Below are 140,764 nucleotides of genomic sequence, written 5' to 3'. Positions count from 1 at the left end.
TTTAACTTACACAAAGTCCATATTCTTTTATTTTATTATGACGTTTGCTTGCTTGTATTCTACCCTGGGCACATTTTAAGCATTGCGTTTAGTTTAATTGTTGTTGAGTACGTTTTATAAATATACCAAAGGAGTTGAGTTTGTGCAAATTCGTACTGTATGTCTGTTGTTTTTCCTGGCGTTAGGCATTAAAGCAGGGGTGGGGAACCACTGGACTTTACGGTGTATACAGCCAATTAGACAAATTAAAAATACAAAAATAAAATAAATGACAGAAAAAAAAATGTGGGGTGGTCAGTCCTAATGCTCGACAAGTCAAGATCACAGATAATACAACACACTTGCAGCTACCGAGTGCCATCATGTGTCACTTTTCCACTACATGGTCCCAGCTCGCGTCGCCTGGGCACGGCACAGCATGGACTTGTTTGGTTGGTTTTCCATTAGTACCTCCTCAACGTGGGCAGAGCCATCACTGCACGGCTGCATGAAACTACCGTGACTTTGTTGCTTTTGATGTACTGAATTGTCGAATCAGTTAATTATAAAGAATCGTAGTCATGCAATACTTCCTGCATGACTGGGGCACAGTCTCTGTCGCTAATTGACGCTAATACACCAGACTCCTCTTTTAAATATTGAGATTTTAGACATTACCATGCTAAATGTTGGCGATTAACGCACATTTTCAGGAAGTCTTTTTTTACCAATCTACAGTTCGGCATTGTTCGGTTTGATTCTTGTGTCCGACGTCTTGCTCCCGACGTCACACATAGTGTCGGCTCAACTCGCTTGGAACCTTGCCAGAGCAGGTACTAAAAAAGGTACGAGGTACTATCGCTAATGAAAAAGCAAAATAACCGTGCCATGCTGAGGTGACGCGAGTCGTGCAAGTGGAAAAGCGCCAATAGTGACTGTCAAGAAAAGCAAAAAAACATGAAATGCTTGTTTGTCAACATTACACGATTAAAGAATACAGAAGCTGAAACCTCAGTGAGAAGGAGAATTTGTGAAGGTGAAGTAACATTGTGCAAGGTGAGCAAAGTGTGTGCATTTACTGTATTAAACTCTGCAAGAACAAAAGCCTGCCGTGACATCTGAATGCTGGTGTGTTTGCAAAACTCCTTCAGGCGTTTGGCGAGAGGTTTCAGTACATGAGAATAAACAAACAAAAAAAAAAACATATCTGTTAAGGTGTTTAATTTAGAACCAGCTGTTGTGCCTGAAAAAGCAAACACAAGCTCTTGGAAAGTGTCAGTTTCTGATAGCAGTATCATCATCATCATTTGACATCAGATGGCTCACCAAAAAAAAACAAGCAGCCTCCGGCCATCGTATTAGGGAGGTTAATGTGATGCAAAGTGTTGAATGAGTTAAGTTTAGTATGGCTGTTAAAGGATGCTATGAAAATTTAAATGATCCTTGATAGAGGAAAAAAAAGGTAAAAAAAAAAAGGTTTCCAACCCCTTGGACTAAAGCATTGATTTTCTGTCCCCTGAAACAGATTAACAATGTGCATAGATTCATATTCAAAAAGAACAAAAACACATTAAGTGTGATGTATTCAGACCATTTTTTTTTACAGGGAAAACATTTTGTGAGGAAACATACAGGTTTTAGTTCAACTGTGCTGATTATTGGATATTTGGTCATGTTGTGATATTAAGGTAGACTTTAAGATGCATCTGTTTGACGGGTTACAAAATACAATTTCTTCTCAGTAAAGACCTGAATATAAGTTTGTGCAATTGCAAAATGTTCATTAAAGGTGGTTCATTGCTATTTGTGCTTTAGATTTGTTTTTCCCTGACCACGTAGCGGGGTCACAATGTTGGTGGCTTGTGCATCTTTAACAAAATATTAGAATATGAGGCATTTTGGGATTTAATAAATAGTTTCTCTCTGTCAATCAGCATTTTCCTCCATGTTCCTTATAGTGCAATACATTTAGCTTCATTTTGAGATCACACCGATGTCAACACAAAGGTGTTGATTGATTTCAGTGGCTTGCTGTTTTATGATGGCTCATTGCATCTGAACGCTGCATGAATTTTCAATGTGTCACTGAACACGGGTCCAGCACATTACAGTAATACAAATGGGTTCTGAAGAGATGCCTTGTATTTGTGCCCAAGAACAAGTAGAAAAAAAGCTAATTCCATTTTTCTTTCAAGAGGTGATTCTTGGGAAACTGAGACTGCACACAAAACGTAACTTACCTAAGAAATGTATTTACACCTAAACTTTGATTAAAAGGTTCTGTCATAACAGTTTTTGATGCATGTCGCTTGAACACGCACACGTAACTCAAAATGACCAAGTGAAAAAGATTCAAGTTTCCATGAAGGAAGGTCTTTCTCTTGAAGAAGGCCTTTACCTTGATTGTAGACATTCCTTACCACAATTTGTACTCGTGCTCTGCTGCAGTCCTATTATGCAAATCCCTTTTACATTGTTGTCCTGTTTCTGTTTCCAATCTTTCACAGTAGTCAGTTCCTATGGCACTTTGCATTGTTCGGCATAATTATGCTTGGATAAAGTTATTGAACATTGAATGACCTCCACCCTGGGCCAGTGGATAGGGGTCATATTTCCGATTCTCTCCGGTACGACCTTTGATCCAGTGCCCTGTTGGGCTGTAAGCGTTCAAACTCGTGTCGGCTGTTCCGGTCTGGACTGAGATTCGCCAGCACCCTGCTCCCTCCACCTACATCCTCCTCCTCCTCATCGCGGCTAAGGAAGGCCAGCTCGTTTTCATAGCAGAAGGAATTAGAGCTGGGAACTAGGAACTTGTTTTCCACCATGTCCTTGGCACTGCAGCGGGGGGTGGACGGTACCTCGTATGTTTTGTGAAAGTGAGAATAATCCACCTTGTACAGGTTTTTCTCCTCAAACAAAACCGGCTCAAACCGATGACCCCAAAGGACCTCAGAGGCCAAGTAGGAGCTGCGAGCCTGTGTGGTCATGGCGGTCGCTTCAACCATGCCCTCCAAAATGACAACAATCTCAAAGTCTGCTGTTTCCAAGTCCTGTTTGCCGATCCCGAAAAGGGGGCTCTCCTCATCGATCTCATGGAGAATAGTGATAGGTGAAACCAAGAAAATCCTGTCCAAGCCTTTGTCAAAGCCCACATTAATGTCAATCTGATCTAGAGGAATATATTCCCCCTCGTCTGTGACCCGAGGCTTGATGAGCTGTGCCCTGACGTGGGCTTCAACGATGTGGCTTTTACGAAGATTGCCTATCCTCCACATGAGACACAGCTTTCCATCCCTCATGGCAATGACAGCGTTGTGGCTAAACAAAAGAGTTTGTGCTCGCTTCTTAGGCCTCGCCATCTTGGCCATGATGGCACCAATCATGAAGCAGTCAATGATGCACCCTACTATGGACTGGAAAACCACCATGAAGACAGCTACTGGGCACTCCTCGGTGACACAGCGGTAACCGTAACCTATCGTAGACTGTGTCTCGATGGAGAAAAGAAAGGCGGCCACAAATCCGTTGACTTGCAGAACACATGGAGTGAAGTTGTCGTCTCCTGCTGGGTTATCCAGATCACCGTGCAACAAAGCAATGACCCAAAAGGCTAACCCGAAGACCAGCCAGGAGACCACAAACACGAGGGTGAAGACTACCAGCATCCATCGCCAGCGAATGTCAACACACGTGGTGAAGATGTCAGCCATGTAGCGTTGCGACTTTTCGTCCATGTTGGTAAACTGCACATTGCACTGGCCGTTCTTTTTGACGAATCGATTGCGGCACTTGCGGCGTGTGTGGATCTTGCCATTACCAAAGCCGTTCATGCCATGCATGGTAGTGAGTCGGAGGCCGTCTTCCTCGGATGATACAATGCTGTAGCGGTTGGTTCTCCCCACACTCATGCTCCTGGCAGAGCCTCCAGCTGTAGGGAGAGAGCAGGAGGGCAGGCCTGGAGTCCAGGAGTGTGACTGTGGCCCTTCACCGCTCAATCACTGGTTAAACGGCATTTCAGTCAGAGTCAGACGGGGAGCTGGGTGGGGGGATTTGTTTTTTTGATCCAGTTCCTGTAGAGTGTATTAAGAGAAGAAAACAGTGTGAGCATCTTTTTGGTATAATTATATTAATACATATTATATTAATTACATAACAGTCAACATCACCAAAGATTTTACTTGTATTAGGAGGTCACATTGAGCTTTAAAAAGTGACAACTAGCCATTAGTCATCAATAAAAACAAACACCATAGATGAAGAAGAACATAGGATAAGGCAACAACTTTTATCAGTTAAATAAAGGTCTCAATTAGGAGGTAAATGGGCAAGTCTGTGGTCAATTTAACATAAAAATCCTTTGGGTACAGCTTTAGAATAAACCTTTTACATGTACTTCAGCTAAGAGGTTGCCGTCATGTTTCTACAGCAGCCCGAACAGTTGCGCTTTGCTGCAATCATCTGAAGCCCACATTAAGCCGGAGTGAGCAGAGGAGTCCTCTGTTGCATTCTGCCATCTCACCAGTAGATGGCACTAACTCTCACCACTTGTTTAGCAATGGAGCACTCGAAATTGACCGTAGATGTGAATGTCGGAGTGAATGGTTGTTCATCTCTGTGTGTGTTGGCCCTGCCATGGACATGGTCAGCTGGGACTGACATGGATGGACGAATGGTTGGATGGACCCTCGAAGCAACTGCAGCTAGCATTGGCTACTTCCTTTATCCTATGTTTAAAATGATTCGGATTGACAAGGATTTTAAGTTAAAGTTTGGAGATTGTCCCCGTGCCACACGTGTGCTGGGTCTGATCTTAGTGACCATTAATCAAAGTTTCCAGTTGCCGCCACACACAGAATAGAATTTTTTGGAAGACTTTGGTTATTTTAACAATGCGCTATTACAATCTATTGACAGTCTTATTACACTGCGTTTCATGCGTCTCTGTCCAGCAGAAGATTCATCTTTAATTTGAGACTCTTTATTTGTTTCACACTCCCTCTTTCCTCCTTCTTGCCCTCGCGACTCCAAAGCCAACTGGCCCTCACTGAAGTGTCCTCATGTCTTTTGATGTCAGCTGGGGTGAGTGATTAGCTGATCCACTTATTTTACATAGCATTTCCTGTGCTTTTGTCTTTCAAATTATCAAAGAAGGTTGGAAGTGGAGACAAATTAAGTCATCACCTACCAGATGGTTATTATTATGTAATGAAAAAGAAAAAAAAACGGGTCAGCGTGAGAGTCACTCATTGTATCTGGTTTGAAGTTTTATGAAATGAGGAGTTCTTTGTTCTTTGTTGGGTGTATCAGATTAGTATTTATTAGGTGTTTTACTGTAATCAGTCCCATTACGTATAGACGAGATGTGTCTATCTTTTCATTTTTGGTCCAAGTTTGCCAAGTTTGTGGGAATAATATTTCTTAACAGAGTACATGTGTGTGTGTTTGTTGGTTAAAAGTAAACATGTGTCTGCCACTGAATGCCCAGGCACACAATTCCAGATGCTCTATTTGACCCCATTCTGTACCGTTTACACTTTTATTCATTATGCCACGAAGAGGCAGTAAATGTATAGCGTCCTGCCGTGGTACACCATATATACATAATATAACTGCTTTTTAATGCAAATATCTAATCCGCCAGTGTTGCAATTTAACGAAGTAAAAATACTTCTGTACTTTATTTATATTTCTAGCAACTTTCTCTTTTACTTCACTACATTTCCTCTAACTATCTTTGTTGCTCGTTACCACCAAACAAAATCAGAAGAAGAGGAAGAGTTGGTAATGGTCTTGATTAGCTGCTTCACACTGTAGTTCTTGCCTTTGACCCATTCACATGCTTCAACATGGGGTTAAGTGTCTTGCTCAAGGACACATATAGACTAGCAAGACCAGGAATTTAACCCACGACCTTCCAGTTGAAAGACAACTCACTCTACCACTGAGCTACCATTGCCCAATCCTCACTTTTTCAATACTTTTACTTAAGTAAATATTATAAAAAAATGACTTCAACTTCTACCAAGGTCATTTCTGATCAGATACTTGTACTTTTACTCGAGCATCCCTACTTTATACATGACTGTAGCCAACCCCATGGAAGTAACTCATTGCATTTAGCCATGTAGACATAATTTGTCATGATATATATATGCTGAAGTTCAAAGTGAGTATCACAGTAGAGGAAGAGAGATGATTTACAAGACTCTTGAACTTGGCATGGTTGTTGGTGCCAGACGGGCTGCACTGTATGTCAGAAACTGTCGATCAATTGAGGTTTTCATGCACAACCATCTCTAGAGAATGGTCTGGCAAAGAGGAAATATTCAGTGAGTGACAGTTCTGTGGGCAACAGTAAACCAAACAACCGACCAATTTATGTAGAAGACCACAGTACCAACGTACAACACGTTCAACCTTGAAAGAAGCAGCAAAACAACACACCATGTGCCATCTTATGTGCCTAATAAAACGACAGGTGCTATGAGACGCTGACATATTTATGGCAATTAGACCTTGAGCATATACACATGGGTGTCAAAATGGTATCTGCTATATATTACTGCAGCCGTTAGTCTTGGCTGGGCAGCAGACAACCTGGCCACTGCGCTGGATGATGAGCGTCAGGGTCAAGGAGTTTTACCCACGGGAGCCCGACTGAGGCCCCTCTGGGCGCAGACAGCTTTTACCGCTTATCCACATCCATTCTGTGTCTGTCTGCCTGATTTGACATCTTGACAGTTCACTCATGTGTGCTTCCAAATCCCAGGTGCCCTGCCGTCTGCTACACATTCAGCCCTAATTCCCTCCTCACTCACACCATTTCAGGTGGAAGCTTTCCTAATCTGGAGCCAGATTACCTCATGCACAATCTTAAATTTGGCCCCCAGGGCACAACTTTATATCAATCAGGAAAAACATAATGTTTCACTTCTTAAATGTGCAAACAAATTTGCACGTTTAAAGATTAACCCTTTAACACTGAGCGTATAGCAGACGACACATTTGCGCAAGGGATTTTTGCAATACCATAATTACGCAACAGTTTGTGCTATTGGAAAAATCCAATGGTTTCTGCTGAGAAGTTGCACGTCAAAGCCAAAGCGTGGTTATTACGGTAATTATACTCGAGCCGGCGAATCAGCATCTTTGTCCAGTTAGTTTGGCCTGTTTTTAGACAATGAGACAAAGAGTCAAACGAATATTATAATATTTAAATATGTTTCATACAAAATCTGGTGTTTGTGTACAACTACAGTGTTTTTTTTCTAAATACAACTGTTTGCTATGCTCATTTTAAATTGTTAATACAGCATTTTAACATGCAGTAAACTGTAAATAACTACTTACTCACAGGACATTTTCTGGCCCTTTTATGGTTAAAATAAGCAAAAAAAAAAGTCCAGATGGACATTTTGAGGCTTAAAAGGCGTTAAAAGGTTAATGATAAAACATTAAGATTTTTAGACTCTCTCATTATGCAAAGTAATCAGATTGTCTTATCTTTTCTTGCACTTGAACTAATTAGGCTTTAGTGTTCAATTAAGAACAGTGTTTAGTTCCTTGGTTCATCCATGGAGCAGCTGTTTGACATATAGCACACTGTCTAGACTGTTTCATACAGTTGGCATGACTCTTGAGTCCGAGTATGAACTCCGCTACACACCGGAGGAGCTGCAGAAGATGCACAGACTCCATTTCGGACAGTAGTTGTGCAGTCGTAGGTGACTGAGTGAATTGGTCCAATTCAAATAAAAACCCTCCCGCTTCATTGGTTTCATTAGATACGTGTGTTAGAGTTTCATGAGAAAAATCTGATGATCTCTCTGACCGGTTGTGCATATTTGTTTTGAGTCTGCTAAAGTGCTCAAAGATGAATCATTGTTCACAGCTTTCTAACTTGGATTAACAGTAGCAACTGTAGTTGACAGCTGACAGATATAAATCTGAATTACCCTCAATTCAGTACCAGTAAATATTGGCATTTGTTACAGGTAGAGGACAATCAAATAACATTTTGATTATCCAATTCAAAATACATGATTAAAACTAACGTTTACCCCCCAAAATTATGTCTTTAAAACACAAGAATGAATAAAACACAACTTAATTTGAGTTTACTGTAATGGGTAAATGTGATAAGCTCCACTTCCAATCCCATGTTTTAAATTTCCACTGACATTTTTAAGGTGGTTCATTCCCAAAGGAGGCTGCACTAAATCACTTCCTTGAATAGCCTTTTGTGACCTTGATGGCTGTGTGTCGTCTTGGGGGATCAAGACCAACTTGTGTGTGTGTGTGTGTTGGGGGGGGGGCTGATAAGCCTGCAGATGATTAGGATGAATAGAACGAATAATTGGATGTGCAAAAAAATAATGGCGGGGGATTGGGAGAAACAATAAAGTGGAGTGGAAGAGGGCATGTCATCTCAAGACGAGCGCGCAGAAAACTGAGCTCAAGCACCGCGGACCCGGCAAACCTCCCAAGGCCATTGTGAAGGAAGAGTCCAGGCTCAGGTGTCGTTGTATTTTCCTATAGCTCACCATGCGTAACGCATCTCATCTCAAGTGACCTACAGGTATTTTCCTATAGAAAGCAACACCGCTTCACCACGCAGGGATGCATCCTGTAGATGCAGCAGTACATTAAAAGTAGGTTCCTGTTTTTTTTTTTTCTGTTCTTTCCTCCCATAGCATGTATGTAGGCCATCCCATGTGCTGAGATTACATCTCAGGTGGTTGTCGAGAGCAGTGGCAGACAGAAAGGGGTTCTGAGTCACCTTCTCGCAGCTGGTGCATGAACAGGAAGAGTTTAGAAGAAACTGCACCTGTAGCTTCTCCCTGCACCCTGCAAAAACACCCCAGTTCTTATAGACTGATCGTTAAGGCAGCTTCTCACTGGGCTCTTCTTGATCTTCACCTGTGCCGTTTTATAATCACTTAGACCCATTAAAAATGTCTGAAACACCCATAATACCTCTGTTAATCAAAGTGACACCTGTGGATCTTACATACAGGGATATTATGCACCTATGTGCTGGGTTTTTTGTAGGTTTTTACATCACCCTCGTGACCCCTTTTTGGTCAAATACAGTGAATCAAATTGGACGATTGTGCACAATATTCCCTCTCTTCATCTCTTCTCTCTCTCTTTTTTAACACTCACATTCTTGATATGCTTATATTATGTGAGGAGAACCTGAAGCAACACTTTCTCCAGTAGACCCTGCCAATATCAGTGTTATTATAAGTACAATTACTTGCTGCTCTTGCTTGTGTGATGTAACACTTGAGTCTGAGAGACTTTACCAGTCGATCATTACAATAGCTGCATGTATGAAGGGATAAAAAGCAGCATGAGTGTTTACATTGACAGGGTTTGTGATCCTACTGTCTAGGCCTCAATCTATCGATTGTAAAAGAAAAAGTGATGAAAATTCTCCGAACACTTTATTTCAAAGTGATGCTTTATTTTGCATTTGTTGGATTATATAACCCTCACAGGCTAAAATACAAAAGCAGTGATTTTCCACACAAATGACGTGTCATAAATCTATGATTTTCAGCATTTTGAGGTAATTGAAACAGAAATACCGAGATGCTGTATCGATAAATGTCACATTTATGCATCATTTTGTTTGTCTCTGTCTGCCTCTGTGCTACAATTCAGCTTCATTTGCGTATTTTACTGTACCTCTTCTTTATCTGGTTGCCATCATTCTGAGATTCTATAGGTAAGTTAATATAAGCTGTTAAACCCTGTGTGAGATTTTATCTGCATTTAATAAAAAGCATTTCATTATTTTACTTTTTTATGTACCTCTTGATAAACATTTGCACTAAATGAAAATGCATATGTTATATGAACGGAAACTCTCAAATTTAAAGTCTTAATTCAAACAAATGTATTAAACATTGATAACATTAGGTTGAATTCCAATACAATGACTGCACAGAAAGTAGACATTGTGACTCACAGCCACATTTATATCACTGCATACATGAAGTTATCTGACCTTCTCTTACCTGTTTTGGTTTGTCGACCTGTCCTTCACCAGGCTGCAGAAGTTACCGATCTCTTCTCTCCTGGTGTCCCTGTTAACCAGACTAAGGCATCCTCTGCATCTGCCACAGCAGCTGCTCCCTCTCTTTGGTTTCGCGCTACTCTAGAACTGGAGACATCCACTCTGTCATCTTCAGCACGAGGCACAGACCCCCTTTGAATTTCTTCATCCTGGCTTGATGGTGTCTCGCCTCTGTTGTCTGTTTCAGGAGCTCTTGAGAGGATGATGATGCGATGGCAGCGGCTGAAGAGCAGGGCTGGAGCAGAACCCGGGGCAACTGCTGCTGCTGCTGCTGCTGCTGCTGCTGCTGCTGCTGCTGCTGCTGCTGCTGCTCAGTCAGTGCCGGGTGAGCAAAAGCAGGTGTGAAAAGTGTTAAATGAGGACTCTCTCCCGGTGAAATGTTCAGGTTTTTCCACAGAAGGTAAAGTAAGTTAACTCGTCTCCCATCTCCTGAGGCAGTTACCTTCAGCTGGTCCTCTGCTCATCCTTCATCTTTACCAACTTGAAGTCTGTCCCTTGTGTTTCCCATAAAACATCACAACACTCTCTCTCTCGCCACCTATTAACTGAGCAGCTCTCTCTATGAATCTTTTGCAATCTGATCTAGGTGAACTGCTCTCTCTCTCTTCATCACACTCTTTCCCTCTGTCTATTTCTTGCTCCCTCCCTCCTGTGGTGTCACAGAAGCTGCCATTTGCAGCCTCTCTCTCCTTCCCTCCCCCTTTTCTCCTCCCCCCTCTCTCTCTCCCTCCCTCCCTCCCTCCCTCCCACATCATGGCACTACCAGTTGACAGCAACTTGATGCGCAGACGTATCATTGAGAGAAAACACAAGCAGACAATGCGCCATTGTGTCGAATCACTTGTTAATCAAAAGTGAATCGAGGCGACATTATGAGGATGACAATGACTTCCTGACACAATACCAACCAGACACAGTTTACTCCTCTTTTTCTCCATCACTTTATCTTGCAGAGAAATGGGTTGATTCACCTTTGCAAGACCAGGTGAGAATATCGACTGTTGCATGTTTCCAATGTGACTCACAATTTCTGTAATGAAACACTCTCCATGTGTAGTACAAGTATGGCAATCACTCCGTTTGTCTATTTTTGACACAGTACAGTAACAATTTTGTAATAAGGAAGAGCTATTGATAAACGTTACTCAAATACAAGTAACAAAATGAGGTTTTGCATCTCACCAGAAGTGCAAAAAGAATATATATATATATGCTATGTACAGAGTAATTTACACATAGACAGATTAATATGGAATTGTTGGGTATATATGGATGGATGGATTAATGGGATGCTATTTTGAGCTATAAATATAAATATATTGTACAGATTATAATATACAGATAAGGTGCAGTGAATATGCTATATTATATAGACATGGATAATAATGATAGCTTATTGAGGTGGTATGAACATTCTACATAATAAATAAAAATAAACGTGAGTAACATGATGACACCAATTGTAGCAGTGTGGTAAATAGGGGATGATATGACACCAATGTCATGACATGTTGTTTTAGCTTGGTAATGAGCTAACCATACTAACCATCAAGCTATTACTTGACTATAGAATTACTTTTTTACCATGATAGAACATGGCCATTATGAAATTAGTGCCATCCTATTCCACTATTGTTACTGAACTGCAATGTTAAGTGTTACCCACTGTCAAAGAGTTTTTGGAAAACATGGGTAACACCACAGGAAGAGCTGTTTTCACACGAGTATCAACAACGTGTCATAATTCCTAAAGAATTCTGCAGTGTCCTTGGTTTTTCACTGTGGCGTTTTTTTCCCCGTGTCACTGTTAAATAGAAATAGCTGTTAACGTTGACAGTCTCAAAGTGTGACGGTCCCCCCCTCCCCCCCTTCTTTTTTCTCGCGTCTTTTCAGAGAACCAGTCATCAGTCAAATGCAAAAAAGAGATGACAATTAGTAAAGGAGGAGGAGGCTGAACGAGTGAGAAGTTTCTAAAAACAGCCGTACATGGCTCAGCCCCAGCTTTATCACTAATGATTCATCAGTGCAGGAACCTTTTCTCTCTCTCTCTCTTTCCCTGTTTCTCTTTTTCCTCTCTCTGTGTGTGTGTGCCCCTATTCTTTCTCCCTCCGCCGCCTCTGATTTCAGACTTCTGAAGGTGATTTGCAATAGCCTGTGTGTGATCATCACCAGGCTATTGTGTTTGACCGAGGACGCCAACTAATGGAGTTCAAAGCGTGCATTCTTTTTTTTTTTTGGGTTCTGTGTCAGCAACAGGTACTGTAACAGTTCCTGCATAATGTAAGCCTTCGACGCATCATGCAAGAATAGCAGATCACAAAGTTCACACATTCACGCTCGCGGACTTCATTATGTAACTGCACTATAATCACAGGTGGAAGCTCACATGTCCCCTTTTTTCATGCGTGTGTCTAAATAAAAGGGATCTAAGTGGGATTCGCTACGGCTTCTATGGCGACACGCATGACACCGTTTTTCAATGTTTTCAGACCAAGATGAAGTGGTAGAAATGTGAAGCAAAGAGCCTCATGCAGAGAGAGAAAGAACAAGAGAAGGCGGAGGCTGTTGGTCAGCTCGAGGATTTGACAATACTAAGGCCAGGGCTGGCATGACTCACCAGAGACAAAAAACGCTTTGTGTAAATGAAACATTTTATTAGCATGTTTTGGGAATCACATTTGCAACCTTGATATTGACATTTGAGTTAGCATGTTCTCCCCCTGTGTGCATGGGTTTTCTCTCGGTTGCAATATGGGGATTAGGTAAATTGGACACTCTAAGTTGACCGTAGGTGTGAGAGTGGATGGTTGTTTGTCTCTATATGTGTCCCTGCGATGGATTTGGCGAGCTGTCCAGGGTGTGACCCCGCCTATCCTAGCCTCCCAGGACCCTCATGTGGAGGATAAAGTGGTAGAAAATGGATGGAAAGGTCCTCTGCAATTGTGTCAGACCTGACTATAGTAGCGTTTGTGCATATACACGTCAAACTCCATTTTTCTTTCCTACACTCTCAGAAATAAGGGTTCCAAAAATAAGGGTTCCAAAATAAGGGCTGAGGTTCTACCTGGAACCATTTGCTTCTGGAAAAACCCTTTCCCGAAAACAGGGTTTTTCAAGGGTTCTTGGTAACACCAACGGTTCCAGTAAGAACCATTTTGATCCAGAGAACCCTTTAAAACCCCTTTCCTGAATAAAGGATTTTAAAAGGGTTCTTGGTGGAACCCTCCAAAAGGGCTCCAGGTGGAACCTTTATAAAAGGTTCTACCTGGAGCCAAAAAGGGTTCTCCTATGTGGACAAGCCGAAGAACCATATATGTAGCACTTTTTTTTCTAAGAGTGTAGCGCAATGTCACTATTGCTTACTCCATCTGTCCATCAATCTCTTATAAATCATCATCCAGCTTAGGGTCAAGCTTTTTCCGCTGTGTTCTCATGTGAAGATTATCTAGATGTCACTAGGAAGCTGCGGCTAGAAGTTCCCAGAACTTTCCAGAGCGACTTTTGTTGTTCAGAAAAACGTCTGTGGTTTAAAAGCAGCTGCAGTGGAACTGAAATCACTGACTCGATCTTTGGAGAAAAGCCTGATGATGAAATGACGCTGTTCTGCTATTAAAACTGCAGCTGAGCAGTGAGTAGGAGATCCCTCTGTCCTGCCAGTCGTTGTTCAGCAGGGTGTAATTTGCATTAATAAGACGATCCCTAAGAATAAACTTTTCACAGTCTTTGTGATGATAGCGACTGTGGCGTTTCATCTTTCACTGCGATGATGATCACCTCGGGCCTGGATGGTGCACAGGAGCTCTGCTGACGTATCGCTGCTGACAGCTCAATCTCCCTCCATCATAATCAAGAAATATCATCGACGGCATTGAGTGAGATACATGGGAAATATGTTTTTGTTTTTTTTTATAGTGATTGTGATTCTTGAAGTTAATGAAGTCATGTGTATTTCCCCAGTTTGGGTGAAGAAAGATTTTGTTTGTGATATATGAGTGTATAGATTGGATGTGACTGGGGGAAAAAAAACACTATTACGTTTGATAAATTCATAAAGGTGTATTGAAAGGTCCAATGTGTGACATTTAGGATGGTTTATTGGCAGAAAATAAGTATTTTACCCATAGGTGTAAGTGTGTTATCACTTTTTTTTATTGTTGATACTGGAAGACTACTCCATCCTCTCTCAGAGAACCTTCCTCTCCCTCTTTACCTTCCTCATTTGTCTCAGACTAATTAGTCTTTATGTCATGTGGAAGCCCAGAGGAGCCCTGAACTGAACTTCCCCTTCCCTCCCTCGCTCGCTCCCAAACGTCACCATGAACCCTGGTCACATTATTCTCTCAGACGCTCGTCTGATGCAGCTATTTCAGGCTTTGGAACCATTCCTCATTTCGTTTTTGCCACTGTATACTGTATTTCGCCATTTAGCACGATTCCATGCACCAACAGTTACTCGATGAAACGATGTTAATCGATTACTGAAGTAAAACAAGTTTTTCTGAATTTTTAGCTTCTTAAATGTGAATATTTTCTAGTATATTTGCTCCATATAACAAAGAAATAATTAAAACTGACTCATTTGTTGAGAACATTGGCAGTAAACACCGATCAACAATTTTTATAAACATTTTATGCAATTAGAGCTGCAACTAATGATTATTTTTATAATAAGTTGATTATTTTCTCGATAATTTGATTGGTCATTTGGTCCATTAAGGACAGGTAATCAATTATTAATCAATTAGTACAAATGTCAGCTATTTTGATAATTGAGTTGATCAGATTGACCATTTAGTTCAGTTTAATAAAAAAAAAGTTTTTCAGATTTCAGCTTCTTAAATGTGAATATATTCTAGTTTCTTTGCTCCATGTAACAAAGAAATCATTAAAAATGTATAATTTTTGGTTTGTGGACAAAAAAACATTCGAGAAACAGGTTTGAGAAACACTGACCAAACGATTACTCGAATAAAAATAATTGACAATATGAATAATCGATTATGCAAATAAGCGTTAGTTGCAGCCCTAAAGTCGAGCTGCAATTATCTATACCAAAAGTATACAAGTGTATACTGCATGTACATATAAACACAATAATCAAAAACCTCTCATTTTTGACCGCCATTGTTATGCGTTTGTAATAAACTTGAAGCTAACTTTAATACTTTTAAAAACTTTCCACAATAGTTACCTTGGCCAAAACTCCAATCCGACCTTTTAACAGAACTTTCATTAGCTAATGGTCTGTGTGCTGCGATGCTGGGGGCGGCAGGTTGGTGTGCACAGTTCAACATGTCCTCACCTTGACAGCGTGCTGAAAAAGCTCCTGTCTGCTGCCTCTCCATCGATACTCTGGGGGTGGGAGAATTAATCGGCTCAGGATCCAGTATCCCTCGTAGCTGCTGACCCTGACCTCTGCCTTCACCCCGACGACGGGCTGTGATCAAACGCTCTCTCGCCGCTCGTTCTCGTCCTTTTACGTTCACCGAAAAGTACATTTACATTTCATACTATTTGGGAAAACAGGGTCAAGGTGCAGCGTCATAGTTTATTTTTAGCCCCTGACGTAGGTTATGATGTCGGGTGATGAGTGTTTCCATGAGTTTCTGCAGTGGATGGATGCATGTAAGAACTTTTATCTGCACTCTTGTTTTGGTCAAAAGAAACAACAGAGAAGAAGAACTTGCTTTGTTTATTTTATTTTATTTAACCTTTATTTAACCAGGTTGGTTACATTACATTACATTAAAAAACAATGAACAGCAGATACAATTAAAGTTACATAAAACACTTACACACAGACGAGGTAGGGTTTAATGGATTTAATGCTCATGAATTCAATGTGACGAGGGCTTGAATTTGAAGTTCAGATTGTAATTTGTTCCATGTATGAGGAGCCGAAAATCCAGTCTTGTATAAAGTACCTAAAATACTGCAGTAAAAGTACAAGTATCTTACCAGATGTATCTTATGTATCAAAAGTCATTTTCTGATATAAAATCTATTTTAGTTTTCAAAGTTAAAGTATTATTAAACTGAAAAAGCACTCAGAGAGTGCAGACCTCTGCCAAGGCAGATCAGCAGCCCACCCCCACCCCACATGGATCATTCCCAAAATTGAATCACTTGTTCCTGATCCCATTTCATCCAAATCCGTCCGTGACTTTTTGAGTTACGTTGCTAACTAACCGACAGATAGAGCTTTTCTAGTGTTGATGAGCTGCTTTACACTATAGTTTTTGCCATTGGCCCATTCACACGCTTCAACATGGGGTTAAGCGTCTTGTTCAAGGACACACATAGACTACCAGAGCCAGGACTTGAACCCACAACCTTCCAGTTAAAAGACAACTCGCGCTACCGTCGCACGAATGTTTGAATGGCAAAAACTATAGTGTAAAGCTCATCAACAGAACAACTGGAAAAGCTCTATATAAATATAGATGCATGGAGATCCACTGATATCCACTTAGTGCTCAATAATACAAGGATACACAAATGACGGCCAACTTCTTTTGAGAAATGGCGGCTGCTGGGACGTGAAAAGTATAAAAACTTGATGGATTGACATTGCATACAAACTTCATTCAACAGTGTCATTAGCTCACTGTCAATGTCAGATCGGGGACAGGCAGAGCAGTTAAGAGCTCCGTTTCCCCCTAATTCATTTGTTCCTTTTAACCTTGATGAGTCCAGCTCAGCTGTGATATAATTGGTCAGTTCCCGTGGATGTTTCCGCACACACCGGTCGCGTCATTGTGCTCGGGACAGGACGTCAGACGGGACTAAACGAAACCAGGTCAAGGCTCGGATCGCGTTCGTCATAAATCGTGGAGAGAGCAGAGCAAATGATGTGCCTCGTTGCCCAAATCTTAATTAAAGTCTTAACCTGTTCATGTGAAAGTTGAATATTTCATGAAGTTATTTTCAACTTCATTATAACGTGGTCATTTTTGAGCTATGTATTTGCATACAGGGGCGTGCGTGTGTGTGTGTGTGTGTGCACTGCACACCGGGCTATTTGTAGCAGGCCTAGCTCCCTGGGAACCCATCCTCCATCTGTCGATTCCTCACAGCCGAGCCCAGCGAAGCCCTAATTTTACCCTAAATTTACCAGCAGCTGACCCTTTTTTTTTTAAAGTGGCACCATAGACCCCGTTATTTCCAAGCAGCGCTCTGTAGTACTTCCTCACTGTCTGCTCTGTGTCTCTGTTTCTTTCTGAACCCTCTGTAAAAGCTCCTTCACACTCACAGTCACTGTCACACACCTACACGGGTTCATCTGTAATCTTGCTAAATTAGATACATGACAGAATCTACAGACTTGCACTAAGTGGCTGCGAGCTTTCAGGAGCCAAAGATTACATCACATATGATTATACACAGAAATGCCAGTGCCGTTCTGGAGGTTGAACAAAGGCTCGACAAAGTGTGTTGAAATATGACGAGTATGTGGAGATACTGGAGGGAAATAAAAAGGCCCTGTGGCCTCGGATAAATGAATTACCCAGTGCAGCATATGGTGGTTTTTGTGCAGGCATATGGTGGAATGCCACTTTTTAGTTGGGGGCCTTTTTGGAGAGAGCCGTGAGATAGTGTTTATAAAACTGAGCTACTATACTATCACTTACACGTGGTGGGTGCTGTTATAAAAGAGGACATGCCAGTATCATATTAATTTATTTATAAGGGGGGGTTTCGAATGTTACAAACCATCGCACTGAAAAGACAAAAAATAAGCAACTTGTTTTGGTCAAATTTTGGACCAAATAATTTTTCTCCAAAAAATTGTCAAATTTTGGACAACATAGTATAGTATGACGGTTTTGTCAAATTTTGGACCAAAACATTTTTCAAATTTTGGACCAAAATTTGACAAATTTTGGACCAAAACATTTTTCAAATTTTGGACCAAAACATTTTTCAAATTTTGGACCAAAACATTTTTCAAATTTTGGACCAAACATTTTTTCAAATTTTGGACCAAAACATTTTTCAAATTTTGGACCAAAACATTTTTCAAATTTTGGACCTAAAACATTTTTAAAATTTTGGACCAAAACATTTTTCAAATTTTGGACCAAAACATTTTCAAATTTTGGACGACACGGTTTAGTATGACGTTTTTGTCAAAATTTAGTCAAAAAATTGTGAGGAAGATACACGGCACATATTGCATTTATCACTATGTGTCATTAAATTAAATTATTTGGGAGTCTAGAAATTAGAGATAGACCGATTTTTTTTCTGGGTCGATACCGATTATTAGTAGTCTAGGAGGCCGATAACCGATATTTAGAGCCAATATTAATTTGCAGTAAAAGTGAAAATACTGCAGACAGAGGGGCACGGCTGCATCAGAGCTAAAAATATGATTTACATAATTTTTTCTATCTCAACCGAACAATGCCAAACTGTAGAAACGACTTTAAAATCCTGAAGACGTGCGTTAATCTCCAACATTTAGCAAAGGAAATATCTAAAATCTCAATATATAACAGAGGATTCTGGTGTATTTAGCCACAGCGCTGCTAAAAGCCTGCCATCGCTAGCAGCGACCCGCATCACAACAAGCCCTGCTGCTGTATATTCTGTGCTCCAGTCATGGTGGAAGTACTGAACAAATCTTTTTAATTAACTGATCCTAATGATTCAGTTTGAAGTCACTAGTTTGTGTGTTTGTGTCATGTAACAAAGTCACAACAGTTTCATGCAGCGGTGCAGTGATGACCCCGCCCACATTGAGGAGGTACTATATTGCAATGGAAAACCAACCAAACTGTGCAGAGTTGAGCTGAGGTGAGGAGAGGCGGTACTTATGTAGTGGGAAAAAAAAAAACATGCCATAAGTGTGATAGTATACATTGTTCAGTGGCAGTGTTGCGTGGCAGTGAGCTGATAGCATGGTGATAGCAGTGCTGTTGTGTCAGCTTTATTATCCACTAAGGCTTTACTCTAATTCACTGCATCCGATCCTGCAGCAAGGTATTCAATGGCTGTGCTCACTGGGCTCCAAAGGCCGAGCGTTTCAGCCATTGTTGTCGACAGAGGCTGGATTTAAAGGGATTGCTGGCGAAAGAGGAGGGTGTTCAGCAATTTTTAGCCTGCTAGGATTATTGACGTGGATGAACAGTGCTGCTGTAACTTCTATTTTTAATTGATAGTGAAATTCTGACTGACTGTTTGTACCCCGAGCGTCGCTGACCCCAAGATAATCCGGTGAGATTCACTTGTTGGCTGCGCTCAGAATGGAGCTTTTTGAGTTGCTGTCCCTCTTTAACACCTCTCACTGTGGGAGTGTGCATGGACCAGAAGTGAGAAATAGACTGAGGCTGTGTGAAATAATTAAAAGTCAGCCCTTATTTTAGCCGTGGGAATTACACGGCGCTGGGAGAGAGAGAGAGGGAGAGAGGGGGGGGAGGCAAATCCCCACAGTTTCATGTCACTCAATCATTTTGAACCAGAACTCATTTTAATCACATCTTGCAAATCAGACGAATCAGCGATTTGTCTGTTTTTGGCTCGTGTTAAAATTAGGTTTCTTAATATAATAACGACTGTGAAGCTCAGCTAATTCATAGTCATGTGGACGCTTCTGGTTGATGCTAATAAATATTAGCAACAGGGGGCGACTTCATTGGTTACAAAAAGAATGAGAATGTTTTGAATGAGCTAAATGACTAAAATAAGCCTGTTCTCACTAGATTTACAGCACGACTTAATGTTTCTATTGCTAGTTATGGGGCTTCTTTAATAGCACATGATGACAACTTGAAAACGTTTTATTATGAATGAAAATACAACCTTTCAAAATTAATACACATATGAAGCCAAAAGGATTATGTATGAAAGAAAATTACATAAAATAAGCACATTTTTCACTACAATTTTATTCTATTTTCTATTTTTTTTTTTCAGTTAACTAATTAAGTGTTTATTTAAATTTTATTGTTCGTTATTTCGTTAGTTTTCATTAACTATAACCAGTTTCAAAATGGGAGTTTACATTCTTATGGGTGACGTCACTACTGGATGTCACTTTAATGAAGTCTGTAAGATATAGAACTGATATAGTCACTACAATATGCACCAAGAAAAAGCCCGAATAAAACCTGAAAGTTTAATTTCAAAACCCAAACTTGTGTAAGCTTTCCTGCATCTGATCCTCTGGTATATTAAAAATCTAAAGCTCACAACATTATCCAAATCAGCAGTGACCACGGCTCATTACAGTAAAGAGACCTCCTGAGTGAGTCCTCGTGTCACCGTTAGGTTCAGAGCAGCAGCAGCAGTATGAAAGAAGAGGTGCAAACTGACAGCGAGCGGTCTTCTCTATTACACAGACGCATGGGGAGAAGCTTCTTATTAACCCCACAATGCAGACGTCGGTAAGAGCAGGAAAGAGCGCGAGAGAGAGAGAGATAACACCCTCTGAGGTCTCACCTGTAACTCTACCTCACCTTTTCTAAACTCTGTCATCCGGTCACACTTCGGACAAAGTGATGTCAAACTCTCACAACTCTCTAATAGCTGGTTTTTTTTGTTTTTTTTTATGAATTATAGGCCTTACATCGGTCATTAAGTCAGGGGTCACAGTGGATTTCAGTTTACATAATGTCAAAGTAGGGTTAGTTAGAGAGTCGTCTTCTTTCTTCTTCATTCTTTGCATTTTATTCCAAGTATGTTGTAGTGAAAACATCCCGAGTCCCCAAGTCTTCATAATTGATAAATTAGCCATAAAATGTGAGCAAATGTTTTCCCACAGATCAACATTTTTCCGTTTTAATGATTTCTTTGTAAAATAGAGCAAAGAAACCAGGAAATATTCATATTTAAGAAGCTAAAACATCATCATCATCATCAGCTTGCTTTATTTTTTTTATTTTACACTCTTAAACTGAATAATTGATAGTTGACTCTGTATTATTTCTACCAATCTTACTGCATCATACATCTGTTTTATCTGATGACACGTCTGTTTTTCCTGGAAAATAACTTTTATGTTTATATTTCTGTGTGAAGAAGTGTTTTAAAAAGCTGTATTTCATAAATCTACACTAAATATGAGAATTTAAGATACGTAGACTACTTTCTGCTACTTTTGGAACCTGCAAGAATGAAGCAATAATCTTTAAAAAAAAATGTTTTGGCTTTTAAATCCACAAAAGTTACACTGGCAAATGTATCCCATAGTCCTGCACACAATATGATGATGAAAACTAAAAAAAAAAAGAGTTTTTCTTTAAACCTCGGCTTTCACAAAAGAACACGAACTCTGTGTCAATATGCAAATGTCATCTCTGTGTGTAAAAGGTGTTAGCGAGCAGCAGTGAGCACGAGTATCTGTAGCGCTGCAGGACTGTTCAGTGTGTTGCATCAGCGCGCCGCGAGGCAATAACAGTGAGAGGACAGGAGGGGTCCCAAGTGGTTTTGCTTCATGCTCTCATTTTGTTTTATTTCTGGCTCATTTTTCCACACACACACAGGAGCTCGAGTGGCTGCGCCGAAAGCACTGCACGGTAACCTCGGCAGCCCGGTCATTAATGCATGACAGTTAGAGCCTGTGCTATCGTGAAGTGTCTGTCATTAGAGTTCACATATTTTTATCAGTTAAGCCGACTTAATAAGTGAGAGGAAACAGAGTGGAACGGTTCGGTTTGGTATAGTGTGTGTGTGTGTGTGTTTTTTTTTTTTGCATTTCCATTAGGAATAACACCAAAATAACCGTCCGCAACCATTTCTCAGTACCCTTTCCTTGGGGGTACCAAGGGAATGGTACGATCCGGTACGGCCCTGACCCTAACCCTACACCCTACCAGTCGGCTGATTGGACGACAGAGAAGCGTCACTCCCTTGCGACCAATGTTTCTTCAACGCCCGCAGTCTGTTCTCTTTGACATCTTGTTGCCACAAATTGACCATGCACCGGTACAACAGCACAGCGCACACCCAGTCTACCAAGAAAGGTTACTGTTAAACGCTAGCCTGACCGAGGGCTTTACCGCTCTAAACCGTACCGACCTGTACCATGATGGAAACACGTCTATGGAGGTTCAGCCTACACCTATGTCCACTGGGTAACATTTAGAAAGGGGGTTTATTGGCAGAAATTGAATATATTACGTTATTATGTTTGTTTGTTTTCGTGTCTATTTTTTTTTTCTATATATATATTTTAGCCTTAGACTAGCGATGGGAATCAGTTTTGGTCCGATAGCAAAAATAGTATAGTCAATAGTCAAAATCACTGAATTGGATATCGGACGGATAGAAATGTGAAATCTGTAAATAAATGAATGAAATAACTCAGCACAAATGTGTTGTTAACCGCTTCATATGTTCATAAATGCTCTAAAATGACTGTATCAGACTAATATCATTATCTGGTAGATACTCGATTTTGTGATACAGGTATTGGACACAAAAAAAGTGGTATCGTCCCTGGTCTAAGGTTTGTTTCCAACACACCTGATTCAAATCAATGGCTCCTTAGCAGGCTTCTGCGGTGCTTGCTAATGTGCTGATTTGAATCAGGTGTATTGGAGCAGGGAAGCATCTAAAACATGCAAGGGAGTGGGTTCCCGGGACCAGGATTGAGAAAGTAATGATATGTAGGCCTTGCTATAGGTAGACAGCCATCTTGTGCCGCCATGTAAGTGAAGCTTACCACGCAAACAAAGAAGAATGATGTCTTTTCTTTTGTGTCAAGGCCACAGTAGTTCAGGGTGGGGTGAATGGGAGTCATCCTCTGTTTGTTACAGTCTACAGTCTCACCATTGGATGGAACTCATTTCTACTCATACATACAGTGAAGCCTTTCCAAACACATCATTTCCTGTGCTGCATGTTGGGATTCTCCCAGCTTCCACACACTGTTAATAACAATTTCACAACGCACACTGATACTGAAACATGTCCAGCAAGAGCTATCTTAGCAGCCAGGAAACTGAGCGTTTAATCTTTCAGCGACTGGAAACAATCCTCTAATTACTGTAATTGGCCGGTAAGGAAGCTGGTGTGGTGGCAGCCACGGTGGCACCCTGATAACCGGTCTCTGACCGTCCACAGAGCGTCATCACCTCGGGCCTGCTCTATCGCTTCCAAACACTCTATCCTCCTGGATTGTGTTTCACCGGGTTTGGCTTTTCACCTCCACCCCCCGCTGACAACCTCACAGGGAGGGTGTCTGTGTTTCTGATGGATGGACAGTTCTCATCAAAAGCTTGATTCCATTACGTGGAGGAATGACATGTTGAATTATGTTTTTAGGATACATGTTGTATCCGTTAGAGGTAAATTTGTCTTCTTCTTTCATTGCCCTGTTGCTTTCCCCCCAAACATTTCAACTTTATTCACTTGACTGGATGATGGCAGCTCAGAGGTAGAGCAAGAACTTTCAACTGGAAGGTTGTAGGTTAAATTCCCTGCTGTGCGAGTTTAAATGCCGATGTGTACCTGGACAAGACACGTAACCTCACATTGCTCCTCACAGCTGTGCTGGCAGCATGTTGGTAAACCTGTAGAGTAAAAGCAGCTTTGAGTGGTCATCGAGACTAGAAAATACAAACCATTTGCCTGGGTATGGAATTAGATTTGTGTCAATAGCTTTTCACGAAGCAAGCAACACTTTTTAAGAAAGCTTTACCAATCGAGCAAAATCAAAATGCACACATTGCAAATAAAATATCGATTTAATCATTCGAAAATATTGTATTTTATTTGTCTAAAAATACACTTCTTGTTTGCAATGATCAGAAATTTGTCACTTGTTTTTTCGCGGTGGTTTTTTGTTTGCGATTCTTAATGATGGGCGTGGCCTTAGGAAGCTGCCTGCTGATTGGATACTGGGTTTTTGGAGCAACAGCTAAATGGACTGGAAGTAGTCACAGGGCTTGGAGTCGATGTCCGTCTAGAACTCGTTCCCCCAAGTTTTCCTCGTCGACCTCCGACAAAATAATTGTAAGTAGCTAATGTTTATAATCTGACAAATGTTAAATTCTTACAGTTATTTTGTAAGGGACTCCAAGCCTGTGTCTACTTCCGGTCAGCCAATCAGCAGGCAGCTTCCTAAGGCCCCATCCATGGTCAGAATATTAAACAAAAAACCACAGTGCAATTTTTTTTTTTTTTTTTTTTTTTAAATGATGGTTACTTCTTAAAACATGTTTTAGAATATTGTCACAAATCCTAATTCCATAGACCATGTTTGATTAGCTGAAATGCTAATATGACCATAGACGTGAAAACGTAGGAGGATGAAGCCTCGGCCTACAGTTCACTTATGGTTAACCTACATCTCTCAGAGAGTCTCTCAGAGAGTCTTTCTTGTGACTGGGTGTGAACCGGCGTGTTCAGAGAGTCAAGAGTGTGCAATTAAATGTTCTGGAGTGAGAGATTTTTCAGCTGAGAAAAGCCCAGAGTAGCACCGCTCGGCGAGCACAGAGTGTCTTTTGGCTGCATTGCATCATGATCTCTCGAGGCCTCTGTCTGTCGGTAATGATGATGCCTTTAACACATCTGTGATGGGTTTCCTTCAGCGTCGGTGTGAGTTTTTACTAAAATGAAAAAAACATCAGCTGCTCGTACTCTGAGAGACAAAGTGACCTTTGTGGTCGTTGTTTGTTTAGTAACTCACACCTGCTGTTTTTGAGTTGTAGGGGTGAATGATAGTCACTTTGCTATTTTGGTCCACACTAAAATATCCCTGGTGCTTAAAATATTTAAATGCAGACACTCTGCAGAGAATGAAGCCCATTATGATCTTGAAATGGTAGTATTATACTAATACCATCTTATTTCTTATGCAATTTCCGGAGCTTTGTAATAACAATGGAAATAGTGTGGCAATAAGGACATAATATTACAGTAATAATATGTTATTTCCATAGTAATATCCAGGTCATAGCATGGTAATTACAATAAATATAGATTATTCATCCTCCCTTATGTCCCGTACATTTTACATTGTTATTACTAAGCATATCAATGATATTACCACACTATTACCTCCCATTACAAAATTATTATTACTATGCTATTCAAGTGCTGTATGGTAATAGCTTTTTTTCCCCAATTAACTGCACAGAGAAAGTCACCTGTCAATTAGTTTTTTTTTTGTTTTTTTTTTTTAAATCCTCATACTTAGTACATTTATATTTATTTAAGGTAATTCATCTGTCTGTCTAGGTCCCGGCCTTTTCTACCGGGGAACATCGAATCATCTGCTGCATTAAGTTGATCTGCAGGAGTGGGACATCATCATCATCTCTGATCTCACGCGCATACGTTTATTCTTGCGCTCTGGCAATTATTACTTCAACACCGGTACCTTCGGTTACAATCGAGAACACGACGTCGACAGGGAGTTGGGAAGCCTCATACGACACTGTATTTTTTTCACCTTATAACCTTTAAGAAAGTCCATGATTATCTAAATCGTTGCTCTCAGGCTTGGTTTTGCATTATTTATTAGTGAATAGAAGAGTCACGTTGTCCTCTGTCTGACAGTAACTTTAATTTGTGTGTTCAATATAAGACAAATGCATACCTTTGTGCAGCTTTGTGCATTTGTTCTTGGAGAAAAAAACACAGAGTAATCTTTCTCTATATGTAAACAGCATGTGGCAGTCATTTCTGGTATTGAATGCGTTTTTTAAATTTGCAATGAATCATTTCACTTCATTGTGTATTTCCTTTTTTTGTCAAATCTAAAATGTGGGGTGTCACGTTGTGTTTGTTCACGTGTCGTCCCCCGAGGAATAATAAAGTGCTCTGTGCTTTTATGAAGAACCGTCCACCATCCAGCAAAGTAAGCGCTGCGCTGTCAAAGAGGTGACAGCTCCAAACTAACAGTAAACAGGACATTCAGTATTTTTGTTATATGCAAAGACAAAGAGACTTTATGTATATGGCTCCATTCAGGCAGAAAAAACAGTTAAAAGTAAAGAAATAATAAGGTTTAAAAGCCCTGGATTAAATGAGCTGGGAGTTTTAAAAGAGTCCAGATAATCAGGAAGCTTGTTCATAGACTGTATAAATCCCATTTTGAAGCCTCAGCATTTGTGATTTAACTGGCACTATGACTGTTTTAGCAAACCGGTAATTCACAGACACAGCTTAAATGTGCCATACTTTATTTTCTGTTTTCTTCTTAATGGAAGCATCATTTACAAAAACTGACATCATGTTCTATTGTGAGAAGTTCTTGTTTTCAAGTCGCCCCTTGGTGGCTAACTGTTACTTCTGTCCTATTTCCTGCAGAGAAACTAGGGCAAGTGTTGTGTCCCTTTATCTTCTTGCATTAAATTAAAGCTAAACAAATGTTACAGTATCACTCAGTGCATGTTAAAAGTCTGATTTTAGTCTGACTAAGACACAAATTTGGTTTTCTTAATGTCCTTTAAACACGTTAGTCCTACTAAAATCGAGCTAGTTTTAGTCGGACTAACATACCTGGATAATGCGATTACTGATTACACAATACAGCATACATTTCTGTGACATAAAGGTCAACAGGGAAACTGATTCCATATGCACTAGCTTACAGAGGGCTACAGCGCCACCTGCAGAGGCAAGTCAGCCCCAATAAATCGATTTTCTCTTCTACATGTATACTCTGCCATTTGTCCGATTGCCTGTCATAGTCGGACTATGGCCTTAGCTTGATTAAACTCTGTATATAAACACACTGAGAGGTCGTCTTGCATGTTGCAACAATGATGGAGTTAACTGAACCTTTAATGTCTCAGGTGGAACAGGGAACAGTAGCTGTAACAGCAGTGATGGAAGTGAGCAAAGACCTGCACAAAAGCATCATTTAACAACACGATCATTTTTTTTTTTTTTTTTTTTTTTTTTTTTTTAATTACAGATTGCCCACATTGGCCATCTGCTGCCTTGACGCCTGTTGTATTTTTATGGATGCCGGCTAATTTTGCCAACGGCAAAATGCTGTTTCAAGCAGACATACCAGGAAAAAAATGCATCGAATACTGTTGCTGTAATACTGATCATGTTTTTTGTTTTAGTGTGTGTGTGTGTGTGTGTGTGTGCGTGTGTGTCTGACGGGTAGAAAAGTTCAGTCCAATATCAAGGATAAAATCTAAAAAAGAAAACCATCTGCTCTGTACGTATAATCTCACCATGATAACACCGTTTATTAAGATTGACGGTTTATCATAGCATCAACTTTTCATTTTCTGAATTATTCAGGGTTAGAAGAATCCACGATGGCCTCACATCAGCTTAATCCTCCTCCACCTCCACTCCAACCTCTCTCTTTCCCTTTCAAATCAACCAATATAATCACATTACTCAACTAATTAAGTGCCTCTGAGGATATTTTTAGTATCTAGGTCAGCCGACTGTCCCTGTGACCTCTGTGGACCGGCTGTGAAGCCGTACGCTAATTACTCTTAAGAACTTTCCGCATGTTGATATCAGTTAATCTCTGGTGCTAAAGATATCTCTTCAGAGATTCAACATGCTGTATTTTCAGTTCATAAAAACCTTCCTTCTGAGGATGTTTGGCCACAATGATTGGTGAGTGAGAGAAAAACGCACAAATTAAAGACTCAGTTTTTATAATTAATTCATATAATTAATGAAGGACAGTCAATTAGCTTCAAAGTGAGCGTGTGAGTGAATTAGTGAATGACAAAACTATAATATCTTTTAAAGAATTGCTGTGTGAAGATGTGAAGAAACATGTGTTTTTGGTTTCTCATCAGTATTTAAAAGCAACATTAATCTGCAGATTCAACATACGGTCACTGCAGCGACAGAGGACTCTGATTGTGACTGAAAAGCAGAGATGTGTGTTATTAGTCTTCCTACTCATCATCATCGTGAGTGTTTTCTCCACCACGCTCTTTTTTTTTTTTTTTTTTTTTTGCCTCTACTCTCTTGTGCCGTGCAGTCACACTCAACAACCATGAATCATCCTGCCACTCTGAGCGCATTGTTTCTGACCAGGGTTACCTGCTGCTGCTGCATCAGCCCCACAGTCATTCTACGAGTTTGCACCTGTTGGCCCACTTTCTGTGAGGAACAACAAATGACAAATTAAATCTCTACGTAAAAAGAGACACACAAACACAGCGGTGGCGAAGTGAAAAGCGCTCTGCTTGTGTTGAGTAAAAAGCCGAGTAAATAATCCAGGATCCAGTTGAATACGTCGGTTGTGAGGTAGTGAATATACACTCACCAGCCACTTTATTATGTACAGCTGAGTGTTTATGCAAGTATCAGCCAATCACATCGCAGCAACTCAATACATTAATGGTGAGGAGGACCTGAAATCAAGCGTCTATATTTCGGGTTGCTGGTTCATTACTCATTGTTAATTGGACACAACATATAAGTAGTTATTTTACGAATATTTACTCCCCAAACCTGGCTGTCTCCATGACAACAGCAGTGTTTTTATTTGTATTTTTCAGACCAAACATTTTAGTTTAGGTTAACTATTTGAATCAGGTCTTTTTTTTTCTCTTTAGAATAAAAGCTCTAAACGATATATAACATATTTTTTTTTGTGAAGATAAGCAAGTTATTTACGTTGCTGACCTCTGACCTAGTGACATGCAGTGTTTCTGGTCCTTGGCTGTTATTGACCTACATTTATAGCTTTATAATATTGTTTATTTTAATGTCGTGTCCCCTCTATTTGTATTTTATAACGTGACTTTGTTGTCTTTGTGTTGCAATTTTCTGCGAAAGGTGCCATTTAAATAAAATTTGATTTGATTTGAGTAAGGTAATCGATACAAACAAGGTATAAAGAAGACACACAACAATGTGTCACTGCTGCTGCTTCATTAAGGCTGTCTTTTGTACTTAATAAAGTGACCTTTAAATGTCTTCAAGGACGTACTCAACCCCCACGAATTTCGTAAATGCCTATTTTTAGTCGATTTACGTACTTAAAATTAGACGAGCACATCGTTGCCTTGTCTCTCTCGTAACATCTCTCGGCATATGTAAGGGATGTGCAAAAGCTCACACCTCGAGACCTGTGATTATTAATTTTCACTTCTCACATGCTCATAGACACCTCAGAGGAGGAAGCGGGGACGAGGCTGAGCAGCGCAAGTACATTAACCAGTGTAGGAGAGCGTATACATGGATCTGTGGTTTCCATGTACCTGTTTTTATGCCTGATTGTGTAACAGTCAGTCATTACTCGCCGCGTGTGCCTGTCAGTCCTCCCCTTCCCCTGTGACACAGAACATTATCATGATGGAGACTCTTTATTCTCCGGAGGAGATTCCAGCTCTGGTTACCACATAAACCATGCAACGCTGGCCACCTGAAACCCAACACCTGCAGCCACCGACAAAACCCAGTCGTCGGATTCATTTGTCACTTTCACCACACGACTGTGTGCTCATACTGTCACGGCGCTCTCTCTCTCTCTCTCTCTCTCTCTCTCTCTCTCTCTCTCTCTCTCTCTCTCTCTCTCTGCAACACATGCAGCATGTTCTCTTTGCCTTAAGGTACAGTCTGATATCAACATACTGTAATTTCCCTGACAGCTGCAAACTGATGGTGTTGATCATGTGATAAATATGTTTCAACAAAAAAAGGAGGGGAAATACAGCTCACATGCAGAGGAACTGAACGTCATGTGACTTAGCAGTGTGATGTTAGGGAATTACAAATGTGCATTAAGCCTTTAACACCAGACGTTTGCACAAGCGCACTTTGCATCACCGTAACTACGCGACAGTTTGTGCTATCTGACAAATTCTGAAGATTTCTGAAAGCTAACGTTTGGTTTTTACGGTAATTTCAGCAGATGTTTTTGCACATTGAGAGACAAAAGGCTCAAAAATGTTCCTGTAAATATGTTCTATATACTGTTCAAATTTCTGATTTAATTTGCAAAATCTGTTGCTTATGTACAACTGCAGTGTTTTTCTTGAGTGTATTTTTAGCATGCTGTAAACGGTAAATAACTGCCAGATATTGAGAGTTATTCTGGAAAAATGGGCCAAAGCACTTAGTTACAGGATGTTTTACACTCTTAGAAATATAAGTGCTAAGTAGAACCATATACGGTTCTTCGGCTCCTCATAGGAGAACCCTTTTTGGCTCAAAAGGTTTCTACCTGGAGCCTCCTTTTGGAGGGTTCCACCAACAACCCTTTTAAAACCCTTTATTCAGGAAAGGGGTTTTAAAGGGTTCTCTGGATCAAAATGGTTCTTACTGGAACCATTAGTACCAAGAACCCTTGAAAACCCCTTTCTTCAGGAATGGGTTTTTCAGAAGCAAATGGTTCCAGGTAGAACATCAGCCCTTCCCTTTTGGAACCCTTATTTCTAAGAGTGTATGGTTAATTTTAGAAAATAATTTCATAAGAACATTTAGAGGGTCAGGTGTTAAAGGGTTGAATATGGAACAATACGCTTTTTTCACCATGTATGACGATTATTGGGTGCTGATTTATTGTGGTTATTGGGACATGTTGTCATCAATAATTCTGATTCCTCGAGACAATAATCCAGAAAGTCATGTTTCCCGATCACATATCAGTCTGTCATTTATCTCAATCGAATAATAGGACACTGATACATAACACGTTAGCGCATTTTCTTTTTGATTATTCTATGCTACATTTAGCTGCCTCTGCTAATAATAAAATAATGAAAATCAGGCCAAGTAGAAGAGAAAGGTTTATTTTAGCTTTGCCTACTCAAGTGTTCACTGAGCCAATGCTGGGAAGGAAAAAAATAAATAAAAATCTATAAAATGCTGGACCAAAATGAATCGAGCCTCTAAAAACAGGACACGGTACAAATGTGCGCCTTCATATAAGCAAATAAAACTGTTATGAAATGTCTTTTTTATAAGCCTGGATTTTCAGATAACACTAATGGAGAAAAAGAACTTTGAGTACTTTTTGAAGTCTTCTGCTACTTTTAGCTGTCGCGTGGCACTAATACTCTGTCATACAACCCTTGTGTTTTGTAGTGTGCAGCCAGTGGTCATGGTAGCGCTGCCTCCCCGCAGCTCACTTTCTGGCTGGCTCGCTGGCTCGTCTTTTTTTTTCCATTTTTGCCTGATGAGGCTGTCGCTGGCGATGCCTTTCAGCGAAGCCGTCTCCTCACTTGCACAGTGCCAAGTCTGAGGCACTCAGCCCTACCAGCCTCCTCCTCCTCCTCCTCCTGTCTCGCTTTATCTCCGTCTACTCCACCTACCCTGAACCCACATCCCACCCCCCTGAAGAGCAACAACAGCGAAGATGTAAACTAAGCTCGCACCAACACACCCTTCTCCATTATTCATCCGCTCCCCTTTAATGAGTTTTCCGTCCACCTTCATGTATCTACTGACAATTAAGAAAGAAACAATTATTATGTTTGATTACTTTAATATACTTTCGCTGCAGCGCGAGGTAAAAGTTGCAAGAATGAGCGCAGAGACGGAGAAAGTAAATGATCAGAAATGTTAAAATGAGGGTGCAAATTCAGCAGAAAAAGATGTCCTAAAAAAAAACACAACATGCAAGCTGCAGCACTGAAAGTGACTTCTCTTTCACATCCTCATTTATCTCTCAGAAATAGTTTGCTGTGTCATGTCCTGCAGGAAGTTGGCTCTGAAAAACATACACTAATTTGCTGATGAATCCTTCTTTTTTTAACAGGAGTGCTCTAAGCATGAGTGAAAGGGTTAGACACACACAGACTTTATGTTTGTTTACATACTGTGATCTTGAAAAGGACGGCGGCGGCAGCGGCGGGCTGAATATTTCATGGCTTCTTCGAGTTACCCAGGAACAGTCGCCCTGTGACCCAACACTGGAGTTGGACCCGAGCACATCCTGTCTTTGTTAAACACCTCTACACAGCGAGCGCTGGCTGGCTCACACATATGCGGCGGGCACATGACTCTGGTTAGCAGATCATTTAAAGCGCTCTCTCAGGCTTTGTGCTCACTCATACAGGTGTTCTTCCTCTGTGTGTGTGTGTGGGGGGGGTTGTTTATGAGTGGGGCGACAGCAGATCAGTGGTAGAGGGAGTCGTCTTTCAACTTGAAGGTGGTGGGTTTGACTCCCGGCTCTGCGCTAGGGCACTACGCCGATGTGCAAGAGCGTGTGAATGGGTCTAAAAGATTTAGTGATAGAAAAAAAATGGCAAGAACGGCAAAACTGTAGCGTAGAGCAGCTTTAAAGTGTTCATGAAGACTGAAAAGCATTATATATAGAGAGACCATTAAGCAGTTATGAAAACAACTGTTCTGGTTGTCCTGGTGAAGTCAGTCAGGAAGTAAGAATATTCTGAATAGTCACTATAAATATTTTCCTTAAGTCTTGTTTAAAGTAGGGGATGCTTGTATAAAAGTACAAGTATCTTACCAGAAAATGTCTTTGGTAGAAGTTTGAAGTCAATTTATTACAAATGTTACATTATCACTCTTAAAAGTCCGATTTTAGTCAGACTAAGACAATAATTTGGTTTTCTTAATGTCATGTTAACATGTTAGTCCTACTAAAATCGAGCTAGTCTTAGTCGGACTAAAATCACTGGATAATGCGATAATTCATAGTCTGATTACTCCTGCATGTATACGCTTAGTTGGACTTAATGAGATTTACTGTACTTACGTATCAGAAGTCATTTTCTGATATAAAATATATTTAAGTTTTAGAAGTAAAAGTATTAAAAAAGTGAGGCGTTAGGATTGAGCCAGCTTAGAAAAGCTCTATATAAATACAGACCAATACCAACTCTTTGTATTTTACAGTACAAGTACAGTAAAAAAAAAAAGTATTCTAAAACTTAAAGGCGCCATATGTAAGAATGTGGCCGAAAACGGTTACTACACTCAAATTCAAAATACAGAGGTCTTTTGAATTTGAGGTTTCGTTTTCTCCGCCATTGTAGCTCAGACGTAACTGGCAACCCGTGGTTGCTCGGCAGCTGAGACTCTACTGACTGCAATGATTGGTAGACGGCGGTAGGTGGCGCCACATGCCAAAACATGATTTCTGGTCCACAAAATATTTTTTTTAATGGGAATATTTTGGCTGTACTGTTGTTGTTGGTGAGTTCAGTTTGTTAAATTTTCATTATTCCTGAGTCTCTGTGACATATTAGGAGGATTTTATGGCCAGTTGCTTTAGATTTATTAAATAATGCACCTTTAAGTACATTGTCTATCAGAAAATGACATACTAATACTTAAGTACACTAAATCATATACTACAAGACTTTTACTTAAAAAAGTGACTTCAAACTTCTACCAATGTCATTTTCTGGTAAGAAACACACACACACACCTCGGGCCTCCTCCTCCTCCAAGTCTTTCCGAGGAGTTTCTCTGCAAACTGAGACAATGTGACACTTGTAGTCCAAACAAAAAAGCCAAGAGAAAGTGAGTGGGACGAGAGCTGGAGACGAGACGGCACGAAAAAGCAATTAACAGCTTAGTCATGAAAGAATATATTGTGTCAGTCCAAATGTAACACTTCTTTTTATTCTGCACTGGTGAACCTGAGGTGTCGCCTCACAGACCGTAGATGGAGAAATCTATTTGACAATGTCGTGAAATGTCTTCATTAGTAATGTTTACATGGCGGCTGCAGGAAAACAAATGTGAAACCAGTCATAATATGTGTAGGAGGAAAATGTATGTATTTAAATCCTGCTTGATTGCATTTTTAATTAATATATACTGTGACTGATGAGGATGATTAAGCCTGCACCAGTCTAATCAAGAGCTCACTATGATCTAAAGTCAAATGTGCCACACAGTGTTTGCATTTTACATTTAGAAGGGAATGGAAAATGATTATTCTCCGCAGTGGCGCATGTTGTCTTATTTCTCTTATCTGCGATTCGGCTGCTTTGTAAAGTGAAAACAAGCTTGATATTTATTTAATGACGACGGTTCAGGTGTTGTGTCGGGACAGCTGATAATGTGATCGGCATCAGAGCGTTAAGGCCAGTTAAACCAGGGTAACACGAGGAGCTGCATTTATAAACCTTTAATTACCATTATTGTGGCTGCTTATAGGAGCTCTTCATAAGAAATGTGTTTTATCAAGTCATAAAATATAGAGATTTTTGAAATTTCCTTGCTAAATGTTGGAGATTAGCACATGTTTTTTTAGGATATTTTAAGTCTTTTATCCGATCTACACTCTTAGAAATAAAAGTGCTAAGTAGAACCACATAAGGTTCTTCGGCTTGTCCTCATAGGAGAACCCCTTTTGGCTCCAGGTAGAACCTTTTTATAAAGGTTCCACCAAGAACCCTTTTAAAACCCTTTATTCGGGAAAAGGGTGTTTTAAAGGGTTCTCTGGATCAAAATGGTTCTTACTGGAACCATTAGTGTGACCAAGAACCTTTGAAAAACCCTTGCTTTTTCAGAAGCAAATGGTTCCAGGTAGAACCTCAGCCCTTGTAGAAGAACTCTTTCTAAGAGTGTACCTGCTCTGGCAAGGTTCCAAGCGAGCTGAGTCTATCTTAAAATGTCTGACAGTGTCATCACTGGAAGAGTCATGAGCGCGACGTCCGATGCAGGAATCAAACCGAACAATGCCAAACTGTACACTCTTAGAAATATGGGTTCCAAAAGGGTCCTTCTGCAAGGGCTGAGGTTCTACCTGGAACCATTTGCTTGGGTTTTTCAAGGGTTCTTGGTAACACTAATGGTTCCAGTAAGAACCATTTTGACCCAGAGAACCCTTTAAAGCCACTTTCCTGAATAAAGAGTTTTAAAAGGGTTCTTGGTAACACTAAGGGTTCCAGGTAGAACCTTTTTGGCCCAGAGAACCCTTTAAAACCTAAGTACCTGGTTTAAACACTGGTTGCATATCTTGCATATAACTCCTTTATTATTCTTTACCTTGTTATTTTCCTTGTTGTTTACTGCCCCCCACACTGTTTCTCGCGGCTCACTCCCAAACCCCCTAAATAATGCACACACATGTGGTTGAAGGGGCTCCATGATGGATCACTCTCCTCTTTTTGGAGCTGCAATATTCTTTTTGTGCTGAATCTTATTCATCATCACCGTAATAACACTCCTCTCTGGTGAATCTCTAAATATTTATATTTACACCAGACAACCTTTGGGAAGAAGCATTTTTTTTCCCCTCCCGTGATCCAGTTTTCGGTGTGTGTCGTCACAGCAAAAATGGGTCACATACCCTTGTTCAGGCTTTTATTTTGAAAGCATATACATGTACAGACATTGAAATCAGTGAGTTATCAGAGATAAACGTAGGGTTAATACATAAATATCCAACTATTTTAACAAATAATAAACTTTAAACAAGCGCTTTATGATAAGAAAGATAACCTTGAATTTCAACTGTGAAAATGTCCACTTGTAAACCACCTCATTGCTGCAAGAGGGAACAAAGTAGATCCGATGTAAACAATAATTACACTGTAGAGACACAGTATATAATAAGGTGATATAACCCACCAGATTCAAATGAGAATTATTTCTAAAATAGTTGCTATGAGAGATGTAATGTCCCCGGTGACCGTTTAAGCTTCAAACATGGACTAGAATAGATCTGTAGGACAAACGGTTACACTGTAAAACATTTTTTGTTGACTTTAAAGGAAACACCTGGCACAAAAGTTGCAAGCAAAGTCAAAAACATAGTTAACATGTTGTTGTATGGGAATTACAACAGCTTATTATTCCCATAAAACATCAGTAGAGTTGCCGGTAATTAGCTGTTATTGCCCAAAAATACAATACATATTTATACAATTTTTTTTATATATTTCTACTGTTGATCATTTTTATATATATATCATATATTTAAAGCTGTAGTATGTAACCTGTCAAAATACATCAAGGTCCATACATTCAAACTATTGTCAACTCTCTGTGTTTTTCTGTATAACAGTGTTTGGTTTTTGTGTCACCCAGTACGTTTACATGCACAGTTTAATCAAGCTAAGACCGTAGTCCGACTAAGACAGGCAATCGGACAACTTGCCGAGTCTGAGTATACATGCGGAGGAGAAAACCCATTCACACCATGTTTCGTACCGGCCAGGAAATTTCAATGCTTGCGCAGAACGCCAAGTCCGAATCCAGTCCGATTAAGCTTGTACCTGCAGGAGTAATCAGACTGTTAATCGCATTATCCGTGTATGTTAGTCCGACTAAAATTGGACTTTTAACATGCACCCTGACAAATTGATGAGTTTTACATCCCGACTGACTGAATGAGGAAGCAGAACAAGTTAGGTAAGTTAACTTCAGTTTGTTAAGGTATTATCCGTGGTTCTCTGAAGCATAATTACGGTAAAAGGATGAGGAAGAAATGTGATTTCAGGGACTTTGAACGTGGCATGGTTGTTTTTCAGTTTTTCAGAAACTAATGATCTAACCAGGATTTTTGCAGTTTACAGAGAATGGTCCAAAAAAGAAAAATATATCCAGCGAGTGGCAGTTCTCTGGCTAAAAATGCCTTCTTGATGCCAGAGGTCAAAGGTGAATAACCATTCATTACAACCAAGGTGTGCAGAAGCCCATTTGTGAGCGAACCTTGAAGCAGATTGGGCTACAGCAGCAGAAGCCACTGCGAGTGAGCACACCCTCACCAGATTAAGAGTGTGAAACTACACTGGCAGCGTTTGTGCAGTATACGTATAATAATAATAATACAATATGTGCACCTCATTCACAGCCTATGTGGTACATGCAGAAAACTCACACACTTTTGTGTGTGAGCTGGAAAGAGGTCAAGTGAATGAAATACCATCGCTGCATGAAATGACTCAGGAATCATTGTTGAGCATGAGTGCAGCCGAGTGAGTCATTGCTCAGCGTCGATGTAAAGACAGTCGTCGTCTGCTGCTGCTGCTCGTCTCCCATCAGTGGTCACTTTCAGTGAGGACACTCATCGATCGCTGGTGTGATGTGGTCTCCAGAGAGCAGCAAACAGCCCTCACTCCAGCCAAGTGTTATTTACTGAGCATCAGACAAATACGTGTCAGGGAATGTGTCACAGTCCACCAGGAAGAGGAACTGGAAATAAATGATCGTGGAACTCAAACTCAGGTTAAAAGTTGTTTTTGGTGTTTTTTTTGTGTGTTTAATGTCATCTGGGAGATTTTGTTACAGGCACTTCAAATGCTGAGTAAAGCCTGATGAACACACAGTCATGGTGCTGAACTCATTCAACTGCAGAGAGGAAGGCTTCAGTATTCAGTATGTAAGTGTGGTGTGACCCCTGGTGGATGAAGTCTGACAGTGCAGCTGGTTTCAAGGGGAAGAAATACTGTTATGTTACTGTTTTAAAGTAAATGAGTTTGTGTATTCACACACAGCCTGGGTTGTGTCACGGTGGATTTTAATCATTATTCCAGCCTTTAACTCAAGATCGTGTATGTTTTCAATAACACATTGACATTGTGATTCATTTGTTGTCTTATTTGTTCAAAGGATGTCAACATTAACATTTACATTACATTTCTGGCCACTATACTTTTGCAGCATATTACTTTTCACAGTCAGTTATTGTAAATTTAAAGCTGTTTACTAAAACTTTACTGAAACAGTAGTGATGGCATATATTTAGCAGTAAGCTCCCATATAACTACAGTATCTTACAGAATCTTTACCATAGTTGTGCCTTCTATTACTGTGTACGTGTTTCAATGTGTGTTTTTAAGATAGTTTTATGCTTTGTTCAATTTTAATTAAACTCCTGTTTATTGGTGGGTTTTGTGAGATGTGGGACACTTCAATAAATAAAGTGCATAAACTATATATAACAAACAAACCGTCCATATATCTGGTGGAAAAGCTAAATAATGAAAGAATTATGTATTCATAGCGAGTGACTTCATTTAACGAAGACAACTCATTCTCTGAAGATTAATTTATTTCTAACAAAACGTGCCCCGGAAAATAAATACAACTTTTACACCTTACATACATAGCATGTCAAACCACACGGACTGAGCCGTAACGGCGCTCCTTTTCTGTGATAAATGATGCTGATGAAGACGGACATTTTTTTCCTGAATGACAGGTATTCCTGCTTCACCGAGTGCTGGCAACTGTGACCGCGCTCTTGTTTCCTGTCCTCCGTAACCCGAGCTCTTCGCGAACACCGTTGAAACGTCATGAGCGTCAGGTCTCGTCCTTAGAGTGTAGGTAGATTGGCTTGGCCTGCTTCCTCAGGCGCTGCTGTGCCCGCAGCCTCCTGCCCTTCTGAGTCGCCAAGCCCAGTGGCGGTAAGTAGGTCTACAAAACACAACACAATCATTTAATTAGGTTTATTTTCCGAAAACACATGGAATAAAATAAAAGATGGACCTGAATAAATGTTAACTTACAGGCCTTGGATACGGGTTCCTGTAATGTAGACCTATGAAGACAATATTGCCAGGCATTATTACCAACATCTTTCATTTTAAAATGTACTATGTTTATGATCTAACAAAAAACACAACTGAGTGGTATTTGCACAAGCCATTTCACCAGGTTCACATTTGATTTAACTCAGGGGTGTCAAACATACGGCCCACGGGCCAGAACCAGCCCGCAGGATGAATTTGTTAAAATTTCACATTGTGTTTAGATTCTAATAACAATGTGAAATACTATATTTTTCACTTCCAGATACCTGTGACTATATGTTTGGGCCTCTGTAGATCCACTGTGATCTGTAGGTTTTAATGCACAAGTGTAAATGGTAAATTTAGGCATAATATTGTTGAAATTGCACTTATTTTTTCTTGTTTCCTGGTTATTATGCTATTATTTTACTGGTCAAATTGTGTTGTATGTGGCCCCTGAAACTGTTGATAGTAAAAACCCTGCTTGTGCTGATGGTTGTGCTTTCCGTGGCTTTTCTTTAGTCAGCAACACTGACAGTTAGGTCAGTGTTTACTGCTGTTAGTCAAGGTGAAACGATCATGAACTCACGCTGACACACACTCCGTCACATGATATTTCCTCATCAGCACCTGGCAGATGTTTCACTGCATTAAGCCCATCACAAAAAATGATAACCTGACATTCTCATTATGTGATTATAACAGTGCACCTTTTTTTAAATCCACACTCATTCCAGAGTTACGCAAGCACAACATACGCCATCTCTCCTCCACTCTTACCTATTTCTATCCTCGCCTCACATTCTTCCACACACCGTTTTATTGACTCCTGGTCTTTGAGCTGGAAAAAAAAAAGGCGCCCAGAATAAAGGATTAGTCATGCACTCTTCCATAAAAAAAATACTCTTCATTCTTTTGTGAGCGGCGTGTTGTCTGTGTTGTCGTTCACTCACACACACCTGCTGGTTTTGTCTGAACAGAGTGCGAGCCTCCTGACAAATGTATTTTCTCTCTGTCTCCGTCTCACTCGTAACTCCGCTGTGTGCCTGCCAGGTCCGGGCGATGCGGAACACCCGCATGTACAGCGACAGCACTGTCCTGCGCGTGGAGGCCGTCATCTGGGATTCAAATCTGAGGAAACGATGTTTGCGTCTAGACAAAAGAGGAAATTAAGCACAGTGACAATGCATTATTGGTTTCTTATGGTCACGTCCTTCTTCATTCTTAATAAATTTGGTTGCATTTTCAGATGGATTACATCTTTAAAGCAACACTATGCAACATTTAGCAAACACAATCGAGCACAAGGTAAAGGAGTTTTGCATTGAGTGAATGGGATTAACTTCTGAGATACTAAAATTCTAAATTAAGGCTCAATTAGGAGGTAGAAAAAATAATCAAGCTCTTTTTTTTTTTACATTACTTTTAAATCGGCATCAGCCAATTATTGCTAACTTATATGAATTTACACATTTTTGTTCTTAGAAACCTGATGACAAGTCATTCAAAATTTCATCAGGTAGTTTATGTGACAAATTGTATGTTTATTATTTAGTTTAAACATATAAAGTATTGTTTAAAGGCCTTAGATAATAATAAATAATTTTACAGCTTTGTAATCCACTAGATGTCCCTAAAACCAAACAAAGTCTTATCCAACAGACTGATGGCTGACTGTGAGTATGATATTTGTGGAGCTTACATGTAGTATTAAATGATATTATATATATTCCATTTGTCTATATAATAATAGATAGAAGAAGATAATATATTCAGTGCTATATGGAAAATGGAACCAATGTCCACCTCCAAAGTGATGCTGCTCTGTAAAGGATGTCCCTGTATGTGAGAATATGGGATTTTTTTTCCCAGAGGAGAAATGTGATGTTCAGGGATAATTTAAAACTAATTTTAATCTCTTATGCAGCAACGTGCGGTACGGCATGCACATTAACTACTGGCTATGTTTCATATCTCATCAGCATTATCTACATACACATAGGTAAGAAAGAATGTTACATATATACCGGCGAGAGAGCGCATTTGCTCACATGCACACATTTGGGAGGTGCCCTTTTAATGTTTTCCCCCCTGCCCTTCCAAATTCCTGTTCACGCCACTGTTAACAAAACCTTAGCTTTCAGACTGATGGCTGACAGGGAGAATAATATTTGTGGAGCTTGCATTATTGAACAGTTACATAACCGATGCGTTTGTGCATACTAGATATGTGTTTTTAACCAGTTTTACCTGTTTAAATCATGCTAGCTCTCCTTGAGCCTTCACCTCAGCCTATGCTGTCCCAGGGAACAGAGCTAAATCTGTCGCAGACATTAATTTTAATCACTTAACATTCATGTTATTCCAATTATTAAAATGCATGTGAGTGACATTGCTAAAATGAAACCTACCTACTGGGTCTGTAGACGACGTTAATTCACCAGGGGTTGCTTGCTAGGGCAGAAGGAGAACATGAACACACGGGTCGCCTGTTGATGACGTAAGCAGACGTAAAAAGAAATATAAATTCTTCTCTTTAAAAAAAAAAAAATCACATATAGAGTTTGCAATGGTTTTGCTATTTTTAGTTATCCGGCAAAAAATAAATACGATTTACTATTTATAGTTCAGTTAAAGCATGTGAGAAACATTTTTTTTTGTGTTTTGTTTTTTTCACCGTGTTAAATATGATCTCTGTGAAATGTCATCCAAAAAACACACGCTTTTGTAATAGTTTCTGTCATTATTTGTGCATGTGGGTGCGATGTGGTGCTCAACTGTGTTGAAATGAGAAGGTGTGTGTGTGTGTGTGTGTTGTTGCCACGGCGGAGATGAAGATCAGCTGTTAGAGGAAGTGATGCAGGAAAAATGCCTCTAATGTAGCTGCACTCAATGACTGGAAGGGGGAAGCACAAAGAAACTGGCTGCTGTGGTCCGGGAGGGTCTTTAAAACTCACTCCAAAGAGGGAACACAATTCAAAATGGATGCGAAGGCACATTCTGGTAACTATCACATTTTTTTTCCAACTTGTTCTTTTTCCAAACGCGGAAACGAATGTGGCGTTAATGTTGGAAGTTTTTCTGTCAGCTAACAGCTATTCAGCTAGCTATCTGAGTTAACGCGACGAGTTTGACTCAGTTCGCTTCTGCTCGTAAACGCTGCCCCTGCTCAACTAACTAACACATTCATTTGCACTGTCAGTCCTGTTGTGATGTGTAATTATTTCCACACAGTATAGTTTTCATAAAATGTTTTATTTACAAGAATGGCCGTGGTTTCCCCCCATGTCTTCACCGAAAGACCTAGCTTAGCCGATAGCTAACTTTAAGTTAAACGATCTGATGCTAGCTAGCTATGGCGACGTCGCCAGGGCCAAGCGGTTTACATCTAAGTGTCAGGACTAAATTTTCGGCTACAATTTAATTATAATCTGTGTTAGAGAATGGTTTAATTGTCATGTGTCACTTAGTGTCACATACAAGATTACAGGACACTTTAGTTGTCATGTGTGCCTGTATTATTGAGCTCTCTTGATCCTGTTTGTGCTTGCAAAAAATGAAAGAAAATCACAAGTTGATAAAATTGTAGTAGTCCAGTATCCAATATGTTGGTGCTGCAACTAACGATTATTTTCTTGATTAATCGAGTACTTGTTTTGTCCAGAAAATGTTAAACAGTGTTGAACAAACCTGGAAATGATGAGGTCTTCTTTTGTCTACAAACCACAATTATTTAGTTTTTGTTATGTTTTTGTTATGTGTGGTAAAAAAACAAACACACCTGAAAATATTCACATTTAAGCAGCTGGAAACTGAATAATTAATTTGCATGTCATTTTAACAATGATGCTCATGTTGTGCATGTATGTGTGGGCACAGGACTGGGAGTTACAAAAAAATACAGAAGCAATCGGTTTTTCATATCTGTCGATATTCATCGTTTTCATGATACTTTGCATTAAATCAATTTTTTTTTCTTCTTCTCCTGAGTTAACATTGATGTAGTCTCAAAGTGTTTGCCCATTGTATGTATGTATGTTTCAGTATTATGGGTGGGAATCACTGGGTAACTCGCAGATAGGATGCATGTTCCACGGTATTAATAATGTCACGATGATTCTATGATGATCAGTATAGTACAATACAATCATACAGCGATACATCGAGATATCTGTCTAACTGAAGAAAACAAAACAGCCGTGAAAAGCCACCTGAGTTTCGTGTTGCAGCGATATTTACTGTAGAGCGCCTTCATTTGTTAATTAAAATGTATTTTCGCCCCTGCCATATTGCACCAGATCGATATGTTGCCCCACAAAGCCCAATTTAGGAATGGAATGATAATGCTGTCATTTAGAAGGAAAAAAATCTTTTGTTTTGGATAATCAAGACAGAATAGGTTTGTATTGTCCTACACCTATTAATGACTGAGCTGAACTGATTTGTCAATGTGTCAATAATTTAAAGACATAAATACCAAACTGTTGACCAGACGTGCTAGCTTGTGATGTGAAGCAGTTAAAACAGTCGACCACAAACCATCACACTTCTGTCAGAGGTTGGTTAACTGAAGTTAGTTGGAATGCACCTGTGGGAGATATGCCCCAACATGTCCAGTGCACCGATCATCAGTCAAACATCCAATTTGCTTTGATACTCGCAAGATTTTTTTTATTATGGTGCCTGACGAGTGTGTACTGATTGTGCAATCAGTCATCACCACATAAAGTAAAAGCTGGTAGGTCTTAGTTGTGGTTTCAATGGAAAATCTTATGAGCTGTAATTCAGGAGAGGACCTTCAATAAAATAATCAGATATTTTAAACCAGAGATGTGAGGAAGTGCATAAGAAGTAAGGGAAATGACTGTACACCATGTGTTTTCAGTTCTAAAGTTGAGAGCAGATGTTGCAATTGTACATTAATTGAATAATCTTGTGCTGTACGTGTATCCTCAAGTTACATATTAATAGCATGCTGACTTAAAATAGTCCTGCAAGTGGGTGGATGAGAAGCTATCACTTTCTGCTTATGGTGACAAAATAATGTGTCTTTTCAGCACTGTGGATGTCAAGGACGCGGTGATGGAGCAGAGTAGAGAGACACTTTGATCTGTGGCCAGTGCCATCTGACACACCTTTTGTAAGTAACCTCCTCCTGACTTTATGACTTATCAACCACTTGATCAACTTGGGTGTTTTATGGCTGCTCCTGAAATCAGTGTATTAACACACAAGAACCTGTTTTGAGCGAACTGAACCTAAAACTGCACATTTTTCTTCAGTCTCTATGCTTTAAGGTTCCTATTTTTTTTAAAAAAAGAAGAAGTTTTGTCAATTACTTTTTTAATCTTTTTAGAACTTAATAACTCTACATGTTCTTTGTATTGTAAATCTGATCATTACAAATACAATTCTGCTAATTTTAACTGCCTGAAACTTAAGTGACAGTTTCTATCTTACCTATGTAAGCATATTATGTGTTATACATATTGACTGACTGTTTTTCCTTTCCCCTTTAGGGTTTTGAAATCTAGCACCACAAGACCTGGATTGTAGCAGATTTTGGCACAGGTATCATCATTTGCTGACCACAACCTTATGTTGTACTATAGTTCTACTTATATTCAAAACAGAAATGATTGTTGTCTGTAAAGAACATTGTTAAATTGGTCTTCACCTCAGGACTGGGGGCATGTTGAGACGACTCACCGGGCCAGAGCAGAGGTGTCTAGGTGGTTCGGAAGGGGACTGAAGGGGAGGAGGAAAGACGGACCAGGGAGGACGACATGGGCCAGTGTGTCACCAAGTGCAAGAATCCAACGTCCTCACTCGGCAGTAAGAGTGGAGACAAGGAGAGCAGCTCCAAGTCCCACCACAAGAAAGGCAGCAGTGGTGGTGGGGGTCATAAGGAAGAGCCCAACGCCCCATCGAGCAAAGCCACCAGCGAGCTGTCGAATGGCACCAAGGCCTTGGAAGTTACAGTGGAGACACCTGTCATTTCCTCAGTGATGGGGGAACCACGCAAGGAGGAGTATCTGGAGGGCGAGAAGCTGTCCCTGATGCGCATCGAGGAGCTTTTCTACTGCTACAAGGATGAACAGGAAGATGCCATCTTGGAGGAAGGCATGGAGAGGTTTTGCAATGACCTCTGTGTGGACCCCGCAGAGTTCCGTGTGCTTGTTCTAGCCTGGAAGTTTCAAGCAGCCACCATGTGCAAGTTTACAAGGTAAAGTAAAGTTGTCATGTGTCTGCAAACAGACTATTTCAGTCAAACGTATTAAAAGAGAAACATTTATTGTGTTTCGATGGCACAGTGTCCTTGGCTATTTACCTTTTTACACACCAGCCACAGTTTACACACAAGCTAGTAAAAATCTTTTATAGTGCTCAATTAAAGTACAGTGCAAACCGAGCCATTTGTGAAGTTGTTCAGTTTTACCACACCTCTAAAGTGTTATATCGTATCTTGTGTGATTCAACTTAATTATTTTGCTAATGCTTTCGATAAAGAGGTAATCAAAATATACAGCCGTTAAGTGTTTGTTGCAGTATGAAGAGTAAAATGAAAAGGGGTTGAAAGATGGCTCAGGAAAAATAAAAGGTAAAGTTAATTATGAAAATAATAGTCGAGGTAATGGACTTGTTGGCGATGTTCGGAACCGTTTGGCTGTCTACTTCTTTACAGTGTGGAGTGGTTTATTCATCCCACCTCAGACCTTTACTGTTGAGCTTTTCCTATACACACAGTTTCTCACTGTCAGGTAGGGGGCACAGAGGAAACATATCCTGCTTTACACTCGCACGCCGAGTGTACATGAATAGGGTTGCCTGCTGATCGGGTCGCTTGCCACTGCTCCCCCTCTCTGATTTTTTTTTTTAGCTCAGCAGTTTTCCATCCAGAGGCTTTGGACAATACCACCCTGTTTTTACCAACATGGTTCATTGTCGACTGATGCTTACTGAAGCTCGATTGTATTACATTCGTCTTTGAAAGCTTATATTGTTGTTGGGCTACATAAACACTCTCACTGTATGTATCTGCTTGGGTTGATGCCCACACCACTGAAGTGAAAATAGCGTTTGTCAGATTTGCATGGAAAGCATGAGAAGTTTGCATTTATACAGTACTGTGCAAAAGACTGTGGCCGCCATTAGATTTGTTGTTTTAGCATCGCCATAATGACCACACAGTATATTTATTTCTCAGTCACTTTATTGGAACGTATCAAGAAAATGGAAATAAGTATTTTGTGTGACCTACCCTTACACAATAGTACGACCTTGGCTCTGGAGTGGAACCCTGATTAATGTTCTTGATAAAATCTCTGTTTTTCCTGCTATTTACACCAGGTTTGTTCAAGACGTGCTTGAGCATTACATCCACAAGTTTAACTCACTGACAGCTTGTTTAACAATAAAGGCTGTGCCTTCCTTGTTAGTTCATGTTCGTAATGCGGTACTAGACACAGGCCCTGTTGTTTACATGAGATGACTTCACAGTGCTTTGTTTTGGCTTTCTGGAAAGATAAGTAGCTATTTAGCTGATTCTGCCTTTAAAACAGAACAGGCATCGAGCGCATGTTTATTTGCCCTTGTAGATTTGTCTGACATGTCCTCCCACTCACTCCCAATGATTTCCATCTGAACCTGATTGACCCCATCACAACCATTTAAAGGGTGGGGTTTGATATAATGATTGACAGATGAGTGGTAGGTATGTGGAGTATTGCTGAAGAATTTTTATTAGCAACCAATCGCTTTGTGTCTACCAAGTGGTACAGTTCATTTCATTTGCATTTCCACGGTCAAACGTCGAGAAGGGCGGACTTCTGTTGGGCACATTAGTCCAGCTCTTACAGGGTGGAGGTAGACGCACTGCAGTCTGTTGATTAGTTGACAGAAAACGGTAAATTAGAAGACCGTAAATACCCGTCAGGGTATCGCTGCTGATTTTAAAGTAATTAACAAAGTTGTCCAGTAGAGTGTGAGGTGAATACATCTGCTAACAGTGATGTTATGTTGTTTTGAGACGCCAATGGAGGACGTAGACAAACTAAACTGTCTTCTTGAGTTGACAGTTGCAACACCAAAGCCCCTGAGAAGAGTGTGTGGAGAAGTATTTCTAAGAACAAATTTGCAGACTCTGATATTGGCTTAGTCATGCAGTCATGCGGGACTATCACTACCATGGCCTGTGATTTTGATAAGATATGTGATTACTCTAGCAAGAAGAAAAAAACAAGGAATGCTGGGTGTCCTCCGTTGTTGCTGTTTGTTTACTGTGTCGCATTCTTATTCTCTGTGGAATTTATTGGCGAGCTACACTGTGTTGCACTGGTATGATGTCACGCTATATACGTAGATGATGTAGCTGCATAATTAACTATGGAATTTGTGCATCTGGCCAACACACCCCACGATGGAGACTCGAGTCAGATCAGGATGTACCATTCAAAACTGCATTGTGCCAAGCTGAACCGTACTGTACTGCTTGATAACCCTCTTTGTTTTTGTCTCCCATAATCTTGTTCCATTATCATTCTGACCTGTGGTTCTGTATTCTTTTGTTGCATTAGGAAGGAGTTTGTTGACGGCTGCAAGGCCATCCAGGCCGACAGCCTCAAAGGCATATACTCACGCTTCCCCTGCATGCTGGTGGACGCCCAGGGTGAGGAGAACTTCAAGGACTTGTACCGCTTTACCTTCCAGTTTGGCTTAGACGCGGAGGAGGGACAACGGTCTCTGCAGCGAGACATTGCCATTGCCCTGTGGCGCCTGGTTTTCACTCAGGACTCGCCTGCGATCCTGGAGCAGTGGCTGGACTTCTTATCGGAGAACCCCTCAAGTATTCGGGGTATCTCAAGGGACACATGGAACATGTTCCTCAACTTCACCCAGGCAATTGGGCCTGACCTGAGCAATTACAGCGAGGACGAGGCCTGGCCCAGCCTCTTCGACACCTTTGTGGAGTGGGAGTTGGAGCGTAGGAAAAGGGAGGATCAAGCACTGATGGCGAAGGAGGAGGAGGGGAGGTGTACTGACACAGAGTGTTCTCCGACAACAGACAGACTTGAAACAGAGGGAAGCCGCGGCTCACAGACGTGGGGGGGCCACTGACAAGAAAATAAGAGATATTTGTAAGAGAGGGAAGGAAATGACCTATAAGTGAACTGTACATCTGTGAATCATTGGATAAATATTAGTATTATCATTACAGCTGTTCATTTGCTCTCCTTTTCTTTTGGGTGGAGATTCCTGCTTTATAAGTTGTTGTTTTTTTCCTTGGTTTTTGAAAGGGCTCTATGAACTGTTTTGTTTTAAGCACTTCTTATATTTAAGTTATTGTTTTATTTTATTTTTTCCCCTCCTCCCATGTGTGTTTTTAGTAAATGGACGTGGTCCATTTTAACCCACACCAAGCTAACATTACCCAGCACAGTGAGTGAAGGCTTAGTTTCAAAAGCAGACGACGGAAAGCCATAAAATTTTCCCACAGACGGTTGTCATAGTCATTAATAAAAGAAAAAGGGACATTTGGGAATTCTGTTTAAAAATAATTTAGGCTACCAAAACAGGAGATTTGTCTTAACACGTGGTTACTGAAATTGTCTCGATTGGAGTCATTTAGTGAGATGTTGAATGTTTTTAACTTGCTGTGATTTGAGGATGAATTGCTGTCACTCGTATTGCCTTCACAGCCATTAGCCTTTTATAATATGGCAAATAGTATCAGAATGCAATGAGTGTTTTTACATAAAAAAAAAACAAACAAATGATTTACATCTGCATCCTATATTCATAAAAGTTGCTTACTCCATCTAAAATCTAAAGCAGATTTCCATAGTAACAGACCCACACTTTACTACTTCATGTGTTTTGAGTGTTCTAGAGTGCTACTAGTACAGTGAGTGGCTTGGTTTGTTAAAACAGCAACTGGCTGTGCTCCTGTTTTGAGCTCCATCATCTACCATATTGATGTCCACCCATTTTAAACACGCGGTTAATTGCAAACAACATACGGTGATGATTGGCTTATTTCCGATGTTGTTGAGCTCATTTTTTTGGGAAATCTGTACGACTGGTCTAAAGCTAGGTCTTGGTCATTTCTGGACACTAGACGATGCACAAACATGTTACATTTAGGATCATTACACTGGGCGCCACACAAAGCTTTGTATTGTTTAACTTTAGGAGTTCACAAATCGTCACATCCTTGAACTTCCCATACGGACAAAAAGGGAGTGTGCAACTCTTCACAATTAATTCTTGACTGCTGCTGCTGGTGATGGTTATAATGGAATGCACAAAAACCAATGGCATACTAAGTTGCTACACAGAGAGATTGATGTCAACCGCATTATTTCCATTTGTCCAAACTGTAAATTGAGCTTATGTATAGCCTAGGGTGTTATTGGATGAGTGAGTGAGTGTTAACTTGACATGCTAATCAAAAAAAAGTCTGCAATATGGGTCCAGTGTGATAAAAGAGGGTTGCCATAACCTGATCTGTTTGGTTTACATCTTCAATGGTTTTATTTCAGAACCCCCCCTGCCTCCCCTGTGTCTTTTTATATAAAATGTATTGATTTATAAGAATAAAAACAGTGTTGAACTTTTGACTGTCGACCATGAAGACGTGTGTGATTTCACTACACATGTCTTGTATTCTTCTGTTGCAGCTTTATGCAACTTGAGAATAACAAAATTACTGGATGAGATACATGTTGACTACAGATAGCATCGCGACAATATTCAGTGCTGTGTTGTGTTTATATTCTTTTGCATGTAGCCTATACTCCAATTAATGTGCATTTCATCTTGAAACCGCAAACTTCTATGGTTGAGTCACTTAATTCTATATTCACTTCTTCCTGGTGAAGATATTTCCTTGTATCTTCATGTCAGGCTGTTGCTAAATAACACGACTTGCATTCCAGGGCTGCAGGAGGAGTGTGTACTCTGTGTGGTTCAACAGCTCCAGGTTTTGTGCAGGCTTGTATGGATGTGTGTTTTTTTTACTTCCCAGATCTCTTTATTTCCTTGTGACTTCATGGCTGTTGACTCCACATGCTACCTTTATTTATTTCCTTGCAACTACATCGTCATTGCTAAATAACGTGACTTGTCTGCAGTGCTTCAGGAGAAAGTGTGCACTTTTGTGCAGACTTGCATGCATGGGTCTCCTTATTGCCTTGTAAATGTGTGTGAATTTACAACACATACTTCCTTGCCCAAAGTTGTGTGCAAGCTTGTATGGATGTGTTTGCAGGTGACCATGAGCGTGTACTTCTAAGATCACCTTATATACTTATGTTCATCCAGTGTTCCTGTGCATGACGTGACTTTATGTGATTTTACTTCACCTTATTTCCCTGTTACATGACTTGCATACCACTGTCTCCGGTGTGTGTGTGTGTGTGTGATTCAGCAGCTCCAGGTTTTCTGCAGGCTTGTGGCAGCAGCAGCATCAGCAGAAGACTTGTGGGCGTGGTTTACTCTGGTGCGGCTCTCTCCTATTGGTGGACGGCTATCTTGGTTACCAACCAACACAACACACTCGGCACATGATTAGAAACACACAAAACAAAGTCATTTGTTTTCACCGCAATGGATAGCGAATACACTCTTGACAGGGGGAGTAAGTATTTGCTTAATGTGGTATTAACATATTTAATGTTGTACGTACATATATAAAGCGTTAAAGCCGCTTTTGTATGTGTCATTGACATGCTAACTTGCTAGCCTGTCAGTTTGTTGTTAGCCTAGCATCAGCGATGCTTAGCCGAGCCGCTTGTGTCTTCAGCGCCGCTAACAAAACAGGCAATTAGTGCAATAAACAGCGGACCCGCAATGACACAGTGGGAAAAGACACAAAAACACATTTTACATGCTTCACAGTGTAAACGCTGTCAGGAGATGCTAACGTGTTAGCTCTGAATGCTATCCAAATTAAGATATCGAGCTTTTGACACTCGCTCGTGTTCAGTCGTGTTTTAAGCGACTCCTGTCGAAAACATCACGAAAAGAGAGAATATAAATTATATGTACGGTTATATGTATTTATTATGCTGAAGTGTCCAGCGGGTGGGGTGACATGTACTTAAACCGCATATTGTAAGGTAATTTGGGTGGCATGTATTCGTAGGGTCCTCGTCTGTGTTAAAATCATATCACATATTATCTTTTTTATAAAGGACAATCTGTTCTCTTCAAGATGGGATAGGATTTGTGTAAACAGCATCATCTGCAGCTACACGATGGATATCGAGGTAAGCAGAAAAAAACAACCTCTTATGTGCTCTGCTAGACCACATGCACTATTTCTTACTTTAATTCATATAACTGTGAAATACACACTGTAATGTCAAAGCAATCAGTGCAATATAAGGTTCATATTTTTCAATTAAAGTAGCTCTATTGGTATTAACAAAAATATGTTGTTGCTAAAACATGACATGCTTTTCAACAGTTAACTGTACCCTATATGCATAATGTGCCATGTTGTATATTAGGGCTTTTAATCTGTTAAGCAATTAATCCGTCAGGTTTTTTGTTATGTTTTTTTTTAAATGATTAATCGATGAGTTGTTTGGTTCGTAAAATGTCAGAAGATTACACGCATTTAGTATAATTTAGATGGTCTGTATTTACACAGCGCTCTTCTAGTCTTGATGAGCCATTCACCCATTCACTCACACTTTCATACAGCACATCTAGATGTCTTGCCCAAGGACACATCAGCATATAGGCTAGCGGAATCAAACCCACACCCTCCAAGTTGATAGATGACTGCTCTATCAGCCCTACTTTTTGTGTATGCATTAAATTTTATTTTACGATGGTGTTGTATAATCCCGCATGGGATGAGCCACAAGACACAGACATTAAAATTAACTGACTATACTAAACACCTCTCTCTATTTATTTAGCCTCTTTATATTTAACACTTTCCTATATTTCTTATAATTCCTGTTGTTTGTGGTGCATGCTTCCTATTTTACCGAGTCTGCTGCTCTAACACTGCATTTTTTCCCCCATTGCTGGACTAATGAAAGACGATCTTATTTCAAGTTCACACCATCTGTCATTTTACTGGAAGAAGTCACGCTGTTTCTTCATACTCTGCCACTAACGCCAAGTGTTCTCTAATTCCTCTTCCTTCACTTTTACTCCTCTGCTTCTCCTCTGCTCCTGACACTTGACAGATGCAGTAGCCTAGTTGACTTATAGACATCCTCAGTAAGGGCTTTGTGAATTCTCTGCTCGTCTTTGCATGATGATTTCATCCATAGTAGGGGTGGCATGAGTTGTTGACAGCTGTTGGCATGAGACACACTTCTCTTATCAAGCTTGTTACTGGCTGAGGCTCAGGACTAAAATCATAGGTTTGTGACATCACGCCCTGTAATAATTAGTGTGGAGAGGTATTTTATCTATCAGAATTATTCATTAAGGATCTTGGCCATACTGAGTCCATTGTTTTCCTTAAATTAATGAACGTTTTTCAGCATTTTTGTTGTGCTCACTATTCCACCACCACACCTCAGAGTCGATGACCACTTCTTAGTTAGGGTCTGACACACTGCATGTGCTGTATTGGTGTTTTATTGATTGGTTTAGCAAGTTGTTTGTCTACTGTTTGTGATTGTACTTGACTGTGACTGTGAATACCTGTGCTACAGTGAGGGGTATTGTGACAGTCTGTTTTCCTCTAACAGCTGATTGAGGGTTTTCTGACACTGCTGTGTGTGTGTGTGTGTGTGTGGGGGTGTGTGTGTGTGTGTGTGTGTGTGTGTGTGTGTGTGTGTGTGTGCTCTTGAAGGAGGATAAGGCGTGCCAAGGAGAGAAGCTTGCCTCTGCTGTAGATGACACTCTGGATGAATATTTAATCGCCCTCCAGCAGAAAAACAGGTGACGCGTGAGCATGGACGATTACGGAGAAACGGATTAGATTTCACAGAGAGGATACACAAGTGCACTGCTTCCCAAAAGGAGCACTGATTGGTTATTTACTTTGAGACATGAAAAGATTGATTTTTATTCTTATTTTAAGTAATACAGCAAAACGTCGATGTCCTTTGAGTTTGTGTTCATTTTAGAGATGTCACCCCTATTCTTTCTTTTACATCAGGATCCTAAAGCGCCTTAAAGTCAAAGACCCCAAGCAGATTGAGCTGGAAAGGCTCGAGCAAGGGTTTTCCATTTATCTGAATGGAGCCAATGCAGAAGCCAGCAGGAATCAGCCCAAGAGTTTCAGCCACAAGTCTGCTAGTGCCTCACCTGTGTGGACGACTGCACTGACGTCAGGTAGGTCATTCGAGGACAAAAATGACAGACTTATATAAGACTCTTTTTTTCATTTTGCCGTGCAGGGGGAAATACCGACCAACTAAAAGCTTCAGACTCGTGCTGCAACTCATGATTGTTTTTATAATTTATTAATTTGTTGATATCGTGATTAATCAATTAGTTGTTTTTGTTCATAAAATGTCAGCAAATCAAGTCCCCTTTAGCTATGGGCTGCCCAGTTGCTGATTATTTTAGTAATCTAATAATAATCAATGAATAGATTAGCTGTTGCAGCCCTACATCACACTTCCTTCTTGTTGTGTCTGGTGTATCCAGACCATATGGAATCCAGCTAATATCCACGACTCCTCAGCTTGTAGGGTTCGCATGGCGCGAACCTAGTTTGAGTCACAGCGAATAAATGATAGTGGTGGCTATAATCACAGCTGGCAGCCAGTGTTTCCGTCTTCCTCTTTGTGCAGTGGACCATCTGTACATGTGACTGTGTGTTCCCTCTCCTCTGAGGCAAGTCTGCTGCACACTGCTCATGTTCCTTTCTGTGCCTGTGTGACTCATCAGCAGATGTCTGTAGAAGTGCCCACCAGTTAACTGAAGATAGCCATAATCTGGAGCAAACCCAGAGGAAGAGGAGCCACACTGCTCCAGGAAAGGTCCAGAGGAAAGAATGGGTGCAGGTAGAGATTAAAAACCGATTTGTGCATTAATATTTTTGATAGTCGGCATATCTAATTGTTTTTCTTTTGTCATCCTTCCAGAATTCTGTAAAAGTTCGAACAGAGGAAGGGAAAAAATTGCTTATCTCTCCAGAAAAGTGCTACTCTGAAGATTTTGAGCCCAATGAAAGCATAGACATGGAGGTAAAGAGTAAATAATATAGCAGTGTCTACTAAGCCTGTGTGGGTGTTTATTTTAGGGGAGGGGCTATGTGTCAGAGGCAGCTGTCTGTACTATTTAGCATCTCTCCATCCCTTTTCTCTACTTCCCTGTCACCCAATCACTGTCTCTTTCACACAGAGCTCGGGTCCACGCTCTCCTCGTAGTCCACGCTCCCCCAGGGACACATGCAAGCTGACGCGCTCCTTCAGCTCCAGGTCTGAGAGCCAGGGAGGCCAAGCGAGCCAGGAGCACAATGAGAAGGTGCTTCTCAACCTCGAGGAAGTGAAGGTGAGATGAGGGGAATGTGCAAACTGTCTGCATCTGAATGCTGACACTGAACATAAAAATGCTGACCTTTTTTTTTTTTTTTAAACTAGGTTCTCCGTCGGAGCCTGGAGGTTAGTATGCGTCGCGGCGGCCGTGGCTCCGCAGGCGAGGAGTCGGAAGAAGAATGGATAGAGGAGCAGATCGAGAGGGAGGAGAGCACTGAGAGTCTGGATGAACTGGGAATGCCTCTCACATCCTCCAAGTCCTCATCTAAACCTCAGCCCAGTGGCTCCCAAAGCCATTTCGACTCGGCAAAGCTCATTGTTCTGGACTTTGGACCCTCGCCTATAGGTAGTCTTCAGCGTTCAGTTTTGTCTCCTCATCCAAATCTGCTTCATCAGCACTGTCCAATATTGTCAGTTAACAATTACTGAAAGGTACTGCTGTGTTTGTTATTATGTGCAACACAGACACATTCATCACTGTCAGTAATCGGTCTGGGTATTGATTAAAAATGTATGACACATTTTCAATATTGATATCTGGACTTTGATTTGATTTGACTACAAATTAAGGTAAAATTCTTTAGTTTTATCCAGGCTAGTCATCTTCTTGCAGTTGAACACAGAGCAACGTTCAGCTCTCCTATTCTGTGCATTTTAGATATTCTTGTCTTGACATACCCTCACTCATTAAAGAACTGCTTGCCTCTCAGAATACAACATGGACACATTCACATTCACACATGCACGTTAAGCTCTGTCTCTGGTCGGAGACAGCCAAAGATGCAACTTGTCAACTTTTTGTTCCAGGTCGTAAGATCGAACGCTCTCTGTCTGCAAAAAGGAAAGAAAACTCTGACGCCTTTATACCCACCAAGCCTATGTTAGTGAAGAGCAAGACGTTAGATAGGCCGCCTTCAGATGACAGCTGGGAAAGTCAGAGTGAGTATGACCTGAGAGTCATAGGATCAAATATTCAAGGTTTGATTGATGCATTGATGTTGCTCGGGCTAAAAAAACAAAAAACATACTTTTTGCTTTAGGGCCAAGAAGTCGTGTGGAAAGACCACTGTCATCAGTCAGAAAGGCGTCTTTTGAGGAGCGAGACCCTGAAGAGAAGGTGGACAGGGTTCACCAGGCCATCCAGAGAGAGAACAACCGCATGCAGAGTCCAGAGCTCTTTAGTCGCAACATGGTCTGCTTGCCCGACAGTGCACCTCTCACAATTTTGCCATTAATTCCACTTTTACCATTTGCTTTTATGGTGATCTATAGCATACATTTTTCTGATTGTTCTTTTCAGTATAATCCACTCTTAAATCGAATGTACTTTATGTGTTCTTGATTTTAAAACAACAATGTGGCTTATACATAAACCCCCTTTTTTTTCTTAAAAGCATTTTTATCTCTTAATCTTCTATTCTGCTTTTTCCCTCATTTAGGGCAGGACACACCAGATATTGAACCACAACATCCCTGACAAGAATGAGAACAATGTTACTTTGGCCATGCAGAAAATCACTCTTATGGGCCCCAGGTATGTTGATAAAATACACTAAAACACTCTTATGCTGTTCTTCATATATCGTTTTTCAGCCTAAATTGCAGTTTGAATCAATATAAATGTAATATAAATATGATGCAGCATAGCAAATGATTTGATGGCATTGTGTGGTACTGCTCCATCACATTTTAAATCTATTACACAGTCTTGAACTGAACCTTGACTTCACACTTGCAATAGCAGTCAGAGAAATAGCCCCAAATGTTTCCTCCCTCCTGTTAATACAGTACATTCTGTCCACTGAGTGGTAGAAGATTAAGATTAAGAACCCTTTAAGTCCCGCAAGGGGAAATTCAATTCTGCAGTGAGTTAGTGAACACACACAGCACACAGTGAGGTGTAGAACATGTAACCCAGCGCAGTGAGCTGCCATGCCAGTGAGCGGCGCTCGGGGAGCAGTGAGGGGGGTTTGCTGCGGACTGGTCGGGGATTGAACCGGCTACCTTCCTGTCTCGAGCTCGAAGCCCTAACCACTAAGCCACAGCTGCCCCCCAGGACACGTGATGGTTATTATAAATCACACAGTGGCAGAACAAACTACTGTCAGTGGCCTTTTTACCATTACGATGAAGGTCAGGGACAAGAGGCAGAGCAGCAGAGCTGAGGTTGTATGTCCTTCTTTTCAGCCAACAACAGAAGCTGCTCTCAGCCTTGGAGAAACTTGAAGGTGTACCCAGCTACAACATTGCTCAGAGCGTCAAAACAGACAATAGCAAGCACATGGTGAGTCACTAAGAGTGGCACACATTTCAGAATGAACAGTCCTGATACTCATTCACTCACTCATAATTTCATTTGCAGAGAAGGTCATCCTCCGCCGAGGTCACCCCCGCGTTGTATGTCACCATGGAGATCCTGTCAAACTGGGGGAACGTGCTGCATGTCGGCCTGACGGAGCTGCAGTTCTTCTGCCACAGGAACAAGAAGCTGTATGTGTCGCCGCACGACCTCGACATTAGGAACACGGACCACCCCGGGAATCTGGGAGCGCTTGTCAGTGGAAAGGTGAAGGTGAGGCTCTGCTGGTTTCTGCTTATGCAGAATAAATCTGTAAAGGAAATTATATCAATATATAATATATATATATTATGTGTTGTCTCATGCTCTTCTGCCACCTTATATATTACACATTTATATATATATACGTATATATAAATATTATACATACATATGTATGTATATATGTGTATATATATATAGTCTGTACTCAGTATATTTTATATTTCAACAGAATTTGCACAAGGATTTTCAACAGAATTTGTCATCTTTTATCATAATTCTCTTACATTTTTGTTGGATTAAAAAACAACTATTGAAAAATCCAACTTTATGCAGAAAGCACTTTAAAAACAACAACAGCTGAAACAACAGCTGATGTGTTGTACATCAGAGATAAATAAACAAAACATACAAATGTGTGACCTAATAGACCTAAGAACAATCAATAAAACAATAAAAATACTGTAGAAAAAAACCCCCCCACAAATAAACAGGTCATTTTGCACACGCACACCTGTCTGTTGTGTAAAGACGACACCTTGTCTGTTCTCTTGTTTTCACAGACCATCAAAGAGCGCCACATGTGGACGTGTCCTTTCCATCCTCCTGTTCAGCTCTACTTCATCGTCAGGAACACGGAGCATTCCCCAGACTTTGGAATATCCCGCATTAAAATCTGGAACTACAACAGAAGCCTCAACGTATGGGCCTTTTTATTATTCTACTGTGTTGTTCACATGTGTAAGCTATTCCATATCTGTTTATATATCTTCTGATTGATGCTCCTCTCCAGTTCAGAGATTTTATGTCAGCACATAAATCTGTCATGCTTTTGTGTTGTCTCCATCTCACACGGTGATGGCGTGGGTTACATCAGGGGTGTGGTTCTCTATAAGCAGCAGCAGCAGCGGCTGGCTGAGCTGCCGTTGAGTTGGGCCAAATGTAGAACAGTGAGAGATTAGTCCCAGAGGATTAGTGTTAGGGAGAAACGTGGACATCATTCTGCCTTTTCCGCGTCACTGCTGTACATAGAGGGGCAAAGATACACCATCAACCATCTGTCCATGTAACTAGAGCGCTCTACAATTACTTGCCGTCTTGAACCTGGAAGGTAAGAACCTATGAGTGGTAAATAGGTTTGATTATGATCTGCGTTTACAGTGATATTCTGGTTTCAGCCATTTCATCATGGCAGCCATGGCTTGGTATCTGTGTGTGTTAAAAGTAGATGTAGAGCTGCAACAAACAATTATTTTCGTAATCGAATCATTTGGTCCATAAAATGTGAGAAAATTAAAAAAAAAAACGCTCACAAACGTTGTTTGTCAAACCTGGCATTTGCCTTTTCTACAATCAAAAATGATTCAGTTGTAATGATTTCTTTGTTGTGTGGAGCAAAGAAACGAAGAAAATATTCACATTTAAGAAGCTAAAACGATCAAATTAGTTGACAGCTCTAAGTAGATGGATAGATCAAAAGTGTGTGTTTCTTTGTTATACCTTTTTGATTATTTTACTTTTAATAATGAATCATTCTATTAACAAAATATTGTTCTGTATCAAAAGCTAATAGGTGTTAAGATATTTTTCTGCACGCTTGTAAGCGTGGCTGTAAATTCAAAATAAATCAGTGTCCCGTTTCTTCCTCAGGAGCTTGATATTGGTGCACGTCATATCAAGCTGTACCTCAACAGCACACTGGTGTTTGAAGGAGAACTGGAAAAGGGCTGCGGCAACCAGGTCTTCGACTACAGCACCACGATTGACCTTCAGGATTTCCAGCTGTTGGACTCTCTGTTCTCGAGCCCTGTGTCTTCAGGACACAATCTGCGGGGTGTGAGCCCCCAACGCCATGAGGACAAGAATGGCAGAGAGACCAGCAGCTCCCAGCGATACCATAGTTTCAATTCACAGCCATCGGATACAGCAAGCCAAGCTATGATGGACATGCAGGAGAAGTCAAATTTACCTTTACCACCCATCTCTTCTTCACCAGTGGGAGTGTCTGCTTCCACTCGCTGCTCTTCTGCACAAAGAAACTCTTTTGATTTGTCTGCCGCAGAAGAGCCCCTCTCTCTCAGGCAGCAAGTGGCTCAGCCAATAGTCGTGGAGCAGACGGTCACAACCCAGCCGTCCTCATCACGGGTGGCGCCTCAGTGGCTGCAGCCCTTGAACAGAGGTGTTCCAGAGGGCTGTGAGGCCAACAGGGAGAGGCCACGGTGGCTCGTACCTCAGCACTCCGCCGAGCCCCAGTCTCCCTCGGCCTCGGCCTCGACCTCCTCGATGCTCTCGGAGCTGCCGTGTAACCCTGGCCGGGTGTGCAGAGGCATGGAGAGGACGGTAAACGGGACTCTGTGGAATGCGGACGCTCTGGATCTGAGCTGCGACCTCCTGGAGGAGCTCGGGGAGCAAAGGTCAGACAGACCCATCAGTGGACGCAGGAGTTCGTTGCGAAACGGTGCAGGCACTGGCAGGCAGACAGAGGAGCAGCACCACAGAGCTGCATCACTGACAAATACAGGTAGGTAGTCATTGCTAACACCCTCCTTATGTGAGGCTACAATACTAATACAGTTTATATGTGATTATTTAACCTTGTGGTTTGCATTTCACCTATTAATGTCAGCCAAACAAACTACTTACATGCTTGATATTTGAAGAAGCTTAATAATTAATTCATGACTGCACATCTACTGATTATTACATTGTATTTAAGTAATTCCAAATGAATGAGTAATGAGACCACTGCTATATTAACATTAGCTCGACACTTTCACCTCATAGAGCTATGTCTTCGTGGTGGGTGACAAATGAAAACTACTACTCATTTACTGGTTCCTGAGCAGCCGTGTGTGTGTGAGCTGCCATGCACTCTGTGGTGGATGATAATCATCTTACCTTCTGCTACTGATTAACCTTTATCACCCTCTATCACTGTACCTGAGGTATCAGACACTGTCGGGACATTTTCGATGGAATTTATCATCTGAAAGAGACTTTTTAATTTGTTGCCCCCTCCATTATAATCTGTAAAACTCCTAGATTAATAAACAGACTACCTTACATGACAGACTATTTGTAGGTTCAAATGGACCTTTCCATTTTGACAGGCCACATTGAGTAAAGCATTGGTGTTAATGATAGAGCTCTGTCACACTGTCTTGACATGAACTGAACAGAGTCATTGCAACTGTTATCATATGTTCACGTCACAACACCTGTGTTTTTCCTGTTAGAACTTTTCAATGTTTATCCTGGGTGTTAATTTGTTGATCTCCTTCCTGTCATGGAAAATAATGAATAAATCATGATAAATACTTAATTTTTTTAACTTAAAATAGATTTAAAGGTAGACTAGAAAACCTCTCGGAGAGTGCAGACCTCCGTCAAGGCAGCTTAGCCCCCCACAAACTAGCGATAAAATTAATAATAAAGTCTACGGATCACACCCAAAATGTAAACACTTGTTCCTGGTCCCATTGCGGACATTTCCTGAATTGCATCCAAATCCGTCCGCGACTTTTCGAGTTATGTTGCTAACAGACAAACAAACAAACAAACAAACAAACTCCGGCGAAAACATATATCTCCTGGCGGAGGTCAATAACAGCTGTCTCTTTAACTTTGGCCTCTAAGTAGTTACTGGCTACTGCTTGTGTGTTTTCTAGAGGAGCCGCTGTCATTGGTGAACACCAACAAAAGGCTGTGCTCAACTCGGGCTCTGCTGCACAGCCAGCAGGACGACACGCTCATGGAGTCCTGGGACTCTCTCATCAAGTTCAACCAATGCCAGCGTGGACGCATCTCCAACATGGGCTTTGAAGGCGACATCTTTGACGAGTTCCTCCAGCGCCAGGGCCGCGGTCCAGCCACAGTCCAGGTCAACCCCTCCTCAGCGCCCAGAAGCCCCCATTCCTCTTTGACAACTCAGGGGTCTCTGTGCGACGCCCATGATGATGATCCATCTATGGAGCAGGAGGACGAATTTGAAATCCCTGTGCTGCCACAGGGACAAAGACTGGTGATCAGCATCCTCTCCACGTGGGGGGATCGGCACTACGTGGGCCTCAATGGCCTGGAGGTGTTCAGCTCCAGCGGCGAGCCTCTTCGACCGACTCACATTCACGCAGATCCTCCAGACATTAACATTCTCCCTGCGTACGGCAAAGATCCGCGCATTGTTACCAACCTCATTGACGGCATCAACCGCACACAGGATGACATGCATCTGTGGTTGGCCCCGTTCACGCCTGGTCGCAACCACACCATCTTCCTGGATTTTGGAGCTCCCTTTCAATTGGCCATGATCCGCGTGTGGAACTACAACAAGTCACGCATCCACTCGTTCCGTGGGGTGAAAGAGGTGGAAATGCTTCTGGATGGAAGGTGCATCTTCAGAGGAGAGATTGCCAAAGCTTCAGGGACTCTGTCTGGAGGTAACCGAGTAGAGCAACATCACTGTGTTTTTTTATGCTCCTCGTTGTGCTTTGCTCAACATTCCGTATGCTTTGTTTTGTCAGAGCTGGACCAGTTTGGTGACACCATCCTGTTCACCACCGATGATGACATCCTGGAGGCCATGTCTCACTACGATGAAACGTTCCTCAGTGAAGGTGAAGGCGGCGAGAGTCAGGTCTATGAGGAGGAGCTGCAGAGACCACGCACTGCTGATGGAGAGGGAGAGGAAAGACCCTTCACTCAGGCCGGCTTCAGAGAGGAAGACCTCACTGTGAGTGCAAGATTTCATTGTTTTTAAGATCAGCTGCACTCTTAATCAGGGTGTCCGTGGGGTCTTAAAACGTATTAAAAGTTGATAAATCAAATTTGGGAAAATGAAGGCCCTTAAAAAATATTAAAAAGTATGAGGTATTAAATTTTGTCCATAGTTTGGCTGCAAAATGTATGCATGAATGTATATGTATTTTCCTCCCTGTGTTGCTCGCCCTGCAAGATCGACTCAGGGTCGCACGACAGCGAACGCGCTCCTACTGGTGTGAAATAAAATCCGAAATCGCACAGATAAATAAACTTTAACTCAAAATCGTGAATACTTGAGTCAAAGTGTTACTTGTTGTTTATTTTAATAAACCTTGCCTTTGGTTTAATGTATTCATTCAAGTTTTCCTTTGCTCTATAGATTTAATTACAAACTAAAACTGTTTTGTAAGTTAAATATGTGTTGCTGATGACAGCTTAAAGTGACGATAAGGTCTTGAAAAAGTCTTAAAAAGGTATTGAAATTAACTTCAGGATTCCTGCATATACCATGTCCACATGTTTTTCTTAGATGAAACTTCACCTCAATCCCTCTATGAGCCAGTGTGAGGAAAACATGGATCATATTCCTGGGATGTACACTGGAAAGTGTGAGTATAACTGTATCAAGTCATCACATGTTCTCTTTACTTTGTGTGTTTTCTCTCTGGATACTTAAAATTCCTGTCTCTCAGTTCTTAGACTGGAGCTGTTGTTGACTTGGGGCGACTCCCACTACATGGGCCTGACTGGATTGGAGGTGGTGGGGAAAGATGGAGAGAGTTTACCGTTAGACCTCAGTATGATGACCGCGTCACCCTGCGACCTCAATGACCTGCCCGAGTACGGACACGACCTGCGCACACTTGATAAGTACGTCAGACTCTAAATGAAAAATCTGCTACCTCCATTAAAAACTGCACGCACATTGACTTTATTATTATTATTATTATTATTATTATCCAGGCTTATTGATGGTCACAACATCACCACTGATGACCAGCACATGTGGCTGATCCCTTTCTCCTATGGAGAACCTCACACCCTGAACATTACCTTCAACAAGGCCCAGACCATAGCTGGACTCCGTATCTGGAACTACAACAAGTCTCCTGAGGATTCGTACAGAGGGGTGAGACACTTGATAAATATAGTTTTTCCAGATAATTTTACTCTTTTCAGTAAAAGAAAGAGATTTTACCTACTCTTTATGTAAAAACGGACCTAAATTAGTTTTTACAAAGAAGAGTTGCACTACCGATCATTAAATTTGGGGTCACCTATACAATTTTTTTCCATTAAAGGTCACACTTTTATTCACCAAGTTGCAAAATTAATAGAACATATAGTCAGGACATTGACAATATTAGAAAACATTATTTTTATTCAAAATAATAACTTTTTTCAGCTGTGCTAACATAATTTCACAAGGGTTTTCTAACCATTCAATAGCCTTCTAACGCGATTAGCAAACACAATGTACCATTAGAACACTGGAAATGGGCCTCTATACACCTATGTACATATTCCATTAAAAAGCAGACGTTTGCAGCTAGAATAGTCGTTTACCACATTGACAATGTATAGAGTGTATTTCACTAACATTTCATGTTATATTCATTGAAAAAAGTGCTTTTCCTTCAAAGATAATAAGATAAGATAAGATAAGAAGTCCTTTATTCGTCCCGCAGTGGGGAAATTTCCAGTGTTACAGCAAAAGATAAGGACATTTCTAAGTGACCCCAAACTTTTGACCGGTAGTGTATATGTACATTGTTTAATAACTTGATACTGAAGATGCAGAACAGCACGATGTACTGTAAGTTACCATTTGTTTGTGCAAAACCAAAATAGAATTGACATATAAAGAGCTACTCATGATGAGGAACATGCTTTCAAAGCTGTGTGAGACATCTTAAGTTTATATATTGAAGATACAACACATAAACCGACTGTAATTCTCCACACGTTTGCTGCAGGTGAAGGTGATTCACGTGTCCCTGGACGACGTTCCCATCTCCCCAGCGGGCGGCTTCCTGATCAGGAAAGGTCCGGGCAACTGTCACTTTGACTTTGCGCAGGAGATCCTCTTTGTGGACTTCCTCCAGACGTCCACGTACAACAAGAGCGCCGACGACTACCACAAGTAGGAGCTGCAGTTTCCATGTGCTTGTATTTCAGGAGAAACCTTTATTTTTTTTAATTCATGTTGTTTTGTTTTTATTGAAGAAGGATCAGTAAGAAACAAGAGGAGGCCAGCATGGACTATGAAGCTCCCATCATGCCCAGTGGATGTATCCTTTGTCTCATATGAGCTCAGCCAAATCCCCCGTCTGTTTTCTAAGGTCTGTAGTAATCTTTTTGGTATTTGCAAATGAAAGGAAAGAGATTTATTTCTTTTTTTTTAGGTTAAGGCCACATAAACAGAGCTGCATAGTTTGCTGTTGTTTCCTAACCATGTCCTGTGGTTAGCTGTAGGTTGCTTGTGAAAGTCCAATCGCCAACAGCTAACCACAGAAGCCGACTATGACATAGATGACTGAGAACCTTCAAAGACATGTTGTTTGCTAGCTGCTTTTTTTCCCCAGGCGTGAGAACAGAGATGTATTCTAGCCTTTTCTCTCTTGTGCAATGTGCAAACCCTTTCAGAATCACCAGGGGATGGATAAAACTGTAAATATACACTACTGTTTGGGGTCACCTATGCAATTTGTTTGTGTTTTCTATTAAAAGTCACACTTTTATTCATCAAAAGAGTTGCAAAATGAATAGAAAATATAGTCAAGACATTGACAAGATTAGAAATAATGTTTTTTATTCAAAATAATAATCTTTGCTTTTGTCAAAGAACCAGCAAAACTGTTTTCAGCACAAGGGTTTTCAAGGGTTTTCTAATCATCCAATAGGGTTCAAACACGATTAGCAAACACAATGTACCATTAGAACACTGGAAATAGGCCTCTATACACCTACATATTCCATTAAAAACCAGACGTTTGCAGCTAGAATAGTCACGTACCACAGTAATAATGTATAGAGTGTATTTATGATTCATTTAATGTTATATTCATTGGAAAAAAGTGTTTTTCCTTCAAAAATAAGGACATTTCTAAGTGACCCCAAACTTTTGAACGGTAGTGTCACAGCTGGCTTACACATTAATGTAGCCCTTATTTTGATGCTGCTACTGTTCGGCCACTATAAACACAACCTTTGTACTAAATGGAAAACAGAAGACAGGGTTTTATATGAGCTATACCAGGTGACCTGAGTTGTACTGTATATACCTTGAACTTCAACCGTCAGTCATTTTTCAGCTGCAGCTGTTTACAACCTGGGGCGATCCGTACTACGTCGGTCTCAACGGCCTGGAGTTTTACGACCAGAACCAGGAGAGGATCAGTCTGAGTGACAACAGTATCCTTCCTTCCTTGTGTGTTTAGTTACTTGAACTTATATTAAATTGAACTTATATTGTAGAAAGAGTTGATATTAATAAGCCTAGAATAAAAACTCTAAATAAAAAAATTAAATGAGTAGAATTGGTGGTAGATAACAGGTGCTGGATGAATAATAGTAGTCCATGTTAATAAATGTCTGTACCTTAAAATGGTGTCCACCAGACATCGCTGCTTTTCCAGACAGTGTAAATGTTCTGGATAATGTGAGCGGTGACGTGAGAACTCCGGATAAATTAATAGACGGAGTCAACAGCACTCATGATGGAAGACACATGTGGTTGGCGCCGGTTCTCCCGGGACTGGTGAGTCAAGTGTTTTTGCGACAACAGGCTCGTCCGTGAGCACCAATCACAGTTTGTTATTGAATGTGCTGTTGCTTGTTTTCCATGTAGGTGAACCGCGTGTACGTCATCTTCGATCAGCCAGTGACCGTGTCCATGATCAAGTTGTGGAACTATTCTAAGACGCCGCAGAGAGGAGTGAAGGAGTTTGGGGTAAAAGGGGCTTTCTTTGCTGTCAAATAATGACTTGTTCCTTCACCTCCAGACTGCAAACTGAATGTCTCTTTTGTGTGTGTGCAGCTGCTGGTGGACGATCTCCTCGTGTATAACGGCATCTTGGACTGCGTGAGCTTTGTGTCGCGGGGCATTCTGCCCACCTGTGATCCTGTAGTGCCCTACCACACCATCCTGTTCACAGACAATGCTTACATCGTACACCGCGAGAGGAACACTGTCATCAGGTACACACGCTTTCTGACACTGAGACATATTATTATAGTGTTTGACTACGTGGTTTCACAAAGAAAAACACATATTCAGATTCACAGAACATTCATATAACTCCATTTTAATTTAAAAGTACATTATGCTAGGCTACATTGGCATTTTAAAGGTTTAAAAACACTGCTCCACTGAAAACTGTGCAACTCTGTTGTCGTATAATAGTAGTAGTATATAGTATACACTCTTAGAAATAAGGGTTCCAAAAGGGTCCTTCTACAAGGGCTGAGGTTCTACCTGGAACCATTTGCTTCAAGGGTTCTTGGTGACACTAATGGTTCCAGTAAGAACCATTTTGATCAAGATAACCCTTTAAAAGCCATTTCCTGAATAAAGGATTTTGAAGGGGTTCTTGGTGGAACCCTCCAAAAAGGGTTCTCCTATGAGGACAAGTCGAAGAACCTTATATGGTTCTACTTCTTACTTTTTATTTCTAAGAATGTAGTATAGAGAGGCAAGAGCTGAGACCTTGCTACCCACTTCCTGATTGGTTCTCATCAGCCACTACTCGGCTGTCGGCTGTGACCGAAAAACTCAGCGAAACACGTACTCTCAGTTTGACCTCGTCAAGTTTCACAACAGAAAGTCTTGCTCAGATGTTTCTTGTTAGTAATTCGCACATCAAACTGCAACAACTGCAGAAGAGAGGATCGACTTCCTGTTTACAGTGGCACGCACACCACGCCCCAGCGTACCTGAAGATTTCCTCTGAAAAAGAGCTAAAAACCCTCATCTGGACACAAATGAAAATGTATTATGATGCATGTAAGCTAAATGGTTTTTTAAAAAGGACAATAAATCCTGCTGCTTTTAGTAGAGAGTCATGTGCTCTTCTCCACTCCAGCCCCCATGGCAGCCGACACCTCCCACAGTGAGTAACAGAGCCAGTGTAAAGCCTGTGTCAGCACCCCCCTGTGGTCAATCCATGTGCTGCAGATTCCTCCAGTGACTTGTAACTTGTCGCACACCCTCCTTACCCACGTTTGACTGTGATGTCTGCCCTTCTGTGACCATCTTTGAACTCAAGGCCTTTGTCACCAGTCGCTCCTCTATTTTGTACTGTTGCTGTCGTCGTCCGTCGGTCTCAGATTCCAACAAACAGATTGAATGTCTCTGCTGCGTCTTATTTTTTTTTCCTCGCTCTGTTTGCAGTAATTACGTGGAGGACCAGGACGTGAAGATGATCAACGAGAATCAGGTCGTACGCCACAACAAGAAGAAGCAGACGGCAGATCCGGGTGAGTCGGGCCTGACATCACGTTTCCACAGCTTTCTCAATCTAAAATTGAATTAAAAGCAATCACCCACCCACTAAAAAAACAATGCTTGTTCTTCCTCAAACAACAGCTCTGCGACCAAAGACCTGCATGACTGACAGTGGGAAACATGGGAAGAGGAGGTACTGACAGAGACATGGACACGTGTGGATTTTATCTTTGAAGAGAATGAGCAAAAACTGACTCAGGGGGCAACGAGACCCACCATGACACAGTGGTTTTATAGAGAGAGCGCCACATTATGAGTGGATCGCTCCCGTTTTACTGCGAACAATCGCCCACACGTTTCTTTAACACGTCCTGTGTTGTTGCCCCTCGTCCCTCAGTGCCAGGATAAAACCTGTGAGGCTGCATTTTTACCAGCCCTATTATTGTGCCTCGTACTTTAAAACACTATTATCTGTTGCTGCTACTTGTGACTTTTGTGCTGCACATATTATTATTAATGCTGCTTGTGGCATGTTGGGGGAAAAAAAAAAGAATACACTCACATCAGGATATGGCTATTTCTTACTGATTTTTATCAAACTGACGGGTACGAGAGAACTGACCAACACTCCCGTCAGTGCACCAAGCAACCGTAACGCTATGCAGACACTAATTTATATCTATCAGTGATTTATAACTGTGAAATAAGCGTGTTGATTTTCCTTTTCGGTGCTTCCACAGAGGTCTTTAACCTTTGCAAACGACGACTGTTGAAGTGGCGATTTAGGAAAAAAATAGAACAGTCATAACGTTTTTTGGGACATTTCAAGTCAAAGAAAAAGTCAATTTTTTTTATCTGCTTAGCATCGGTTAGGAAAAACTTGTTTGTAGTACAAGTGACCTTTTTTCAAGTTGCTACAGCTAATTTAGGAGTTCAATTCAAACAGTAACAGGCAACTCCTTATTATGCAAATACTATTCACTTACCTCAAACAGAGAAGCATAATCTTTACAGAGGGATAAATGTGGTTCTATCGTCACTATAATACTCGGTGTTGTACTCGTCATTCATTCTATATTTACTCTACTAACTTGTTGCATGGGATCGTTTCAGCATTAGTCGTGATGTCTTTAAATATTGGACACAACATAAACACATATGTACTCCTTACACTGGATGGGGAGTAATTGTATATAAAATGCAGTTTTATGTATTTAATTTCCATTTCTGAGCAGCAGTAGCCATTATTACTCTGTTTCTCAGTCCTGGTGGCTGTTATTGTGTTTTTTGGAATATTTAATTATTTTTCTAATCTTGTTCAAATGTATATATTCAATGTAGGGTTCATTTGATTGAATAAAGTTTAAAATACATGTACACGATACACATTCATCGTCCCGTCAGATTTCTAAAGAAGATGATAAACCAACCCTGGTGGAAAGAAGGGACAGAAATAAACGAGCGGCGTTCATAAATATATCCTGAGATATTTTAATACAGAATTAGCTGAACATTTCATGACATTGGACAGGAATGACATTCAGTTTTTCGTTGTACTCCTGTGGCAGAGCACCATTGTGGAAAGGTGGTGATTTCACCACATACACAAACATAAGCCGTAAAGATAACATGTTTGACGTTCAGCCACTTTGAACACGGCACACTTTAGATTCTTCCCGGGAACGTTCCTTCCTCTCTCTGTTCATCCCATCTCTGGACCTAAAGAGGGGGAACACACAATGACATTCTGTCAATTGAGAAAATGACACAGCAAACAACATTATCTATCTATAAAGCAAGTCTGTATGTCTTGTCTGTGACAGGCATATTTTGCAGACTGTTAGTCAGGTTGCCCTAAGACTTTGGATGTGGGTTGAGCATGGCCCGATGGTGTGCATCCTTGATTTTTCGCTGATTTATCATGCTGCACTTTCGCTGATTTATCAGGCAGCGGCTCATCATCAGCAGCTGCGCTGTCTGGAGCGGGGAGTTGGGAGTGAAGAGGCTGTCCTCACGGTGGGTGAGACATTTTCACACCGTTCACCGCAGAGCATGGTGTTCTACTGAAACCACGAAGTCCGTGTCCATTCACCAATGCGGGAGCACATATTTATTTTGCATTAGCATGCTACTATTTTGCGGCTAACTTGGCGAACCTGTTTCCAAAGGTTAGCTGGCGAGGCTACGATTAGCATTAACAGGGCTGACGATACAAACACTGTGCAACCTCATCGCAAATGTTTTAATTTTCGATTAGCATTAGCATAGCTAGCTGTTCAAAACGTTCCTTATCATGCATCACCATAACTGAAAAATCTTCTTCAGCTCCCACTATAGGAATACATACTTTTTCATAATTCATTGGGTCTTTGAAATGTCAGGCACTGTTGATCCTCAAAATGATGTTCTCAAATGTCTTGTTTTGTCCACAAACCAATTTCTTGATTCAGTTTTAATGATTTATTTGTTATATGAAGCAATGAAAGCAGACAATATCCACATTTAAGAAGCTGAAATGTTTTAATTCATTTAAGTAAATGATTCATAGTCTCAGCCCTATTCTCCACACTGAAAACATATTATCTTGTGTCTACTACTGTTGGAATATTAGGGCCATACTGAAGGAAAACATGAGTTATTTTCACTTTGTTATTGATGGAAGCCTCCAAACATGATATGATGGCTAATCCCATATATGCCGACTCCTCCATCCAAAAAAAAATCTTATTGTTTCTTCAGAAACTATTACTTGATGCATTGCACGCAGCTGTGACCAGCAGCAGACGACCGCTATCGACCATTTCCTCCTCCACAAAAGAGAGGATTTCCTCCAGGTCTAATGCTAATGTGCAGAAAGATTGAAGTATTTCCTTATTTGTGAAGCTCAAACCAAAGTACAACTTCACACTATGTTGCTCTTCCTGTCTCAGGTTGCAGCAGTTGCACGGTTGATTTCTGATATTTCAATATTTCAAACTTTGTTTAAAATCACAGAGCTGATAACTTTTAAAAATGGGAATTTCCCCGGTCTCTAAGTCAAAACACATCATGTTATTTTGATTCTCATTACTGTGCAGAGACGCGCAGGAATGTGAGGGACGATAAAAGTTGTTTGACCCCCGCTAAACAAACTCGGCCCACGTGGAGAGAGAGGGGGGGAGTAGCACGTGTGTGTTCAGTTGTGATTTGTCTGTGTGTTTTGTCGATTAAAAAATACTTTCTCATGGAAGAAAAAAAGTTATTATTAATTTACCCAGGCTGAGGGGCACATGATTGTGTAGATCTTCTTGTACCATTCACACGGATAAATGTCTTGTCCTTTGGCCGTCAGCGATTTCTGACAGCGATGATAGTCTATTAATAGAGAAACAACAACAATCAGAGGGAATGTTAATAATAATGTCATATTTTTACATCATTATTCCCATTTTCATTCGAAAAAACATGACAAATGTGTGAATCAGATATGTGAGAAAGGCAATAATTCATCTAAAATGACATTTTGACACCTGTGGATCCATTGTTCAGCCCGTGAACAGCACAGCATAACTTTAAACTTTCTTTACCTTCGTTTATGTTAGGTATAATGGTATAAAAGACCCACACACCCTACTATACTTGTGACAAACAACAGTCTTCTTTACCCATATAGTTGGACCAGCAGTTCTTGGTCTGGTTCTGGTTGGGGAATCTGGCATCGAAGGGCGCCGTGCGCAGGTTTTCGATCTTGGTTTTCATTTCCTCCGCCATGGTCACCTCTGTTAGTCGAGACAACAACAACAACACACGTGGATTAAATTGTCAAAACCTGTACTATATGAGGACACTGAGACACTTTCTTCTTATTAAAATAATAATAATAATAATATAATATTATTATAATAATAATAATAATAATATTAACAACAGTAGGACAGGTGACCTGCAGGTTTAATACAGACAGAGACTTTGGTTTGTTGCCCTTTGATCCTCGTGCGACGTCATTAAAGTTTTTTTGTTTTTTTACAAATAACAAGTCTAATAAAAATAACAATCTGAATCAAAACTTTAGTGCCGCCATTTTAATTAAAATGTCACCCAAGGTCAACAATAACAAACAATCACACAGGTTCAGATGCATGTTCGTATACACTTGTGTGAGTGTGTGTGTATATGTGCGCGTGCACTGACAGCTTCAAGCTAATCTTTCAGCCTGAAGCTATTTTTGGGGTTAATCATTTGCTGCGTGCACCTGAACGCTGCTCCTAATAACCAATATTTTACAACCGAATGTATTTATATTAATTTATGTACATGTATATGGTCAAATATCACACTATAGAGTTCATTAATGTCAAAATTAAACCCCCTCTACCCCCATTAAAAAAAAGTGCGCGTTAATCGATATTGCTCAAACTAGCTTATCAATACATAGCCTCGTTCACCACCGGGCCTTTAGGAGCATTACATTATAGCACATTATAGCTACGAGTCTCTGTCGCTATGACACTAACTCTGCTAACACTGCGGTTGTTTATTAATATACAAATATTGTTAGAAACACGGGAGTCAAATAAGTTCGGCGTGTGAGGCGAATACAGATATGCGGAACCTCGCGTCATTTCCAGACGTGGCGCTAAGCTGCGCGTTCTCTTTCATTTTTGATTCATTCTGTTAGTCATTTCTCACAATATTCACATTTTAGGATGAAATGTATTTTCTAAAAAAAAATAAAAATAGATAAAGAAGGTACACGTTACCTTTTTGTGCCGCAGGTGCTGGCTCTAGCTTTCAATGTGACTTTTATACCGGGCGGACTAAGTGTGAGTGTGTGTGTGTGTGTGTGTGTGTGTGTGTGTCGTTCTTCTGATATGTGTGTGTGCGTGTGTGCGCGTGGGAGAGGGCGAGCGTGCGCACCACGCGCTGTTGTATCCGTGCAGTTGTATCATGACGGTATGGCGGACACGGGTCACATTGAAGTGAAGTATAGACACACACACACACACTTTGAACATGTGTGTATATTTATTTATTCTTCCTCGCGCTGTAGTGACTTTATCTAAATGCGGAAGTATTCTGCCTTTCAGTTTAGTTCTGCTTTGGTGTGAGTGTGTTTTATTTTATATATATATATTATAAATATCTCTATACCTGTTGTTTGAGTGATGAAGAACAACAGCACCACACTGGGTCAGACATATGATGATGATGATGATGAAAAGCAAGTCCAGGAATAGTTACAGATGTGCTCAGAACCGCTGGACACGTGGGGGCGCCCAATCAGTTTAATGCATTTAACTAGCTTATCATAAACAGTATAGTATATCTATAACTTAATAATGGATATTTACAGTAAAATCCTGACTATCCAGTCATACTGGCATTGTAACTGGACTATTGTGCAGTGTGGTATATAGATATCTTTAAAGCTGCAGTGTGTAAACTTTTGAATATACACACTTGACGGAATGTAAACAAATGTCTGTCACATTCAACCACTCGGTACATTAGCGTGCTCAGTTTATTCGGGCTAATTAATACGGCTGTAGTCCGACCAAGACAGGCAATCGGACAACTTGCTGAGTCTGACTTTACATGCGGAGGAGAAAATCTATTTTTTTTTCTACTTCCCGGTCAGAAGAAGACAGAACACCAAATCCGTCTAAGTGTATGCATGCAGGAGTAATCGGACTATATGAAGCGCATTATCCAGGTATGTAAGTCCGACTAAGAGTAGCTTGATTTTAGCTAACCTGTTTATATGTCCTAGTCGGCTATCAAGTGAAGTGCTTTCAGATGGAGATAAAGCGTTTAATAATAAGGAATAATAAACATACAACAACCAAAATCCATAATTTACTTGCAAATATCCTTCTTTTTTCTTTTCTATTTTTAAATCCTCACATGAATGGAAAAAAATATATTTGTCCACAGAGGAATGAAGTTGAGGAACTGAAATTACAATTGTGGAGCGCGAGACACTTTGATCTGAGCACTGATATCTCTAATCAGTGAATGGCCGATTACAGTAGAGGTATTGCATTAATCCCACTCTACAGACGAGGAAACGTCCAGCGTGTCCTCGTCCTGTGGACTCTCCTCCTCCTCCTCCAGTGCCAGCGCCAGATCCGTACCTTTTCCTGCCCAGGAAACGTGCCAGCTGCAGCGGGCTGAGCAGCGTTTCGTCGTGAGCTGACTGTTTCCTTATAAGGCTCCACTTCCCGTTCTCCAGAAGTCATTCAGGAACAACAGGGGTCAGCCACCATCTGTGCGCCCTGCCGTTATTAAGGCGATAAACTGTGCGGCACAGCCCATGTAGTCGTACGTGACTGGCTCCAGTGTGTTCATGGACCGTCGTCCGCTCTGCAGCTGCATTGTTGCGCATGGCATCCTCAGCAAACGCAGTGTGTGCTTTCTAACACTAGAGGGCAACACAGGCTTTTTAATACTGATAGTGGTGGGTGGAGTATTTATACTGAACTGGCTGTTCTCTCCTTTACATTTACTATAAATTACATGCACTTATTCATGTAGTTGTTGTTTTGACTGACTTTGTTACGTTTTGTGTATATTTTGCCTTTGCAAAAAAAATGTATTATCTACAGTGGCCTGGAAGTGCAAACAGTTATTACAAAACTTGATTTGCACATATCTTAAACTGTTTTTCCACTAGTAAGAATAACGTTGCAGATATTGGTAGTGAATATCCTGTCTAGCAGCGATTAAATGTTGAAACCGCTTGCCATGGGCCTCAGACCTATGAAATTTAAAGTCTCGTCCGCCGCCCCTCAGCGTTTGTGAACCGGCACTCTGACGTCACTTCCCCCTACAGAACGGAAGTTCGTGAATCTACGAAATAGAGAAAAGCTGCGAGGGGTGATGCCTGGCCGTGTACATTATCAAATAACGTAATCTTAAATACCGCGGAGCTGTTTTCAGTTTCCCAAGTCTATTCAGGCGCTGCCGACGGACGACGGAATGTCTGCCCAAGCTCAAATGAGAGCTCTGCTCGACCAGCTGATGGGAACAGCGAGGGACGGTGAGTTGCCGTAGCATGCTAGCTGAGCTAGCTTTAGCCAAGATGGAGCCACTGGTGAGGCTGGCTGGTGTTGGCGTGTTATGGACAGACCTGCATGAATGGATGTGTTTCAGAGGGCTGTGTAAAACACGTTAACGTTAGAGCAGAGAAACTGACCGAGAACTGATTAACTTTGGGATTTAGTGTTTGCATCCACTTCGGCACAGTTGAATTTCAACTATTTTGTTTCGATTTTACCGCCTTTAGCCAAACAGCTAGCTCGTGGCTAATCTCGCTAATGTTATGGTCCTCACCATTCAGCTTTCTAATTAATGCGTAACGCTCACCGTGTTATGACAACTTTATTTGTGTGTTTTGGGTTTCAAACGTAGATACATGTAGTTTAAGAATACATGTTATGTGATGCTTATAAAGGGGAGCGTGTTTCGTCAATATCCCCTATCAAAGAATACTCCCAGTACATAATCACTTTGCATAACACCACTACTCACCCCATGAGCACTGTGAGAATATGGGGAGTATGCTCTATTATAATGGTTTATAGTAATGTAGCAACATAAGAAAAGATAGTCCTACAATGGAGACATTTATAGCAGCAAAGATAAAGGTAATACATACTAAACATGCATGTTAATCTGTGAATGTACAACATATATATTACATGGAATGTACATTATGCATATCAAGTTACCAGCAGAAGCACATATCCATGGGTAGCACGATTTGTCGGAACACCTGTTTTGTGTTGCTTGACAACAAATTGCTGAAGACAGCACATTTTCTGTGTGACGGAGCAGCAGTTACATTCGGCTCAGTTGCTAAGTAGTCATAAACTCATACTTTGCTCTGTTTATGAACAGTCACCCAGCAGTGTTAAAGACTAATTTAAAAGACTTTTCAGTCTTGTCTTACCTGCATATGCACTGTAATTTTATTTAATTGTAATTTAAAAAGAATCATGCAGTAGGATATATATATATATATATATATATATATATATATATATTCTCCTTGTAATTTAAGTATATTCAAATTGTCTTTACAGTTTGATATAACAATGAAAATCAGCTGAAGAACCCATAAACTGCAGCTGTCGGATAAAATATTGAGTACAGTTATGCTGCGTAATGTGAAAGTACCCGAAGTGCACTTGATTATTTACAAAAAGCTACTCCTAAATAATTAATTAGTTGGGTTTCTTTTAATGGGTGTCAGCCATTTGGATGTAAATACTAAAAGAAAAGTCAAATTGTCGTTGGTTGATTGAAATGCAGCCCTGTGGACTGGATTCTCTTTTAACAAGTTAATCCAATCTATACAGTAAGAGTGATTCTGTGTGGTGAGTTTGTGGTTGTATGTGTGATGAGATTGATATTACATTCTTCCCATACATATGTTGCATACAAACTGAACAATTGTGGCCCCTTTATTTTATTCATTAAGGTTCAGTGTATCTTTGCCAGCCTACATCAATCTGCAAAGGAGTTGCAGAAAAGCCTCATGTTCATCGAGCCGTGAGTCACACATAATTTTTAAAGCTGTTATGATGAATATCCAAACAATTTGTTTGCCTTGCGGAAGTTACTGTAGCCTTTTTTTGTAATCACTCAAATGAGTACATTTTCAGTGGCACTTGAGTTACATTTTGGACTAGCACTGTATTATACAGTCTGAGCTAAGGCGACTGGTCGCGCTGAACTCAAACGAGCATTTTTCCAGTAGACGTCTGTTGTCAGAAGACAATTTTAGCAAACAGTCGAAAAACAAAACCTTTGCACACATCATTTACACTCTGACTTGTGTATGACTCCCAACTTCTTACTACAGGTATGGGCAAGAAAACTGTTCCCATTTATACTTTTCTACAGCGGGTTTAAAATTCTGCAGCTGAGGTCTTGAAGATGCAGAAGGGTACAGTATGTGGTGCAGATCGCAGTGTGTATAAACTACATTTTTCCTTGGTTTTCTTTTTGTATTTTTGTTCTTCAATGTTGTGTATTTTTAAGGGCTTGGCTGGAACCTTTGTCTGAACTGTCACAGACTTCCTGCATAGTCAATTTTTCAACTAATATGTAATTAAATAATCACTGCTGAGTCATAGTAGTTCTGTCCAGATTAAGTACAATAAATAACAGTAATTTACCATGGACTCATATTGTGTCCTTTGCTTAATCCTTTGGATGCTCCACATTAAGAATGGCTTTTGAGCCTGATGAAAGTTAAACTGAGTGGAGAGGGTCTAATATTTCCACGAGGTTTGGGTTAGCACCAAACACCAAGACGTCAAGAATGACAAACTACCATACACTTGCAGGGTCGTATATAACTCCCATAGTGTTAAAACTTAAATAAACACATCCCCTAGCACAGTTAATTCATTATTTGTGTGTTACACAAATTAAGTTCTATTAAAAAAAATGTTGAAACACTGGCATTTGGAAATGTAAGAATTGAAGTAAAGCAGTGGATAACCTCGCATATGCTACCAAGTATGTAAGGTCCTTCTCATTGGTTGATTGTTTGGATTGTTTCAGGGGATGAGACGAGGCAGAGGGTCAAGTTCAGTGACGAGCGGGTCTGCAAAAGTCATCTTCTCAACTGCTGTCCACATGACATCCTGTCTGGAACTGTAAGTGTGCTTACACTTAAGCAATCCAGTATATCTTATTATCTAAAATGATGCATGTTGATTTATAAACTCTAAAACATCCCAAATTATTGTTTGTGTCCTGTGTGTTGATAGCGTATGGACCTGGGAGAGTGCACGAAGATCCATGACCTGGCTCTTCGGGCAGATTATGAAATTGCCTCCAAGGAGAGGGATCTGTTCTTTGAGCTCGACGTAAGTAATGTCTATCTATTTAAAAAAAAATAGGATAGGATTAGGATACTATTGGTTGTATAGTACAATATATCTATATATAGCATAAACGAGAAGTTACCTGTTATCACTAGATCGCAGTTATATATAAAAGGGCCGTCGTGACAACCAAGCATTTCAGGCAGCGTGCATAAAGCGATGACGTGCATATTAGACAGCATTTCCGTGAAATCAACAGTGAGTTGAGATTGACAAAATCCGTCAAAGCAATTGCCCTGAGCAATCAAGGTTATAAAACATGATAAACTGAGCCTCGACTCAAAAGAGTGAACAGTTATAACTTTTGCTGGTTTTACTCGTTCAGGGAAACCTTCACCCCTCTTCTCCCCGAACAAGTTTTAACATATTTTAGTTTCATGGCAGCTCTTCTGTCAGAAGTTAATGAGCAGAACTGTTTGTATTTAAGTGTAATCAAAGCTATTAGTAAAATGATGCTGAACTTGACCAAAATGAGAACAACAGAGGTGCACAAGGCACAGCAGATCTGTCACATTTATCCAGTGTGATCCTGGTTGTATGACCTCACAGCCTTGATAAACAAGAAAAAAACACACTTATCAGGAATTGAATAAAAGGTTTTTGTCCCCATTTTTCACAAACAATCCCCTTTTCTCCTGGTTTTACTCGTTCAGGGACACCTTCCCCTCTCTTCTCCCTGAACAAGTTTTAACATATTTTAGATTCCTGGCAGCTCTTCTGTCAGAAGTTAATTAGCTGAACTGTTTGTATTTAAATGTAATCAAAGCTATTAGCATTACAACACCACTCTGCCCATCTGAGCATGTCTCTGTTTCTCTTTAAAAAAAGGCGGTGGATCACCTGGAGTCATTCATTGCCGACTGTGACCGGAGGACAGAACTAGCCAAGAAGCGCCTCGCGGAAACCCAAGAGGAGATCAGTGCTGAGGTGGCAGCAAAGGTGAAGCCAACCGATCTTTTTAATTACCAAATTACAGCCTTTGCATTTTTTATATACGCTCTCCAGTTGTTATGCAGTCGATGGCAAGATGTCAGTTTTGTTGTTGTGTTGTAGGCAGAGAAAGTTCACGAGCTGAACGAGGAGATAGGAAAGCTCCTGGCCAAGGCTGAGCAACTTGGCGCAGAGGGAAACGTGGATGAGGCCCAGAAGGTCCTGCAGGAAGTAGAGAAGGTTCGCACCAGGAAGAAGGATGCAGAGGTGAGAAAGATTCCAGCTTCGTGTGCGACATTTTTCAAATATTGATACTTTCAACGTTAAAAATTTCTTAATATACATCTGGTCTTTTCTCCTTTGTAGGAAGAGTACAGAAACTCAATGCCGGCTTCCAGCTTCCAGCAGCAGAAGCTTCGAGTGTGTGAGGTATGCTCTGCTTACCTGGGTCTCCATGACAACGACCGCCGTTTGGCAGACCATTTTGGCGGGAAGCTTCACCTGGGCTTCATCCAGATCAGAGAGAAACTGGACCAACTAAAGGTGAATTTCAGCCTCTTTCACCGCGTAAACCCCGACATTCAACATGCAGCTGATTTACTACATAAATGTCCAAAATAGGAGTGCCTTCACATCTAATTTGTATATTGATTTTATTTATTTTTTATCAGAAAACTGTGGTTGACAAGCAAGAGAAAAGGAACCAGGAGCGCTTGAAGAGACGAGAAGAGAGGGAGAAAGAGGAAAAGATGAAGAAAAGGTGGGTACAGAGATTATAATCCAGGGAGTTCATATACCATAAGTCGTTTTAGGTCTGTGTCTCAATGTTCCATGTACTTATTATCGCAGGAGCAGATCACGTAGCAGAGAGCAAAAAAGGTCCCGTTCCCGTGACCGCAGGAGGCGGCGCTCACGCTCCATGTCGCGAGACAAGCGCCGTTCACGCTCACGCTCCAGGGAGAGGAAGAGGCGGCACCGGAGCCGCTCCAGTTCCCGCAGTCGAGGCCACCGTCACAGCCACGAGCACGGCTCCAGACACAAGTAAATACCGTGTATTTATATATATTTATATTTATATATACCCTGTAGAAAAATTCTCCCTGTTATAATAATCACTTTTTAATGCCTGTTTTCTGTGTCACAAACATAGTACTCTCTGTACCTGTTTCAAAGTAGAAGCTCTGTAGCGTTTTGGTCCTCTAAATTTCTTTTATTGTGGCAAATACTGCATAAAATAATGCTTATCTTGGCCAAGATGTGAAAGACTGGTGCACAAGACACAGCAGGTCTGTCCCTGAAAGACTGAGCACAAAATAAAAGTGTTTGTGTTCAGTAAAAATTAAAGGTCCCAGGGATGTTGTTTTAAGATATATACGACAAGATGTGGGCGTCATGTGTTGAGTAACTGAATAGCACTTAGTTTTATATTTAATAGTGCTGGGCACTAGAACGCATGACACGTTTCCATGACTACCGACCAGAAAAAGCAGCGCGTGATGTCATGTTTACGTGCTGCAACACCGGAGTCCAGGCACCGTTTACCAGTTGGCTCCGTTAGCTGCATTAGCTCGTTTAGCGCCATTAGCGCGCCTATACTGCGTATGTGTGCCTCTGTTTTTAAAGTTTTTTGTTACTTTAGAGACTTAATTTAACAATCCAGAGTCGCATAAACATGCCGTCACGTGTGTCTTTTTCCGGTCATGCGTCCAGCACTAATATTTAGTTGCTTGACTCAAAAGTGAACCGTGATACTTTTGTTTATTCTTTGACAGACTACAGCTATATTAATCTCATTTTCTGCTGGGTGCTCTTCTGTCTCTCAGGTCTTCCAGGGACCGAGAGCGCTCGTCCAGAGACCGGTCACGGGAGCGCGACAGGAGGGACGGCGTCAACGGCAGGTCAGACACTCGACGCGGAGAGGACAGGGACATGGGTGACATGTGAAGACGAGCGACTCCATCTACCACTGACACACACAAGTCTCCTCCTGTGTAACCTAATGTTTCAGTCTTTGCCTTGAACCCCTCCCCCCCCTTTGTCCTCCCGCCTGCCTCTTTTCTTTCTTTGCTTTCACAGTTACTACCGCCGACCCAGTGTACACACACACACACACACATACCTGAAATATCGCGTCCAACATCCAGATATATCTGACTGCATTTCAGATGTCGGGGTTTAGTTATTGATCCTTTTAGTGGAGTGTACTGTAATACCCACACATCTGTGATTTGGTGGCTGTCTGTCAAACACACCCCATGTCTTGTTATTACCACATCCTGAGAATCATCTGGTTTAAAGCAAAGAGTGGAATTGATCCATATTCTTTCAGTGGATGGTCTTTTGATACAGAGTCTGTCTGTAAATACTGTGTGTTTTGGGCCGACTGATTGTGATGGTCTGAAAAGCTTCATCCTTTTCATCCCCTCTGCAGCCCTTGAATGTTTGTCTACATTTAGCCTCCTGTAGTTTGCTCGGTTCAAGTTTGAGGATCTGGATTCACAATGAAGGTTTTTTTTTAATTTGATCATCTTTATCACATTGTCCACTTCTTGTCTTTGTTTGGGTTTTTTGTTTTTTCCCAAATTGTGTTTTATGCTGCCAGTGAGTGAAGAGAAACTGTTAAGTTTGGCCAGTGCAGGTAAATGCGTTGTTTTTAATTTGTATTGGTAGCAACGTTGAGTTTCTGTTTTAAAAAAAATAAAATAAAAAAATTGTGATGATGATAATGAATGGAATCTTCAAAGTAAGTGTTGGCATGATGTGACACAGTAGTGGTTGAAAAAAAATGTGTACATCTTGTGTCAAGTCAAAAATATTTCTTATTTTAGGGAGTGGCCCTTTTTTGACAAATTCCTTTTGAGTAGATTTCTACTTGACTGCAGACGCATTTTTGCTTTACCTAATGTGGAGTCATTTGTTTATGTTTAGCTGGACAGCTTTCTTTAAAATCTCAATAAAAAAAAAATCCTACCATTTTATTTTTTGTGTTGAAATTTCATTCACAAGAAGAAGATGGGTTTACATTCAAACAATTTAAAAATGTTACTTTTAATGGTACAATAAGTTTGCGCAGCACCTGCTTCCATTCAACACTGGGGGGTGAATTTATGTTTAAATGAGTGAGACGCTGTTAGTATAAACAGTCTTTTGATTCTCTGGTGATTATAATTCTACGATCCACGGCGACTCCGGCCGCTCACAGCGTGCTGCTCTCCAGCTTCAGATCAACCTTCATCTTCTGTTTCTCCATGACCGCCTCCAGCTCTGTGGCCCTTCTGGCATCCTGGAGGTTGGGGGGGAAAAAGACGCAATTAAAGACGAAGGATCCAATTATTCTTCTTCCATAATTAATAAATTAGTATTTAAATGAAGCTGTGGTGCAAAGTTCAAAGGTTTCGGGGGTCAACTTTTTTATCGGCATCTTCTCGCCCAAGTCATAAACTTTTTAATTGCCTTTCGTATGACATCGTATTTTATTTTAAATGGGTAAAAGCACGTGTTATTTAATAAATTGTCGGTAAAAAGCTGGAAAATCTTCACAAAACACACGTGTGGTCATAAATAGCTGATATTAGTTAAAATAAAACAAATTGTGTTATTTATAGGCCACAGTTTATTTATGTGACATTGTAGCTTCATGGTGTGGGTGCTTAAAATTGATCAGAAGTGATTTTCTTTTCTTATTTCGGGGGTTAGCTTTCATTTGATTTCGTTAAATCCTTCGTTTATTTAATAAACCATCGGTAAAAACCTGGAAAATCTTCACGAAACACACGTGGGGTCATAAATAGCTGATATTAGTTAAAATAAAACAAATTGTGTCATTTACAGGCCACAGTTTATCCACGTGGCACTGTAGCCTCATGGTGTGGGTGCTTAAAGGTGCCATATGTAAGAATGTGGCCAAAAACGGTTACTACATTCAAATTCAAAATACTGAGGTCTTTTAGGTTTTGTTTTCTGACCTAACTGGCAACCCGTGGTTGCTCGGCAGCTGAGACTCTACTGACTGCAATGATTGGTAGATGGCGGTAGGTGGCGCCACATGTCAAAAAAACATGATTTCAAAACATAAACATGATTTGCAGTCTGCAAAAGAATTTTTTTAATGCAAATATTTTGTCTGTACTGTTGTTGTTGGTGAGTTCAGTTTGTTATATGAACATTATTCCTGAGTCTCTGTGACATATTAGGAGGATTTTATGGCCAGTTGCTTTACATTTATTACATAATGCACCTTTAAAATTGATCATTGTCTTATTTCAGCGTTAGCTTTCATTCATTTTTTGTTCCATCCTTATTGAAAATGTGTATTCCTGATTCAGCCGATTTGTTCTCTGCTCATGTTTTGTCACTGATAACTGTTGATGAATGTACCTCCAGCAGTGCTTTCTGCACAGCGAGCTGACTGTAGACTCTGGCGCCCTCGTCCGGAATCACAGCTCGTAGCTCCTCCTTGTTGAGGGAGAAGAGCTGGGCACCTGTCAGCACTCCCAGACACGACACCGTCCTGAGGGGTAAACACACACAAACACACACACACACACACACACACACACACACACACACACACACACACACGTGATTCCTGACACTGAACTCTCTCCTGCAGCTATGTGTCACTCATATACACAACGACAACCTCTTTCATACAGAGACTCTCCACTCCGCTCCACTGACTTAAACACTCACGGTTCACTGAAGCCTTTCCCTCTGAGCCACTCGGCCACTTCCTCCGGAGGAGAGTGATAGTTCAGAGGAACGCTGGTGTCACTGGAGCGTGGGATGACCAGAGGCTTGTGCAGAGTGCTCTTTCCGTTGGTCAACCTCTGCAGCAGCTCGTCATTCACCAACATGACTAAAAAAAAAAACACATCAGACAATAATGACATGACAGTCTGTAGACAAAACATGCGTGCACTTCCTACATTCCAGTCCAGAGAGGCCGGGTCATTAATGTGCATCTTTTTGTGTGTTCATGGCAGACTGTTACTGTATTTACACTCTAAAGCCCCAGTAATCTGCTTTTATTTGCAAGCCTTTTATGAAGCTATTGACAAACCAAGAGCAGAGCAACCAAAATCAACCTTATTGGATGTTTTTGACCACAATTTGGGACATTTATCAAGTTAAAATAGTCTATTTAAAGTAGACATATTATACCCTATTTCTACAAGTTAACCCAGCTCCCTGGTTTCCTAATGAACATGTCTGTGACGTCAAAATACCTTTTGAGTGCCTGTCTCTTTAAATGCAAAGACACAGGAAACTACATCAACGTCACTGATGCTCCGGCAGCTAACAGCAGTTAGCATAAAAAATAAAAAGAAGTAGCATGAAAAGTTAACAAATACAGTAAAATACAGTTCTATCTACAAGGTTACACATTCGAACAGAGGATAACTGAAGAAGAAACGACCCCTGCTGTCCGTCTCGGTAAGCTAGCAGTGTTGTGCTTGTTTTGCTAGCTGGGGTTAGCTATGCTACGTGTCCTGCCTGTTCATTCAGTGTGACGGTTTGTGGCTTCGTACTGCGGTTGTTGACTGTTGACCGTGGATTAAAGCGCTCAATTCTTACTCTTACTCTCTAAAAATAAATAAATAACAGCAGTTAGCATTTGGAAAAGCCATCATTTGCCGACTCGAGCCGGCACATTGTCGTCATATATAAAATGTATCCACTGGACAAGTAAATCCTCTGAGGCTGGAAGTTTGTGTACAACTCAAGAATAGAACACTTTGTGGACTTCGCTCTTCCGGACACTATTCCCCTCGCCTGCACTCTTGCGTTTTTTAGGCACAAAGCGGAGGTCTGCGAGACAACAATTCCAGGAATGTGTCATTGTGAAGTCACAATGAGTGTGGACGTCAACATCGCATGTTTTATCTCCTGTGCTTAGACTGAGGCGGAGCACAAAAACACGAGTGAGTCATCTTTGTCTACTCATAGGGCCTCCAGAGTCCCAAATATAAGTATTAAAAAGTTGATTTGCTAAAAGTTTATGTTACTATGTAATTGTAATTGCACTGTGTTCTGTAAAATGGGATGTACAGAGACTTCTACCTCTACAACCAAAACCCTCATTTCTCTTTCTTTGTGCTTCTCCTGTGTTACCTTTATCTGTGTCCTCTGCAGCTGGTATGTGTTGGGTGTATGCCGGTAAGCTGTGTGGACGCTGTGGGGAGTGGGTGGGGGCCTGGGGCAGAGCAGGTGGACTGGGTGGGACTGGAGCGAGAGTCTTGGCGAGGGGCGGCGCAGCAGGAACCTGCAGGAATGTGCAAGCAGGGGAGAGAGAGAGAGAAGAAAACACTGGAATTCACTCAGGTATGTTCAGGTGAAAAAAAACACACACACACACACACTGTGCTTCTTTGTGGATGTTTGTAACTTACACTGGGGGGTTTGATGGCGGCGGGGCTGTCTATGTGAGCGACAGGCTCCAGGATGTTGAAGGGGACGAAGCCTATCTGGTTGAACCGATTGCGGCACTTCCACCAGCGCTTGGATGATTCGATGACCTGTGGAACGCGGGTGTGAAATCACTGTCATCTAGAAATACTATCTCTATCACTGTCATTCGTATGATGTCACTGCTCTATTAACTGCATGCAGACATTCCCCCTACACAGCATCTGATAACTGGACAACACAATCCAGGCATTTTTTTGCAAACTCTAGACTCATTTATCAGCTTCACAGCTCTGAAGAGATTCCTGAATGATAGTTAGGGCTTTTTGAAGTGTGGTTGTGTGAGGTGCTGACATATTGTTGTCCTGAGAACCATCATAAGACCATATACACCTTACATCTACAAAATCTGAACATATTTGACACTTTTTCCTCTCCATTAGACAGAAATTCCACTTTCCTGCACCAAATTCCATAAAGAAAATCAAAATGTTATACTAAATAAATTAAATAATGGAGGCAGCAGTGGATCAGCAACTACTGTGTGGTACTTAACTGGGACACAACACTTTGATTAACAGTGAGAAAAGTATGTACGTATTTTTAAGATAGTAAAGACCTAAGCTGTTTTGTTAAGTGGCTAAAATGTGTTTTTCTTGTGTCCATGTTTTCAGTGAGGGTGAGCCGTCCATGTCTCGGGCCACTTCTCGGCGATGGTGAAGGTCGTATACAACCACATTTAAAAAAAATAAAAATACACATTTAATTGTACATAAACATCTTTACCTCCAGAGTCTCCCCCTGCTGCACTGAAAGCTCACTGCTGTTTCTGGCTATGAAGTCGTAACTGCAGCTGTAGAGACGTTCAGGCTCTGGTGGGAATGTGCTGCCGTCTCTGAAAAAAGAGGAAAAACAGATGTTGGTCTCTCACAGTTGAAGGTAGAAAAGTAAAAAAAAAAAAAAAAAGAACATGATTGATTGTTTCGCTTCTTGAAGACGACTCACGTTTCATCATCGACGTGGAAATCGGGAGGACCGACCGCCTGAGGAGGCTGTTGCTGCTGAGGTGAAGAACAGGAAGATTCATGAATGTACACAAACAACAAGGGAAGAGAGAATATAAGGGGCCAACAGAGGCGTGGATGGGGGTAGTTGACAATATAAAGAGTCAGGAAAGTGCAGAAGCAGCTTTCAAAACAAAAAAATTGAATTAACTGTTCAAGAAAATGACTCGGGACATGTCTATTATGCTCCAACTCTGGCCCACACTCTGATTTATATTCAACCTTTTGAACTATTGTACTTTTTTAGAACAGAAACAACAACTATACCACACCACGCTACAGTTATAAGGTCCCTTTACAGTGGATTGACATGTAAAGATAACTCGTGGAAAAAGTTTTTCACATGTAAAGTTATATGTTGTTGCATATTTCCAAGCTCATTTCTGACGTCATTTCACACGCAGGTATTCCATACCTCTTGTTTGGCTTGGAAGGCTTCATGTCTGTGCTGTGACTCGACAGGATCTTCCCAAACCTGCCCGTCTGGCCTCAGGGCTTCCGGTTTCCATCCGTCCAAGAAGACGGGGGTGTACGGTGCTACGGGCCCTCTGAGCTGAGATCTGCCAGAGAACAGAACACAATACTGCATTTGAGCCTCGCTGCACCAAGACGATCACAACAGGTATGTTTTTTTTGTGTCAATATTGAATACGTTTCCCCGCTGGTACATTTACGCGCCTGATAGATTTCTCAGTGTAAACACTATAATTATATTGTGTTTGCATTACGTGCAGTGTACTACTGTTTAAGTATGTAGAGAGTAGGATTTAATTAAAAACAATTAAGTCAATTGAGTTCACGCAATAAGCCAAATGATCCTCAATGTTTCTCAGTATAACAAGGAGTTATATACTATGGCTGAAAACCACCAAATGTTTTAGCAGTAATGAATTAAATTGCTAAAACTAAAACTGTACATTCAGTAGGACACAATTCACAATCCTATTTTAGTTACAATAATCCAATACAAAAAAAGATGTGCTCCCTATACTGGCAATCTAGCACAGCTGCTGCTGTTTCCTTCACCACGCAGCTCCAATTAATTTTCCTGAATGCAGTCGGGACAAGAAACACTACGTTAAAAATCCAAATCTATGACCAGAGGTGGAAAGAGTAATCAAATATTCTACTCAAGTAAAAGTACCACTATTTTATAAGTAATTTGTACAAGTAAAAGTAAAATTACAAATTAAAAAAACAAGCACAAAACCTACAAAATTACAGTAAACTCATTACTTTCCACCTTTGTCTATAACACATCATTTAACAAAGTGAAAGAGGGGTGATGGAAAGGAAACTAGGTCATAACATAGACCGTAGAGCAGGGGTTCTCAAAGTTCTGATACCTGAGGGCCAATTTAGGAACCCAACGTTGGACTGAGGGCCGCCAAAGGAAAACATTTTTTTGTAATAATTGTAATGACCAGATTGCAGTTCTACAGTTTGCACTTATTGGTCTGTATCCAGTAATGTCCAATACACATTTAACAAGCTTAGTAGCTCCTGGATTAAAACTATCAACTGTAATTCATTGCGGGCCGCCAGAAATGTTTCTGCGGGCCGCCATTGGCCCCCAGGCCACACTTTGAGAACCAATGCTGTAGAGTCATCGAGACTGCACTGTTTTTGTAATAACTCAGAAATCCACAGGGGGGCGAGTTTCTGCCACTGGAGCTTTAAAGACAAAAAATACCTCAATGACTTTAGATTAGAAGTGTACTCAATAATTCTTATTGAAGCCATGTTTAGGGAGCTGCTGTAACAAAAATGATAGATATTGGCATTAAAATGTATTATTGGATATCGGGAAAAACGACTAATGACTAAAATTGTGGGCTGAAAAAGCTGCTAGCTTGTGACTTCTGTGCTAGCGCCCCCTAAAACTATTATTTTGATTGATGCTTATTTATTTTGCGCAATAGAGATGTTTTATATCCACATCTGCTGTGGCATGAGTATGAAAAATATGATATTAATGTCACTACAGAACAGACTAAATGACCACACGTGGCTCTCCAGCCCGTCTGCAGTGGCTCCTTGTAGCTTCGAAAGAAAAAGAAAAACAGTATTTTATTTAAATTGTGCACTAAAACTATGCGTCACATGCCTATGTCTATATTTAAAAACCTCCCCGAACCTGACAAACTTGTGTTTGGAGAATGGAGAGCCGGTCGCACACACTGAAATGAACTCATGTGTAAATGAGGAAACGGTAATTTGCATCCACATACTTATACACCAGCAGTTTTTCTCACACATGAGCTACATAATAGCCATGGTTTTATTTATTTCAAAATGGGTCACTACAACAAACTATAGTTCTTTTATATTCTATATATAAAACTTAATGCATGTTGTTATCTTCATTGTATGGGTCAAGTAGGTTTTGTGGCTCCAGATGAATTATATTTGGGTGGCGAGTGGGTCAAAAATGGCTACAGGTTATCGGCACAAGACGATATATCGGCAAAAAAGTCCGACATTGTGACCGAAATGATGAGAAAAAACCTGGTGGCGATTGTTGGTACTGACCGATAATGTGTCCAGTTAGGACCCAGAGATGTCCACAGCTGCCTCTCCTCCTCGTTCAGGTTGTCTTGTAGCAGGGACACAGCAGAGTTTGTCAAGGCCGGGCTGGACACGGAGGCCCCGAGCACTGGCCCTCCTGTTGTTTTCACCATCTGTTTGCACCCAGATAAGACAAAGACATTAACGCTTGGTTAGCTTGGTTCACTGACTAAATTCCACTCAAAGCTCGGTGACACATTCTCACACACGTGAAAACAAGTGACTCAAAGTTCCAGAAGTAGGAGGCCACGTTTCTATTCAGGTACAACCAATACACGCACTTTCAAACACACCCATTTGACTCGCTTTAGTCTGATTCATACCTGGGAAAGAAAAAAAAAACCAGGCAACCAAGGCCTTTAATGTTTTATCAAATATCAACAGAGAGACACGCCTGAAATTCCACGTCTGATAAAGTACTTTTAAATTAGGTAAACAGTACACTCTGTGTGTGTGTTTTTTAAGATAAATGACTTCATTTTCCACCGCAGGCGAATTTGTCTTTTTTATTATTATAACACTGTTTTCATATAATCCAGGAGCACTCGTTTTTCAACTGGGATTAACTGTAGTCGTTCAGCTCAAATTGGAGCCAACTGCACAGAGCCATTATTAATATTTACTGAATAAATGAAACCTGGGCTTTGTTCGACCTTTGCACCCAGAAAACCGCACAAACAATCAAACAAATGTCTTTGATAGCCGCATGACAGGGAACTACCCTGAGTAAATACTGGAAAAGTTACTCAGGCACACTGATGATTTTTCCATTATTTGGACATGAAACATGCTTATGCTCAAATATCACCGATTGTATAACGTCAGTTTTTTCCATTTTTGCCTGTATCCTCTGTTTATTCTAATGCCTCTATGTCTTATTCTTGTCACAGGTGTTGTCCCAACACGACCACAGAGACAGTTACCGCACTGACTCACCATGTCCAACGGTTTGAATACATGATGAACGAGCTCCTCTGACGAAGGATTGGCAATGGTCGATTTTAGACGCGCCTGTGAAAGAGATAAAAGGGGATTTGTTTTAAACAAAAAAACAAGGGTGGTGCAGTGAGGACGATCTGACTTGAATACACACCAGTAGGCTGAAGCAATATTTGAATTTCTGGAAGATATCAATAAATTCCTCCTCTGGTGGTGGACGAGCCTTAATAGTGAGTAAATCCTCTGAAGACACATAGAATACAAAATGTTAAGCCAGTTTAACTTCATTTAAAATATCAATATGTACTTCTTTTTACCTTCTGCACTTTGCTTTTTACTCTTCTTCTTTTTCTTCTTCCTCTGGTTCAGCACCGTCGCCGCCTCCGCCGTCTGCTGAAGCTTGGCCATGAAGTTCTCGATGTCATCGAAGCAGTGGTTGAGGATGCCCTGCAGAGGAACAGAACAGGTTTTTGTTATAATCCTGTCAATCACGAAATATAATATTATAATAATAGTAATAGTAATATGTGACAGGCGGAAGGTGATGCGGGACGTACCACTTCTCTCTCCGCTCGCAGGAAGGAGACGTCAGGCCCGCCGTTGATGGCGTTCGCTGCCGGGGAAGAGAGCAGAGGATTCCTCAGCTGATCCATTTTCATTCATGTCTGTGGTGTTTGCGTTTGAAATTCCTGTCCCCGTTTTCCTCCCCTGAAACCCCCTCCTGTCCTCCTCCTCCTCCCACAAACACAGACAAAGCAATCTCTGTGCTCCTGATTCCCTTTCCTCTCACTTCACTTCTTTCCTCCCATTCACCTTCTCATCGCGTTAAATCTCCTAAAGCAGGATTTTATTGTCACACGCAAGTTAAAAGTGAAATTTTGTTGACTCACCTCTGGGTCCAGGGTAAGGTGGAGGGTTTGCAGGTGGGGGGTTAGGAGCATGTGCAATGGGGTGACTTGGGATTCCATAAGGGTCCATCATCTCCTCTCTGCTGTGAGGACGCCTGAAGGATGAAGAGGAGAGTTTTAAACACACACACACAACTGTTTAGCACCTGACACTGTCAGACAGGCTCATCCTCATTCTGAGAGTCACTAATGGATTCACAGAGCCAAAATGGCTGCAAACGGAAAAGGACAACTTTTGAGCCAAGACAACGGAGATCCTCTATCAATACAGACAATGTCATGTCTCTGAAATTCAAGCCCCTCCCTCCCCGGAGCCCTTATTCCACTTAAGTACAGTAAACAGAAGGAAAAAGTGCTTACTCGTGCCTCCGCTTTAGATTTCACACAGCCCAAAAAACAACAGTTACGAGGCAAAAGACAAAGAAAAAAAAAAGTTTGCCTTTTTAAAAAGTTGTCTCTTGTCTTTGCACAAACACTAAAGTCTAAGCAAACGCCTCAGAGTGTTGACCCAAACTGTTCCTGTAGAATCAGCATCAAATAATAAACTCTCTTTACATCTGTCTCTGTCTTACCGCACACACACACACGCGTACAGTATGTCCTTTCAAAAAGTCTCCCAGGTAATATTCCGTTCAGGCTCCGAGCCGGCGCTCTGACACCGTCATCCTCCACCTGTTCGCTCTCCCTCTTCTTCTCTGTGTGTGTGAGTGTGTGTGTGTGTTTGCTGCCACAATGCTCTTGTTATCTCTGTCACACCTTGTTAAGTTATGTAGAAACCAGAAATACTAGTCTCCCTCTCTCTCTCTCTCTCTCTCTCTCAGCTGTTTACACTGTCCTCTCTCTGTGTCTCTCTCCTGCCCTCTGTCTCATACAGACGGGCTGCTTTGATTCAAAAATGAAACATAATGAAAAGAAACAAAAGGGAAAGAAGGGCAAACAGTTGAAATGATGGGAGATCCATCTGTTCCTTTTCTTTGCCGCGACACAATATCAATGCGAAGCAGACACTTAAAAGATTGGATTTCTATTTAAAAATGAACCTAATATCAAACGTGTGTTTTGCAGACTGTACCTGGAGGCTTCAGACGGCTTTGTGATCTCACGCTTGGACGGCGGGCCCGAAACTGTGCGAGCGATGTCATCACGGATTTCCTCCGCCTGTGTGAGTGTGAGATGATGGCATCACTTGTGAAACCTGAGCCACACACACATGCACATGCAACAGATTCATGATGACGCAGCAGGGAAAGACTCACCGTCACCACCTCGCAGCTGAAGAAGTGGATGTCCGGCTTCTTCTGGTCGTCGCTCTTGCAGATCAGCATGAGCAGAGACGGGAACTGCTTCACCGTGTCGACGGCGTCGCAGCGCAGGATGGATTCCAGGGAGTAGCTCTCCAGCTCGTCCTGCAGGTGAACGATCGAACGTGTACATGAGTGTTGTTGTATTGATCACGTATATATATGTTCAAATGTCCAAAAACATGCAATATGGGTATTAGGCAAAATTGTACACTCTATATTGGACCATAGGTGTGAGAGTGGGTGGTTGTTTATTAATCGATTACTACATTAACACTTTTGAAGCTTTTTTCACTATTAAAACAAGATTTCTGATTGTTTTAGCTTCTTAAACGTGAATATTTTCTTTGTTTCTTTGCTCCACATAACAAAGAAATCCTTAAAACTGAATATTTTTGTTTTGTGGACAAAACAAGTCATTCGAGAACATCATCATTCAACATTTTCTGACATTTTATGGACCAAACAATTAATTGATTACAAAAATAATCATTTGTTGCAGCTCTATTGGTCTCTATGTGTCCCTGTGATGGACTTGCGACCTGTCCAGTGTAAGATAAAGATGTATGTATTGATCACATCATCATCATCTCACCTGGCTCTGTATGTCTCGCAGCTTAATGGCCTCGGCCCCGACGTCCAGGAACATCTGTTGACTCCACAGCTTCTTGCTCTCGGCCAAGAAGGAGAGACGCGCCCGGGCGTCCTCCACACCCTGCACGTCCCCGTCCTGCAGCGAGAACGTCATCAGGTGCTGCAAGAGGAGAGAGCAGTCAATGAGTGAGTGAGTGAAGGCAAAGCAAATAAAAAGTAAAAGGGGGGGGGGGGGCGTTGGTGCACCTGATAAGACTCACATTAACGAGATATCGCGAGAGGTTCGTCATCCTTTTCTCCTCCTGCGTTCACGTTCGGTGATCAACAGCTGGAGAGATCTGGGATCAGAAAGAAATGTTTTAGGTGCAGCAGCGACAGAGGGGTGTTGTCAAGCCTGTGCCTGTTGATAAGCGATGCAGTGCATGTGCTGCTGAAGGTGTTTGGGAAACAGGAAGTTTTAATCCCAGCAGGTAATCTCTCGCTCTCTCTTTGGAATTAGCATTTCATTAGACCGCAACACTCTCATTCAAGGTTTCCCAAGTCAGTCTATGTGTGTGTGTGTGTGTGTGTGTGTGTGTGTGTGGTTTCTGCTGGGATTGTGCCGCCTGAGTGAAACCAGTCTGACGACAGTGACAGTGACCTCACCAATCAAAGCTCTCTGTTCCTCAATGACCATCAACCCTGGAATCCTTGGTATTGACAGAAGTGGTTTCACCCCTCACCCAAAAAAACATTCAAAAATATACGTTTTTGTGCTTCTAGGGTGCCTCTATATCTGTGTATATGTATATATATATGTTGTATATATATATATACAGAGAGAAATTTACAATTTGTCTACACTATTATTAAGTGAACATAAAATAAAATGCTTTTCAAATAGTGACATTTATGAATTAAAAAAAAAAGCTTTGTGACAAATGAATTACTGCACATCACACGCCCAAAAAAACCACACACATAACATCAGAGTATAATACCCTCATTTAACTGAGATAAAAATCAAATTAACTTAGGACGTTCCAGCTCAAACAACTGCCGTGATTTAAATTTTTTGTAAGTTGAATCATCTTACCGAGGTCGACGGTTCTTCCCCTGCTTTATTCCTGATGTGAACAGCTGTCTGTGTGTGTGTGTGTGTGTGTGTGTGTGTGTGTGTTTACACTGAGTTTCAGTGCTTCTGCAGGTCGCCTCACACTGAACTGAACTGAAGAGCTTTCACACGACACACTTGTGTCACCTTTTTTAGCCCCGCCCAAGATACACCAACCCCACCTTAGAGATAAAATATTGACTCACTCCCCCTTCCTGTACACCTGCACTAACACACTAACACACTAACAACACACGTCTGCTTTAAACTGGAGTACAACTGTTGCAGGCTCGTAACTATGGAAATATAAAATATGAATGAAGAAAATCAGAATCAGAAGTTAAAAACCTTAACCTGTGAGGGCTCTACTCTACATCAAAAATAGTCATCCTCACTTAAAAAAAAAGATAATATAAAAAAGATATAATTTTAATTTAAAATGTATAGAGTGATTTAAAAATGTTATTTCAGGGGAACTCAGCCAACTCCCTGTGCCATTACATAACATAAGGACCCTCTTTTTAGATTTTTCAACAATTCCATGATATGATTGTTTAGCCAGACATCTGAGAGCTATTTTACATAAAATACAAATTAATTAAAAAGATGCAATTAAGCAATTGTGCGTGAAGATATTTATTTTGAGCTTTGTATTTAAAGTCTTTAGAAACTGAATCAGTTTTTTCTTCCTGTCAAAACCCCATAAATAACTTTTTCAGTCGCACAGGGGAAACTCCTTCTCTGCATTTAAACCAACCTTCCTGGAATTAAGAGCTGAATTTTTAAACCATGAGCTCAAATTGGCAACTCTTCAGTTACAGGCCTTGGCCATGGGCTGCTTCAAGAGATTCGTTGGCTGGGAATCGAATCCAGGTCAACTGTTTGGAAGGCAGCTATGCTAACCACTATACCACCAACGCCTTATGTCATGTCAGTTTTAATGGTAATGATTTATCTTGTATATGTATATATTATCTTCTGTTGGTAAACAGAAGATTAGTTGAGAGTTAGTGTGTGTTTCATTGATCACATGGTGCGCTCTCTCCATTCATAAAAATGATGATAGTTTTAACTCTATTTCTCTTTATTCCCCTTCTTTTTTTTGTTTCCTCTTAGGGCCATAGAACCTCTAGTCTGGTCAGGAGGGGGCCACTCAGTTGAAAAAGGTCCAACAGTTTCAACTAATATTTTGATATTCCATCATGATATCACGGTAGAATTTCAGAATAAAAGCGTCTGTGTTGGAAAGGATTTATAGTTCACATAACATACATGTTGCAAAACGAATCTATGAATAACAAAAACAGAAATAAAAACTTAATTCAATCACAACTGTGAAAACAGTAGACAGTGTAATACATTTAATAAGGTGATGAATATAACCTAAAGTATAATTATTATTATTGTTGTTATAATGAAAGTATTGTTCATTTTTCATGCTAATTGCCACAAAACATCGCACAGTAACGGGTGTGGTTGTAATTTGAAAGTTTTGGACCACTTGAAATCCACTGGTGGGCCTCGTGTGGCCCTCGAGCCCCAAGTTTGAAACCTCTGCTTTATTTGATTTATTGTTAACTTACTGGATGAGAACCACTGAGGTTTGAGAGTGAAAATTAAAGCACAAATAGTGGGATTTATAAACACTACAGCTGTTTCCTGTCACCAGTGTTGTAACGTAACAGAAAGTACAAATACTTTCACGTGTATGCACTTTACTTTGTTATTTATATTTTATATGAACTTTTACTTTTACTCCACTAATACCAAATTAAATCAGAAGAAGAGTTGTAGTCTAGTTTTTTCTAGTCTTGATGATCATGGGGTTATGTGTCTTCCTCAAGGACACACACTTTTGATACTTACAGTAAATGTCATGTACTTTAAGACTTTTACTTTAGTAATATTGTAAAAAAAAAAAGTGACTTAAACTTCTACCAAAGTCATTTTCTGGTAAGATACCTGTACTTTTACTCAAGCATCTGCCTGTCACTGATGAAACATCACAAACAGTCACCAGGTGGAGGTGGTGGCTCGTGCAGACACACACACACACACACACACACACACACACACACACACACACACACACACACACACACACACACACACACACACACTGTGTCCGTGGGGGTTTCACATAATCACAACAGTCCTTGAAAGTGTCTCTGTCTCCATAATGTTGTCCACCAATGGAGGAGAAAGGCGGAGTCAGGTGAAGTTTGTAACAACCCCCAAAAACATCCCACTTGACTTTGGTTTAGTGTGAGGACGCGGGGACACGCGTGGACACTCTGTGAAGAAAGAACCTCCACTGTTTTCACACAACAAGGTCAGTTTAAGACACGAATTAATCCGGGTGGGTGGGTGTTTTTCCAGGCTGACATTTTGCTGTGAAGTTTTCTCACTTTGGTGTTAAGTTCCTGACCAGTGTGTGATTTATTTGCCAACAAAACAGGCATACGTGGCAGACTGTGTGTGTGTGTGTGTGTGTGTGTCCACACAGAAATGTCACAGCTACAGCCACGAGACTGAAACACTAAAATCGGATTAAATGAATGAAGTAGTTTGCATAATCTGAATGATGCTGCTGCGCTGTGATATTTAAAGTTTGATGACAGATTCAGACTTTTGCATCAGCTTAAAAGTGAATGTTTTCATAAACTCATAAGACACGTGTGGACGTGTGTGAAATATCCCATCGCCGTAAACAAACGGTTTGTTTTTAAAAAAAGAAAAGAGAAATAATTAATAATTTAATGTGTTAAATTGCCACGTGTTACATCCAAGAACCTTTGTTTACATCATGATAAATTGCAAATTATATATTTTTTTAAATACAGCCACGAAAAACCTAATTAATCTTAACTTAAAAGGCGAGTTTAAATGGCTCGTCACGACCACGCGTGAAGGAAATAAAATGCACATAATATTAGGTATGACGTGATGCCGCGTTCAATGACCTTTCGCGCGTCCTTAGAGCGCACTACAAACTGTCACTTTAACAACAAAGTAGTTATGACCAATTAAAAGTTAATACATTAATGATTGTATAGATGTTCTGGTTATTCTGGTTATAAACTGTTGTCGGAATGTATCACAGAAGGTGTCAAATATGTGGAGCGTTTCCTTGTTTTATTTGTAAATCGTATTCTAAAAAAGATTTATAGCCCCTATTATCTGTACGGTTTTAGAGAATGTTATTTTATTTACATATTTTATTTTCATATTTTTGTTGTGTGCCCGATACAGTCCAAGTGTGACAATTAAAGATGTTACTGAAGACTACGGGATGCAGCGCCGCCGCCTCCTTATTTTTTACCTACGTCCATTGAACGCAGCATTACTACGATTGCATCACGCGGAAGAGACGAGCCCGTTTGAAGTACGCCAATGAGGCAATGAGGAGGCGCGCGATTCGCCTGAGGACTCAGAAACCCGCCGTGTTCATCGCTTGTCTTCCCTTTTCGTACCGACTATTGTACACTTTAGTGCTGTACTTGCCGTAGTCGGTGTGTTTTGCGTGCTGTGTTCGTTTTAACGTAAAGAAAACGAAGAAAAGCGTGTGACGGTACGAGCTGCGGCTCCACGTGCTCAACGGAACCGACCACTGTCATCACCGCCGACGTTTTCTGCCTCCTCTGCCTCTTTGTTTACGGCATCTCCCGGTGTTCAGGTCGGTTATGTTTGTTAGCGGTCTACTATGTTCTGTGTATCTCAAGCAACAACGTCTATTGTTATTTATTACTGGAGATTACATGCAATTTATCTGTATATCTTCAAGGAACTAGCTGCCTAGAGCTACGTAAGTGGAACCATATATGTATTGTTTGTGTTTCCAGGTGAATTAAATTAGTGTAACGGATGAGCTGGTGGATAAATATACTGTAAACTGAAATATATATATATATCCATGGGGCTTTGTCTCAGTTGACATGTTTTTCTGACAGGTCACAGTCAGAAAAAAGACAGGTGCAAATAATCAACATTTGATCCATTTTAGATTCTTTAGATTCACATTTTCATGTTGGCTTTCTGTCACTGTCCTGGTTAAAATGACCAGCGGCAGACAGAGTACACAGCTTCATTACTTGAGTAAAAGTACAGATACCTCTTGCTAAATTTTACTCAAGTACAAGTAAAAGTACTGAAGTACTTGTTTTTAAAAGTACTTGAGTATCAAGAGTACGTGAGTACATTTTCTAAATATTGCATTACTACTGCCACAGTGCTTACATTTATGTATAGAAACATCTTACATGGAGTTATGAAAAATGTTAATGTTGATACCTTGAAGAATGTAAAAGGAATTTAAAATAAAATCAAGTCATTTTCGTCTTTTTACCATGTTGCTTTATTTAACATTTCTCACTTTCCCAATAGCACAATGGCAACACTCTTTAATGGAATTTTTTGCGTCCGCATTTGAACCTGACTGTGTTAAACACATGGCATACTCAAGAACATCAAAACAAATGCTCAGCTTACATATGTAATATCACTGGCGGCGATACAGTTTTGTTTTTGTAAACAAAGCAAACACTATCATTAACTTGTTCAGAAAATTTAAATAGTCTGTCGAGGTGGGGCCACGGGTTGGCACATTCCCAGGATCGACCTGCTGCGTCTTCATCCATCGTTTTGTCTCTCAACTAAATCTAACCATGGAGTTGGTTTTTTTTGTTGTTTTTTTTTAGAAGAAGAAAAAGTAATGGCTACTCACAGTTATGGATAGAAATGTAGTGGAGTAAAGAGTACAATATTTGCCTCTCAAATATACTTGAGTAAAGTCATGAGTACTCCCAAAAAATGATACTCGAGTAAAGTACAGATCCCTCAAAATTGTACTTAAGTACTGTACTCATGTAAATGTACTCGGTTACTGAAAATTACCAGTAGAAACCAGGACATTTCTTTTTGTTAATGAAAAATATATCTATATTGCAGTCCTAAAACAAGTGTTTAGCTGCATAAAAGCGCTATGGAACATATTAAAAGCATCCGTAACGTTTGCCGTTTCTTAATCTTTTATTTTCCTTTGGGATTAACAAACTGTCTATATCTTTTAGATGGAGAAACAGCCACTGCCAACTGAAGACGACATGACGGGAACGACACAGTCGGAGCCCAACGGCCACGTGGACGAGGAGAACCAGGAATCCTCGTCTGAGCCTCCTGCCCGAGCGGGGTGGAACAGCAAAGTCGAGTACTTTTTGGCTCAAGTGGGGTTCAGTGTTGGGCTCGGAAACGTCTGGAGGTTTCCGTATCTGTGCCATCAGAATGGAGGAGGTTAGTAGCTCTACGTTTTTAGTTGCTATTCTACAATTTTATTAAAATGTTAAAATGCCAATTTATTTTAAAATTCAATACAATATGAAACAGACACAGTAGTTTTTGTTGCTTGCTGAAGTGTTATTAAAAGTGTGAAATTGGTAACATCTAATGGTGGGACTGCAGACTAACAAATGGAGGACTGCTTTGCTCACCTCTCACATTTTCCAGGTGTGTCAAGGAACTTTTGTTTCTCTTCTCATAACAGAGAAGATGCCATTCATCTTTGTTTGTGTAGTGAGCTTTAGCTTTGCTGCTGCCCTGCTCTGGCTGGTTTGTTTGTTCAGGCTGCTTTTGAAACATGGTCGCCGAAAGATGGCGGCCCTTGCCTAAAGTACATATGTCAGTTTCATTCAAAGGCTACAGAAACCAAACAATTTTAAAGTGGTCATCATACACACGTACTTTTGGGTAGTATGTTCATTTAGATTTTTTATTATTCTCAACCATGCACACCATGTCTAGGGAGTCGTCATGAAAACGGTTAAATATATTCTTCTTCCATCAGATTATTAACTTGGGTTCATTTGCTCGCTCTCCTCAGGAGCGTTCCTCCTCCTCTATGTGCTGCTGATGTTGGTCGTGGGTATTCCTCTGTTCTTCCTGGAGCTGGCAGCTGGACAGGCCATCCGACAGGGCAGCATTGGAGTGTGGAAGTACATTTCGCCGAGGCTCGCGGGGATCGGCTACTCCAGCTGTGTGGTAAGACGACGATTAGCTGTAAAATTGACCCACTCACTCAGTGTATGGTGTTGCATTAGTAAAGAGTGATGTTTTTTTCTTTCTTCTACTCTGGGAATTGATTAAACAGTCAACCTCTGTCCTTCAATCTAAAATGTAATAATGTTACATCCAGTAGCCGTTTGTCAATGCAAGTCAACTTGATTTTATTTCCATTATTAGTAGGAAACCATACATGCGCCCTGCGTATTTCACTTATAACACGGTTCAAGAGTGACCTTCTCACATTTGAAATGCATTTAAATTTTACATAAAAAGTGATGGCCCTGGTAGTTTTTTTTTATTTGTTATCGCTTAATTTTCTGCCAATCACTGGGCCTGCGTATGATCTGCAGACCTCTAGCATCGCTGACTGTCAAGGTGTGTTCACTGACCTCCAGGAGTACATACTTTATTCTTAGTTCACTTAACGCAATATGAGGCGTTGGTTTTTTTTTTTTTTTTTTTTTTTTATAGTTTTATTGTATGACTTGTTTATTTGTTTGTATACCTTCTACAGTGTTCTATTGTATGTTTTATGCTTTTATATTTGATTTGTTTTATTTATTTCTTAAATGCTTTACAAATACATGTAATATTTTTACCTAGCAAACTAAGGTTATGAAACTCATCGTCTTGTTCTTAAATGTCTCCAGGTGTGTTTCTTTGTGGCGCTCTACTACAATGTGATCCTCGCTTGGAGTCTTTTCTATCTTGGGAACTCATTTCAGTCGCCGTTACCTTGGAATCAGTGTCCAGAGCAGGGGAATGGGACAGGTGAACACAGAAAACGATTAAAACCTTATGAGTTGTTGTGTTATATATATTCGATTAGTAATTGCTTTATTTTGTGAATGTCTTTCCTACAGTGAAAGAATGTGAGAAGAGCTCCCCCACGTCGTATTTCTGGTACCGGAAAGCTTTGGATATCACAGACTCAATCGATGACACGGGCTCATTCAACCCGTATATCACCTGCTGCCTTCTGGCAGCCTGGACCATCGTGTGCCTGGGAATGTTCAAGGGTATCAAGACCTCTGTCAAGGTAACTATGAGATGTTTTGGCTACTGGCTGTCCGTTTATAGATGGTGCATATTTAAGCATGAAAATGATGTTTTTATGCATTTTATTTAAAGACGACACCTAAAATGGTTATTTAATCCAGTTCAGGCTGACATCAGGTGTTTCACGCAATTACTGACTTAAGCACTTAGCGTCTCAATTACAAAGGCCATATGTTCAGTGTGTAACGAGCAGCAGGCTTATGCCAGATTAGATGAAACGTCAGTTCCTCCATGTGGGGAAATGGGTTGTTAAGCAGCAAAATTAGCAGGAATTAAAGACATTTTACACAATGTAAACTCTTGCAGAAAAGAGAACATTTAATTTGTTATCTAACTGGTAGTGTCATGATAATCATTTTTGTCTTTTTTTAAGGTGATGTATTTCTCCTCCATCTTCCCCTACGTGGTTCTCTTCTGCTTCCTTGTCCGAGGACTCATGCTTGATGGAGCCTTAGAGGGAGTCACCTACATGTTCTATCCTAAGGTATTTTTGCAGATTAACTGATTGGTTCAATGTGGAGTGGTTCAGACTAATGTCCCTATTGTCCTCATTTTTTTGTGTTTTCTCTCTCCACATTTTTTAGCTGGAAATCTGGGGTAACATTCAGGTCTGGAGACAGGCAGCCACACAGGTTTTCTTTGCCCTGGGTCTTGGCTTTGGGTCCATCATCGCCTACTCCTCGTACAATCCGAGGAATAACAACTGTCACCGCGACGCGTTCACGGTCTCCACGATAAACTTCCTCACGTCATTGTTGGCGACTCTGGTGGTGTTTGCCGTCCTTGGCTTTCGTGCAAAGGGCAAGGTCATGGATTGCGTTGTCAGGTAGGTTTGTGTCATTCATGTGTCACGAAGTGTTCCGACAATGACGGTGTGCAAATAACAAACAGTCTTACCCAACATTAGGGGTAAAAAATCGACAGTGATATAAATCCAGGTCGATTACGATGATCAGCTTTGGGCATATTTACTCGATCACACAAGGATAAATGCTCGTGTATGTACTTGTATTTGTCTACATTCATCTTGTTAAAGCATCTTTTTTGCTTTGTATCTCAGTGAAATCTTGAGCTAATCTTGAGCTGAAAAAATGAATAGATGAGTAAATTAATCGTAAACTATTTTGATAATCGATTAATCGGTTTGAAGCTTTTTTTCATGATTAAAACAAGATTTCTGATTGTTTTAGCTTCTTAAATGTGAATATTTTCTATGTTTCTTTGCTCCACATAACAAAGAAATCATTAAAACTGAATCATTTTGGTTTATGGACAAATCAAGACATCCGAGAACATCATCATATCCAAGTTTGACAAACACTGACCAACGTTTTTTAAAATTTTCTGACATTTTATGGACCAGGCGATTATTCGAGAAAATAAACGACCGATTAATCGACAGATTAATCGATTACGAAATGAATTGTTAGTTGTAGCTCTACACTAATCTCTAGCTTATTCAGTTTTCAGTGCAGATGCTCTAAATATAGCAGTATTAAAAATAATCATATAAACAATCAGCCCTATCTAAAGTGTGACACACTGAATACTGAATGAATGAATAAATGAATCGTTTATTTCGGGCATGACAAGTAATCAACATCTGCACACATCAGCATTTAAATTCATACACATGACCGAAAGGGACAGCGGGAGAAGCAAAGCTTATCTAGTCCCGCCCCCATTACACAGAAATTTTTATTTCTTCTTTTTTTGTTTTACTCAACTGAACCTCGACTTAACAAAATAAACAAAGGTTGTAATATCTATCATAAAATCATAGTTATATTTTTGCTACAGCCTCATTTCTAACTCTTTGTTCTCAGTAATGTGAAGGAGCTGTCGGAGCAGATTGGCAGCAGTCATGTGGACGGAAGTTGGATGCCAACCTTCAACTACTCTGATCCCAGCTCTGTGGATCTGGAACAATACAGAGCCTGGTTTAAAGAGCACGGCAAACAAATTCCTGGCAATTTAACCGACTGTGACCTGGAAACAGAGATGCAGAAGGTAGCTTTTACAGAAAGAATATAACTGTCCTAATAGTCCTAATTATTTCCGTACTTATTGTGCTGTGAAAACTAAAGCTGTCACTCTTGCTTGTTTTTCAGGGTGTGGAGGGCACAGGTCTGGCTTTTATTGCCTTCACAGAAGCCATGGCACTTTTGCCCGGCAGCCCCTTCTGGTCAGCGCTCTTCTTCCTCATGTTGCTCAACCTGGGACTCAGCACAATGTTTGGCACTATGGAGGGCATCCTCGCCCCCCTCACTGACCGCTACACGACTCTGGCCAACAACAAGACCAAACTCACAGGTAAGACTCAAATTGTTGGTCTGGCAAACCCAGATAATAATGATTAGAACTGCAACTAACGATTATTCACGTAGTCGATTAGTCTGTCGATTATTTTCACGATTAATCGTTTGGTCCATAAAATGTCAAAAAACGTAGATCAGTGTTTGTCAAACCTGGAAATGACAATGTTCACGAATGTCTTGTTTTGACCACAAACCAAAAAAAAAGATTTTTTTTGTTGGGTGGAGCAAAGAACGAAGAAAATATTCACATTAAGAAGCTAAAACGATCAGAAATGTTGTTTTAATAATGAAAAATTGGATATTTCCAAGTTCAAGGATGGTACATTCAAAGATTCCAAACAAAGAAGCCAACAAAAGAAATAGAAATTTGATTGTTCGTGGTCTCTCTTTTCTCCCAGTTTTCACCTGCATGGTCGGCTTTGTGATCGGCCTGCTCTTCACCCAGCGCTGTGGGAACTACTTTGTAACCATGTTCGACGATTACTCCGCCACGCTGCCACTCATCATTGTGGTGGTCTTTGAGACCTTCAGTGTGTCTTGGCTGTACGGAGCGGACAGGTGAGGTATTACGTTCAGCCACCGTGGACGACTGAATTTCCACGCAGACTCTGAACCTTCACCATTCTGTTTTCTAAAGGTTCCTTGATGATATTGAAGTAATGCTGGGATGGCGTCCCAGTGTGATATACAAATACCTGTGGAAATACATTTGTCTGCTTGCCATGCTGGGGCTGCTGGCAGCTACTGGCATTCGGATGATCATCACACCGCCTACTTATATGGCATGGAACCAGGAGAAGGTGTGTATTATCTTGTTAACAACATAGCAGTGACTAAGTTTCTCAGCCATTTAAAAACATGAACAGCTTGAGGCAGTGCTGCCACAAGATGGGTTTATTCTGGAAATCCTGCTTTGTTATGGTGGTTGGTAGCTTGATGAAGCAATATTTCAAAGTTTCAGCTTAAAACGAATTTACATTCAGGATTAAAAAAAAAAAAATTAATTTCACAAGATGCAAAACACGTTTCCAAGTGGAAAAACAAATTTGCAGAGCTTGAGATAAATTTGCAAAATGTGAATCACAAATCTTCAAAAGCCATAATTCCTCTGGGAAAGGAATGTACCAAATGCTGCAAGTTGGGTATAAGTGATAACCATGGGTTTATGCTGCTGCTAGTGTCTATAAAATCACTCTAGACTTCGCTGGTACCATCTAAGTTATACTACAACACCTTTTTGGAAATATAAATCGTAGTTTAAATTGTACTGTAAAGTCTGGAGTGACTATAAAACACTGACACTGGCAGCCATTACTCTCAAGGTTTTCTAGAAGGAAATGATGACAATTATCCAAATAGGCGTTGTAGTGTAATCTAAATCCAGTGAAGTCTGCACAATGTACCGTTATAAACAATATCGTTTAATCTTTTTTTAATAGAAATTACATCTGCAAGTTGATATGGCATTTTTATGATTGTAGCCTTTTTACTTCAGTGAAAATCTTTTAAAATAAATGCTTTTGTGATCGTGTTCCTCAGGCGTCTGAGGAGCACCTGCAGTACCCAGGCTGGGCTCTGGCTGTTCTGGCTTTACTCATCATATTCGCCATGATGCCCATCCCCGTGGCTCTGATCCACGCCCTCCTGCAGGAAAGGTCAACTCGATCCTCCAGAGAGGCGGAGACCGGTCAGTACAGCATCGTTAGCACCGACGACAAGTTAGAAACTCCAATGACGGACATGACAGAACTGGACCAGAGGAATGGGACGACTGCTCCCTTTTCCTAAACGCTGTGACGACACAAAGGACCTGCAGTAGAAGGACTGTGTAATTTGACCTCTCTTTAGTGCAGCCATGGCACAGAGGGTGGAACCAAATATTCTTTATTTTAATATTTGAAACCTTTTTTATACTTCTATGAAGCCCACCGATATCCAGAGCATTTTTAAAAATGATTTTATTGACTCTCTTCAAACTGGTCGGACAAATCACAACCATTTATCAAAAAAATGGGGCTGCTTTGAGAGCAATCCTCCAACTGTTGGTCACAGTCTCCCCAATGAGGAAAACAAACTGCTACAACTGTAGTTTGTTTACATATTTACATCACTTTACTCTACACCATCTCACACTGCTGTTTACTTCTGCTTGGAGCTGGAAAATGAACTGAAAGATTCCAGTCCCTGTGGTGTAAATTGATCCTGTGATGTCATTTGCAACAAAGCTCGTTTTTATATATATATGTATATATATATTGTTTTCCAAATGACTCTGACGCATCATTTTTGTATACATATTTGTATATTTATCTAAAAAAACGAAACGTTTTTCACTTGAATTCATAGATGTTACTGTTGAATGTAACCAAACCAAAACACAAGTCTCAACAACAACACAAACGTGAGTTAAACGCAGGCACTACACGGGTGTCCTTGTTCAACACGGCCACACAGTGAACAGAAAAATCTCTTCATGATAAACAGATGTGTTTTATGATCCTCTCACTTGTTTTATTGAAGCATTAGGAACAACAGGTCTTACTAAACTACTACACCGAGAGACTGTTACACCAAAAACATCAATGCATTCAGGATGACATAAAGGCTGTGTTCAGATTACCAGGCTTATCCTTTTTTTTTCCTCTTAATGTGACTCGAGTCATAGTCTCTGAATTATGTAATATCTAGCTGTGAATGAGAACAGTCATATAAGTGCCCATCTAGGACTTTGGTTTCTGAGATTTCCTGATGGTGATTAATTGAATTTCTGTTGTTGACATACAAAAATCGGACAGTAATGGTTAGGCTCAGTTAACGTGCTAATATTAAGTAAAATGAGGTGATTTTGTTTTTAAATTATTATTATTAGTATTACTTTATTAAAAATACAGTGTCAACATCTAAAAAAAAAATAGATGTTTAATGTGTAAAAATATGTGATCATATGTACAAACTGATACGTGATTGGTCTCCTGTTTCTTTTAAGCGCTTGCGGTTAACTATTTACGGGAGTACATTGAATGCAACTCGCAGACTATCTGAGTGTGGATGTTACCCTTTCTCCCCACATCTCAACATAAATCATAATGGTTGGCTTATCTCACACTCTAATCTGAACATAGCCTGCAGCTACAGCTGTCAGCTACAGTGTTATTATACATGTTTACATACATGTGTGCTAAGTTACGATGATGGATGTCTTCAGGGTTAGGTGTGTATGTGTAACATTCTCTGTGTGATCCTTAACCCTGGTGTTCAGCATCTGAGCATTTGCCACTGAACTAGAGCTGCAACAATCCATCGACGAACAATCTGTTACTAAATAACTTGGCTTCTTCTATGACGGTAAACTGAGTGTGGACAGAATGAGAGACATTTGAGGTGAGAATTTAAGAGAATGAAAGTGTGCCATTTCTGTGATCAGCACTTTAGTTGTTGTTATCGTTTTTTTGCCAAATGGGTTGGCCATCTGTCATCTGATGCGATGGTACAAACACAGGGTAGAAAAACATTCGTTGTCTAAGTATGTGTATATAGCACTTTCACGTTCTTCAAGAATTAATGTTTTAGAAATGTGGAACTATTGCCTTTCTCTGTGAATCAAATTTCCTTTGATATATATATATATATGTATGTATATATATATATATATATATATATATGTATGTATATATATGTATGTATATGTATATATATATATATATATATATATATATATATATATATATATATATATATATATATATATATATATATATATATATATATATATATATATATATTTTATTTTTTTTGTGGGGATTTTTGTTTTACTTTAAATCCAGAGATTTATTTCATGTGATCAGTTGATGTGTTGATTTTGTAAAACAAGTTTGGCCTTAAAAATCATTGTTTTTCGTATTTTGTTGTGACAGTGTTTCGAAGTATATTGTTATTTTGTACTTTTTCAACCGATTCTGATGGAGATAAAAAAAATGTGTATGGACTTGAATATGAGCGTGCCTGTATAGAGTGCCTTCACACTGAACAAAGTGTTAATCATTCCAGCCTTCTGTGATTTTAAAAGTGGGTTTCACTTCTCAGTCGTCTGTACAAAATGATTTGTTTTTAGAAAATGCATTGCCTGTGCTACTGTGTATATAGTATATTGTCTTTTTAATTAAAGTATTTGAGCATGATGACTCTGTATTTAAGCAATGTTTCAGGACTGCTACATCTTTTTTTTTATAGTTTTTCTTGCAGGGTGTTTGCTTTCGAAGCATTTCTAAATCAACGTTGGACGGACTTGGAACAACACCTGGTGTCTGCACAAATATCTGCTGAGGGAAGCTGGAGCATATCAGGATAGTGGTGAGCAGCAGCTGTGCCACAACTTGTTGCCACAGTGTGAAGTTTTGTTTTTCTTGCCGACTGTTTGGGAATTACTTCTTGGGTCCCTGGCAGATCTTAGTTAATCTATCTTAGAGCAGGTGGCTTGAGACCGTGATGTTCAAGGCTATAAAAACATTTGATAACACTGAGGATTTAAAACACAGCCTTATTGTTGGGCGCAGTGGAGGATCAGTGCCTGTCTTTTTTTATTGTTTTTTATTCTGTATCACATCTCCTTGGAAAGTTGTAAGCTGTTGCAGACGCACAAACCAGAAAAGAATCTAATGTTACACTGTTGTAATATACTGTAAATGTCTTTGTCCTGATGGTACAATTTAATCTAATAATAACTTGGAATTATGCATTTTATGAATATATATTTGTTTATATTGGGATTTTGTATTTAAACACATTTTTAACATGAAAATTAAGCAGTCCATGTTCCACTTCTATTGTAATTCATTGTCATGACAGTAGGTTGTGTTAGTGTCACATGATGGTTTGGCTCATTATTTATTTTTTTTAGTCTAAAAGCTTACACTAAATATGTGCCAATGTATGCAGGAAGTCTCTGTGATATCACTTCTTTTCTTTTTAGATTTCTTTGGCTTTCTCTCCTCTCTCTACATATATGTGTTTGAAAAATGTGTGTGATTACGCTGAAGGATGGATGCACACTGTGCTCCCCCTGGATATAGTGTTATTTGTCTGGGGAGTTCAGTTGTCTTGGATGCACTCTCACCTCAGTCAGAGACAGACGGAGACGGAGAGGACAGGACCAACACCCAAACGCTACACAAACACCACATCCTCCTTCACTTCGACCTCAGGTAAATGCAACTATTAAGATCCGTTTTGAATGTTGAACTTTGTTCAGTTGTGCATGTATTAATAATACTTTCAGCCTCAGTGAACCTTTAGTCAAAACTACACAGTATAAAACAACAAAGTGGAGTGTTATTTTGGCTTAAATAGGTCGAGCTACTTGCTAATCTGTACTTTTTAGCATGTGCATGTTGTCTTTTTGAATTAAACCCTTTTTGACAGATTAGCGGTGTTTGAAATAAACCAGCATTTACAAAGAAAGTTTATTGAATTCCATGTTAATAATTGTGTTTATGTGATACGGTTTACTTTTTAAATGACTTACATTTCCTTCCATTGCAACGAAAACACAATGACTTGTGGGTTGTATAATTAGTTATCACACTAATGTACATTTTTTCCACACTGTGAACTTCTAGTGAGAAAATAAGATGTTAAATAAATGAAAAAAAAATATGTTTACCTGATATTTTATTCAATAGTGGAAAAAATACCAATTATTTTGCTGTTTACTTGTTGTCTACTGCTGTCTGTGGACAATCAAGGAGATTCCCCTTTTCCCTTTATACGCTGAAGACATTTTAAAAGGTGAAATGCAATTTTTCTACGCAAGAAATAAAGCCTTTCTTTAACTGTATAAATGCATAAGTCAGAATTATACCTTCCTCTCAGCACATCAGGATATAACAAAGAGGAAAAAGAGGGATTTAGCACCTTAGCGGCTATTGTTTACAATAACCATGTAGTGTCTTATCTGATGTCTCTTTATATGGTTACAGGTGAACCCGTGGATGACTTGCATGGCGTGCCTGGCACCTCTGTGCCTGCTGCTGCTGGTGTTTCCACTGAGCAGCTCCCAGAGCACCATGCAGCAGCAGCAGATCAATGGCCATCAGGCCCCAGCAGCTCCTCCTCCTCCTCCAACGCACATAAGAGACCTTCTTAGGAAGGAGGACACCACTCACTTAAATGCAAAGCGAGCATGTAAGTCTAATCTCAGAAAAAAATGAAATAAAAATAAAAATGTTCCTTGTTTGTTCAGTGTGAAAAGCTCCCTCTGCTGGTCTTGAAGTGTGTGTGTGCTCTTCCACAGATGGACGCGTAGACAACGATAACGCCAAAGTCGGTCTGTTCATCGCTGCTGCTTTGGGAACCTTCACCTTGATGGCTGCGGTTTACTGCATCTACAACAAGTTCTACACCAAACAACAGTACCTGCACACCCAGCTGGACGATGACATGGGTACGTTTAGAAGGTTTTTATCAAACCGTCGTACTGTGTTTGTTTCTGCGGGATTATTGTATTTGACTGTTGACTTCACTAAATGTCAGTAAATTATGGAGTCAAGCAAAATCAAAAAAGTTACTGTAAACTACAAATCCACTAGAATATCTTTTATATTAGATAGTGTTATACCTGTACCAATTACTCATTGACCTGGTGGAGAGTGAACTTCTAGTCTGTCAGACGGGGCTGGACAAGTGAAGAGTCCAACAGTTATTGAAGTGTCAGGAAGTGGAATTTCACTAGTGGTATTGGTGTCGCTGGGTTGCCAGGTTTGTACGATGTGCCGATCTCAGCTGACACAGGGCGATAGGTGAGGTCATACCCTTAGATTAAAGTAGCAACCAACTGACTTCCTGTTTTATTTTATTTTGTGGCGTTTGAAGTGGAAGTGGAATTTCAATAGTGGTATTGGTGTCGCTGGGTTGCCAGGTTTGTACTCAAGGCCGCAAAAGCAGGCGCCCAATGTTTTCTGTGTTTCAAAAACAAATTGTAACCTCAATATTTGAGAATATTTCATTTTTCTCAGGTCTAATAGGTCAAATTAAGACTTGAGTCAAGTCGCATGACTCAAGTCATACACCTGTGATAATAAGCTCATACGGCTTGATAACGTTCACAGAATTTCCAAGTAAAATTGTTAATTTTTGTATTGAACGACATATGGTTAATAAAAAAAAACATATTTAAGATGCACAATGACTATAAATAACAATAAAAGACCGAAACAACCATAACTTTGATGTTGAGACTTCTGCTCTCTGGTGTTTCTCATGTGTTTTGTCTGCAGATTTAACCTCTGACCCCATGGACCCTCCCTCTTCTGTGTTTTTCCACACCTCCGGCAACTCCAGCGCGATAGACGTGCGCAAAGCCGGTTACGGCTCTCTCTCGGACACTCCGTCCATCATCTGTGTCCCGCCCAGCCTGTCCCCTCCTCCCTCCGCCATGCCCTTCCCTCCTCGCTTCCTCTCCTCTCAGTCTCTGAGAACTATATCGGCTCAGGATCTGGAGAAGAGCTGCATCTGATACCGATCTCTTAGTTAGCGATTTGACACGTTTGAATGATTTTAACACCGACCACATGTCTCACTTGTTTGTTGTTGCATTTCGATAAATCAACCCGTCGTTGTTGCACTTGTATACAGATGCAATAAATTAGATCTCTGCACATTTTCTAACACCATCCGTCCTCTCAGTTGTCTTTCAGCATGCACCAGAAAATAAAGTCTCATGATGAATGGAATACTGATTTTTTTTTGGGCAACACTGTCTGTAATGTATTAAAACACACCATCCATGCAGCCATCTTGGACCACTTTATCCTCCACATGAGGGTGAAAGGTGGGGTCACACCCTGGACAGACCACCAGTCCATCACAGGGCCACATAGAGTCCATTAACAGTTTCCAGTTGACCTAATCTCCAATTCTGCACGTTTTTGGACTGTGGGAGGAAAGCAGAGATCCTGGAGAAAACCCACGCACACGGAGGAGAACATGCAAAGGCAAGAGTATTATAACACCCACAATGAGACAATTTATAAAGACAAACAATAAACTTAATTGTGATCTGCTACAGTTATTGGTAATAATGGATTCTTGTGTTGAATGTATGCCTTAAAAGGTGTTTTTCTCTTCTCACACGAAGGCGCTTCAGGTGTTTCAAGAAGGAAGTTCCACGAGGAGAGGTGTTGACCAGAGCACTGTTGCCAAGACAACTGTATTTGTTGAGCTTAAAAAAACTGCAGCTCCAGATGTGTGTAAGGCTTTACCTCACTGGAATAGGAGGGTGGAGAAAATATGCGCTTTCAGTAAGAGGTGTCACTCTGCACGAGATTCACCTTCACTGTAGCCCTCACTCTTAGAAATAAGGGTTCCAAAAGGGTTCTTCTACAAGGGCTGAGGTTCTACCTAGAACCACTTGCTTCTGGAAAAACCCTTTCCTGAATAAAGGGTTTGAGAAGGGCTCTTGGTAACACTAATGGTTCCAGTAAGAACCATTTTGATCCAGAGAACCCTTTAAAAGCCCTTTCCTGAATAAAGGGTTCTTGGTGGAACCCTCCAAAAGGGTTCCAGGTAGAACCTTTTATAAAACCTTTTATAAAAGGTTCTACCTGGAGCCAAAAAGGGTTCTCCTATGAGGACAAGCCGAAGAACCTTATATGGTTCTACTTAGCACTTTTATTTCTAAGAGTGCTGAAACAATATATCGGACACCAAATCAGTTTTTTGTTTTGAATCATTTAATTTGTGGTCTGTATCAGACCTAAAGATCAGACCATGTGATGTTTGCACTTCACACTGATATTAAGGAAAGAAAGAATGAAACAAGACTCATCTATCACAATTGAAGATCAGATTATGTGTGAGTTTTGCTGTTCATGGTGCCATGAAATAATAAAAAACACACACCTCATTTTCATATAGTAGTAATAGAACACTAAAATGACACATGATTTTTTGCAGTTCATACTTTGGCCAGTTTCACATGTGGACTGGATTAAAGATAATCTGACGATTTATTACTAGTTTCCAGCAAGTGTCTTAAATCACGTGATGCGAATATATGTAACAAAAGTCAAGCTTTTTTTTGTAATTATAACCTGAATAGTTGGAAACGCAATCGCCAAACGATGCGTTATGGCACAATTGGTATGACGCATAGCGCGCGCACAAACACTTTATTTTATTTTTTATCATACATTAATTATCTTAAAGGCTGCACATATTATGACAGTGTTGATTCACAAAAAAAAACGCAATTAAATAAAATAATTACTGATCACGAGAGAGCAAATCATATGTGTCCAACCCAGAGACAGTCGCCTTGCCCGGGAGCAGCCTGCCCCTCCCTCTCCTCCCCTCTCCTCCCCTCCCTGTTTTGTTACAAATCGCCGGGAACTCTGTTAATAATCTTCGATTGGACAGTAACTCCCTCCATTCAAGGCTTGCGTGGTCCAAGAATAGCCGCTCGCCTGAATAGACTCCCGTCTTAAAACAGCCAGGCTGTGCGTGGAAGGAAGTGACATGCTCTCATCTACTCCTACTACTCACACCGGGAGGAGAGAGATTATCGCGCAGGCGGCGGTAATCTGGTTTCAGGACCACGGACAGAGACACCGCTCCGGCGCCGAAGTTCGCTCCAGCTCCGCAAAACCCGGACCTGAGCGGACACCAGAGAGTGTGAAGAAGTTCATGTGAGATCTGAAGTCACTCACTGTGAAGATGTTTGCTCAGGTGATTTCACACAGACGACGAGATTGAAAAAAAAACAATCTGTGGGAAAAATCTGTGTCGAGGACGACAGACTGAAGAGGAGGAGAAGGAGGGGGAGGAGGAGGAAGCTACCACTCCTCATCAAGTAAAATCAAGTTTATTTATTTTATTTTTATTTTATTTTATTTTTTTAAATTAATGTGTGAGTGAGAAACTCGTGCGCTCACTGCGGGAGCGCGCACGGACTTTTTCTTGTGGTCACATTGCTCGGATCCTGGAGTCGTGAGGATGGAAATCCGGCCGGACAGGTTTAAGGCCGTGGCAGCCAAGACTCTCGGCAAAATCTACGGGTATGTAAACATCTCGTTATATATATACATATATATATATATATGTATATATATAGGACACATGACAACCACGTATAAGTGCACATTAGTGTTGTAAAAGTTACTTTTATGCCTTAAAAGCTAGAGCAAAGTGCTCCTTTAAAAAGCTGCAGGAGCTGCATGAGTATGACCTTGCACTACATGTGCTCCTCACAGAGGCTGCTGCTGCTGCTGCTGACTCCATCACAGCAGGAAGTGGAATATATATATATATGTATATATAATGTATGGCTTTATGCAACCACTGTGCACATTTCCACAGAGTCTATGAAAAGACTTTTCTTCATTTTTCTTTGCGTCCGAGGCACAAAACAAAGAGAGTTAGGTTTCATTTCACATCCAAACTGCTCTATCAGTGTAAGATGAAGCCTTGGAATCAATAATCACATTCAGCTCCTGCAGGCTTTTTTTTTTTTTTTAAATGTTGTTGTTGCACTGCTGCTGTGCCATTGTCATATTACAGGAGAAGCCTGGTCTTAACTTTAACTTCACTTCCTGTCGTGCTGCACTAAGTGTGTTTGATAAGATGCTGAGGTGTGAGGTCACACCTGCCACTGGAGGACGGTAGAGTTTTTAGGACCAGGTTATTTCAGAATCAGAAGATATACGGTTACTAGTAAGACGGCACCATATATTACAAGAAATGGAAGTAATTATATATGTATAATAAAAAGAAAAGTCAGCAAAATCCAATAACCCTTTAAGGTTCTACTCAACCATTTGGTCGACCACACTTTAAGTCACTGTATCTCATTGAAAAAATGCATCAAACTGAACTCACTAACACTAAATTAATGTGACTTGTTCTGAATGTTGATGTCTTTATGAATTATGCAAACCAGGTTTATTATGAACAGACATCTCAACCATTTGGTAGAGGCCTGTATCTAAAATACTGTAGGGTCTAAAAATATATCTATATATCTATATATCTATATAGATATATAGATATATATATTGATTGTCATTATTCTTATTATAAATAAATAAAATAAAATAATAAAAAAGCAAATAAATAATTTTTCCTTTGCTTTTTTCTTGGTGCGTACCTTAAAGGGTTAAAACAACCCCTTATGAAAGCGCAGTATGTACCAAATAGGAATTATGATAAATAAGAAGGGTTAAACTATTTACTGAGTGTCATTTAAGTCTCTGTCTTTACGTGAATAAAAGAAAAATGGTTGAGATGTTTGAGAATCTACTTATAATAGTTGCTCAAAAGGAATCACTTTAATTCAAGCTAAAGTAATAAAAGTAAACATATGACTAGCTCATTTGAGTTTTTTCCCCAGTGTGTTGTAAAGTCTCCACTCAAAAATGGCTGACAAACTTCAGTTTCCACGCCACGTGTCACCGGAAATAAAAAAAAAAGTCCTCTGCGACAGTACTGCTCCTGTTTGTGAAAGAACTGTGTGTGGCACACCCTCTTCACTTCCTATCACCCCCCCTTTCACCGGTCGGTCACTGATGGGTGTCTGAAAGCAGGAGGAGGAGGAGGAGAGGTATTGATGGACTCCTCTTCCTCTCTCTCAGGATTTGATGTAGCGTCTAAACACTTAAATCCTCTCCACAAATAGCCTCTGCTCGTCCAAGCTGTCGGCCCACGTAAATCCCTGCAGACCGCACACCTAGGACAGTGCTCTGTGTCTCTCTCTCTGTCCCTCTAAGTAGCCCTATGGCCCTGTCATCGTGCCACCCCTCCTGCCTCTCCGTGCATCTCACAGCCGTGGATTAGGCCGTGGCAGCGAGCCAGGAGCTGCCTCCACAGTGCACTTCATTTCACTGAAGTGCACACCTGTGCTCAGGTGTTCCCTGGACACCTGGATGCCTGGATACGTGGCTGACGTGGCTCAAATCCCTGGTGCTGCCCCACACGCACAGACGTGACTATTCCCCTCTATTCCCTTAATCTCATTTTTAGATCGAGTAGGTGAACGCTTTATTGGAACACGTCCAGAAAACATGGATAAAAATAGACATTATATTGGACATATAGGGTACAATGAAAGTGTGGTTGCTCCACACAGCAGCAACAGTGCACTAAAAGGTCAAATAGACATAAAAATACAACATTTACAACATAATTTAACATTAGTTTACTGATTATTAGCAGTCTTTATGGTCAGTTTTGGTGGAGTGGGATTTGATTTACCTGAAGCGACGTGCAGAGGTCAACAGGTCAAACAAAGATGCGATGGGCGAGATGTGAGGGGTCTCTGTTTTTTTCTGAGGAAAATATGGGAAACTGTTTTATAATAGTACATTTTTCAGGGGAAAAAAACAGCTTCTAGAGTGGAAAATATCAGGTATATAGTGTGACCTCTCTGACTCTCTTCAACCTGGAGTGAAACTCTGATTTATGTTAGCGGTAAAACCTGTGTTTGTCCCACTATTAAATGTCCACAAATATAAGAGTTAAACTCACAGACAGCTTGTTAATATACTGTATATAAGACCAACTTTCAGTCACATCGGTCTAATCCAAACACCAATGATCACAGTTCTGTACATCACATCAACAGTATTTACTGTAAGCAATAAAAATCAGATGTAAAAAACAACCTTTATTTTGCCAGGAAGTCACATACACACACTTATTAACCCTCTGTTCATGAGGCGTTGAAAGCTTTTAACATAAAACGTCTGACGTCTGACGCTCTTATGTATAAGAGACTGAATTGACTTTGTTTTTTATTGACTGCGTGCTGTGAAATCATGAAAGTGTCTTCAGAAATATAGATAATGTGGTTCATTTCTTTTAATTTTAGCCTTTTAATAATCTACACTACTTCTACTATCTTGACATTTGTCCAATATTAACAAATCAGGCTTATTTAAGTGTAAAAGAGATGTTTTTTTTATTTTTTTTTATCACTGAGTTGAAGGTTCAAAGGGCAATGACCTTTTCCTCAAAGTATCAGTCTTCGCTCGTGTGGGGATTACAACGGATTTCCCTCAACTTTGAGTCAGTCGTGAAACGTCAAAGCAGGATATAGTATACGCTACAAAGGATAAAGTAAAGCCCCCCCCCCCCCCCCCCCCCTAAAAAAAACAAGCAAGAAGTGAATGTTGGAGAAATAAACGGGTGCTGCTGAGGACAGGAGTTTGGAGTGTGAATCAGGGGAGATGACGACGACGAGGAGGAGGAGGAGGAGGAGACAGAAGGAACGAAGAGAGCGAGTCCCACCCGGATAAAAATAGTCCGAGAGAGCCAGAGATATTAATAATTCAGCAGGGGGAGTCATTAATACTTGATCACTGTTGAAGATTGTTTCATCCACTGCTTACTGTAACTAACAGAGCTTCTGCTCCGTGTGTTTTATTATGGAGTCGCTGCAATTTCTCAATCAGACTCGCTGACTTTGCTGAACAGATTGACAGCCTTTCACCTGATATGTTATCTGTCACACGTTACAGGAGCTTTGACGACGGCTTCGTCGAGTGTTTTTGGTGATTTTTAAGCTGTAAGATTGTGCATCGAGATTCAAAAAGCGTAGAAAAGGAGTGGAACACCTGCAGTTGAGGCTTATTTAATGTTTATTAATACCGTTCTATGTTGTCGTTGGTATTTATAGTCATTAAAAGAACAAGGAATTGAGTCCTTGCTAATGTCCATGCACTGTTCCCAGAAGCTTCATTCACTGCTGTATTTTGGATAAAAAAAATCACTTTCAATGGCAGATTATAGATCCTATTTTTCCCCAGGAAGGAACAGCAGTCGAGACGTTTGTGCTTTTATCATCTGGACCTGCAGTCTGATCTGAGAACGTTCATGTTTAATAGATCATCTGCTGCGTTCTGATGCATATTTGATGCTCGCCTTAGACTGGAGGCTCCAAGAGGTCAGAGCTTCTGAGCGAGAGACACGAGAGTGAGCCTCGTTTGAAGGGTAAAGGAGATGATGGACGTATGGGTGCAGCGGTGATGAGACAGGTTGATTTTGGCTGGGATATAAAATATTTAACCAATATTTGAAGAAGAAAACAATGCATCAACACCTCGAGAAGAAAGGATGAGTCAAAGTGATGTCAGTGAGCTCCACAGCAGTGCAATCCAGATCTATTGAAACGAGCTACTCCTACTGAAGGAGTAATAACTCTCTTACATGTCACATATTCATATTCAGAGTCTTATATACATCTTCTATCTGCATTTACTCTTCCGAACGTGTTCTCCACAGAGCTCTCGAGAAGAAGCAGGAAAATGGCGAGACCATCGAGCTGTCGGCAGAGGGCCGGCCAGAGCTGGTGGAGGAGAAGGAGATGCCCGTGGTGGACTGCACGTGCTTCGGTCTGCCGAGGCGCTACATCATTGCCATCCTCTCCGGCATCGGCTTCTGCATCTCCTTCGGCATCCGCTGTAACCTGGGCGTGGCCATCGTCAGCATGGTCAACAGCCACAAAGTCTACAAAGACAACAAGGAGGTCATAGTGGTGAGTTGTGGTGATGATCTGGAGCTGAAGTTTGACCTTCTCTCGTGTTTCTTCCTTTCGTAAAGGTTCCCTGTGTGATATTTAGGAGGTGTTTATTGGCATGAATGTAATTATTTCACATGCATGAAAACATACTTATAAGCATACTGTTAAATAAAGTTGTTTGGTCAAGTCATGCAGGGTCCTGGGTTTGTTGCAATCTGCAGTTTCGCCACTGAGTGTCACTATTTCTTACTTAGAGGATCGTAAATGCATGCATTTTTAAAAATGATTTTTTTTTTACCTTTATTTAACCTGGTAAAAACTACATTGAGATTTAAAATCTCTTTTTCAAGTGTGTCCTGGCCAAGACAGGAAGCAGCACAGCTACAAATAAGGTTACAGACAAACAGTCAGCAGGAATACGTACTATCAGTCCTGTATAAAGTACTTTAAAGTTATATTTTAAGTAAAAGTATCTTACCAGAAAATGACTTTGGAAGAAGTTGAAGTCACTTTTTTATAATATGACTTCAGTAAAAGTCTTAAAGTATATGACCTTTGCTGTACTTAAGTATCAAAAGTCATTTTCTGATATAAAATTTACTTAAGTTTTAGAAGGAATAGTAGTAAAAAGTTGTTGGGCGATTTGTTTTTCAACTGGGAGGTTGTGGGTTCTATGGTTCTATATGTGTCCTTGAGCAAGGAATGGGTGTAAAGCAGTTCATCAAGACTAGAAAAGCTCTATATAAATACAGACCATTACCAACTCTTCTTCTTCTGATTTAATTTGGTAGTAATGAGTCACAAAGGTATAGTTAGAGGAACTGTAGTGTAGTTAAATATGAACAGATACATGCATTTTTAATCTTGTAAAATCATTTTAATTGTCCTCCCTTAACAGAAAGCTCAGTTTGACTGGGACCCAGAAACCGTGGGAATGATCCACGGTTCATTCTTCTGGGGATACATCGTCACTCAAATCCCAGGAGGGTTCATTTGTCAGAGGTTTGCAGCAAACAGGTGCGTTACGTCACGTCTTATGTGCAGTAGAAAGACTTTTGTGAAGCCTCGAGATTAGTGTTTGACTGAAGCTGTCAATCACATAGAGTTCCCACATATGTGCCATGTTTATTAACATTGTACACACTGCACTGATTCACCTTCTAATACTCATACTCTGACCCTCTCTGCTCCAGAGTGTTCGGCTTTGCCATCGTGGCCACGTCTTTCCTGAACATGCTCATCCCCGTGGCGGCGCGGATGCACTTCGGCTGCGTCATCATCGTCAGGATATTTCAAGGACTCGTGGAGGTGCTTTGGCTCTTCTCTGAACACGACACATGGACAATGACAAAGACGTGACGCTGTTGTTTCTTCTTGCCCTCCTCCACAGGGTGTGTCCTATCCTGCCTGTCATGGTATTTGGGCGAAATGGGCACCGCCTCTTGAAAGAAGTCGTCTGGCCACGACAGCCTTCTGCGGTCAGTGCTGCATGACTGTGATGACACTGATTCTCTGCAGGTGAACGACACCTACAACATCTCTGTGTTTCTTCTAGGTTCCTATGCTGGTGCTGTGATTGCTATGCCGTTAGCTGGAATCCTAGTCCAGTACTCGGGATGGTCATCAGTCTTCTATGTCTACGGTGAGCGACTGTTTACCTATAGGCAACAACACTGACTCACCAACAACCATCCACTTTCACACTCACGGTCAATTTAGAGTGTCCAATTTACCTAATCCCCAAATCTGCAGGTTTTTGGACAGTGAGAGAACTTCATGCAGACCCTTGTTCCCACTGGGTCACGTACACGTATTTAACTATTAAAACAAGCATGAGATGAGATGTTTTCAGTCTGGCTGTGAGGGGTTGAAAGAAAGAAAGGAAGTCCCCTGCAGCTGCAGATGAAGCTGCTTATAATGGGACCTTTTGTGCAGGACCATTGAGCTCCCAGGATTCACCTGACCCGGTCGGAACACGAGACTTTCTGCATGGAGGTTGCATTTTCTCCTTGTGTGGGAGTGTTTTTTCTTCCTCTGGGTTCTCCGGTTTCCTTCAGTGGTCCAAAAAACATGCAGATTTGGGGATAAAGGACACTCATGAAATCACATGTGTCAAACTCAAGGCCCGGGGGCCAGATGTGGCCCGCCACGTCATTTTATGCGGCCCGCGAGTGATTAATTGGTCTTAAAAATCAGATTTAAAATAGGTCCATGCTGCTTTAAGGCGTGTGTTGACCATAAACTAAATTTCCCACAATGCACAGCGATTGCGTTACCCGCAAAGTGACGGCACCGCCACCAGATCGCAGTGTATCATTGTATATGCATCATGCGACGACTGAAATTGAATAAGTACTAAATACAGAAAGTTATTTATCAATATGTTGCGGGATAGTTAGCATTATTTTACATTATATTTGGTTAAATGTAGTTATATTTATTCTGTATGACAGTTACATCTGGCCCTTTGAGGGTAACCGTTATGCTGATGTGGCCCTCAGTGAAAATGAGTTTGACGCCCCTGCTCTAAATTGACCGTAGGTTTAAGTGAGATAGTGGATGTTTGTTTGTCTCCATGTGTCCCTGTGATGGACTGGCGATCTATCCAGGGTGTACCCCGCCTTCGCCCTATGTCAGCTGGGATTGGTACCAGCACACTCCACGACCCTCATGTGGAGGATAAAGCGGTAGAAGATGGATGGATGGACCCATCACCCACTATTATCTGACTTATTATTATTATTCCTCCCCCTCCTATCCTTCCTTAGGAAGTTTTGGGATCATGTGGTACTGCTTCTGGACCCTGGTGTCCTACGAGAGTCCGGCAGCACATCCCACCATCACTGAGGAGGAGAGGACGTATATCGAGGAGAGCATCGGCGAGTCAGCCCAAAATTCAATACTGGTTCGTCGAAAAAACACCTCTCTGTGTCAGCACTTAACTGTAAATGAGTAAATGAGAAGGATTTGCACTTTTCTTAAAGGTAGAAACAAGCTTAGTAAGACGAGAAGAAAGTTTCCTTGTATGGACCAAAGACTCACTATTGTATTTGTAATTCTGGTCAATATTTGTATGTATTTGTATGTGACATAATCGTGATATAATAACACAATAGTAATATATTTTCTCACGCGTGACAGAAATTTAACACGCCATGGAGGGCGTTCTTCACTTCCATGCCCGTGTACGCCATCATTGTGGCCAATTTCTGCAGAAGCTGGACCTTCTACTTGCTTCTCATCAGCCAGCCGGCTTACTTTGAAGAGGTGTTTGGATTCGAGATCAGCAAGGTAACACAATTAATGTGGTGAAGTGTGTGTGTGTGTGTCATGAACACAATTTGAAATACATGACACTGCAGCTTTCAGTGAGTTGAGAAACATCTGATATTATTTTTGCTCAAAAGCTTGTTTTTTTTCTCACCTAGGTGGGCATAGTTTCTGCACTTCCCCATCTGGTGATGACCATCATCGTGCCCATTGGAGGTCAGCTTGCTGACTATCTCCGCTCCAACCAGATCATGACCACCACGAATGTCAGGAAACTCATGAATTGTGGAGGTAAGTCACGTGACTTGTCTCCAGTCTGACTTAAGTCGCACATTTGAGGACTTGAGACTTGGATATCTGGGAAATTATCTCCATCTTCTATATATACAGTACTTTGATTGATTAGTACTGTATATACTGTAGTACTTGATTCTTGCAAGAATGACTTCAGACTTGTTTGAGACTTGAAGTTTAAGACTTGAGACTTGAAGGTTAAGACTTGAGAATTGAAGGTTAAGACTTGTGACTTGAAAGTTAAGACTTTGAGACTTGAAGGTTAAGACTTGAGACTTGAAGGTTAAGACTTTGAGAATTGAAGGTTAAGACTTTGAGAATTGAAGGTTAAGACTTGATGCTTGAAGGTTAAGACTTGAGAATTGAAGGTTAAGACTTGTGACTTGAAAGTTAAGACTTTGAGACTTGAAGGTTAAGACTTGAGACTTGAAGGTTAAGACTTGAGACTTGAAGGTTAAGACTTTGAGAATTGAAGGTTAAGACTTGATGCTTGAAGGTTAAGACTTTGAGACTTGAAGGTTAAGACTTGAGACTTGAGACTTGAAGGTTAAGACTTGAGACTTTAAGAGTTAAGTCTTGAAGGTTAAGACTTGAGACTTGTGACTTGAAAGTTAAGACTTTGAGACTTGAAGGTTAAGACTTTGAGACTTGAAGGTTAAGACTTGAGACTTGAAGGTTAAGACTTTGAGACTTGAAGGTTAAGACTTTGAGACTTGAAGGTTAAGACTTGTGACTTGAAGGTTAAGACTTTGAGAATTGAAGGTTAAGACTTTGAGACTTGAAGGTTAAGACTTGAGACTTGAAGGTTAAGACTTGAGACTTGAGACTTGAAGGTTAAGACTTTGAGACTTGAAGGTTAAGACTTGAGACTTGAAGGTTAAGACTTGAGACTTGAAGGTTAAGACTTGAGACTTGAGACTTGAAGGTTAAGTCTTGAAGGTTAAGACTTGAGACTTGTGACTTGAAAGTTAAGACTTGAGACTTGTGACTTGAAAGTTAAGACTTTGAGACTTGAAGGTTAAGACTTTGAGACTTGAAGGTTAAGACTTGAAACTTGTGACTTGAAGGTTAAGACTTTGTGACTTGAAGGTTAAGACTAGAGACTTGAAACTTGAAGGTTAAGACTTGAAACTTGAAACTTGAAGGTTAAGACTTGAAACTTGAAACTTGAAGGTTAAGACATTGAAACTTGCATACGTGTGACTTTCACCCGTCTCTTGCTAATAATGAAGATACTTGCAGAGAGGACACACGCACATATATACAACACAACATTGATCTTGTCTCACTCTGCTGCAGTACAGGATGTCCTTCTTGTTTCACACCTTGAGATTTCACACCCCTACCCAAACGTGCACCATTTACTATTTTTGGTCTCCAACTGCATTTTATTATATGTATACTGTCACTTTACTTCTACTTTTTAAACCCCTACATGTTTCATTGGGTTGTGTTGTTTTACCTGAGTGTTCTAATGCTGCCACAAAAGTAAAACATCCTCCCAGGGATTAATAATATCATCTATGTATCTGTCTATATGGATACAATACAGTTGTAGATTGACTGTTGATCAACCTGAAAACCATGGTTGTGAGTCAGTTCAGCTGTGGTGAGAAGACATTTTTTTTGCGAGACAAAAATGATGACTCACAAAGCAGAAGCGTTTGTCGGCTATTTTTGAACTTTTAGCGAAGTGAAACGCTGAAGTGTACGGAGAACTGTCAGTGCCGAGGCTATTTCAGGACGGCCGCTCTGTGATCGGCAGTTTTTCTGTCGACTTGAACACAAACACACAGACACACACACACACACACACACACACACACACACACGTCTCTCTTTGACACTTCTGTCTTTTTGTCTCTGTGGTTTCTTCCCCTCGACTCTCGTCAGGTTTTGGGATGGAGGCGACTCTGCTGCTGGTGGTGGGCTTCTCTCACACCAAGGGTGTAGCTATTACATTCCTGGTCCTGGCTGTGGGTTTCTCTGGCTTTGCCATTTCAGGTGAAAACATAAAATATGTCTTTATTTAAGTTTCTTTAAGGCCCCTTACCTTTAAAGTCCAGTGTGTAAGAAATAGTGACATCTAATGGTGAGACTTTAACTTCAAACTTTGACCTGTGTATGCAGAAGAAATAGAGTCATAAATAGAGACTAAGAAACTTTACTGTAAGTGAGTCGCACATGTCATATCTTCATTGGTGTGATAGTAAAAACACACAAAATACTTCTTCAATAAACAGTATACACACCTAAAATTACCCTAAAAATTCAGAGGACAGACTTCAACAACATTCCCCAAAAACAGGCACATGGCATCACACCACGGTCCTCATATAATAAATAACAACAATCATAGATTTTGGAGGTTTCATTCTCTGAGATTTACTTTGAAATATACATTATATAATTGTAATAAAATGTGTTATTTCCCCTAAGGTTTCAATGTGAACCACCTGGACATCGCGCCACGATACGCTAGCATTCTCATGGGCATCTCCAACGGTGTCGGCACGTTGTCCGGCATGGTTTGCCCACTTATAGTCGGCACCATGACAAAGAACAAGGTGAAGTATTATATCTCATGTATATATATATATATATATATATATGTCATGACGCTGACATAAAAACATTTCATTTCCTTTAAAAAAAAATGTTTTTCTTATTTTGCTTGGTGTCACAGAAAATGATGAATATCACTTCCTCATAAAGACTTTCTTTCAATGTATTTTAAGGATAAATCTGGAAGTGTACTAGGTCAATAACACACCCTTGTTTTAAGGTTTTTTAACCATTTGTTTTCTTCTCGCCCTTCATTAACAGACACGAGAAGAGTGGCAGGGTGTGTTTCTTATCGCCTCAATTGTCCATTACGGAGGTGTAATCTTCTACGGTTGGTATATTCTCTCTCAAATCATCAGGATGTCGGTGTAGACTTAGCGTCGCGTGTCAATCTCACGTCTTTTCGTTATCGTTTCTGCCGCAGGGCTCTTTGCGTCCGGCGAGAAGCAAGCTTGGGCCGAGCCCGAGCAGCTGAGCGACGAGAAATGTGGCATCCTGGACGAGGATGAGCTCGCAAACGAGACGGAGGAGCTCTACCGCACGAGCGGCGGAGGAGGTTACGGAGCCATGAACCAGGGAGGAGTGGATCCCAATGGAGGAGGAGGAGGAGGAGGAGGAGGAGGAGGAGGAGGAGGAGGAGGAGGAGGAGGCTGGGTCACCGACTGGGACAAAACCGAGGAGTATGTGCAACCGGCAGCCGGAACCAATGACTACTTTTACAGAGGGGAGGAGGACAAGGAGCTGACGTAAGACAACGTGGATGCTCTCCACAAACGGCACAGGCAACAGAGTGAAAGAATCACCTGATTTAAAGAAGTGCAGACTTGTGCAAGGGACAATTTTCTGCAAGTCTGTAGGTCCGACTGTACGACTATATCATTACAGCACAGAACTGAATTCAAAGAGACTGCACGCTGCAGGTGAAAACATTAGTAGATATATAAAAAATTGTGTGTGTTTGCGTGTTTGCAGTTGTGTGACAGACAATCTATGTAAAAAAAAAAAAGGAAAAAAAAGAAGAAGTTCTAGGACCTGTTAGCCTCGTTGTATTATCGATTGGAGGAGAAGGGTGGTGTTTTAGGCCCGGTGTGGCTTTCGTTGATGTTTATTCATTGTAGTATTTATAGAAAAGTACTCTGAATTGGCAGATTTCAATATAGTATACCTCTCATTTTTATTTGAATCGTACCATACAAGACCATACGAGGCACGCATTTCTGTTTTTCTTTTTGATGTGCACACTTTTAGGGAAAAAAGCGTTTCACTTGTGCCAATACAACTAAAAAAAACACTTAGCGCTCATAGTATTGGTTTACTGATCCACTGAGAATTGAACACCCTGTAATGTAATGTATAAATAGACCACACTGGCCAATTTTAGATGCAGCGGTTTGATTTAATTGTGCAAAGAGGCATATAACCTGTCATATTTGACTATAGGGAATGGCATTGTCTGGATAAAAATCTGGATTTTGTAATATATCAGGTCCCCACAAGTCATTTTCTTCAAAATCTGAAGCTTTACATGCAACTTTTTCTTCATAATATCATTCCTTTATGTCACTATTGGGTGTTAACACATTCTTTTTCAGAAAAACGCACAACTCAACACATGGACAGTTTATTCTTTGTCTGAGGGCCAGAGCAGTAAATGTAGCATCTATGTCTAACTCTATAAATGCATCTATACGTCTGTTTGACTGTCGTTTCGTAGCATATAACTGTCCAACGGGTGCTTTACACAGGCTTCAACCTTGGCAGGTGACTTACTTAAGTGTGCAGTGCCGACTTGTATAGAAAGTTCTTAGATAGGAAATGTAAGAGATATTGGTAGGAAATGTCACACACACACACACAGAGAGAGAGAGAGAGAGTGCAGCACCAATGGATATTCTTTCATTTTCAAACACAACACACTATCAATAAAACATATAAACGGGTACATATTGAACGAGTCATGCTCGAGTACACCTCAAAAGAAAGTCATCACACACAGAAAATCTCAAATAAATGTTCTAAGAAGATGTAAATTAATTAAACTCCCCTTTTCTTTATTAATGTACATAGTGCACCGAGCTGGAAATGTTAGATTATCAGTAAAAAAAAAAACACAAAAAACTGAAAGGCTGATATCGCATGGACAACAAAACACAAACATCTTACAACAAACAACTGTTTTATTTATTATTTTTTAGCACATGTAATGTATTGATACCCGCCCTCTCGTGGGATGGTACCAGTGTTTCATTGATTCAATTTCACTCACACTGTATTGAATATGACACATAAGGGGTTTTAACCAGTTTGTTTTGTTATGCTATTGTTTAATGTTTTGTTCTCTGTTGTAAACAAACCATAAATGTAAAAAAAAAAAAAAAAAATCATATACATGTGGAACATTGTATAATAAAACCTGGAGGTTCTGATTCATGTAAGGTAATTTATGGACAATTTATTCTTAAAGGCGCCATATGTAAGAATGTGGCCAAAAACGGTTACTACACACAAATTCAAAATACCGAGGTCTTTTAGGTTTCTTTTCTCCGCCGTTGTAGCTCAGAAGTAACTGGCAACCCGTGGTTGCTTGGCAGCTGAGATTCTACTGATTGCAATGATAGGTAGACGGCGGTAGGTGGCGCCACATGCCAAAACATTATTTGCAGTCCACAAAATATTTTTTTAATGCAAATATTTTGGCTGTACTGTTGTTGTTGGTGAGTTCAGTTTGTTATATGAATATTATTCATGAGTCTCTGTGACATATTAGGAGGATTTTAATGGCCAGTTGCTTTAGATTTATTACATAATGCACCTTTAAATGTACTTTTTTGTTGTTTTCAATGTCAGAACCTGTTTTGTTTTGTCCCGTATCATGATTCAGGAAACCGGCCGGGGGTTTCATGTTTTCCTCTCCAGACAGTGTGTCGATCCCCCCCGAAGTGAACGTACAGGAGCATGAAAATGAAGAAGAAAAATAGATTTTGATAGCACCGGGACAATGGGGGCTTCAACACTTTCCTCGACCAGTAAGGAGCGCTCAGGCAAAGACACTCACCCTCAGTGCCCTGCTCAGGTATCTGAAATCAATGGGATTATCCCGTATCCATCTGTCGGTAAGAGAGTAAGAGAGCAAGTGAGGAAAGGCAGGGAGAAAGATATTCATCACTGACATCTAATAATAATACTGCAGTAAAACCTTCCCCGCTCTGTACCAGCATCATGTTGCACACACAGGGAAAATAAAGGCACAGAGGGGGAAACAGGAGCAGCAGTGGGATTAGAGGATGTGATCTGATTTAGGGGCCAACGTAACAAATCCAATACATAACACATTCAGCTATTGTTGGAAATGGGCTGTGGTGCTTTTAAACACACTGTGAATGCTGCATGACACATTTATGGACACTTTTTATTATCATTATCGAAATATATAATGTTGAATATTACGGAAGCGCATTGCATTCACTTGAAAAAAAACACAAACTCCTGTTTTTCTGAGTAATTAATTTTCCATCCCTGTTTTTTGTCTAATGTTTTTCCTGATTTTCGGAATAATTTTTTCTTCTGTTTTTCAGAGTATTTTTTTTTCTTCTGTTTTTCGTGCAAATCTACGGAGCACCAGACATGACATGGCCAAAAAAATTTTTTAATCATGGCCACAAAATATTATTTTGTGACTACAAAATATTATTTATTTACACAATTAACTTTTGAGGGCACGAAATAGTATTTTGTTGCCACAATTCTTTTTTTTATGACCATGTCATGTCTGGTGCTCCATACAAATCCCCCCCTGTTTTTCCTAGTCATTTTTTTCTGAATTATCGAGAACTCTCGCGAGAACCTCCAACCTGCAAGTGACTCCCATAGACCCATAGACCTGTGGTGGTCCCGCACATACATGCCTCATCCACTATCTACCGTACTGGACTCTGAGAGCGCAGACCTTACTCCAAGGCAGTGTGCTTTTCTAGTTTTGAATAGTTTAGTCTAATAATTTAGGGGGAAAATGCTGTGAAAAAGTTGTAGGCACAGTGCCTACAAAACAAACCCTAACCGCAGGCCTGGGTCATACACCGAGTGATATAACCATCAGTCCATCATCTATTTCTTTATCCTCCACCGGAGGGTCGCGGTGGTTGCTGTGCCTATCTCAGCTGACGTAGGGCGATAGGCCCAGGCGTACACCCTGGACAGTTTGCCAGGCCATCGCAGGGCGTGTTGTGACCAGTGATAGCGTATACGGATCACGCCCAAAATTTTATCAATAATAATAAATTACTCCAAAAAACAAACCAATTTTTTTTTTTCAAGTGAATGCAAATATGTACGAAAGAGTAATTATTTTTGTTTTACCTCGGCCAAGGAGGTTATGTTTTCGCTGTAGTTTGTCTGTCTGTTTGTCTGTCTGTTAGTTAGCAACATAACTCGAAAAGTCACAGACGGATTTGGATGACATTTTCAGGAAATGTCCGCAACGGGACCAGGCACAAGTGATTACATTTTGGGCGTGATCCATAGACGCTATCACTGGTTACAACACTCGCTGTCTGACCATAACGTTATCACTGTTATGACACCCGGTGTCTGACCCAGGCGCGCCAACAGGGTGTATTTTGTCGGCACTGTGCCTACAACTATTTCACAGCATTTTCCCCCTAAATTATTGGACTAAAATATTAAAAACTAGAAAAGCACTCGACCCTGGCGGAGGTCTGCGCTCTCTGAGTCCGGAGTCCAGTGTTTATGAGGCATGTATGTGTGGGAAGGAGTCACTGTAGGTCTATCGGAGTCACTTGCAGGTTGGAGGTTCTCGCGAGAGTTCTCGATAATTCAGAAAAAAAATTACTCTGAAAAACAGGGGGATACATTTTTTTTTCATGAAAAAAAGAAAAAAAAAACTACTCCGAAAAACAGGGAAAGAATCACTCAGAAAAACAGGATAAAATGCGTTACTTCCAGTGCATAATATTTAGGAGGGTTTATTGCCAGCCATCTAATATTCTACCCATAATCATTAATCTCATTAATCATTAAAATAATAAAATATAATCATTAAAATGTTATGTTTTTTTAAATATATATACATATACTTTAGGTATATGTATATGTATTACAGGCCACCGTAGTTCCCTGGTGCACTTGGGAAACAGTTGTGAGCAAAGGAGTCCTCTGTTTGTTGCAGTCCTGTCATTAAATATCAGTAATTCCCTTTATTTCAACATTTACTAGTTGAAATAAACATCGGTGGACAAACAGCTAAAGCTAACGGCTAAGCTATCCAACACCAAACAAGGCAACGTCTTGCTTTCTTTGACTTCCTCTTTTATTTTGAAGCGACCTACTTTCTGTGTGGTTAACTTCCTGTCTCTTTTCTTCCCTTTTCGGCGTAGCTTCCTGTCTGTTTTCTGTCGCACCTGAAGCTAATTTGTCAATCAGTCGTCGGTGTGTTTACGGGTGTGTCTGTCGCCGCCATGTTTTACCTCAACGTTACCAAACCAAACTCCTTCAAAGGTAATGTTTTCAACATATTTCGTGTCATGTGACCCAGCGGTTTACAACTAAATGTGTTTTTCCACTGCTCTAGAAAAAAACAGTGCACTCCAAATGAGTTAAATTGTTTTTCAACGTCGTTTTATTTCATGTTTCAATGTTTACAACTTTGAACACAGCAAACGAAATGGCAAAAACACTTATTTTCCCCCCGCAGCTCAGATTTTTTGACACAAAAGTTCACAAAGTTGCTGAAAATCAAAGCTTTATTTCATGCAGAATCACAACAGTGACCTCCATGTTATGTGTACTTATAGAAAAAACTGCAAGCTCTGTTTGTTCTATTATATATGTTTGATGCAGTATGTAAAAACGATGCATTACCCTAAACTTTTAAGAGGCACAAATTACAAGATTATTCTCCATCTGCACAAATGTGACTATAAAAGAAACGTGTGCAAATATGATTTAGCTCAACCTATTTACAACACTGGAGCCAGATATTGAGTGTAATTGGGCATTCTATTGAGTATGATATATGGCCTCCTTCATTCATCCTTCCTGCTGCTTTTATTCAGTTGTTCATACCCTCTCTGTGCCCATTTTCCCCTCTGTTCCCAGGGTATTATATACGGCCTCCTTCATTCCTGCTTTTTTCAGTGGTTCGTACCCTCCCTGTGCCCCTGCAGCATCCTCTGGTCCCAGGGTATGATATACGGCCTCCTTCATTCCTGCTTTTTTCAGTGGTTCGTACCCCCCCTGTGCCCCTGCAGCATCCTCTGGTCCCAGGGTATGATAAACCCCCTCTTTCATCTCTTCTTTCTTCAGGGCTTGATAGTGGGACTCCCTCTTCTCTCCGCCTGCCGCCCCTTTGTTAAGGGTGTCGTACTCGGCTTCTCTGCCTCCCTTCCGCACCGTCTCATATCTGTCGTCGTCGTCTCGTAACCTCAGTGCCACGTCCTCGTAGATTGGGCCTAAAAGTGGAAAAGTTCAGGGCACAAATGCAGGTTTTTGTGCTGAATAAAGCCTCTTTTTTTTTTTTTACATTGGACGACTTGTACACAGTGAAGGCCAAAACGTTTGTTATTCAATTGTTGCCAAACTCGGGGTGGCATTTTAGCTGAGTCATGTTTGGGCTGTGTATTTCTTCTTGTTGGGAGAACTGTATTTGTTTCACAGTTTTATCAGAATTCTGTCTTTGAAATAACTCGGCACAAACGTGTTGTTGCAGCAGGAGAAATGTTCTACTTTCCAAACGGCGATGTGAATATGTGGTGCAAAGATACCAACACAGGTGCTCGGTAATTCATGGACCACCGTTCTTGGTGTCAAATTTGAGGGATTATGGCGTCTATGTAGTGGGCGTGGCCTTCGGTGTGCACACAGGAAATCTAGTCACTCACCTGGGCTATTTCTTTTTTTGCAAAATTTATAACAAACTGCTGCACTTATCAGCGCGCCAGCCAAGGCCAGCAAGATGCAGAAAATGATGAGGTGCAGATTTGGGCTGCTGTGGCTGTTGCCTGGAAAAAGACATGGACACAAAGATAACAACGATTAAGGGAAATCCGTCTGACTTGGCCTTGTTTTCACAAACATCCGTTACCTCATGACAAGTTGGCAGTGTGACCTGCGCGAAGAAATAAAAGCAGGAACTCACAAAAGTAAGGGTTGCTGAGAAAAGACTTCCTGTTGTTCCACACAGCTCGACACGCGTATGCACCGAAGCTCGTTGCCGTCATGTGGCATGAAGCGCCGGCCACAGGTTCCCGTGGCTGGCGACCGTCGCTCTTGTAGTACCACTGACAAGAGAAGTCCTTTTCGCACCGTGGACAAGAGCATGATAACAAGTCGTTGACTCCAGAGAGAACAGCCTTGATGGGAGGCACTGCGAAAAAAAAAAAGACAAGGAGCAAGACTTTGAGATGTTTGTTTAAAACGTCACAATATGATGACTTTATTAGAGAAGGCAGGCTGGTTACACACACCTTGGACTAAAACATCTTGAGCCTCAGAGGTTTCGTGAAAAGGAGGACCGCTAATGTGTGCCGTGTACGTGAAGGTGGCTTTGCATTGATAACGTCCCTGCGTGACTTCTGTCACGTTGCTGATAACGACGGCCGACGAGGACGAGGTCGCTTCGCTCAGGACGTCGTTGTCTTTGTAGAAAACGGTGTCGCTGATTCGATCTGTTCCCCACACGAGGCACTTCAGAGTCAGAATCTCGCCGACCACAGCAGGCAGAGGATACATTTCCAGAGATAAGGCTTTATCTGAAACAAGACCGTGCAGGAATTGTGTGATTAAATATCAATTCATGTATTGTTTTTTTACCTAACTTTTCAGTTTCCCCACTGGGTTGTGAAAAAAATCCATGCAGGGTGCAATTTTATAATGCAAAACATAAATAACTCTGCATTTAATTAAAGTAATAACATTTAATAGTTACATGACTTGTTTATTTATGAAAAACTTGTCTTTATAAATTACTGCACATACAGTGCTTTGCAAGAAAACATAAATATGTTAGAAATCTTTCAAAATTTAAAATGAGAAATCTTATTATTTGTTTGGAAAATAACAATAATAAAAGTATGCTATTCTATCAATATGATACTATACAATAATACATAATACATAATAATGAATAAAAAGAAAAACAAACCTTTATATCCAATTGTGAGCGTTTTTCTCTTCAGGAACGCAAATTAATAACTATAATTCATCAAGAAATAATAATGTGCTTTACTGTTTTTTTTCAGAGCCGCTTTTTTGTAAATGGTACATTTGAAAATTCACGGATCACCTCTTTAATTATATTTTAGCATTAAAAATCAAATTTAAGTTGATTGCTTCTACATGCATAGAACAAAATGTTTACTTTAAATATATCTCTTTTCTCTTATCTATATATCTGATACATATTTTCTTTTTATACATGAGTGGGGGGACAGAAAAGGTCCTTAATGTGTACAATAAACCTTTGTGAAATGCTATCATAAAACAGGATGTTCATACCTGAGGTCCTGATTATGATTTGGTTACTTCTGTCGTTTTGAGTGTCGCTCGTACACCAGAAAATGGTCTCGGGCACACTCTGTATTGTGGTGTAAAAGTCCGTTGTCTTATTGCTCTTCAGTTTAAACTTGATCGTCTTCTGCGTTTGACTTGCTCTCCTGTAGACCCTGCACCTCCATCCCTGCAGACCGTCCTCATTGTCGAGCTGCAGGAACGCCGCATGTCCACTTTGCATCACCGGTTGTCCAGTGCTGATGGTGAGTGAAGCCGCGGGGCTGAATTCTACAAGTTTAAAAAGAATAATGTGTGAATGTTGTATTTTCTCTGGGAGTTATTGCATGTTATTTGTGTCGATGTTGCCAATTTTACCCAAGACGTCGATGGGGAATTTGTCGCTCTTTTGCCCGTTGTGCTCACATTGGTACGAGCCAGAGTGCCGTGGTGAAGCGACTGCGATCTTCCACGCGTTGTCCGTTTGCTGTACCTGTTCTTCGTCGTCAAAGTACCATTTCACGGCACTTGGGCTGTTGTCACAGCTCAAATAAAACGAGTCTCCAGAGAAGATCTGGTTCAGTCTGGGTGACATGGAGACTGGGGAGGAACAAAGAAAAACACAACCCGCACTAGTGTATTTTGGTACGATGACACAGTTTTTTTTTTTTTTTACAGAGAAAGTATTTGTCATTGCGTTCATATATTGATTGTTTTGTGGACCGAACAGAAAATAATGACCTACAGAAAGATTCATAGATTTTAATCATTACCTCTTGCCTTTTGTTGACATCTTGCGAGTTGCACAAAGACTGAAAACAAACAAAATGTTAATCTTTAATGACTTCATCCCTTCATGAAGAGATTTCTCCTCAGTGGCAAATATAGGAACTTGAACCTTTTGGCATAATGCACAAAAGTCATTCTCCTACAACTAGTATTTCAGATATATATTAATCACCGTAAAGCTATGACAGTACTGTAATATTAAATAAAAACGTATTGCTCTTTCTTACCTGTGAGGAGCAGGAGAAGTTTCCGTCCACTCATCACTCGTGCAAGAGACGACACCTTGCGACTAAGCTTTTGAGAAGTTATAAGAGGCTGACCGACTTGCAATTGTTTCCTCTTGTTGAGGAAGTTGCTGTCATGGGGCAGAGGGTGGGTGTTGTAGATAGCCCTTTAATTATTGGAAAAACAGTACTTGGAACGTACTGCAAGAACAAGGTATATGGGGAACTTTGACCCATAAAAGTACTTATGGTGTGAAATGTCGATCTAACTTCACACTTGAGACACATGAACGATGATAAATGAATGATCTACATACATGCAATGTGAACTGAAAGTAAAAAGCAACAGCACAGCTGATATATTGACAAACCACACCCTGCAGCATGAACTTAGGATAACAAATGACCTCAATGAAGAGACAAGTTACAGGAAGCATGTTGGTTTCTTTTGGAAGGGAAAGTTAAAGGTGAAAAGAGTCTGGAGCAGGAGTTAAGTTAGGAAGCAAGAGAAACTGCAAAATAATGAGTGATCATTTGAACAATAACTTTAAAATCCTTCAGGGGGCAAAGTTTAGGGTCTACAGTAAGATGACCAAGGAAAAACCAAGTGATGTTCAGGTGCTTACGCATTCTAAAGTTTGTTTGTCCCACTGCGAGATTACAGTTCTGATTTATTCAATATTCAACAGTCTTTTATTATCATTATGAGAAAATAACAAGATTTTGCAGAGAATAACAGGACACTTGAATAAGACACACTAAACTCAAGTAAAGTCTGAATGTAAAAGTGCAGCTTAGTGCAAGTGAGTCTGTTAGTTTTTGATTTAATATGAACTGTTGAGCCTGACCTTAAGTTCTAATATTGCAGTTGTTTTATGAATAATGCAGAGTTTTGGTTTCGCATTAAAAAAGGTTTCCCAGAAACAATGAAGGAAGTGTGATGGGAGGGTCAGCGTTTGTTTCCTTCAAACGCAACTGACTGTCTGAATTGCATGGACTGAGTCACTGACCGCACACCCTCGCACAGATGCTGCAAGAAACCCGATTTCAGTTCTTTGAATGTTAGTATGTGTAACCTAAGAAGAAACAAACAAACAAGGGAGGAAATAAAGCAATGTCTGCTTCTTTAGAATATCTGGTGACAAATTTAACAATTATGTCCATCAATGGCATTTGGATTGGAATGATGCGACTGGAAGTTGGTCCTATTTATCCACAGTCTGTGGATTTGATAGTCAAGCATGTCTTGAATAAACCTGGTGTTATAGACCTTTTTCACAGCAGATATTTGTCAAAATGATTTAGTAGGACAAACACAGTAGTTTTTTTTTTATTTTTATAACATACATGCTTCCAGTATTAATACAGTGTTTCTTGTTTCTCAGAATCAAACCAGCTCATAGTTTCGCTTAACGCAGTGGGGGAACTTTAGACTTGCGCCACATGACCATGCACATTTTTTTTTTCAAAGTGAAAGAGGTTATCCTGTTTCCATTGTGAAGTTTGACAGCTGATATTCAAAGATTAAAGGGAAAAAATGAAGATAAATCCAGGGCTTCTGAGAGTTTCAGTAACGTGAAATGGCCACCAGAGTCCAGCACTGCACCAGTTTTCCATACAAAATTAAATCCATGACTTTTCCTTGCTGCAGATTTGTCTGTATTTCAGTGTGTGCACTAAAAACAAATGTTCTGCTGTTAATGTGTGTAAACAGCAGTCGCACACAATGTGATTTCATTGTTTAACACATTTTTCTCATACGCTTTTTCGAAGGATTTGCACTAAAATATACAGATAAGATTTCATGTTTCAAACCAGTGATGTAAAGCAACACTCTGTCCATGCTTCACAGCTTCAATTCCATAAATCAATATTCTTTCTCTCTGCTGCCGTCTCCTTCTTTTCATTCTGACTCTATTTCACCCTAAGCAAAGAAAGCTGAAAAACAAGACACAAAAACCAGAGCCAGCACATTCTTACTACTGAATCCTCCATCTGCCCCTGACCCACTTTTCTCTCATTGCCTTTGGCATCAGAGGGGTTAACACACACACACACACACACACACACACACACACACACACACACACACACACACACACACACACACACACACACACACACACACACACACACACACACACACACACACACACACAACGCAGGAAAAGGAAAGCTAGACTCTCAGAATGAGGACTTTGGGCAACAAAGGCAGTGAAAGCACCAGAGTGTTGACTACACACACACACACACACACACACACTGTTGAGTGGTATAACATGAGAGCACCCATGGAGCTTTCATCAAGGGTTACGGTGCAGGTGTCGTAACATCCTAAAGGGCTCAATACGACAGGATTAGTGTCCATCTTCCTCTGCACTGAGTGCACTATTGTGAGCATAAATGATTTTCAACAAACTTCTTTCATCTTTTTCTGGATGGCCTTTGAAAGCCATCAAACGGCAGCATAAGGACACTTTTTTCCACTGCAACTGCATTAATGGCAACCTCTGAAAAAACATTTGATCACATAGAGAAACATTAGAGCATTGTGAAGAGTGTTCTCTGAATGAAGTTATTCTTTCAAGCTCGATATTTTTGCTTTAGTGACTTTAACAGGAGACAAACGGCAACTGATAAGAACCATAAGAATCTGATTTCTTGTCTTGAAACCTCCACAATTGGAATTTTGCACCCGGAAATTCACATGCATCACCTGCAGCCATGCTCCTAATGGATTTCCCTCTAAATCGGAACATAATTTACAAAATTGACATCGTGTTCTATTGATGAAGACGTGAAACTAGCGACCCATTAAAGACCCATTAACTTCTAAATAAAGTAAGCATCAGGCAAAAAAATAAAAACCCATAGACTTCAAATTCAAATGGACTTCTTTTTGCAACCAGTGGCGTCACCTCCTGGCTTGCTATTTAGTATATTTTTAAATCCGCATTGGCGTCGTCTGGTAGACCACGTCCACTTTTGACATAGGGTCTATGGGAGGTGTGCGTGGAGGAATCCTCCATCTTGTTACAGTCTCACTCTTAGATGTCAGTCATTCTTACACAGCCATTGCTGTATATTTATGTTGGAATGAGACAAATTAGTCATGTAGGTATTATCGGCCACATGTGCCATGTGTGGCATGATCAATCAATCAATCACATTTTATTTATATAGCCCACAGTTTGTCTCACGGGACTTCACAGGGTTGGTAACATCCTCTGTCCTTAAACCCTCGACCAGGGTAAGGAAAAACTACCAGGGAAAAAACCCTTAGAGGAAAAAATAGGTAGAAACCTTAAGGAGAATCAGAGGTGATGGATCCACTCCCTGGAATGATGTGGTCATTTGTTCAGAGTTTATCACAGTTATTAAATACAATTTGTCACGTTGATTAAGCACATATTGTTTACTGTATTCCTGCAAAGGGCCACTTGTTGTTGCATTATGTGGTTGTGAACATTTAGCCCAAATATGCAATATTTACAGAGAAAGCAGCAAAAGCACTGTGTTTTATCCTAGCACTTCTTTTTATACCTCCTCACAAGATTGTCAAATCTCATAACATTTAGATGTACTTGGTTGTTATACTTTATAGTTTTCTTATTGATGTCGTCACAGGTGCAATTAAGAGGAACTGCTAATGTCTGATGCCAGATCATAACACAGAATGGTTTCAAAGTAGTGTTGCTCTCTCTGTCTGCACCTCCACGGCAGTGTTTTACCTTACCTGTTTATTAATTAATTTTTCAAATGCAGTTTCTAGTGTGATGAACCTCATAAAAAAAAAATGTTAATCAGCTTCACTGCACTGCACTTGTGGACTGAAGTCCCAGCAGCCAACATCTCAAACCTCACCTGATAACATAGAGTGAGGTAGCTGAGAAAAACAGGTTTCATAAACTAGATTTCTCAAGATTCTCTTGACCACTGACTGTTGACGATGAGTGATAACTGAGCAGCAGCCGCAGCATCCATCATCCTTTTATTCCTGCAGCATGGCCGATAAAGTCATATTTTATCAATATATATATATATAAAAAAAACACCTTTTATGTGTCAATGTATGTAACGACCTCTGAACAGTGAGGTGACCTGAATCCATCTACTCTGTGTGTGTGTGTGTGTGTGTGTGTGACGGAAAGATGAGGGGGAGACTGTCCACATCATGGGATGAGTTGTGATTGATAGAATGACAGAAATAATGAGGGAGAGGGCGGTGAACACAGGATGGAGTAATGAAAGACACACACACACACAAAAACAGAGAGGCAAGAGTGGGATACACAGAGTAATGAGGAAAATTGTGGATAATTGAATCGAAGAGCACTTGGGTGCAAAAGGAGGAACAAAAAATTGCGTAGAGTGCGGCTGACACAGAGATGGTGAAGAGGAAGGAGAACCAAGGAGAGAGATCAATCTGGCTGCTGAAGAGAAGGAGGGAGTGCATCTGTGTGTGTGTGTGTGTGTGTGTGTGTGTGAGAGAGAGAGGGAGATGGCAATACTAGGGCACAGAGTAGGTGAAAGTGTGTGAATGAAAAGGAGAAAGAGACTCTGCACAAACCAGTCTGGCTCCCATTTGGATGCACATTTAAAGACTATAGAAGGCATGAACATTTTATTTTTTTTGTAGGGGGAAGGAGGAAGAAAATCACTTTTATTATTTTTCCCTGTTTTATCAATTGGATCTTTCTCTTATTTTCTAATTTTTTTTAAACTCTCTTTGTGGTTTTATAAAGGAGGTCACTGCGGATACAATGAGGAGCAACACAGACTGGACTGCAGAGTGAAAGGTAAAAAAAAATTAATACATTAATACTCTTTGTTTTGTTTGGGGTTAACACTAATATGAGTGTTTGGCTGTGTGTATAAGTGGTTTAAAGTGTTTATTTGTCATGCAGTAAAGACACATGTAGCCACACAGAGATTGCAACACATGATTAGGAGCAAGGTGTGTGAGAGAGAAGGTCAAAAACAGGAATGGGTGTTGCAGACACGGAGACGTACATTGTCCTCTGAGGTCTCGTTCACATGATAATGCAGGTGAGGGGTAAAAAGCAAAGTGGGACAGAAAGGAAGAAGATCATAGAGACTTCAAAGAAAGCTCCACATCTCTCTGGGGATACCTGTTTTAAGACACACGTGCAAGCGTGTACTTAATTAGCTACGATACAGCAGCTGCAATAAACAGTAAATAGATTTTAGTTTTCTTGTTATTAAAATGTGAAGGGTGAAAGTTTATTTTTTTCTAGTGGTCACAGTGGACAGTGATGGTGGGAAAACTTAATCCCCCCCTCTCTCTCTCTGTGGCCATAATTGAATCCCTGGAGACCAGTTAAGACCCTGTTTCATGTAGATTGCTTCTGTGATCATTTGGATTCTTAATTGCGCTGCATACATCGCAGCGTATTACAACTGCTCCCCCACGGTTACACGGCAGCGTTACGACCTGTTGTATTAACAGTGATCGCCGCCGTGAAACAACGTGCAAATAAAAGTATGATTACTTTTGCGTGCGTATGGATAAACTCTAATATCACCTAAGGCAGAATTGGATTAGGGTTCTTGTGGAGTTTAAATTTTGTAGGAGGTTGTAGGAACAAGACGGGAGCTCATCAACACCCACATTTCACACGCTCCCTGAGCTGCGACGTGTCAAAAAGTCACTACCTGCAGCAAGTCAGTAATGCAATAATGGTTTTCAGCTGCGGTGGAAAGGTGTAGACCCTCAAAGAGTCCCAGAAAAGTGACGCACACATAAGCGCTTTATTGATTTCAGAGTGTTACAGTATTAGGGTGTGCTGTGTGCACTTTCAACCCTCCATACAATGTAATTGACTTTCTACAGCCTCCTAAGACCTGGCCCACATGGTTCAAAATGCAGAACAAGCCAAAACTAGCTACGAAAGCATATTTTATTTATTTATTTATTTATTATTATTTTATTGGAGGAGTGCACCTCGGGGGAATTAATTTGGAAAAGGAAGAAAAATAAACAAACAGTTTACAGCACAGTGGGCAGACCAAGATTAATGGCTTCCTCACAAAACACAGAACAATTGATCATAATGGAACAAAGAAAGCCAGTGGACGCTATCAATGCCAGAGAGCGACTAAGTGATTGAACATAATGTGTGGTTTATGCCAAAAAATAGAAAATGGTCACGCCACATTTGAGTGGACGACGTTAAATGAGAGAGAGAGATGTGTGTCTCCAATTTAGAGCACACCCACAACCACTTTCTGTCTATTTCCCACTGCATCCCCGTGTTGTCACACGATGTTCTGTCCTCTCTGTAACTCTGCGGGAAATCGCAGGAGTCGATAAACAAGCTGGCCAGTGTAAGTAGATGTGACAATGCTATATGGTCCAGTAATTCCCAGGGGTTTGGCATCGAGAGAGAGAGTGTGGAGCAGGAGGAGACAGAGAATATTTCCCAGTAACGGCTCACTGCTGCGGCGGAACAGAGTCGAGACTGAACGTGCTGGAAGTTGCGGCTGCATCTATGAAGGAGAAACACAAAGGTGTTCCTTAAATCAGTCCTGAGGGAGTTTTAAACTGGGCTATACAGCAGTAGTGTACAGCAAAAACAAGCCAATATTCACTAGAATGCATACACAGACAGACATTTTATCCCCTGGCAATTCAAGGACAAACAGCCAAATATGCACACACTCACTTCCTCCACCTGACCTTTTTTTAAAGTGTCGTCGTTAAATGAGAAGCAATTTCACGTTTAAATAACAATTATCGTCTCGTACGATTGTATAATGAACCCGTAATTGTTATTTGTGGATGTGACAGAGTCCCGTTGTTCTGCTCATTAAGATGGAACACCAGAGAAGAGCTGTACTGCCCCCCCCCCCATCCCCTCACCCCACTGACTCTGCAGGCTTTTCATTATTACATACAGGGAGATTTCTCCCAGGGGAAAAGATCTGGAGGATTGCTGTAAGCCACGAAAAAACAAAAGCCAGCAAACTGCAATAAGTCCACCAAATATGACTTCTGAGTAAAACCTTGAACCAGTGAGTGAAAAATGTTCACCGATGGCTCACAAAGCAATGACTGGATTTTAGATGACTGGGTTGGGGTCAAAAGTCTGCTGTGCAACATGGAAAAAAAAGAGTAATATGTGTGGGTAATCGTACACCTTTAGGACTTGGTGTAATTGGTTCTGTGTCATTAGCCTCACTTTGCTGATGTAACCCAGCTCCTGTGCTGCTGAGCAACCCGTTTCAGCCCTGATGGCCCTTCATTTCAGAGTGTAGGTCTGATTTGTGTCAAGAACACAACAAATCCTCATAAAGTTCCTCACACTTTATGTACTTGATGTGTTGTAGCATCTAAAGAGTGACTGTAAGGAATTAAGGGTTTTCTTGTGTGTAGAACCATCAGACTGGATTACATGCCATGACGATGAAGTGTAATGGAGCCTGACAGGCACCGACCTGCTCTTTACTTTGTCAACCATGTCTAACAGCATTTATTAGTATCTTGTTGACTTTGTCTCTCAGTGTTACCTTTTATGTCACTGGACACGCAAGGTAAGTGGACGTGTCACTGCAGGACATAAGAAATCCACGCTGAAGCCTTTTAAACCTGCGCTCATCGTTGTGTGTCTGACTGGTCTGTCTGTGGCCTGCTTTCACTGTATTTTAGGCCTGAGGTTTTTAATCAGGAGCTCAGGGACACGCACAAATGTAAAAAGATGCCCTTGGAAAAGAAAGTTACCTGATAAAAGGATTCATTTGAATGTCTGTTCCATACGAACCCTGTGTCTGCACATGGCAACCTGCTGCACTGCACGTGTTGACTTCCTGTCCTGTCATGTGTGAAGACTGAGTGAAAGCATAAAAAGTTGGTGGTTTTATGAAATAGCAGTGGCAAATAATAGCAAAAAATATCCGCGTTCAATCCTAAATCTGTATTGCATTAAAGTCTCCCAGCTCGTTCAACCACGTTTATCCCGAGCGAGGCCCCAGCACACACACGCTCCACCTGACCCAACTATACTCGTAGCCCATTTTGATCGACGCGACACCGCCAGCTAAGATCGGGCTGACTGGTCTGGCATTTAATGCTGCTTTCTGTCGTGGACATTTCTCCATGATAGATGTGTTTTTCGGCTTACGGAGGAGTGTGAGTTTGTGAGTGTATGCATGCACAAATGCTTGGCTGACCAGAAGAGCAATTTCTGAGGTTTATTATAGACCGTCCTTGGTGAGATGGTGGCGAGAAGGAATTGAGCTTGAATGCAGGTCAGAGCAGGATGTTTTTTGTAAAATGAGGGGAAAAATTGATAGCAACGTTATCATTTTTTTTTCTCTTTTAATTAGCATGGAATATGCAATTGATTAACCATCATCCATATGTTACAGGAAAATCTCTCCCCCACTGAGGGAAGTGACAGAATCTCGGGAGATGAATGTGTTGCTGGTGTTATCTGCATGTGAAATTAATCAAGGCTGCTGTGGCTGTAAATTAAGCTCTTGGAGTGTTTCAGATTTCTATCAAACGCAGATTTAATTAATGCCTACAAAGGCCTTCACATTATGATCAGGATGTACAAGTTATGTACAGTGTTCTCTCCAAAGCAATGTTGTGACCGAGTTAAAAGTGGTGTGTTAATTCTTAATCGTTAAATGAGTTCACGCATGCTGATTAAGCTCCTCATGACTCTGTATATTTTTCAGAGTAGTAGTGTTTAGAGCTTGTGCTGCACAGAGGAAGTGATTCATTTTATGGGCGAGCCAACAACGTTGCCCAAGTAAAGTAAAACACAAAACGCCATCCCTGAAAGGTTTCCGAGGAGAATTCTGTACTGCTAACAAAACCTGGTCATTCAGCAGTTTGACTAGATAAACACTCCCACCCACTGCC

At 40.6% G+C, this 140,764-nt stretch overlaps 9 protein-coding genes across 16 annotated transcripts; 5 read left to right on the top strand and 4 right to left on the bottom strand.

The window, feature by feature from the left end:
- Positions 1–2,585: 2,585 nt before the first annotated feature.
- kcnj12a (potassium inwardly rectifying channel subfamily J member 12a) lies at positions 2,586–3,887 on the bottom strand (the record flags this gene model as incomplete). The annotated part of the gene is made up of 1 exon (XM_083903402.1): positions 2,586–3,887. One exon carries the CDS (start codon positions 3,885–3,887, stop codon positions 2,586–2,588), a length of 1,302 nt encoding a protein of 433 aa, XP_083759528.1.
- Positions 3,888–37,386: 33,499 nt separating this feature from the next.
- lyrm1 (LYR motif containing 1) lies at positions 37,387–40,880 on the bottom strand. Of its 3 annotated transcripts, XM_083904210.1 has the most exons (6): positions 40,797–40,816; positions 40,636–40,706; positions 39,339–39,537; positions 39,166–39,226; positions 38,383–38,414; positions 37,387–38,290 (listed from the first exon to the last, which is right to left on the bottom strand). In XM_083904210.1, exons 3-6 carry the CDS (start codon positions 39,501–39,503, stop codon positions 38,177–38,179), a joined length of 372 nt encoding a protein of 123 aa, XP_083760336.1. In that variant the 5' UTR covers positions 39,504–39,537; positions 40,636–40,706; positions 40,797–40,816; the 3' UTR covers positions 37,387–38,176. The 3 variants fall into 3 exon arrangements, with proteins under 3 accessions (XP_083760336.1, XP_083760335.1, XP_083760337.1); XM_083904209.1 differs by lacking the exon at positions 40,636–40,706 and having other exon boundaries at positions 40,797–40,880; XM_083904211.1 differs by lacking the exon at positions 40,636–40,706 and having other exon boundaries at positions 39,345–39,537; positions 40,797–40,880.
- Positions 40,881–44,171: 3,291 nt separating this feature from the next.
- dcun1d3 (defective in cullin neddylation 1 domain containing 3) lies at positions 44,172–47,502 on the top strand (the record flags this gene model as incomplete). Its single annotated transcript, XM_083904212.1, has 2 exons — positions 44,172–44,611; positions 46,962–47,502. 2 exons carry the CDS (start codon positions 44,172–44,174, stop codon positions 47,500–47,502), a joined length of 981 nt encoding a protein of 326 aa, XP_083760338.1.
- Positions 47,503–49,948: 2,446 nt separating this feature from the next.
- On the top strand, positions 49,949–67,746 carry katnip (katanin interacting protein). Its single transcript, XM_083903330.1, has 29 exons — positions 49,949–50,023; positions 50,580–50,654; positions 52,208–52,296; positions 52,517–52,692; positions 53,254–53,369; positions 53,451–53,552; positions 53,710–53,859; positions 53,949–54,189; positions 54,651–54,782; positions 54,884–55,035; positions 55,283–55,377; positions 56,031–56,127; positions 56,206–56,415; positions 56,967–57,104; positions 58,054–58,924; positions 60,072–60,839; positions 60,924–61,132; positions 61,691–61,769; positions 61,854–62,031; positions 62,125–62,290; positions 63,138–63,304; positions 63,391–63,452; positions 64,465–64,575; positions 64,782–64,921; positions 65,012–65,113; positions 65,201–65,361; positions 66,246–66,272; positions 66,554–66,639; positions 66,749–67,746. The coding sequence occupies exons 2-29, from the start codon at positions 50,643–50,645 to the stop codon at positions 66,805–66,807; spliced, it is 4,896 nt and encodes a 1,631-aa protein (XP_083759456.1). The 5' UTR covers positions 49,949–50,023; positions 50,580–50,642; the 3' UTR covers positions 66,808–67,746.
- Positions 67,747–68,076: 330 nt separating this feature from the next.
- On the bottom strand, positions 68,077–72,877 carry cox6b1 (cytochrome c oxidase subunit 6B1). 2 transcript variants are annotated; one of them, XM_083904062.1, is made up of 4 exons: positions 72,721–72,877; positions 70,252–70,365; positions 69,861–69,961; positions 68,077–68,326 (listed from the first exon to the last, which is right to left on the bottom strand). In XM_083904062.1, the coding sequence occupies exons 2-4, from the start codon at positions 70,355–70,357 to the stop codon at positions 68,273–68,275; spliced, it is 261 nt and encodes an 86-aa protein (XP_083760188.1). In that variant the 5' UTR covers positions 70,358–70,365; positions 72,721–72,877; the 3' UTR covers positions 68,077–68,272. The 2 variants fall into 2 exon arrangements, with proteins under 2 accessions (XP_083760188.1, XP_083760187.1); XM_083904061.1 differs by lacking the exon at positions 72,721–72,877 and adding an exon at positions 71,347–71,451.
- Positions 72,878–73,225: 348 nt separating this feature from the next.
- Positions 73,226–80,374, top strand: luc7l (LUC7-like). Of its 5 annotated transcripts, none has more exons than XM_083904060.1 (10): positions 73,459–73,625; positions 75,069–75,139; positions 76,160–76,254; positions 76,369–76,467; positions 77,314–77,424; positions 77,539–77,682; positions 77,782–77,958; positions 78,087–78,175; positions 78,265–78,456; positions 79,239–80,374. In XM_083904060.1, exons 4-10 carry the CDS (start codon positions 76,372–76,374, stop codon positions 79,357–79,359), a joined length of 930 nt encoding a protein of 309 aa, XP_083760186.1. In that variant the 5' UTR covers positions 73,459–73,625; positions 75,069–75,139; positions 76,160–76,254; positions 76,369–76,371; the 3' UTR covers positions 79,360–80,374. The 5 variants fall into 5 exon arrangements, with proteins under 5 accessions (XP_083760182.1, XP_083760186.1, XP_083760184.1 ...); XM_083904059.1 differs by having other exon boundaries at positions 73,558–73,625; positions 75,453–76,254; XM_083904057.1 differs by lacking the exon at positions 73,459–73,625 and adding an exon at positions 75,494–75,560 and having other exon boundaries at positions 75,063–75,139.
- A 194-nt stretch (positions 80,375–80,568) lies between these two features.
- On the bottom strand, positions 80,569–91,487 carry eps8l1b (EPS8 signaling adaptor L1b; the record flags this gene model as incomplete). The annotated part of the gene is made up of 18 exons (XM_083903423.1): positions 80,569–80,698; positions 81,793–81,925; positions 82,108–82,273; positions 83,530–83,680; positions 83,808–83,933; positions 84,610–84,718; positions 84,829–84,866; positions 85,303–85,447; positions 87,420–87,568; positions 88,392–88,466; positions 88,549–88,637; positions 88,712–88,841; positions 88,952–89,007; positions 89,285–89,397; positions 90,375–90,460; positions 90,559–90,708; positions 91,199–91,357; positions 91,458–91,487. The coding sequence occupies 18 exons, from the start codon at positions 91,485–91,487 to the stop codon at positions 80,612–80,614; spliced, it is 1,992 nt and encodes a 663-aa protein (XP_083759549.1). The 3' UTR covers positions 80,569–80,611.
- A 3,072-nt stretch (positions 91,488–94,559) lies between these two features.
- LOC310939069 (sodium-dependent neutral amino acid transporter B(0)AT2-like) lies at positions 94,560–103,512 on the top strand (the record flags this gene model as incomplete). The annotated part of the gene is made up of 12 exons (XM_083903736.1): positions 94,560–94,622; positions 97,360–97,579; positions 98,166–98,323; positions 98,998–99,118; positions 99,211–99,386; positions 99,780–99,890; positions 99,991–100,232; positions 101,233–101,416; positions 101,518–101,719; positions 102,123–102,282; positions 102,362–102,524; positions 103,264–103,512. The coding sequence occupies exons 2-12, from the start codon at positions 97,360–97,362 to the stop codon at positions 103,510–103,512; spliced, it is 1,986 nt and encodes a 661-aa protein (XP_083759862.1). The 5' UTR covers positions 94,560–94,622.
- Positions 103,513–111,711: 8,199 nt separating this feature from the next.
- LOC310939134 (vesicular glutamate transporter 1-like) lies at positions 111,712–123,109 on the top strand (the record flags this gene model as incomplete). Its single annotated transcript, XM_083903800.1, has 13 exons — positions 111,712–111,773; positions 115,993–116,245; positions 117,129–117,247; positions 117,424–117,538; positions 117,621–117,708; positions 117,786–117,872; positions 118,999–119,174; positions 119,372–119,521; positions 119,659–119,791; positions 121,688–121,798; positions 122,234–122,361; positions 122,621–122,690; positions 122,784–123,109. 13 exons carry the CDS (start codon positions 111,712–111,714, stop codon positions 123,107–123,109), a joined length of 1,818 nt encoding a protein of 605 aa, XP_083759926.1.
- Between the last annotated feature and the right edge of the window lie 17,655 nt (positions 123,110–140,764).

This window comes from Microchirus variegatus (genome assembly GCF_963457635.1).
Source record: "Microchirus variegatus genome assembly, chromosome: 17".
Lineage (NCBI taxonomy): Eukaryota > Metazoa > Chordata > Actinopteri > Pleuronectiformes > Soleidae > Microchirus > Microchirus variegatus.
This window is presented reverse-complemented; position numbering and strand designations above follow the sequence as displayed.

Coding starts and splice junctions, on each gene's coding strand:
- lyrm1 (XM_083904209.1), bottom strand. CDS start 39,503: ATGACGGCCTCCACGCGCAGGACAGTGCTGTCGCTGTACATGCGGGTG. Junction 39,227..39,338: donor GACAAAACCAGCAGGTGTGT/GTGAGTGAACGA, acceptor TTTTTTTTCCAG/CTCAAAGACCAGGAGTCAAT. Junction 38,291..38,382: donor GGAACCCGTATCCAAGGCCT/GTAAGTTAACAT, acceptor TGTGTTTTGTAG/ACCTACTTACCGCCACTGGG.
- katnip (XM_083903330.1), top strand. Junction 61,770..61,853: donor TGGGATGTACACTGGAAAGT/GTGAGTATAACT, acceptor CCTGTCTCTCAG/TTCTTAGACTGGAGCTGTTG. Junction 63,305..63,390: donor AGCGCCGACGACTACCACAA/GTAGGAGCTGCA, acceptor TTATTGAAGAAG/GATCAGTAAGAAACAAGAGG.
- cox6b1 (XM_083904062.1), bottom strand. CDS start 70,357: ATGGCGGAGGAAATGAAAACCAAGATCGAAAACCTGCGCACGGCGCCC. Junction 69,962..70,251: donor CTGCTGGTCCAACTATATGG/GTAAAGAAGACT, acceptor CTCTATTAATAG/ACTATCATCGCTGTCAGAAA. Junction 68,327..69,860: donor TCATGTGCCCCTCAGCCTGG/GTAAATTAATAA, acceptor CCCCCTCTTTAG/GTCCAGAGATGGGATGAACA.
- luc7l (XM_083904056.1), top strand. CDS start 73,565: ATGTCTGCCCAAGCTCAAATGAGAGCTCTGCTCGACCAGCTGATGGGA. Junction 76,255..76,368: donor ATGACATCCTGTCTGGAACT/GTAAGTGTGCTT, acceptor GTGTGTTGATAG/CGTATGGACCTGGGAGAGTG. Junction 76,468..77,313: donor ATCTGTTCTTTGAGCTCGAC/GTAAGTAATGTC, acceptor CTTTAAAAAAAG/GCGGTGGATCACCTGGAGTC.